Source organism: Schistocerca nitens, chromosome 5 (assembly GCF_023898315.1).
Source record: "Schistocerca nitens isolate TAMUIC-IGC-003100 chromosome 5, iqSchNite1.1, whole genome shotgun sequence".
NCBI lineage: Eukaryota > Metazoa > Arthropoda > Insecta > Orthoptera > Acrididae > Schistocerca > Schistocerca nitens.
Genome location: NC_064618.1, coordinates 68,081,367 through 68,225,545, shown reverse-complemented (window position 1 = coordinate 68,225,545; position 144,179 = coordinate 68,081,367).

Sequence of the window (144,179 nt, the reverse complement as noted above, 5' to 3'; positions counted from 1 at the left end):
CTAAAGCTGTTTGTAGAGGTACAAACTCGCTGTGTAGAGAGTTAAGGACATATATGCAGACGCCACCAGACACCCTTTCATAAGCTGCCCGGTTCTTAAAATAACCCCGATAGCCACGGAGGGCGGGGGTTCGCAGTGCTGGAAACCAAGTTTCCTGCAGAGCAATGCAAAGGAAAGGATGAAGGCTGATTAGTTGGCGGAGCTCAGCTAGATGGTGGAAGAAACCACTGCAGTTCCACTGGAGGATGGTATTAGCCATGGATGGGAAAGGCGGGAGGGACTGGGGAGGCAGATTACGCCTCCGAGGCCCCTGCTGCTACTGAGTCACCACCTGGAGGACAGCCAGCCAGTGCGTCCGAGGGACTGGCGAGATCCATGTCCTCAGCGGACGCCAGAATCTCCACCTCATCCTCTGACGCAGAGCTTGTAGGAAGCGGTGGAATGGGTGCCACCGCATTGTCGGTGGCCTTGGGGAGTTTCTTCTTCTTCTGCTTCTCACGCTGTGCCTTTGGTGGTTCAGGCGGGGAGGGCGTCACTGGGTCAGTCTCAGGGACAGACGACGACCGTGTGTCCCGACGACCAGGGACCGACGGTTGTTTGAGCCACTTGCGGCTGTCGGCTTTGGAACCGGTCGGAACTTGTGAAGGGAGGTCCCCAAGGGACCCCTTCCGTACGAGAGTAGCCGAAGAAGTCTTACGCTTCTCCGGCTGGGAAGGGGGGACTGATGTCCCCGATGGTTGAGGGGGTGTTGCTCCTGAAGTAGATGGAGCAGGAGCAACGGGAGGTTTAGTGCCCCCCACCATCAAGGGGGCAGGTGTGGGACTTCGACTCTGAGAGCTGACTGGAGCAGATGGAATTGTAGGAGTGACAGTTGCGGCATAAGAAGCTGTCATTCGCACTGGGTGAAGCCGATCATATTTCCGCTTCGCTTCAGTGTACGTCAGGCGGTCGAGCGTCTTTATTTCCATGATCTTCCGCTCCTTCTGCAGAATCGGACAGTCTGGCGAGCAAGGCGGATGGTGCGCACCACAGTTCACACAGATCGGAGGCGGGGCACAGGGATGATCAGGATGGGATGGTCGACCGCAATCGCGACAGACGAGGTCGGAAGCACAGCGTGAAGACATGTGGCCGAACTTCCAACACTTGAAGCACCGCATCGGGGGAGGGATATACGGCTTGACATCACAACGGTACACCATCACCTTGACCTTCTCAGGTAACGTGTCACCCTCGAAGGCCAAGATGAAGGCACCGGTGGCAACTTGACGATCCCTCGGACCCCGGTGGACGCGCCGGACGAAATGGACACCTCGGCGCTCCAAGTTGGCGCGCAGCTCGTCATCGGACTGTAAAAGGAGATCCCTGTGGAAGATAATGCCCTGGACCATGTTCAGACTTTTATGGGGCGTGATAGTGACGGAGACATCCCCCAGCTTAGAACAAGCGAGCAAGGCCCGCGACTGGGCGGAGGATGCCGTTTTTATCAACACCGATCCGGACCGCATCTTGGACAAGCCCTCCACCTCCCCAAACTTGTCCTCTAAATGCTCTACAAAGAACTGAGGCTTCACGGATATAAAAGATTCCCCATCAGCTCTGGTACAGACAAGATATCTGGGCGAATACTGCTCACTTGCATTTAATGCCTTTCGTTCCTCCCATGGTGTGGCGAGGGAGGGGAACGATTTGGGGTCATAAACGTTACCTTTGAAATGGGCCCTCGAACGCTTAGAGACTGCTGGTGGCTGGCCACCAGCAAGAGAAGAAGTGCCACGCTTCATTGCGTGTCATCCACCCTGATGCCACCTACTCCGACCAAGGGCCCTCCCCACGGGCGCCACCCAGCCACAGCAAAGGCCACCTGGCAGGATGGCCATTGCCGGGAGTCCCGATGCCCCAAGGAGATGGGCACCTACTCCTTGGCATACGTGGGGAGTGAACGGCGCAGGCATCAGTAGAGCGATCCCTGTGTTGTCAGGGGGCTACAACCAAGAGGGTACATGGCGGCCCCACCACAACGGACTGGCTACCGTGCTGGATCTTAGGTGCAATAAAGGTCGTCGTCGCAGGTAAAAGCAACACTGCAGAGTGCAGCGTGGTAATCGTACCCAAGAGATGGAAAACGAGCGAGACACCAGTGCAACGACGAAAAAGCCGGCGAAAGGTCTCAATGCACGATGGATACAGTGCACCATGTAAGGCGCCCTTCCCCAATTGGCTCGCTCTTCGGAAGAATTTAGAAAGATGGAGGTCAAACCCGAAAGGGGACCATCACATAAGGCCGAAACATTTGAGACTCCTTTTAGTCGCCTCTTACGACAGGCAGGAATACCGCGGGCCTATTCTAACCCCCGAACCCGTAGGGGGAGATGACGATGGTATGTATTGTGAACAGCATTGTACAGCATGTATGTATGGTGTGAAATTGCCGTCGGATGTTGTTTTCTATCATCCCTAATGAGGTAGGAGGATCGCGGTCGACTTACGACTTCAGGTAAACCCACAACCGACAATCACACGAATTGAAAACTGGAGACCTGGAAGGCCAAGCATGAGTGAACTGGAGGCTCAGCATGCGATTCTCACCAAGTAATGCACGCAAGGGGTCGTTCACGCGTGTAGCAATTCGGGTTGGACCGTCGTCCTGCATAAAAGCCGCACCGTTTAGCAGAGCTCTTTCAGCTAGGTTATGGATGATGCGATTGTTTATCACGTCGATGTTCCTCACACCTGTCACGATGACAATTTGAAAAGCAGTATGCTGAATTTCCTCGAAGAAAAAGATCCGATCACGACTGGTGAGATAAATCCACACCACACCGTCACTCTCTAGCCACACTGTGGGGTTTCCACGAAAGTTCCAGCATTTTCAGTAGACCAAATTCTACAGTATTTATTTTTTTATTTAGCGTATGGCTCATATCACAGTAAAAATTACAGAAACAACACGATATTAAAAAAAATCGCATGTGTATAAAGAGAAGGATAAATAACAGTTTGTATATAACGACACCACCAATTGTAAATTTACACTCACAGAAGAGCACTCACAAACAAACGTCCAGCTTAGGTAATATATAGTCGATAGCCTCCTGGGTCGCCATTAGGAAATACTGTGGGTCACCCTCATATGCCCTTAGTGGGCATTCTTGCACGATGTGTTTGACCGTCTGTCTCTCAACGCTACAGTCGCACGCGGCCGAAGAAAGTTTACCCCATCTGTGTAAGGAGTCAGCGCATCTCCAACTGTTGGTTCTGATGCGATTAAGAGTTGACCAAACTTTGCGAGGGCAATCAAATGCTTTTGGTTTACTAAAGATGCGTGGCCTGGCAGTTTACTGCTGTTCTGCTCTCCCATTCCCCTTTCCATCGGTCATTTATTTTAAAGTTGGTTTGGTGCAGCACCTGTGCTGTGTTTAGTGGAGGATGCCTAGACTGGAGTCTGTTTCCTTGGATGTCGTGAGTATCTTCATGGATTTGTAATTGAGGGTTGGTCATGATTTTTTGAAATTCTCTACCCAGAGCGTGTTCTCGGCGCAGGTTATGAGGGGCTATGTTACTGAGAACGGGCAGCCACACTACAGGAGTTGGCCTGATTGTGCCTGATATAATACCCATTGTTGTATTAAGTTGGCTATCTACCATGTGTATGTGTTTGCTGTTGAGCCACACTGGGGCACAGTATTCTGCCACTGGATGCACTAAGTGCGGATGTTCTTAAGGTAGATGATGTGGAGCCCCAAATGGTGCCACAGAGCATCTGCAATATGTTCTTGCGTGTTTTAAGTTTCGCTGCAATTTTCATCAGGTGTTCTTTGAATGTTAGTGTCCTATCTAGGGTAACGTCAAGGTACTTTGAGTGTTTGTTGTGATTTAGTATTTTCCCGTCTAGGTATACATGTAGTTCTCTCTTGGCCATTTTGTTGTCAAATGGAAGGCACACACTTCCGTCTTTGTAGCACTAGGTTGTAGCCTCCATTTTCTAAAGTACTCGCTGAGAATCCCTAGGTCACTCGTAAAGATATCTTCGGCAGTTTCTATAATTATGTGGGCTGTTGCCAGAGCCCAGTCGTCACATAACCAAATTTGCGCGATCTGGTTGCAGGCATATGAGCGATGTAAAGGCTGAAAAGAAGGGGCGAAAGGACAGAGCCTTGTGGGAGTCCATTGAGTTTCACCTGTTTACTTCTCTCATTCCCCATTATTACTTGGAAGGTTCTATCTGACAACATATCGTCAATGAGGTTGGTTATCTTCTTGCAGGGGACGGCACAGATTAATTTGTACATGAGTCCCTGTTTCTAAACTGTATCATATGCTGCTATTAGGTCTATGAATGCAGCAGCTACTTTATGTTTCTTCTTCAATCCCGCCTCTATATATTTTATCAGTGATAGGAGTTTATCTGTACAGCAGCGATAGGGACGGAATCCTGCTTGTTCGATAGCGATTTTTTTAGTATAGTTTGGCATATTCTGTTGAGGAGCAGTCTTTCTAGTAATTTATAGACCATACTGAGAAGGCCAATGGGCCGATAACTCTCTTGTCTATCGCCTGATTTACCAGGTTTCAGGAATGCGATGATCTTTGCTCGTTTCAGTAAGGGAGGAATGTTACCTACTTGGAGACTCTCCGTAAAGAACATAGCCAGCCATTGTTTTGTGTAGGCTTCGACATGTGGATGTTAACAGGCGCTTGGAGTGTGAATTGGGGCTCGTCGGTCCACAACACGTCAGACAATCAAGCCTCGTCTTCCACCATTTTTTTAAGTGCCCACACCGCAAATGCTCTACACGTCACAAAATCGGTGGCTAACAATTCATGATGACGCTGTATTGTATACGGACACCACTGAAGGGTGCGCCCTCCAAACAGTAGTGCGTGGAATGTCGGTGCGGCTCGCGACTTGACGAGCACCGACTTCACTGTGCCAAGATCAGCCCACCAGAGCCTACATTTCTTCCTGAACTGTATGATCAGAGGTCGCCCACTACAGGTCCGATTGTATGAATAAGCCATGGCTTCAAACTTCGAGATCATTTTCTTCACAGCAACACTTTCACGTGACTTATCTGTCAGAATAGCTTTCTCGTGGAGACAGGACCGTAAAGCTCCAGCGGCAGATTCTATGCTCTGATAGTACAGCGACACAATTTTCCTTTAAAGTGAACGTACCACGATTACTGGCGCATCTGACTTCCTCTCTCACTACAGTTAATTTTATACACGTGTCCAGTGGGACGTCACAGACCATGTTGCTGTCCACTGACATTTGTCGGACCGGTTTCGCGCACGTTTCCGATTTCAATAAAACCTGTTGTCATTCCCGACATGTGTGTCAATTTCCTCCTCTCTAACTACATTTTTCCGCGAGTTAGTGCACTTTCAAATGTTAACCTGTGTACTGTATCGAATGTGCTGCAGTCATTGGAAATCTAATTCCTGCTTGAATAAAATTCTAAAATATTGACGTACCGTGACGTTTCGAGAATTGCATTATACTTAATTGTCTACGAGCACGAACTAATTTCCGGTATAACTCTTTCAGTTGAATTCCAGACTCAAATGACTTTAAAGGATATTTCCTTAATGAACGAGACTTTTCAAGTTTAAGCTAAAACTGTCAGGACTACCAAAGCTTACAGACAAATTCATCTCCCCACAGACCATTTAATTCCAACAGAGGCTATAAGCACACAGTAGGGAAACCGAAGATGATAATAAAATTTATTTTTAAGAAAGCACACAAACATGGGTGTACGTTATTCTTTCTAATTTATTCTTATTTTCACAGGCCTTGTGTGTGTGCTGGATAACACACTAAATTTTAAAAAAATTAACCCTCTGAATTAAACGACACTGTCCAGTGACACAGGGTAATGGCAGCAGATTAGTTATCCACATTTTACAAATAGTAAAATCGGACATAAATTTTGGTTAACCAAGGTATACAGGAAATTAGTAATACACTTTTAAAAAATACAGTTATCACTGAGAAAAGTTCTTTTGAGCAGCAGGTATTGGGCCCAGCTATTCTACCGTTATGATTCGTGTTTCATCTGTGTTACGAGAATATATGCGATTTTGTATTAAGTCACGCAAAAAATAGAAAAACCTTCAGGTTTGTCGAAATATTTCATAATATCTTTTCAGTAGTACCCGGTAATCTTGTCATTTCTTGTTGTTTCGGGGCTTCTAACGCAGAGTATTGTGTTATGTTTCAGAAATGCAGCCCGACGATGTTCCCATGGCAACCTTTCTTCATTAGAAAACTTGTGAGGAATGTTATTTCTTTCTGTATATTCATACATTTCCTCAACTAACAACTTTACCACTTTAGTTCAGATCTCACTTGGCTCCAGCTGAAAGTATCATATCGTCCTAAGAAAGGATTGTGAAAATTGGTTTAGTTTTTTTTCTTCTTCTCAAATGTTCTGAACCCTATTTAGAACATTCAGCTAGCAGTGATTATTGAATATACTAGTTCTACAAACCTTACAGTTGTCTGCCTATTCCAAACCCTCGGAATATATACTTTGATTTCGTCTTTAACAGCATGGATTTATAAAATTTAGTTATTTGAACCTTTCACATCATGCTGGGGTGAGCAGTGGTGGTCTCAGCTATTTTCCCGATGTGATCGACCATGGCCACGCAATTTGTACTGTGTGAAAGAATCGAGCTGAGATTCAGATAAACATAGCGAAAATAGATGGAAATGTACGACATTGAAATCTAGCAAGACGGCTACTAGTTCACGATGATCATTACGCCAGAAAAGAACAACAGAAGATATTTATAGTGAGATAATAATCCACTTCAGAAAATCATCTTAAGGTTGAAGCTCTTTTCTCTGTGTTTGTTTTAACACTACATATGTTTTTGAATGGGTTTCGCCTCTAGCAAAATACAACGCTTTTCATCCAAGACATGTTTCACTGCAGTTTCAGTATTATCAGTGGATTTTCTAATATTATGTCTGTTAAACAAGAAGAATGTTCTTTACTGTTCATATACATGTAGATGTTAGTTTTTAAGTCGTAATTACAGATTATTTAAGAGCACATGGTATTATGTATTCATACCTTTTTACCACATGATGTGGTTTTTCTGTTGTGTTATTTTTTAAAGTTCTTTTACGATTTTTCATCTGCAAAAAGATACAACTTACTGGAGATAAAATATTTACTCAAAAATTATTATTCGGAAACTTATGGCTATGTCTGACATTAAATAATTTTATGTGAAAGGTTGTGTGTGTGTGTGTGAGTATTTACATTATGTTTCACTTACAATTTCTTTTCTTATCAACTTCTTCACTGTGGAATTCTTTGTATTGATCTTCCACTGCCACAGTTTCACTGTTAACCAGCTATAAATACAAAATGGCGGATAGTGGAACAGTTGAAAGTGTGAAAACAAGATGGCGGACAGTGGAACATTTGAAAGCGTTATGGCGATTGTTGTGAATCTTTCAGAAAAGAACAGAAAAGCATGAAATAAAGAGGATAGCATTACAAAACAAAATAAACTCTAGTAGTGGCACTGCTCTCCCATTAGTTCATAAGATCAGAGCAATGAAAGCAGAAATTGTAGGGTGACAGTTGATTCGACAAACATAAAAGATAAAAATAAAAGAGATAAACTTACTGGCGCTAACTTCTGTCAGGAGCACGTCAGTCTCAGTGTATTCCACCACATATAACTATATACTTATTATTATTGTCATTTAAATTCCATACGACTTCCCATCCTTCCTTGATTTTCCTTTGCGTGACTAATATTAAAGACTATATAACTGCCACCACACGATGCGTAATCGCATGCCATAGCGTCCCATTATGTCGTCTGATTGCATCTCTAGGTTTTCCCTCAACAGTAAATCCATTATCCGTCTCTGTTGTGAACTAGAGCCACAAATTTTTTTTTAACCGAGTCATTTACTTGCACAAATACTTGGCACATGTAGAGTGGCTCCTGGCTAACACGTAAGTTCAAGCTAACTTTCAAGGATACACCGCATAGAATCATGACATTATAAGTGGCTTAACCTATAGACGGTTGTGTCTTCGGGCGATTAAAAAAGACAGAACTGATTTGAATTATTTATTGCAGTCATACTATAAAAGATAGAAATATATAGCGCATATCACTGAATAAAGGAAGGTTCAAAGTCACAACAGAGCTGCGCTGGTATTTTTTTGTAGTGACATGGCGACTATATCACAAGAAACATCACTTCGTGCGTTGGAATTAGTGCGAAGTCATTCTATTTTTAAGTGCAAGTGCATTCCGCCGTGGATTCAGCAAGAAGCCGCCTGTACACACGGAGACTTATTATTGGCGTACAAAGTTCTTGGGTGTTCGTTGCACATGCAAAGGGAAGAGCGGTGGTCGTCCACGCACTCCTGGTGAGAATGTCAAGCCTATCAGTGATGAGTCCACACGGAGCCCTCGGAGGTTCTCAAGACGAGTAGGCCAATTTTCTCAAGCAACGGTGTGGTTTATTCTGAAGCGACGCCTCCATATGACGCCTTACAAGTTGCTGCAGCAATTGTGTGCCGGCGACCATAGCAGAAGTCGTGAATTTTGAATTTCAGCTCTCCAGTATACGGCAGAGGATACTCTTCCCTAACTTCTCATTTTTTCGGTCGAATCGACTATTTATTTGTAGAGTAAAGGAAAACAACCATAACGTAAGAACATGGGGATCACAAAATCCTGGCGTCATCGTCGAAAACAAAATAGACTCACGTGAACCGAACGTGTTTTGTGCCGTTTCTTTTGCAAAGTTTATGGACCTTTCTTATTTCTGAAGGAAGCTGTGACAGGAATGTCATACCTGGACATGATGGAAAATTTGTTGTTTCTTCAACTTAACGGAGAGTCCAATGATTTCATTTGTGTGCATGACGACTGCCTTCCTCACTTTTACCTTGAGGTTCGGCGTTATCCTAGTAACAGCAACCCGCAGCGTTGAATTGGGAGAGATGGACAACGGGTCTTATTCTTTCCGTTTTCTCTCATAGATCACCAGATCTCACAATCTGCGAATTTTTTCTTTGGGGGTACATGAAAGATACAGTCTTTGAACCATCAACGTCATCTACTATTGAAGAGCTCGAAAATCTAACTGTTGAAGCTGTCGATGCAATAAACAGGGGTATGTTGATTCTTCTGTGCAATGAAACGGACTCGACCATCGCACGATGCTCATGTTGAATCTATGGCACAGCGTCTGTGCGAATATAAAACTTTGAACCTTCCTCTATCCAGTTACGTGCACCGTGAGTTTCTATCTTTCATAGTTGGCCAGTTAAAAACAACTGAAATCTGTTGCCTTTTCAGTCACTCCGTATCAGTATACACACATCGATATAGAGTATTTGATGACACCATGATGGGAGTTTGTTCTACTGCACGTCTCGCCGCTCGGATTACTTTACAATAATCTTAGGTCATCGGGATACAAACAAGCTGTCCCGCTTCTTACTTTCTCTCGTATACGGAAATAAATCAATTTGTCTCTTGTGGAGAAAGGTAGAGTCGGATGAATACGTCAGGTGGTGCATTTCGATGGAGACAACGGTTATGGAAAAATCCGAGTTCCAGTCGCGGTCAGGTAATCATCAGTTCAGTTATCTGTCACAGAGCCATCGCAACAGCATTAGATGACTTCGTAAAATCTCAATATCTAAAGTTGGTGTCTACAACCAGAAGATGCAGATGTCTATACCGAGAGGTAATTCCCGGCCCGACGAGTGATACTTTCATAAATCTTCCCAAGAAATCAACATTTCGCTGCATCGCAACAGCCTGAAAAACGTCGTGGAATGCAAATGTATCTCCTTTATGGGCACTTGCTGCCGTAAAACTAAGGCAACCATTAGTTCAACTGTTCTACTTAGTAATATATTGCACCCGTTCCCAGAGCTGAATGCTTAGGTTTACGTACTGCGGAAAATTACGACTAGACGAGAGCTCGTATATTTTGTTGTGACGCATTCATCGCTCAGGGTGAAATGTTTCACGTTGCAGTCTGCTGTGTAATAAACCAGATGGATCACTTGCCTGCAGTTATTGCACAGTCTAGGGCTGAGCGAGGTCTTTCGTTGCTCTTTCTATTTAAACGGCCTTTGTTGAGTGGAACTTGTGGTGGAGGAGGATACGCGGTAAATACTTACAATGAGAAATGTATAACGGCTGCCAGAGTGGAGTTTTAGAACTTTCCTGACGGACTTAACAGTGTACCGGAAATGCACTAGAACACGTTACCTTTCGTAATGAATGCTATTGTCAGTTGAGACATCCATCACTATTCAAAACCCATCCTCACAGTCTCAAATGTACTCTCTAACTTTGAACACTTTTCACGAGAGGCAAGGTTTAGCGTTAGAGTCACGGACGTACACTCATTGGTTTCATATAAGAAACGCCTGATTTGGGATAGTATTTACTGAGTCATTACTAACTGGAGCTATTGCATTTCGCGTAGAGAAGAGGCACCGCGATTTTCTTTTCCTTGCATTAAAACGTTCGCTCATCTTTGGTGATCGTCTTCTGCACCAAACAACTTGCCTGATGTGGGGAATAACGTTCTGCTTCAGAAAATCTTCAATGAAAACTAGTCACACTATTTGTGTCGACAGAGTGCAGAATGTTTTCAGGCTCCAGGTCTGGCTAACTACCAATTGAAGGAAAACAGCAAAATGAAAACCTTGATATTCTGCCACTTTTTGTGTATTTTACTCCACTAAGTCCGTGCTAAATGTGGTTTGACGTACGCCTTTCATCTACACAACACAATCGCTCTTAGTAGCCAGTTCACTATTTTAACCATGTTCTGATACCGCAGCTACACGAAGATTTTTATGGTTTGATGCTAGTACTTTGGCAATATTCACCTCAGAAAAAGAGTTCTCCATTATAATTGCACAGCGCGCACCGTAGAATTTTAATTCTTCGAAAAAAGTCATAACCGGTCCGGAAAAAATCCGTAACTTGCGCTATCGTCATTGTATTCCTTCTCAGACACTTTACGATACGTTTCAGTCTTACAATTTTCATCATTACATAAAACTAAAATAAATTTAAAGAGCTCATTGCAATACGTCCGATGACGGTCTCCCCCTTACTCCAGATGGAAATCTCGCTTACAGTAGCCGGCCGGAGTGGCCGAGCGGTGCTAGGCTCTACAGTCTCGAACCGCGCGACCGCTACGGTGGCAGGTTCGAATCCTACCTCGCGCATGGATGTGTGTGATGTCCTTAGGTTAATTAGGTTTAAGAAGTTCTAAGTTCTAGGGCGTGATGACCTCAGAAGTTAAGTCCCATAGTGCTTAGAGCCATTTGTACAATTTCGCTTACAGTACCAATTCACGCGAGATATCTTCTGCTTCGCCCAATGCCAACGTAGTAACTCAGTTTTTGGTTCAGATCCGTACAGTCCCGTGTTTTCTGTTCACAGCCAATCATGTTATTAGATTATTTTGTGATAACTACGAAATAATATGTTTGAGATAAAGAAATGAAAGCAAAGTAATCACCTCTTTAAAGGACTGAAGGACTGATATAGTTATTATGATCTCAAAGTATCGTGAACTGGCTGTTCCACAATTCACAGCTCCATTACGTATGACATACAACACAATAGAGACCCACGTTTCCACGCTGTGACTCACGTCATCACGTACAGCGACTGAGATACACACGTAGGATAGCTCCCACACTTATTGCTTCATTCACTCAAGTAATTAAAATTGGCAGCATTTAACAAGAAACATAACGTCACTGACATTAAAAAATATTATGAACAAACTGAGAGTTTTATAGGATATTGGTATCTCATGTTAGTGAAATGCTACACTACTGGCCATTAAAACTGCTACACCAAGAAGAATTGCAGATGATAAACGGGTATTCATTGGACAAATATACTATACTAGAACTGACATGTGATAACATTTTCACGCAATTGGGTGCATAGATCCTGAGAAATCAGCACCCAAAACAACTACCTCTGGCCGTAATAACGGCCTTGATACTCCTCTGCATTGGGTCAAACAGAGCTTGGATGGCGTGTACATGTACATCTGCCCATGTAACTTCAACACGATACCACAGTTCATCAGTAGCAGTGACTGGCGTATTGTGACGAGCCAGTTGCTCGGCCACCATTGACCTGACGTTTTCAGTCGGTGATAGATTTGGAGAATGTGCTGGCCAGGGCAGCATTCAAACATTTTCTGTATCCGGAAAGGAACGTACAGGACCTGCAACATGCGGTCGTAAATTATACTGCTAAAATGAAGAGTTTCGCAGGGATCGAATGAAGGGTAGAGCAGCGGGTCGTAACACATCTGAAATATAACGTCCACTGTTCAAAGTGCCGTCAACACGAACAAGAGCTGACCGAGACGTGTAACCAATGGCACCCCATTCCATCACGCCGGCTCATGTGCCAGTATGGCTATGACGATTACACGCTTCCAATGTGTGTTCACCGAGATGTCACCAAACACGGATACGACCATCATGATTGTGTAAACAGAAAAAAATTACGTTTTGCCATTCGTGCATCCAGTTCGTCTTTGAGTTCACCATCGCTGGCGCCCCTGCCTGTGCTGCAGCGTCAAGGGTAACCGCAGCCATGGTCTCAGAGATGATAGTCCATGCTGCTGCCAACGTCGTCGAACTGTTCGTGCACATGGTTGTTGTCTTGCAAACGTCCCCATCTGTTGACTCAGGGATCGAAACGTGGCCGCACGATCCGTTAGATCCATGCGGATAAGATGCATGTCATCTCGACTGCTAGTGATACGAGGCCGTTAGGATCCAGCACGGCGTTCCGTATTACCCTCCTGAACCCACCGATTCCATATTCTGCTAACAGTCATTGGGTTTCGACCAACGCGAGCATCAATGTCGCGATACGATAAAGCGCAATCGTGATAGGCTACAATCCGTCCTTCATCAAAGTCGGAAACGTGATAGTACGCATTTCTCCTCCTTACACGAGGCATCACAACAACGTTTTACCAGTCAACGCCCGTCAGCTGCTGTTTGTGTATGAGAAATGGGTTGGAAACTTTCCTCATGTCTGCACGTTGTAGGTGTCGCCACCGGCTCCCACCTTGTGTGAATGCTCTGGAAAGCTAATCATTTGCATATCACAGCATCGTTTTCCTGTCGGTTAAATTTCGGGTGTCTAGCACGTCATCTTCGTGGTGTAGCAATTTTAATGGCCAGTAGTGTATTATGACCAACAAGTGAGTATGGTGGCGGTTATCAACTCTTTCGTTGCAAGAAAGGGTCACAACAAACTTACCGTGAGAGGGTAACACATTTGCAGGGAGTGACGAGGAAACGCAAATTTCAATGTGCTTGTGGTGCTTTAACTTCAGATGCTATGTTGCGTCATGTGATCGTGTACATTGTAACTGATGTCAGACTAAGATTCTGAAACAATCAGATCTGTCATTTCATAATGTACTGGAAATCCTAGATCAGTATGATTCAAGTGCAATAGCGGCGGATAGATTTTAGGAGCCACCAATTTGTCAGGTTGAGTCGTTCTTTGCTTAGACTGGCCCAGTAGGCATCTTCAGCAAGCACGCCCCATGTTACGTAAACAGTGCCTTAAACAGGCGAACAGTGTTAAGTCATTCCCCTCCTCGCTATTCATGGCACAAACGCTACGACTGCCCATCCAAACAAGCACAGTGTTACGCTTGTGAAGGAAACGCCACGTACAATCCGTATGATTACAATGTAACAAACATAAGAATTCTGCCCACTCACAAAAATTAAGTCACAAGGCCCATGTAATCAATGCAGTGTATTCAAAGGCTGCTACGGGCATTATCAAAACTAGCAAGAGAGGTATTTTCAGTGCTACACCAGTTTAACAAACTTTTTGTACAAATGCATATCAGTGGAAAACTAGTGAAATTTCAATTGGACACAGATGCCTGTGTTACATTGCTGAATCGTAACATATGAATTATTAGGCTCCCCACGGATGTCTAAAACTAGTACGCACCTGATGGTTTATAATGGACAAGACATTCCCCTTCTCGGAAAATGTACTTTACATACCATGTATTTCTTGGATACACAATCGGTGACGATAACTGTGCTACAATCACGTGGTTGTGAGAATGTATTTTGCCTTCATTCTTTTGATTAGTTTGGCTTTATAATTCAGGAAAATGTGTTGTCATTGATTGCATTCAATATCAAAGAAATTGTAGCTAGATTGCTGAAAAAATTTCCTGAACTTTTTTCTGGACGTTTAATCAAGGTTAACATTTTTGTTGCACATATTACTTTCAAAGGCAATGCTCAGCTGAAATTTTGTCAGACCAGAACAGTTCCCATTCTACTACGGGACAAAGTCGCTGCTGAACTTAAAGAAATGCACGAAAGCGGAGTTATTGTGCCCATACAAGCAAGTCGAAGTGTAAGTCCACTGGTTTTTCTTCCCAGACCTTCAGGTCGCATTCGCCTGCGTCAACCAAAAAACAGTAGTGGACACTTGTCCATTTCCATTCCCAGAGGATCTCATGGGCAGATTTGCGGCTGGTCGCTACTTTTCAAAAACTGATTTGAACGACGCATATCTTCAAATACCAACAAATGAATTTCAAGAAGTGTGTGTTGTGAACACTCATTTGGGCTTGTTTAAATACTAGTGCTTGCCTTTTAGCAGTGTTTCCGCACCCGCCATTTTCCAACGGTTATTTCGAACAGCTGACTGTTCAAGTAACAAACTTTTCGAACCATTTGGAAGATACTGTCCTAACACGTCGCACGCCTGAAGAACACACTGCAAATTTGCGTGCTTTATTCCGTGCGTTTTCTGATGCAGGACTAAAGTGCAGACTGGACAAGTGTGATTTTTTAAACTTGAGTTGCAGTATATTGGGTACGTCTTAAGCAGTCAAGATGTACATTCTCTTCAGTCACATTTGTTAGTCATACGAGACCTGCCAGTTCCTCACAATTTCAAAGAACTGCAGCCAGTCTTAGGGATATTGAACTATTATATTCGGCCCATGCCGAATGATACACAAATCCCAGCTCCATTGTATCGCTTCCGTCGCAAGGACGTCCCTCTTGTTTAGACAGATGAGTGCCAAGAAGCTTTTGAGGAGCTTAACGATGCATTGCTCAGTAATCGATGGGTGGTTCACTTCGATCCTGACCAACCAGTTGTATCGCCAGCTGACGCTTCGTGTTACAGAACTGGTGAGGTACTTTCGCACAGATTCGGTGAGAAAGACAAGCCTATTGCTTTCACATCGAAAGTGTTGTCCAAAACTCAGTGTTACTGTTCACAATCAGAGAATGAGTCATAGGCTATTGTGTGGTGTCACCAACTCCACTACTAATTGTATGGCCGGAAATTCTACTTACTAACTGATCACAAGCCATTGTAGTCACTGTTTGATCTGACGAAGAAGGTGCCTGTACGGACTGTCCAAAACTTGCAAAGATGGGCTTTGTTGTGTCAGTACCGTCCGACAGCTCAACATCTTAAAGCGGACGCACTTTCTCGTCTTCAAATTGGCCCAGATGACTTTGACGCTTCTTTTGCATCTTCTTGTCACATCAATGCTCACGATTCTGAATGTCTTCAATCCTTCCTCTGAACTATAACAAATTGCACAGGCCATGGAAGCTGACTCAGATTTTAACATTATGCTGCAATACATAAGCACATCTTGGCCTCGCTCATTGCACAGCATAAAGAATGTAGAGCGTCGATACTTTGCGCGTCGACAAAGCCTCGCTGTAAAGTAAGGCGTGATTCTTGTTCAAAATGACAGTGGACAGTCGCGTGTGTTGATCCCCAAAGTTTTGCAAAAGTAAGTGTTGTAGTTACTTCACCAAGGACACTGGTGGATTGTTCGAACGAAACAGTTAGCGCGTCGACACTGTACTTGCCAGGGTACGTACACGTAAATAGAACAGATGTCGCAGTGTCACGCATGTACAGAAAACCGTTACCCCGCCACGAAAATTCTCTGCTTGGCGTAAGTCTCAATCACCATTCCAACGTTTGCACATAGACCTTGCGGGACCATTTTGGAACACTCGTTGGTTGATTGTGGTAGACTCTTATAGCGAGTTTCATTTCACTGTGCCAGTGAACTCGACAACAACACGTGGCGCAGTTCAGGCGTTGTTCTCTGTTTTTTGCCTCGAAGCTTTGTCTGAAGTCATAGTGTCGGACAACGGCCCTCAGTTCACGTCAGATTAATTTAAATCATTCTGTTAACTCAATGGCACACAGCGTCTAACTACTGCAGCGTTCCATTCACAGTCAAACGGAGAAGCGGAACGTTTTGTCAGAACCTTCAAGCAACGGATGGTCAAACATTGCACCGCACACACCAGAGATCAAGCACCGCAACTGTTTCTCGGCTCCTGTCGTTCGCATCCACGAGATGGACTATCGCCGCCGGAATTGCTTCACGGCCAACGCCATCGGACACTGCTCCACCTGTTCCACACTCCTCAGCAAGTGTCGCTTCTCTGTCTTTTACAGCGTTTTTAGCGGCAGCAGACGGTGGGTGCTAGGCGAGATCCTTCGTCGATTTGGCGCATGAATGTATCTTATTTCAGGGCGAGACGTATTGCAGCGCCGACATCACGATGAAATTTCGCGCTGTAATGTGCAAGGTGATACTTCTGTATCTCTTCCCCCAGAATTATGTGTCCCGGGGACAGCCCGGTCACATCAGCCGCCAGACGGTGTTATAACGACAGCGCGGGACGACCCCTTGGAGCTGGACCCGCCCACGCCGCAGCATCCGATGCCTTCTACATCTTCCTATGGGCCTCAGGAGGTGGACGCGTACCCTTCTGGGAGTTTTCCGGGGGTCCTTTCCACCACTGCGCAGGTCGGACGGTGGGGTACGATTGGAAGTCTGACGTCCCCTGCTGTCACAACTTCTAGTCCCTCACAGCTTTGGGGGGAATGTTATATGGTGTAAAGTCAAGCGCCAGCACATCAGTCGGGAACGATAGAGAAGAGAAGGCTGTGAGAACACGTTAGCCAGTCGCACTATGACGACGGCCTCCAGGACGACAACGCGACAGCAGCGGCTCCTGTGTGCAGAGGACATAAGCGCCGCACCCGACTGGTCTAATAGTAGCTTCAAAGGTAGTGACTTGTATAGCAGTGACCTAGGATTGCCTTTACTGAATAAACTTTATTATTTCGTGTGTCGCCCTTTGGTTGTGACATTGGTGGAATCGCAAAGTACTGTCTCTTTTCATTTTGTAATAAAGTTAATACGATTTGTTTGAACTGTTTGTCTAGCGAACCGAGTACACTGGATTCCTAGACTCTTCACATTTCACGTCGAGCATAGAAACATAAAGACACATCTTCTGTGGGGCTCTACCCACTCTTTAAAAAACAGCTGTTTTGAGTAATAAGTATATGCTATTCGACAATTTAATGAACGTGCAAGTAAATTGTGACAGTATTGACCACTAAGATTATATTGGTAATTTGTTTATGAGTGTACCTATGCTGTACTGAAAGCATACTTTCATGTGATGAGTTATTGGATATAATTTACTCTAGTCTGAGGAAAAGCAATATAGTGACAATTTCGAGAATCTCCAAATACTGGGTCCTTGCATGTATGATGTGTATGTTTCGTCTTCTTGTCGTTGCCCCGAGGATTTTACTAAGTCCTCCTGACGTATCACAGGATGACTTATTAGGGATAATACTGTTCCGGAACTGCCGTGGAAATGGCTACTTAACATCCTTCTAATAAGAAGTGTATTTGTTAACTGCTTTTCTAGCCACAAGTAAAGCTTTAAAATAAATTTCTGTTGAATTCCCAAATGAAAAGTCCAATAAGCATAGAAAACTGCAAGAGACAATCGGCGAGTCATTGTTTTGGTATGATATACTTGAGACAACCTGCTTACGTCCGCAGGACATAACAGGTAGTTGGAATTGTGGAATGCGGCCAAAAGGGGATGTCAGCTACACTCGAACACATAACTTTATTTAGTTGTCCAAACAATACAGCAAAAGTTTTGAACTTAGTTATCGGCTGTATAGGCCACACTTTCTTATGCCGTAAGGGGACAACCACTTACATTTAAAAACGGCTGAAAGCCATTAACTTAAAACTCAGACTCAAAACAAAATATCCAGAAGTCAGAAAACCTCACGTAAGTAAGTTCTATAACTTGGCTAAAGGCCCAACAAATCTAACACTTGAAAAGCAAACAAGTTTAATTTAAAGATGGCTGAAGGCCGATGATTTACGATTGCACGTAAAATTAATTAAAAATACGAGGCAGAAGGCCCCACACAGTCTGATACTTGAAAGATAAGAACTTTAATTTAAAAACGGCTGAGGGCCGGTTACTTAAAATAACTAAAATAATTTTTAGACGGCAGAAGGCCCAAAGCTTTATCTGTAACCAATATTTACTCGGGTTGAAGGCCCAAAGAATGCACGACTTGACAGGTAAGTAGTTTAAATTTTAAAGCCCCTGAAGGCCCATTATTTAAAACCTAACTAAAAGCATACAAATCGAAACCATCGGCTATGAGCCATTAAAATACACAGTCCTACACCAATAAGAAAAGGCAGTACATCCAGCGACGCTGAGAAGTTTTCGGGGGTAGGTCTGCACTTGAAATGTTAACGTTCGCTTAGGGGAGAAAGGTAGTCGGCCCAACTATATCCGATTCGTCGGCAACCCAACGAAGCGACAGTCAACGGACCCACAAACAAAACGACTTGCTTTCCACCTGACCGGTATACAAAGAACTCCATAGCCCGAAAGTTAAAAGTCGTAGCATCCACAAACCAAGTATGCATAAGCTGTCAAAACTACACATACGTTTTGGACATGACAGCACGATGAGGGAAGGACACTACGTAATTTTACGTCAGCGGCCAGGGGAGGTAATCGGAATCCTAACGGCCACAAGACAGAAAATTACGCTGGGGCACTTGGACTTCAAATAACCAAAATACAGTTAAACTCCACCGGATGGTGCCCAAACTTTCGCCTACTCGAACACTCGCTGTTGCTCACGGGAATACCCCCAACAGCCTACCATGAAAACCAACGCGCACAATATGGTCTGGCTTCGGTAATTAAAACCACCAGTCAAATTTGATGTCCTGGGTCGGTGAGCCACCCCGTAGCAATCGGAACAGCTCCCACACTCTCCGACACTACGTAGAGACCGCTCACTGCGCCGCGCGGAGATTTCCTGGCTGATCCACACCAACCGACCGACTGCCGTACAACAGCACGTCGACAGCATTTTAAATAACTTGTCAGTCAAAATCTCACAAACTACACACAGTTTCCCGAACACTTTCACGAAGAACTACGCAATACTAATGGCAGTGAGAGTGCAATAACTAGGACGAATGACGAGTCAGCACACGCAGCCAACCAACAGCACCTAGACTACAGGCCGGGGCGCACACTTGTGACGTCACATACTGATGGCCGGGTCTGTATCGGAACGCTCCTGTTAAGTACTATGCAGCTATGCGAACTTCACGAGTTTTAGAGCTGAGACCGCATAGGAATTCTCGTGCTTTCCTCTTCTACATGGCCTTGTAATGAAAGTATCGAAATTTATATCACTGCGTAAAGTAACGGAACAAAACTGCCCTATGATATTTTAAGATGTAAAATTAATTTGACGATTTGCCTTAAATACGCGTTTCTAGGCTGGAATACAAACTGTAATTTTAAATTCTGTCTTACCTCATCAGCTATGTTTTCTTGCAGTAAAAAATCGGCGATATGCAATAACAAGCTGACGTTTTCGGTTTTAAATAAAGCAGCTGGAGCTCTTACAGAATTTAAGAATTTGTTTCCCTGGTTATTTTTGTAAATTTTCCTCTCCACTTAAAAATTTGCTGACCTCACACGAAACTAATCATTCGACGAAATGGAGCACCTCCTGACGTAATGTTTAATAAATCAAAAAACCCAAAAAAATATTTTATTTCCTTGTTTCTCTAGAACTATAGAACCTTAAACATGAAGATTGTTTCTCCTATATCCTTCACTAAAATTCGTGTCACAGAGTGCTGTTAATTTAACCACAACGCACTTACACCGAAATTCTGCTTTCTATACTGCTTAATCTGTCGAACACTGAATTCATTAAAGCTCATTTCTAAGGTAGTTTACTCAAATTGAAATTATTTCCGAATAGCTGTATATGTAAAACTGAACAAAATCATTCTCTAGCTCTTCCAAATAAAAGTACTGGAAACTCAATAATCTCGTAGGAATGGTAAGGAATACTAAACATTTTCAGGCCACACTAATTAATATAACTATTCTGTGTGACAAGAGGTGCTTCGTATTAACCTCTCAGCAATTGTCCAGAATTAAGAAACAAATTATGCTGGTACATGGTACATAAATGGTTTTAAAAACAATTGGAGAATGTGGTGCAATGGAAAGAAATAACACGCTATAAATTTTTTGTCATTTACTTACCCCTGAATTATGCGTAGTCACAAATTCCTGTCTGGGAACAGCTGCAATCCAGTGATTTCACCTTCACACATTTAGGAAATGGAAACATGTGCACATTCAGGCCTTTTTGGATTTACAATTTCCCTGGCAAAAGGGAACGCAACACTTGTACCCCATACTTCGAAGAACTTTATGAAATATATATCACTTTCACGTGGCACACACTTTCAACACAACATACACGCCAACAGGACTGCCGAGTACAGATAAGATGGCCAGCAGTTTGTGACGTCACGTTCCAATATGGCCGCTGTGTGTAGGCCTTGTATCTAGAAAGCTTTGAGTCAACCCATAAACGATCGACGGCCAACACACACGTCATACGACCGACCGACGACCAACCAAGGTTGTGCGCACTCAAGTGCTATGTGTCGGCAACCGTCGGGCGAGTCATGGCTGTCTGGACCTCACTGCAGCCGCGTCCCAACTCGACTGCTAGCGCGTTCCAATTGACTGGCAGAGCCGAACTAACTCTCAACACACGACAACCGGGAAGTAACAGCAGTCAGCAAAGGTAATACGGCAGGGCTAATGTCGATAAACGCCGCTGCTGCCGCTCACGGTCAGGCAAGGCGGCAACTCAGTGACACCAGTAATTGAAATTAACATAGCGAGGTGGTAGTACACTAAAAACAGGATGTCAAATGAGATATGGCACGAACCCGAGCCACGCACTGATCAATACTGTACATTTATTATGAAGAGCATCTACTCCGCCCTTGATACAATTGTAAAAAGTCAATAATTTTCAGTTTTTTTTTTTTTTTTAGTTTCTTCAGGTATTTGAGCCCCATGGTGCCTAGAGGTATCGAAAATGTTTAGATACATTTCTTTAAGTACATGTGACACTGTTGTTGTTGTTGTGGTCTTCAGTCCTGAGACTGGTTTGATGCAGCTCTCCATGCTACTCTGTCCTGTGCAAGCTTCTTCATCTCCCAGTACCTACTGCAACCTACATCCTTCTGAATCTGCTTAGTGTATTCATCTCTTGGTCTCCCTCTACGATTTTTACCCTCCACGCTGCCCTCCAATGCTAAATTTGTGATCCCTTGATGCCTCAAAACATGTCCTACCAACCGATCCCTTCTTCTAGTCAAGTTGTGCCACAAACTTCTCTTCTCCCGAATCCTATTCAATACCTCCTCATTAGTTACGTGATCTACCCAACTTATCTTCAACATTCTTCTGTAGCACCACATTTCGAAAGCTTCTATTCTCTTCTTGTCCATACTAGTTATCGTCCATGTTTCACTTCCATACATGGCTACACTCCATACAAATACTTTCAGAAACGACTTCCTGACACTTAAATCTATACTCGATGTTAATAAATTTCTCTTCTTCAGAAACGCTTTCCTTGCCATTGCCAGTCTACATTTTATATCCTCTCTACTACGACCATCATCAGTTATTTTACTCCCTAAATAGCAAAACTCCTTTACTACTTTAAGTGTCTCATTTCCTAATCTAATTCCCTCAGCATCACACGATTTAATTTGACTTCATTCCACTATCGTCGTTTTGCTTTTGTTGATGTTCATCTTATATCCTCCTTTCAAGAAACTGTCCATTCCGTTCAACTGCTCTTCCAAGTCCTTTGCTGTCTGTGACAGAATTACAATGTCATCGCGCGAACCTCAAAGTTTTTACTTCTTCTCCATGAATTTTAATACCTACTCCGAATTTTTCTTTTGTTTCCTTTACTGCTTGCTCAATATACAGATTGAATATCATTTCATCTTCATCTACATCCTCTTCCATTTCCATAATATTGTCCTCAAGTACATCGCCCTTGTATAAACCCTCTATATACTCCTTCCACCTTTCTGCCTTCCCTTCTTTGCTTAGAACTGGGTTGCCATCTGAGCTCTTGATATTCATACAAGTGGTTCTCTTCTCTCCAAAGGTCTCTTTAATTTTCCTGTAGGCAGTATCTATCTTACCCCTAGTGAGACAAGCCTCTACATCCTTACATTTGTGACACTATTGTTAAGAATTTATGAAAGCTGAACAGGGAGGAAAGCATCTATCTCTCATTCTGCTGACGGTTGTAAGTCCTTCCGAATTTCTCGATTGTTTCTTTTGAGTTTACCTACATTTTAGATTCCTATTTAGTATGCCATTCACTAGCGTGACTGACGAAAACCTTTTATTGACTGTGACGTTGCGATTAGTTGCTGCAACAGGCTACCAAGGTCTGAGTACAGTCTGCGTTTGAACGTCCAGACGCTTTTCTTCTCTGGTGATAGTTCCTTCATCGCTGCATTTTCCACTGCAACTGTTACCATTATAAATATGTTTTCGTGCAACGTTCGACGCTTTTTCGAGGCTTCTTCGGCATGTTCATCCTAAATTCCCGTCTTCCTCTTAACCCAGTGAGAACCTCCTCTATAAATTCATATTCGCCGTTTCAATATGCTACTTTGTTGTGCTCATCAGACTTCTTTAATATTCACGAAATTGCTACTGTTTTATCAAATTCTTACCTTACATCCACAGTGCTAACGTCTTCGAATCAAAGGCAAGCTAAATCTACACTTATATATTTCAGGGACATTATAAACTTGAATATCTCCTGATCTGTACCTTCTGTTGCAAACAGTGCTTAAAAACTATCACTGCTTAGTTTAAATATTGATAAGAAGAATGCCAGTCGTATAAATGCTTGCAGTTCTTCAAGATTTAATTTTTCATACTGAATCTGATATGGCTGTGTTACTCTGTCTCTCTCTCTCTTATTGCAACTTTCTGCTGGCGTTTCATTTGTGAAAATTACTTCCAAGGTGTCTTTCTCTGTGCTATATGGAGAAAGAGTTTCATGTACACCAACCATCACTCGCAAATGTGTAAAGACATTGTGTCTCCTCGTACAGATGTCTGTTGCCTTTCCCTTCTAATACCGTTCATGTATTACCGAGTATGGTAGGTACTACAAATATAACTATGAAGCATCTTAATTACATTTTCTCTGTTTTTGGGACCTAGAAAGCTCTCTCCATTGACCATACACCGGTTTTTGTGCACTGGGAATTTAAAGATTTTGCTTTGCCAGTGCTACTTCTCCTGGTACCTCATCTACACACAACACTTCCTTGTGGAGCGTACGACTAACAGTCTTAAGTTGGTCTTGATCATCGGTCACAGGAAGTCACAGGTGAAATGGGATGTATTCATCGGGTAGATTGATTTTGCCTTTAAAGTGCCCACACATGAAACTCATAAGACCACTTCCTCCAAAATGAAGTTCGCATTTACAGTTAATTCACCGCTTTCGAACCTGTGGTCGATTTATGATCTCATTTGTCAAGATAATGATCCTAAGGTCGTCAAATGGAGTTGGGAATCAGCGGAAAATATTATCACATTTGCCGAGCAGAGGGAGGCTTCTCGGTGTAGCAAGGATAGGCGTGTGACTTCGCTAAGACCGGGAGACCGAGTCTATTGGAAGAACTTCTGGATGCAAAGTAAGGAAGGACTGTGCAACGTGGTTGAGATCTCTTCCCAAGGCCGTCTCCTGATCCAGGACCTTAACACTGTAAATTAACCAGGGCTCTCATCGACGAGAGTGTCGCGTCCCAAGCGTGGGTTTTGCCGCGGATTGAGCGACACGGTTCGTGAAATGGATTTAGCCGGTTGACCTGTGTGAGAGGGAGACTTAAGATGTTAGAATGCCTGGTGTAAAGGTATAAGACTAGGAGGTGGGTGGGAATAAATTCTTCTGAACGTTACACAAGTTCTGGTTTATTCAATGACCGTACAGATCACCCTAACTGCGTTGGTGAAGGTACCCACAGAATGACCAGATCTTTCACAGTGACGGTCACTAACTACCACCGTTCCGACAGCCTTATAGAAGCCCGTCAGTAAGACAGCTGCCCACACTACCAACGACAGAGTCCCGCGGCTACTGCCTAATCCCTATCAGCGACCATCTCCGGCTGCCTGCCTACATCCCGTTGCACAGCCAACGTTGGCTGCTGCTGCGTACACTGACTGCTGTCGCTACCGGGAGCCTAACCTCCAGATCAAGAGCGGCGTGCTAATACGTTTTGTTAGCTTTCCCTGTTCGACCCCGCCAGCGCATGGCATGACGTACTGTCGAGGGCAACTCGTTCTTATTTTGATCTGTTTATATATATATTTTTTTCTTTTAGAAGCTGGTTGGAGGGATAGAAGTGCCTCTCTCTATATGGTCACGCACTGCGTCCCGACCTCTCCATTGACTCCTCCTGATGCACTACCGTCTGCACCAAGGGCCCTTTATCTTTCTCTCTCCGCTCCCAGATTTCTCTGTCTAACCGGAAGTGCCCTATGTTGATACTTTTAATTGACTGCTCATCACGGTTCCCCTACACAGAGCTTCTTTCGTCTCTTTATAACTTGCGGATGTTTGCGTTCTTATCACGCGCAGCTGCCCCGCAGTTTGGGCTTCCGCCTCGGCTATCCAGCTGCGTCCTGTTTGTTTGTGACCCCTCTGCCACGCCCTGCGTCAAGCATTACATTTTAATTCACCTGCTGTTTACGTACTGTTTCTATCTTGCTACCTGAGAAAGACTTGGCTTTTCCCTGTGGTTACACCACCAGGCTGTTGGGGAATCCTCTCATACCCTTCCGCTCCAAGGCTCGCTGGGTCCGCTTAAGGGAAGGGGGCCAAGGATTGTGCAGTACGTTCATGAGAAATTTGTCACTCAATTATCGATGGTTCCTGTTCTGCGTGTAACATCCACGAGATAAACTTTAGCTACAGTGCGACTTGAGGACACTCTAACAGTTATAAATTTTATCTATCCGACATATGAAAAAAACAGTAAAACAAAACGATGATAAATATTAATTAGTTATATAATATTTTATGATGTAATTGGACATATCGATGTGTATCATACAAAGACAATGATAATTGTATATTCCTTTTATGATCTGCGTTTTGTCTTCCTTTGTTTTTACCTTTTGTTGGTTGGCTTTTGTAGGCTACGGACGCAAGACGCATATAAAACTGAGGTCTGTTAAGAAATTGAAATTATTTGTTAATTATTACTTGAGAATAGAGTTCATTATTATTATAAATATTAGTGAATAATTATTTGTAACGTTAATTCGTCTCTCAATAAGCATTATCTGTGTTAATTATTTCTTTCCACTGCAAGGAGTGCAGGCATTGATGATAGCGATTTGTATCGCGTTTTATCTGTGTTTCTTAGAAAAAAATCTAAGGTTTGCTTGATGAAAATTAGTCTAAATAGAGCAAAATATGAAATCAAAATTTAATAAGCATTTCAAATACCTGTCCTGTTTAAAAGAAAATTTACCCTAACAGTAGGAAATGTCTATCAATTGTCTGCCGCCATCTTAACAATTATCTCAGCGGCAAATTCAAATTAGGCATAAATGCCGAAGGTAATAAAAATGTGTAAAAATAAATGTACACCTGTGGCCCCGAACTTATTTTAATGAAAATAGTTCGAATCAGATTGGTTCTCTAAAAGCAGTGCTCATAGCACTACCATATACCAAACATTTTTTTGCTGATGTATGGAGCCGAAATAAATTACGCGCGAGTTGCGAAGAATATTGTTTCAGCTAACATACGTCAGTGTTGTGCGTGGCTGGTATTCTGTGGTTTTAATTATCATTTTACTGAAGATAACTGTTTCCATCATAATCAATAGTTGTATAGAATCTTCTGTATGAACTGTGATTTAGTGACACTTACACAGCTTACAGACAACACTTTAACACAGCGTTAACTTGGATTTCTTTAGCAACGTGACCAAACCTTCAGCCGGGAGAAAAAATTATTTAGTAATTACTCAATGTGATGAAATAAGATTATCATTTTCATTTACAAATTAGTTAAATACCAAACCACTGTATAAAACAGCTAACGCCACATGCGAATGTCTCTGACCCGTTGCTGGGAAACTGGAGGACACCATCCTGTAAGAGGGCACATGAGCAGTGGCGGGCGGCCGCGGATATGAGGGATGTGTGCGACAAGCTCTGTGGGGGATTTGAGGTCCGCAGTGTGGAGAGTTGATCCAGTTTTACCTAGGACATGTCAGCAAAGTTTGTCTTGTTACCCTCATCAGATCATTTTTGGTTTCGTTAATTCCTCGTACATCTATGGAACAGGTAGATACATTTGTAAGACAGATGGCCAGCTGACTCTAATACTGTTTTGTCATTAGCTGTTTACCGACCTGACGATCTGTATAATACTTGATGTATTGTGATTTGTTTCTTTTGCGTTTCTGACCACAAAGGCTTAGCTGAGTCTTTCTGGATATTTGGTCAGCTATTGCCGTTGTTCATTTGCCTGCAACCGCTTGAGATTAAGTGTAAGGCATGATTTGGCATTACGTATTTCAGTCATATATTATACCGGCCTGGGGTTGTTTATACCAGGGGCATTCAATAAGTAATGCAACACATTTTTTTCTGAAAGCAGATTCGTCTTATTCAGGATTAAAATACAATTTATTATTACACTCGAGGGGCATTCAATAAGTAATGCAACTTTTTCTTCTGAAAGCAGATTGGTCTTATTCAGGATTCCAATACAAGTTATTATTACCCTTTCTTTATGCTACAAAACTCTATGCTTCAACATGATCCCCGTTCATTGCGACAACCTTACGCCATTCTACCGCGAAGATCTGTATGGTTCAGATGGTTCTGAGCACTATGGTACTTAACTTCTGAGGTCATCAGTCCCCTAGAACTGAGAACTACTTAAACCCAACTAACCTAAGGACATCACACACATCCATGCCCGAGGCAGGATTCGAACCTGCGACCGGAGCGGTCGCGCGGTTCTAGACTGTAGCGCCTAGAACCACTCGGCCACCTCGGCCGGCGAAGGTCTGTATGCCCTCATGGTGCCAGTCTACTGGTCGACATCGCAGCCAACGTCTTGCTGCATCACTAACCTTCAATTATCCATGTAGTGCTTCCCGCGGAGTGCAACTTTAATTGGACCAGAGAAATGGAAGTCGGAAGTTGCGATATCCGGGCTGTAGGGTGGATGAGGCAGAACAGTCCAATGGAGTTGTGTGAGCTCCTCTTGGGTGTGCAGACTTGTGGCAGCCTTGCGATGTCATGCAGAAGGAGAAGTTCGTTTGTAGTTCTCGGGCGACGAAGTTGTCCAAGTCGTTTCCTCAATTTTTTGAGAGTAGCACAGTACATTTTAGAGTCGATCGTTCCACCATGAATGCGGTCATCGAACAGAATACCCCCTTCAGACTCCCAGAAGACCGTCGCCATTACTTTACCGGATGAGGGTGTATCTTTGAAGTTTTTCTTTGGAGGACAGGAGGGGTGGTGCCGTCCTTCGGATTTCCCATTTGTTTCCAGTACGAAGTGATAAGCCCATGTTCCATAGTCTGTGACTCTGTTAGACAAAAAATTGTAACGATCAGGCTTTTAGCTCCCAAGCATTTCCGCACAGATGCTCCTTCGTTGTTCACTACGGTCTCCTAACGGCGGCGAGGATCCAAGTGTCCCAGTGGGCGCACGCCTTTCCACGTCTCAACTGGTGCACGTGTCAGCACTACCAACAAAGTCGTTCTGTTGTGCAGCGAGGTGTTTCCTTGTGAATCGCCATACGACTCACCTTGCTTTTCTTCACTGCGTAGACGTTTTTCAAGCGTCTACCAATCATTTCGGTGCTCTGGTTTTCCACCAGAAGAAACTAAGTGATAGCACTCTGCATGGAATGCCTCTCCGTTAAAGGCTCAAGTTTGAATTTTACGTATAGTGCCGCCATCCATCCGAAGGTCATGAAACTGTAGGAGCTGGAGCGGGAATATTCCATTATGTCCCACAAGAAATTCGGCAGTTATTCAACAGAAATTGGCTGAGACAAAAAAAAATGTGTAGCATTACGTAACGAACGTCCCTCGTACTTATACGAGTAATTAGTTTCCCCTATCACTTGTGCGTTCTAGGCAGTTTTCCTTCAAGATGGCACGATCTTCATCCTCATACCTTGTCTTTTGATTGGTCATGGCGCTGTGAGGATCTCTGTGTATACCAGCCTGATAGTCTCCCCACCTGCGTAGGTGAGTCTGGACATAACCTTGCCTTGTGCGTTCTAGGCAGTTTTCCTTGAAGATGGCACGATCTTCATCCCTCATACCTTGTCTTTTGACTGGGCATGGCACTGTGAGGATCTCTGTGTATACCAGCCTGATAGTCTCCCCGCCTGCGTAGGTGAGTCTGGACGTAACCTTGCCTTGTGCGTTCTAGGCAGTTTTCCTTGAAGATGGCACGATCTTCATCCCTCATACCTTGTCTTTTGATTGGGCATGGCGCTGTGAGGATCTCTGTGTATACCAGCCTGATAGTCTCCCCGCCTGCGTAGGTGAGTCTGGACGTAACCTTGCCTTGTGCGTTCTAGGCAGTTTTCCTTGATGATGGCACGATCTTCATCCCTCATACCTTGTCTTTTGATTGGGCATGGCGCTGTGAGGATCTCTGTGTATACCAGCCTGATAGTCTCCCCGCCTGCGTAGGTGAGTCTGGACGTAACCTTGCCTTGTGCGTTCTAGGCAGTTTTCCTTGAAGATGGCACGATCTTCATCCCTCATACCTTGTCTTTTGATTGGGCATGGCGCTGTGAGGATCTCTGTGTATACCAGCCTGATAGTCTCCCCGCCTGCGTAGGTGAGTCTGGACGTAACCTTGCCTTGTGCGTTCTAGGCAGTTTTCCTTGAAGATGGCACGATCTTTATCCCTCATACCTTGTCTTTTGATTGGGCATGGCGCTGTGAGGATCTCTGTGTATACCAGCCTGATAGTCTCACCGCCTGCGTAGGTGAGTCTGGACGTAACCTTGCCTTGTGCGTTCTAGGCAGTTTTCCTTGAAGATGGCACGATCTTCATCCCTCATACCTTGTCTTTTGATTGGGCATGGCGCTGTGAGGATCTCTGTGTATACCAGCCTGATAGTCTCCCCGCCTGCGTAGGTGAGTCTGGACGTAAACTTGCCTTGTGCGTTCAAGGCAGTTTTCCTTGAAGATGGCATGATCTTCATCCCTCATACCTTGTCTTTTGATTGGGCATGGCGCTGTGAGGATCTCTGTGTATACCAGCCTGATAGTCTCCCCGCCTGAGTAGGTGAGTCTGGACATAACATTGCCTTGTGCGTTCTAGGCAGTTTTCCTTGAAGATGGCATGATCTTCATCCCTCATACCTTGTCTTTTGATTGGGCATGGCGCTGTGAGGATCTCTGTGTATACCAGCCTGATAGTCTCCCCGCCTGCGTAGGTGAGTCTGGACGTAACCTTGCCTTGTGCGTTCTAGGCAGTTTTCCTTGAAGATGGCACGATCTTCTTCCCTCATACCTTGTCTTTTGATTGGGCATGGCGCTGTGAGGATCTCTGTGTATACCAGCCTGATAGTCTCCCCGCCTGCGTAGGTGAGTCTGGACGTAACCTTGCCTTGTGCATTCTAGGCAGTTTTCCTTGAAGATGGCACGATCTTCATCCCTCATACCTTGTCTTTTGATTGGGCATGGCGCTGTGAGGATCTCTGTGTATACCAGCCTGATAGTCTCCCTGCCTGCGTAGGTGAGTCTGGACGTAACCTTGCCTTGTGCGTTCTAGGCAGTTTTCCTTGAAGATGGCACGATCTTCATCCCTCATACCTTGTCTTTAGATTGGGCATGGCGCTGTGAGGATCTCTGTGTATACCAGCCTGATAGTCTCCCCGCCTGCGTAGGTGAGTCTGGATGTAACCTTGCCTTGTGCGTTCTAGGCAGTTTTCCTTGAAGATGGCACGATCTTCATCCCTCATACCTTGTCTGTTGATTGGGCATGGAGCTGTGAGGATCTCTGTGTACACCAGCCTGATAGTCTCCCCCCCTGCGTAGGTGAGTCTGGACGTAACCTTGCCTTGTGCGTTCTAGGCAGTTTTCCTTGAAGATGGCACGATGTTTATCCCTCATACCTTGTCTTTTGATTGGGCATGGCGCTGTGAGTATCTCTGTGTATACCAGCCTGATAGTCTCCCCGCCTGCGTAGGTGAGTCTGGACGTAACCTTGCCTTGTGCGTTCTAGGCAGTTTTCCTTGAAGATGGCACGATGTTTATCCCTCATACCTTGTCTTTTGATTGGGCATGGCGCTGTGAGTATCTCTGTGTATACCAGCCTGATAGTCTCCCCGCCTGCGTAGTTGAGTCTGGACGTAACCTTGCCTTGTGCGTTCTAGGCAGTTTTCCTTGAAGATGGCACGATCTTTATCCCTCATACCTTGTCTTTTGATTGGGCATGGCGCTGTGAGGATCTCTGTGTATACCAGCCTGATAGTCTCCCCGCCTGCGTAGGTGAGTCTGGACGTAACCTTGCCTTGTGCGTTCTAGGCAGTTTTCCTTGATGATGGCATGATCTTCATCCCTCATACCTTGTCTTTTGATTGGGCATGGCGCTGTGAGGATCTCTGTGTATACCAGCCTGATAGTCTCCCCGCCTGCGTAGGTGAGTCTGGACGTAACCTTAATGTACCTTAAAATAATTACTGATGTGCATCTTGTTTTCCTAACCTAATTTCATGTAAATGCTAAAGGATCTTCACCCACTGTAAAATTTGTTTGCGTGACCGCCGGTTGTTAATTCTGTTATCCTGTACCAGCCTTAAGTGTTATTAAAGTTTTTTGACTACTGAATTTTTGTTCACATGAGATTTATCAATGTTGCTATAAGCTGATCTTTAGGGATGAGCCACCTTGTGACATAATCACATTTGTATGTACAATGCAATTACTTGGAAGGCTACACATTGTTCGGAAATTACCATTGGATCTTAAGCCGTCGGTGGAATTTGTTGGCGTAGTTATTTGTTCGGTCAATTGAAGATCTTTTCCCGTAATTATCTGTTACTGACCAATGCCATATGGCAATTACTAATTCCTGCTGAGAATTATTATAATACGAAAAGGAAAGCTGATTTATTTTGGGTCCACCAATGTGAGGCCATCTTTGTTTCTTTCCTTGTTTTTAATTATCACTTTGCTCCCATGTAGTCTAAGGATTACACTTATTGATTTAGTGATCATTGGGTTTAACTCCCTTACTTACTAGTCATCACTGTTCCCACCATTAAATTATTTATGTTACAAATTGTAATTTGTTCCATTGTTTTTTATAATAAACTATTGTCAAAGTGTATAGAGTGTTGTTAAATTACACCTTACCACTCCCGAAAGAGCTCCATAGCGCGTCACAGCGGTTACTGTAAATTATATTAAAAGTTAATGACAGTTTTGGGTTTCTGTCTCTGTTTTCTTTGTTTCATCATACCGTTTTCTAAACGTTTCAGATATTTCGTAAATAAACTAAGGAGATTTGTATCAGGAGAGCGTTTACATAGTTCGAGAATTACATTCATTGCTGAAGTAGCTTCCTGGCAACATTTAGTTGCCTGTCTCTTTCAAGTTACGGAGCACTGTGTGTGATTAATGGAGTTTTGTTCGACTAGATTACTTTGAATGTGAACATCCATCAACCGCTGTGTGGCGTAGTAACTTACATTGCCGTATAGAATCCTACGTATTTCCATACTTGCAGTGCGTCATCACATCCTGGCGACATAAGGCCTGGCATGAATCAGATGCAGCTTTGACCGCACTTTTTCGCCACTGTCCAAGCAGCAAAATATTACGATCACTATAACAAATTAATTTCTTCCAGTGCCATACAAGAAAGGGGATACCACTCGGTACAACATTTTGTTCTGTCAGTAGATAACAACAACGTTAGATCACCCCCCCCCCCCCAAAAAAAAAAAACCTCACGCACATGCTGCAATAATTGCTTTATCTGTCACCCAACACAGCAGCGCCTCTCAATGCCTTTCTATAAGTTGGTTGTTAATTTTTGTGAGTGAAGGTTATTTCCTTGGATGTGGGTAATTACCAATAACACTCCTTTGACTATGGGCTGGGGTGCATACAACATCCTAGGTAGCATCCATACTTTAGAATTTGATTCTGTTTTTTTTTCTGGATGATGAAGACATCTTGGTCTTAGGGGTTGATGATCCTAGCATTGGTGACTGGTTTCAGGATGCTATAGATGCAGAAGGGAGTGAATTCAGTGACAAATACGATAATCTAGATCCATATTTTGGTAAGCGATTCTCAGAGTGGTGAAGGAACAGAAGGTGATGATAATGACTGCAGATAATGGGTCTTGAAATCAACTGCACCTTTCTGTAAATGTAGGGCATGATGCACCAATGTAGAATAATGAACATACACTTTTTTACTACATAAGATACCGACTTAAGACTGTTGCTCACATGCTCAAAAAAAGATTGTGAAACCTTCATGATAATTTCTCCTAAAGAGGTCCTTCTCTTGTTATATCTCATTTCCAGCACTGTTAGGCCGTAATTTGACAGCATCTACTATTTTTCCTATAATACGAAAACTATAAGAAGTATATTGCTGTACTGGAAATAAGTAACATTGTGACCTATGTTAGAAGACTCTACAAATCTCATGACAAGGAAGATTATCCAAACAAATACGAAAAGGATATCAGCGTGTCTAGACTCTGCAGTTGCATCGGAATCATCGCATGAGGTGCGGTTCATTAATGATTTAAAAACTATACACTAGGCGTTAATACGTCCAACTGGTGATATAAAGTAGTTACTAAGAAGTTAGTCCTTAGCGCAACAAAACTATGAAAATAGTCATAAGTCCTGTAAGAAACGCTTCGTGAAAATTATCCATAAGGGAAATAGTGAAACAGTGAAATCCGATATCCTGCCTTGGAAGAGAAATCCAAAATAGTTTCTTATGGATCATAACTAGTAAAGAATTCCAATGACATTTGTACCTTACTTAACTTCGTTGCCCATCAATCACCATGAGAATGACCTTACGACGGCTTACTCAGGAACAATACTGTCTGCGGAAATTTAGGATATTTCCGTTCCGTCGCTACAAGAAAACGCTTCTTTTTTACCAGAACCGTTACGCTTTATTGAGGTAAAAAATGATCAGTGGTGGTGATTTCTGCTTAGTTTCTCGAATGCATCCGGAAATGGCGTCTACTAGCACGTCTTTGGTATCTTTCTTCATTTAACACTGATACTTGTAGTCTAATTTTTCGTTGCTCTCCAGAACCATGCATTTCGAACTTTCACACAGCAATCTTTTTTGTACGCCACTCTTACCCTTTATTTTTTTTGTTTCTAAATGTGTACTGTGGTTTGTAGTATTGCCGTCATAACACTGCCACTCGTTTGTATTTATTAATTTTAGTAAATTGTATATATGACATTCTATTTAGCTATGTTGCTATATGTTTGTTCACTGTGTAACAGAAGTGAAGGAACTGTGAAGAAGTGGGCTATTTCTTTTTTTAATAGGCAGGGGAGGGAGACGCAAATATCAGTGGACATAAGTGGATAGTTTTGTGATGGAGAGTTAATTGGGGGAAAAGAAAGTTAGGTGCGAGAAGAGAGTTCGAGGAAACGGTGAGGAGCAGGAAGTGGAACGAAATTGGGAAATTGGGGAACTTGTGGGGAGGTTGAGTGAGATTGGGTGGAAGATTGTGAAAGACGAAAAAGGCTCTTTTATTTATCAAATGATTTCTTTTCAATTATTTTATATAATGTCTAGTTTCCAATATTTATTTGCCCACTAAGCAAATGATTATTTTGCGTTAATGCTTTGTGTATTTCCAAATTTTCTCGGAGGAGCTGTATTTCTATACTGATTTATTTGATGTTCATATCTTTTTCAATATCGCTTGGCATGTATATTCATATTTCAGACAATCTGGAAATGTTGAATGGTCTGTACCGTATTTCAGTGGTCTGATGTTTTCTTTGCACCTGTGTTGAATGACCTCCCAGTCATTCCAATGGATATATTTTTTACAGTCTCTGGAACTGAGCCGATAGATGCCAGATTGCTCATAACTGTCTGGTTTTGATTTCATTCTTGGTTTGTACTCTTGTACAGATTTGTCTGTTTTGTAAGAAATGTTTATGCCTTGTTTTTTGAATATGTTGCCTGTTTTATGTGTGAATTTGTTGCAGTAGGTCATCATATGGCAGCATTTGGGGTGGTTCAGGCTGCTTTTGTTGTTGCGGTTTGGTTAGTTTTTTCATTGTTTGTGTCTTTATATTTCAGTTTAGTTTGCCTACTATTGTTTCTTTGTGTCCAGCTTTAACCCTATTCGTTTTATAGTGGTCAGATATTTCTGGTAATGAGATATGTTTGGGCGCATCCTATTCTGATTCTGCAGTTGGTTTGACGTTGCATTTAAAATAGTGTCCCTTGTGATTTTTCTGTACAACTGTGTGTTCATGGTCGTTTCTTATGGTTATGTCTAGAAAACTGAGTGAGTTTTCTTGATATCCTATTGTGTACTTTGTGTTTGTGTACAATATTTACGTGTTCGTGTAGGTGCCGTATTCTATTTTTATGTTAACCTACCTTGCATATATCACCCATGTATCTGTACCAGTAGATGATGTTGTAGGTTTTATTCGTCATTACGTCTTCAAATATTAATTTCCGATATGATACACTTTAATGTCTGCTTATGTTCCTGAAACAGATGAACCCATGGGTAAACCTTCTTCTTGTATGTAGTATCCTTGAGTTTTTCGAAACAATTTTGTTTTATTGAATGTAAAGACTTCGTGATTTCATTTATGTGTTCATGAGATAGGTGGTTTTGTGTTTTCAGGTTTCCTTCAATTAGTTTTGTGGTTCCGTTAAAAGTGACGTAACTGTACATACTTTCTACATCAAAGGATAGTAATGTCGCTGTACCGGCGATATTAGGACCCTTATATGATCTACTAGCTGATAGATATTTCCTATTGTTCTGTCATTTCCTAGTTCCGGTGAGCTCTAACTGCATTTTTTTTTTTTTTTTTTTTTTGAGTAGGTATGTGGAAACTGCTCCGAAATTCACTATCGAATGGAGAGGATAATTTTCTTTGAGGGCCTTGCCTTAGCCTCTCACGTTAGGGTCTTGAGGATATTTTTGTACAAGTTTCTGTCTTTCTCTGTCTGTAAGCGATACTCTACGTTCTTTAATTTGTTTTCAACATGAGTTTCAAATCTGTTAGTTGGATTTGATTTTAAATTTTTTATGTTGTTTCTCCTTTTGAATTCTTCTGTTTTTATGTTTTTTTTTTTCGTTGAGGACAACACTACTACCTTTGTCAGATTTTGTATAATGGTGTTTTTTCCATCCAGTTTTTTTTCTTTAGATTTTTAAATTTTGTTTCATCACAATTATTTTGGGATTTATTGTTTGCTTTCTTAACTTGTTTTTCTATGTTTTAGTTTCTTCTTTTATTAAGTCCCTAGTTAGCCCTGTACTTTCATCACTGTTGTCATTTTCGTCTGTAGTGAGAACATATTTAGATTCTATAATGGGAGCTTCATTTTTTTTGTTCCTTTGCTGATGAGCCAACATCGTGTCTTACACTATTTCCTGAGAGCAGTTGTCCGTTTTCACTTAGGATCATGTCTGTAAAACTGACCACCCTTGGACAGAAATGGCGTGTGTAAATGTGTATGATGTTATGGGGTTCTGCGTCGTGCAATTTGAGATTTCCAATTTTCTTATTGTGCTTTAGTCGCATTTTCTTTGTTGCTCTGCACTGCAGCATTCGACTTTTTCCATAATGGAAAACGAAGTATTAGGGTTGTTTAATTTTTGCGCTATCTGACGGTGAATTCTTAATTTAGTTCTGTTTCTTCGATTATAGTGACTTAGCTTCGTGTTTCAGTCAGGCATTTTTAGCGGCCTCTCTTGCGACTTTTGCTGCTTTTGAACTGTTTTTGATCTTTACATTTATGTATTTTGGCATAAGATTATTACGTTTACACTGGGTATTAAAGCTGATGGTTTAAAGTGTTTTATTCAGGTTAAAATGCATCTTCTTAAACAACAGAGGGCAACTGGGAATGCTTAACAAGGCTTCATTAAATTCCTCATTTGTGTGTCCATATTGTCCACAGTTACTTTACAAACCTTGAGGGTATTTTAGTTCCCTCCTTAGAACTATAAGAAAACGCTTTTTTTCAGCAGACGTTTATCGCTTTATTGAGGTAAAGCATAATCAGTAGTTGTGATTTCTGCTTCGTTTCTCGCCTACATCAAGAAATACCGTCTGTTAGCACGACTTATGTGTCTTTCTTCATTAGAGACTGATACTTGTAGTCTAATTTTTCGTTACTTTGCAGAACTACGCATTTCGTACGTTTTACACAACACACTTTCCCACACCACTGTTCGCTTCTTACTTTTATACTTCTAAGCATGTATTGTGTATTGCAGTGTTGCAACTATAACATTGTCACTAGTTTGTCTCTGACTGCACTTTTCTTTAGTTAATTTATGTGTTTTATTCTATCAATTTAATTGTTGTGTGTGTGTATATACAGTGTAACAGTAATGAAGGAAAAAATGAGTGGACATAAGTGCATAGAACTGTGATGGAGAGTGAGTTAGTAGAAAAGGCGAGAAGCAAGAAGTGACTTGTATGAAAAGATTAACATATCATTCATTACGTTACGCACGTCTGGGCACGTACATTTGCCTCTACTAAATTGGAGTGGAAAGATTTATATTATACGCCGAGGTGTGAGATTTCGCAGGCACTTTCTCAAATTTTCTACTACAGTCGTTGTTTTTTGAGTGGTAAACGCTGACTACAAAGAGAACTGAAATAGAAGTTCTCAGACGCCTTAAAACTGATTTTTTATAAATATACATACATATATTGTTGGTATGGATATTTCTGAGCGGAAATTTGGAAATGTGTGATAGGGTCTTATCGGACTAAAGTGGTGAGGTCATCTGTCTCTAGGATTACACATTACTTCATCTAACTTAAAGTAACTTACATTGAGGACAACATGCACACGCATGCCCATGGGAGGACTCGAACCTCCGACGAGGGGAGCGCCGCGGACCATGGCAAGGCACCCTAGACCGTGCGGTTACGCCACGAGGTGGTGTGGGTATTACAGATCACAAATTTTTTGTTTGTTTTTGCTTTCAGAAATATAAGTACTTTTTAAAGGAACGAAATTGGTGATTAGCGTCCCATGAACGCCGACGTCGGTAGGGAGAACCTGGTCCTACTGAATAAGAATTTCCTTAAATATAGTCACAACTTGTTCAAAGAAGGGCATGGTCAACTTGCCTACCAAAGAAATCACAGGGCTCCGAAAGTCAAACTGATCCTTTGGCCAAAAAATTAGACAACTCTGGAACAAAACGTAAAATTCCGAAACTTTTAGTATCATTAATAAATATTTCGAAGATGGTAAATGAGAGAATGTATTGCAGGTTTTCGAAGATAAGGAGTATACCAACACGTACGTGGCTGGACTGAACACTTCCCAGCAACCACAGTAGCAGTTGTTAAGTAATGAGGCATCGTCAGCGGGGAAATTAATGTCCAGTGAAGAAAGTGTGTCAATGTTTTTACTCAGTTTAACCAAACAATATGGAGGACAACGATTTAGGAATTCATAAGTTGAACATACGTGTATACAAAGAGGTCACGTAGTAACGAAACAGTTTTGAAAATTCAAATGACTGAGATGATTAGCACTATTTGCGCAGAATAGCAGCTGTCATTCAGTAAAAATGAATGTGTAGTAATTCACGTAAATAAACGAGAATAATGCTGTATAACAAACTACTCGGCGTTTGATCTTTCACTGGCGATAGAGTGCCTAGGTTCCTTCGAGTCTGTGTGCATCTCTTCAAGGCCGGCCAGAGTGGCCGAACGGTTCTAGGCGCTTCAGTCTGGAACCGCGCGACCGCTACGGTCGCAAGTTCGAATCCTGCCTCGGGCATGGATGTGTGTGATATCCTTAGTTAGGTTTAAGTAGTTCTAAGTTCTAGGGGACCGATGACCTCCGATGTTAAGTCCCATAGTGCTCAGAGCCATTTGAACCATTTGAACCATCTCTTTAAGCTACAGGAACTGCGTAATCTAACCTGTGGGGCAAGCTTGGTCCCGGGTATAAATTAATCAAAAGAATAGTGAAAGGATACGATGAAAGTGCGATGATAATAATCGTCCGACGTATTTATTAGCACCAGTCGTCGTACTCAGGCGGTTAATGAGATCTGGTTATGGAGGAGATAGACAGGAATCCAAGGAGTGCTACGCCCTGTGCCATCGCTTTGTTTAGTCGGAGTTACAGAGATGCACAACGAGCATCATTGCCAAGGGAGATGGTTTGTGTCTCGGTCAGCTTTTCCCTTCGAAGTCCGACTACCTAAAGTCGATTGCGAGTAAACAAACGTGTTTGTTTCTCCAGCTTGCAGCTCGCCTTATTCATGTGAGATTGTCATATCTATACGAATAAATAGTGACTCAGTTGGAGCGATGGTACTGAAGATAAACGAAGATTGCCCTGTAATGGTGTATTTTAAAATTCCACAGTACACTTCAGGCCACGGTTTATTCGTCACAGAATAGTTAACTTTACCGGCAATATGCAGGACTGGACGATGTTTCATCAGCAGAAAATATTTTCTAAACCATGCAACGTATCATTGCAAAATATCGATATATATTGTTACATATCATGATATTAATAACAGACACATACAGGAAAATTATATTATCTCCTGTACGAAATAGAAGATTAAGATTGATTGACGGTAGGCTATAATTTTGTCCGTGAGCGGTGATGCTGATCAGAAGAAATAGCTCAGTTTTTCATCAAATATCTGTCATATTACCTCCTTGACAACTCCTTCTATACCATAGATGAATTCTTGAATATGAGTAAATAAATCTAGAGATATAATATAATCATTTTGTGCCATTTAAGGGAATGGGATATATAATGTAAACAAAAAAAAAAGAAAAAAAAACTTGTTTCCTGTGCGCATTTCATGTGCATTTGACACGTTCCACACCACAGCGGTTTTCCGTGCTATTGATCAATGGAACACGTAACTAACTAACTAGCTCATTTCCAGCAATACAACGACGATTCATTTTAAATGAAGTTACAAATTAGTTTTAAGACATTTCATTCCTTGTCTTACTGGATTAGACGAAAATCCTGAGATTTCTGCCCATCCTCGAACTCAGCTTCTAGGAAAGTTTGTTTGAAGTGATAGGGTCCCAGTTTCAAAAATATGGGAGGCGATGTCCTGTTAAAGCATTAGCTTCAGCCTAGGATAATCTCATGCAGAGTTAATAGGATGAGGGTCTCTTTCTGTGTATGGCTGGGATAACATCGCCGCAGAAAAAAAAAAAAAAAAAAAACATTATACTACTCTGCTTCTATATGTATCAGATTGTATGTCTCCTAGTGAATGGCCGATGACTTGACAAGTTGTAAAGTGTAACAGTCTCCTCAATAGCCCAGCGATGAATTTCCTATTATCACTGTTGACGTATAAAGTACTGAAGATTGCGAAAACGCTTTTATATACTCGCCCTCTCTTTCTGTTAGCAGTGTTGTAATTTTTTTCTGCGTATGTATTTTACTCTGAGTTGCTATTGGTAGGTCATGTTGCAAACATTTTTGTTTTCATGTTTTTAGGAGTCCACCTGACATCAGTGTTCACAAAGTAAATGTAAAACTATAGTCTCTCTGAGATACCAAAGTCTAGCGTTCCCAGTTTTCATGCGCACACGAGACGCGCTTTACTTAATGCCTGTTCTCCTTTGCAGCAACACCCGTTTTCCCAACATCGCTAGAACGGAAACTAGGTTACCGCGTAATTAACAAAATTCCTCCATAAATATCTTAGTCAGTAATGTAGCTGTAAAGTTGCTTCTGGCTCATCTCGGTGAACATAAATTTTACGCAGCACCACGGAAGTAGCATTAAAGGCGAGGAGCGCAAATTTCATTAATGTCAGCGTAAAATTCTCTATTGTCTAAACACTTTTATTAGCACTGCGACGACCCGGGAAAACAGTAATTAACTCAAATTGGTAACTACAAATTAATGGTCGAAAGCTACATTTCCACAGCTATAGTGCTCAACAAAGCTGATCAGTGTTGTGAAGAATATGGAAGTTCATATCGCTTCAGTCAGACTTGCTCGACTCGTACTAATAATACGAGCTTCATTAAAGCTCATCGCACACAACTTTAATAATATTGTGCTAGTTGAGGGATTTCTCGACGCAGCATGGTCTTGAATGGTCCACAGGACTTCCGTCGGGTATTTTTGTGTCAATTTCTCAACATCTCCGCGTGTCAGCTATTCATCTTCTGGTGCTACTGACGCATTGCTGTTTCGCTCGCCAATTTATATGCGGGCGCTCTAGATAAACGCAGGCTCCTATGGGCAGGGCTACCTTGTCGTCGCAGACAAATCGTAGAGAACGCTGACATCCACAGACCTTGCCGGAGAAACGTGCCGAAGTGTTCCCCTGCGTGGCTGCGGAGGGCACACCCGCGACTCACCGACTGCCGCGTACACGTGCTGGCAAGGTGTTGGTGCAAGGCTTAATTGTCCTGCCTTTAAGTCCCCATTCGTGTTGTTCCAATCGCTAGTACGCTGCCGATTAAGCCATATCGCTGCCCAGTACAGGTTACCGTGGTTTGCTGAGTTGAAATCCCATGTCTCTGTTATATCAGACGTTGGTCGAAACCTGTCGGCGTATGCTGTGTTCAGATAACATAGGGGAACGTAGCCGAGTGACGTCGTTGAGAACCGCCGATATTTCGACAGGGGCACGTCCTGTAATTTACAGGGCGAAACTGCAGCAAGTAAGCGTTGTGCAAGTGAATTTTGAACGTCGGGCTGCAAAGCACTTCCGGAAAGATAAAACACACATATACAGACACACCTTCCACACACACACTGTAAACTCTAGCGCCACTACATAACCAAAGATAACCGATGCCAGAAGTTATCGACAGAAAAATTACTGAACACCGGGTACGGTATTATTACCTCAGTACCTGTGTTTTCTTCGACCATTGAGTGATGGGGATTACATGCGGAACTGAAGCTAAAACCTCCATCTCTATTTACAAGGTCTCTATTTACAAGGTTAGCTGCCAGTTTAATGTCAATTGCTTCCTTAATATCAATGTCGCAATAGCTGGATGTGCACGCCAGAAACTCTGTGTTGTTATATTCCATGGGATGACCAGTGCCCAGACAATGTTCTATTAAGTATTCGGTTCAGCCATTCCTTGATATGTCGGTCAGGAGGAAGGATGAAGGTACATTGGGACATGGTGTTTACAGGAAGCGTATTCTCACTGACTGGTATCCATACGCTGAGAGTTATCATCGTCTGTCTCAGTGTGAAGACATACTTCGTACATCGGTTCACAAGGCCCACGTTATTTCAGACTATGAGAGTTTGTGAGCTGAGTTAACCCATCTTGAGTCTATCTTCCCCCAGGATGGATATAGTGAAAGACAGACCAGATTTGCGTTGCGCTATCCAGCAACCGTGCACCGGGTGAGTGGTGACAATACCAAGTTGGCACCAACGACAACGGCCTTCCTGCTTTACACAAAGAGCATCTCCAACAAGATCGGCCGCATTTTACGTAAATGTGATGCAAAATATGTTTTCCGACCTACGTTTAAGATTAGGGTTCTTTTAGGTTCCATTGAGGATGACATTGGTTTGCATGAGGCAGGTGTCTATCATATTCCTTGCAGTTGTATCTTGTCATATATTGGTCAGACTATCAGGACCGTGGAGGTCAAGTGTACTGAGCATACTCGTAAAACACTTTTACATCAGCCAAGCAAGTCGGTAGTTGCGGAACATGGTCTTGGTAACGCTCATCCTAAGGAATGTACCAATAGAGAGATTGTGCCCTGCACATCCAGCAGCTGGGATAGTGTTACTATGGAAATAGTTGAGATTAAATTAGCAGGTAACCTTGTAAATAGCGATGGACATTTTTGCTTAAATTCTGCTTGTAATCCCGCTGTTTCCTTTGTGAAGAAACAGACTTACAGAGCTCTTGCTACCTCACCTGTCGTTTAGTAATTTTCGTTACCGATATCTTCTGGCACCTGTCTTCATTCAGGGTGCGGTGGCGCTAGTGTTTACAGTGTCTATGCGTGTGTGTGTGTGTGTGTGTGTGTGTGTATGTGTGTGTGTGTGTGTGTGTGTGTGTGTGTGCGTGCGTGCGTGTGTGTGTGTGCTTGCGTGCGTATTTCCGGAATTACTCTGCAAATCGAGGTATTAAATTCACTTATACAGGATTTACTTGCTGCAGTTTTGCCTTGGCAGGGTGTACACCTGTCGAAATACACTATAGGCTGTTGTCGACGCCGACTGCATCGTAAGTTCTTTGAACAAATCATAAGTTATGCATATTTTGACTCTCTCTTTAACGATGATGGTGGGAAAGAGGAAGCTGGTCTCTTTGAGTTTCGTACCAAGCCCTGTGTCAAGACAATGTTCAGCAACCGGAGATTATCCCGGTTACCCAAATCTGCTGATACGTGTAAGATTGCCTCACCTACCTTTAAATGTGAGACTCACCTGGTACGGGATATTATTTATCTCTGCTCTTAGACCTACGTAGGTCGTCTTAAACAGAAACCAGCAGTGGCTGCTCTGTTTCCCGACTGCGGAAGACGCATTTTATTTGACGTTTCTTGAATAACCTGACGATCTCCAAGTATCTCTACCACTATAACCTAGAAAAACCATCGTCATGTTCTATGTTTACTCTGGTTGCCCCTAAGGTTTTCTGTTTGCTGGTGGAAACGCACTGAAAATGTGCTTACAGGAGTACTCGTTCGAGACTAACAGAGAGTGGAGATGGCAAACTCTGCTGAAAATCTTGCTGATAATCTCTCTGAATCAGACAGAGCTCTAGCCGTATGAACAAGAGTCCGTGATACACCGCTGCTTTGGGATGGGTGATGACAGCCGGTAGCTCGTATGATAATACTCAATGTAAACTGCACAGAGTATTATTTGTCATAACTCGAAATTTCGTTTTGTGAAATCTCGCTGGATATTTGAATAAGTTACTGCAGTAGCACGCATCGTCTGCAATTTGTACGCGAGGTCTGGCACCAACTGCAGTGAAAGGCATATGTTTTTCATTCCAAAAGTTCAACAAAACCGTCAAAATACGTTTATGGCATAGGGAGGTGTTATTCTATTTCATACATACTGTTTTGAATTGGCAGGAGCCAATTCACGGGGTTTGGAGGAAGCCGAAAGGCACACGTTTAAGCTCACGCAGGCTGGCGTGAGGTCTGGAAAGTGACAAGGAAATTAGAACTTAGAAAAAAGGACGCAGATGGTGAAATACTTAACTTTAATCCATAATTGGTGAACATCGGTCTCACTGTACATGCATCCCAAGATAAATAACAAATGATTATGGCACCTTGATAGGTCGTAGTAAATGACGTACCTGAAGGCCATGCTAACTATCGTCTCGGCAAATGAGAGGGTAATTTGTCAGTGAACCATTGCTAGCAAAGTCGGCTGTACAACTGGGGTCGAGTGCTAGTAAGTCTCTCTAGACCTGCCGTGTGGCGGCGCTCGGTCTGCAATCACTGACAGTGGCGACACGCGGGTCCGACGTATACTAACGGACCGCGGCCGATTGAAAGGCTACCACCTAGCAAGTGTGGTGTCTGGCGGTGACACCACACATTTCATTTGTTGTAATGGCGACCGGAACGGTCGCGGGGGTAGAAATGACGGACTGCGCGGCGGGACCCGCGGAGCGGCCCGCGAACAGTAACAGAACGGGAGAGGACGGACACGACCAACGAAGGACAGAACGAACAAGAAGATGAACGAAACAACGGAATCACAAGATAACCTAATAACCACGTCCACTCGTACACGGAACAAGAAAGTAAGTAAGCTGTCTAAGGCGACGCGATGTGTCCAGAGACGTGCACAAGATCAGACTCGCTGGCTGAGAGAGAAGCAGGTGGTTAAATTCGCTATCGGGGGCGCCGCTATTGGCCGCTGGAACCACGTGTTCCAGTGTGGCGCCCTCACAGTAAGTGCGGGCCAGGAGGCGCGCGCCGCCACAGCTTACAGTGCGATGGTGCAGAGACCTCTATGGGTCATCGACGTCCATGACGCCTGGCGGGGATTCAAATTCCGTGGCACGCGGTGCCAGACCATTTTCACAAAATTGCCAGAAATATCAACTATACGATCCACCCACATAAATGTGACCACCGCCTATGTTCGCCTCAACGTGCAATAACTACACACAGACGGCAGGTAACAGCACTAGGAATGGATGGTGTCTAAACCACGGCGGGGGGACGCGGATAATAGTGCAATCAATGTCGTACTGAGGAAACGGAGTGATTTATCTGACGTCCAAACTGGCGTGGTCACTTGCATTCGGACAAAGGCCGAAAGCGTTTCAGAAACGGCTAAGTTTATAAACTGTCTGCGTATCTTTATGGTTAAAGTATATCATGCATTGCAAAATGGCGCTATTCAAACACGGTGCAGACGTAGCTGCGGTGCACCACAGGGCGTAAATGACAAGGTTGAACGACCGCTGCAGAGATGTGTACGGGGAAACAGACGGCAGCTGTTCAGCGACTGCCTGACCAGATGAACCAAGGGGCTACCAACAGCATCTTCTCATCGGTCGTTTAGCGAACTTTACTGCATATGGGCCTCCGCAGTAGGCGCCTGGTTCATGCAACCATGCTGACGGCTGTTTAACAGCGGCGAAGGCTGTAATTCGCACGTCGCTACCGCAATTGGACAGCCACTGAGTGCTGACAGGTGGACCTTTCAGCTGAATCAAATTTTATGCTCCATCGGACATATGGCCGTTGGCATTTACGTTCCGGACCGTCTGAAAGAAGATACCCTGCAACCAGGATTGAGTGTAATGGTCTCAGGATATTTTTGATGGCAATATCTGAGGGATATCTATATTCTGGGAGGCACAATGGCTCAACACAAGTATGTATCTATCTTTGGGTCAATATCCATCCCTACATCAGTTTCTTTTCCTGTGCAAGATGGTATCTACCAGCAGGACCATGTAACGTGCCAAACAGCTTTCAGTGTACTTGAGTGGATCGAATAGCACCAAGATGAATTTGTCGTACTCCCCTGGCCGGCAAACTTCCTGGTTTTAAACCCAAACAAGAATCTGTGGGACCGCCTCGCTCGGGGTTTCGTGCCATGGATCCTTAACCGAGAAACCTAGCGCAGCTGACCACGGTAGTGCAGTCGGTATGGCTTCACATCCCTATCGGTAACCTTTGTTAGACTATTGCCTCTGAGTACGATTAGACATCAGCTAGTAAAGGCCATTCCATCACCGTCTGTAGCTAAATTATCACCAAATTTAGCACTTGACTAAACGGTAGAGTGAAAGACTTTCCTTGCAACACTTTTATTTTTAAAATGATGAATGATATATAGCTTGTGTGTGTTTGTATGTAAGTGTGTGTGTAAGTATGACTGACGAAGGACTCTGTGGTGCATCGCAAGCGCTACTCACAACTCCTCAGATAAGAAAGCTAACAATCCACAGTGAGGGTGGGCACTTGTTACAGTACATGCTTCCCCTGCATTACTTCTCTCCATTGAGGCCGTTGCTTGACCTGCACACTACAACCCCATTTAAAACCAACGAAGTTGAGCCAGCCGGGGTGGCTGAGCGGTTCTAGGCGCTACAGTCTGGAACCGCGCGACCACTATGGTCGCAGGTTCGAATCCTGCCTCGGGCACGGATGTGTATGATGTCCTTAGGTTAGTTCAAGTAGTTCTACGTTCTAGGGGACTGATGACCTTAGAAGTTAAGTCATAGTGCCCAGAGCCATTTGAACCATTTTTGAACAAAGTTGAAATGTGTCCACTATACTTACTGTTCAGAAATCACTTGACTGTTGCAGTCCTTACTTCTGAACTGTCAGGAATTGGAAGACTTCAGGATGCTAACGCATTGTGTCTGAACACAACAACTAATAGTAATAGTAATAATAATAATCATAATAATACTGTGTGCAGCACTATACTAGCCCTTCTGTAGTTACTGCGTCGTGCTGTCAGTTAATTCATTTATCTATTTCGAAGCGAGAAATGAAGCAACTTCTGGACTACTGCATGTACATCTACAAACTGGAGAAGATATTTTCTTTAGATATTCAGAATTTGATACGTGTGTGTCTAGCTTTTAACATTCTCGATATCTATACCAAGCAAAACATAATTGTGTAGTGGTGGACTACGTGAGGAACGTCTAATTTCCGTCGCATTTTTTTTTTGATAACTTACAGAATCAGTATTCGAGTCTTACAAGATCGTGGTAATAGTAATGATCTTCTGAAATTAATTTACTTTTGTGATTGGAAAAGAAGGGATAGTTAATATTTGCTCCTCAGAAAATTTCATTTTACCCTTCAGTAAGTAATTGTTTTCAGGTTGGGAACCATTGTTGCAGAACGTCGCTGACTTTCTTCCTGAGCTGGAGAAGATGGCTGTTCTGGCTTTCGACAGGTGGTCACTTTACTGTGTATGTATGTATGTATTGAACTGGAGACCGACTGACAGGCCTCGTCTCCAGTTTACACTCCGCCCCGACACTGATCCGCCGGGGGAATTCGTGCCGGGGTCCGGCACGCCTTCCCGCTCGGGAGTCAGTGTGTTAGACTGCTTGACCGCTAGCAGGGCGGGCTCACGTTAATGTGACTCAACAGAGTATATTCTTTTTATTGAGTTATAAAGAAAGGAAATTATATATGTGAGAAGACAATAGTTGTGTTTCATCGAAGTGGTAAGATAAATTGGGGCGTCTTCTGACCAGTGCCAATATTCTTCAACGCACCATTCACGCATGGTCGTGAGTCTGCACTGTGAACTTTTACGGCTGCACCGTACATATACTGGTAAACTGCAGAAATTTGTTACTGTACATAAATGAATTGAGATAAATATAGCCAAAGTATCATACACACATTTTCATTGTCATCATTGTTGTTCAAATTATAGTTAGATTACGGTATTGGGGAATTTCCAGAAACGGTGTGTGTGTGGGTGGGGGGGGGGGGACGGGGAAGAGGTTTCTTGGATCATATTGAAGAGAGTATTCTACGAAATCAATTTGTTTTCAAATAATGTTATTGTATTCTGTACTGATGGGGAACTACTTCATCAAATTAGCAAATTCTGAAGGAAAGGTGTAAAATAAGGCAGAAATACATTACCAAGATATTGGATATTAACCTAATTTTGTACACATACACATCCTCCGCGTGTATTTACATGATTTAGAGTTGCGGTTCTCTGTGATCTACAGAACGACCAAAAGGTGACAGCAGTTTCTCTGGTGTTAATTTTTATTATAAATCTTGTAGAGTGTATTTTCAGAGGAAATATTTTTATACACATCGGCTGTACATATTCAGCGATATTCTTTATCGGCTTCCGTTTCTACATCACTGGAAGAAAATCAGTGCATCTGATAGATCAAAACTATATCGCACTCATACAAGACTCATTAGTATATACCACAGACAGCTACGTTTCACAGTCGTTTGTAATGTGCACATAACATATACAGTGCCATGAATCACACAGACAGGTCTTTATTACGCAACTTCTACGTGTGATTTATAGCACTGGGTAAATTATGTGAAATTTACGTACCTCTAATACCCATGAATAAATTTCTTACCAATTTTATGTCCGTCTGTTTTTCCAGTGATGATGGTTGGAAAATCTGAGACTGTTAAAGAATAAAGCTGAATATGTACAGATCACAGCTATAAAAATGCTTATCTTCCAAGATTTAACAGTTTCAGAAAATATCCTAAACAAAGTGATCCATGCATATTTTAAAAATATCTGTATGTAGGTATGTGCCACATTTCCTGCTAAACCACTGGACCAATATCAAACAAACGGTTATAAATATCACTTACCGTGTGCTAAGAAGAGTGCGGGAGTAGTAGACACCTGTCTATCAAAGGGTTGAGGATGGAGTTAAAAAGGCAGTGTAAATCATGACTCGCATATAGCCCTTATTTGACAATGAGAGTGCATTATGACCTGCAACAAACCGTACACATAGTTTCAAATCTTTGCTAAGTTTCTTCTTGCTGACGACCCCTACAAAAAAAGAAAGGAATAAAGTTTAGCGCCTACTACATTTCCGCTGTTCATGCTATAGAACTGCCGCGTCAGGAGTGATGTTTCAATTAATTACTTCTTTACCAGTAACTGCATTCGCAACAAATTTTGCAAACAGATTTCGAATATGACATTGAATGTACCAGCAAAATCATATCATTCTAAGGCACATAGTTCAGAGACATTACGTCATAAAATCCTGATACGCGTGGAAAACTGACGAATCTTTCATGATGTTTGGATTTATTGTTCCTTTGCTACTAATGCTGTTCACAACACAGTTCACGAACAGTATGCTCATATGCCGCTGAACTTACCAGCGGAATTATATCATTGTACTACACATAGTTCAGAAGATATGATGTCATATACTGAGATGTGTGAAAAACCTCCACATCGTGCATGACGTTCTAATATGTTACTTTTTCTTTGCTAATAATTATATTCGGAAAACTTTTCGCGAACAATAACCACATATCCCTAAGAAAGTATATCATTGTAGTACAGACAGATCAATATATACGATATCGGAAACATTGAGCTGTGTGAAAACGAAACTGCAGGGTGAATTTCGTTACAGATATAGCAGACATATGTGCACACATGTGTGAGAAATATGTTAAATATATGTGAAAAATATGTGCACTATATGTGAAACGTGCACATGTGGGCAAAGCCAAAGCTAAAAAGCTCCTCCTAAACCAGTGGATCGATTTCAACCAAATTTGGTAAATACCTTACTACCTACCTGAAGAGAAATAAGAACCAGCAATTTCCTGTGAGGTGGCAGTGATAACTGGAGAGAGAAGATGTGGAGGGGATTAATAGAGAGAGGGAAGGCGGAGGCGGACACAGGTGTGGGCAGGAAAGCGTGCAAGTAGAGCGGTGGAAAGCAAATAAGCAAAAAGAGGAGAGAAAAGGAGATAAACGAAGAAGTTTTGTGCACCAAGCGCAATCTAACACCTTAACAGCTGTGTCAGCAATCCGATAACAAGTGATGACGCCACACGACACTCTGTTTCAATTGTGTCAGAGTTGGCTGCATGTGCACATGTCACACTCGTCTCACATACAGCTAGTAGAGAATTATCGTCCCATGTGTAGGCTGCCGTTTACAGTATAACACAAACAGGTGCGTTTTGAGTGATTCCATAACGAGGAAGCATGGACTGCTGATGAATGGTTTCACACTGCTGTCAACGAGGAACTGTGGTTCTTTCCTATCCTGGATGACCATCGTTGGCGAGTAGAGCGATGACCTGTGAGAGGGACTGTATCTGTAATATGCTGGATGGCTGCGGCGACGTTACCCCTCCGCATCATGCTGTGGAAAGCCGTTATGTATAACATCAGAGAACGCCTGTTAGTGATTGAACGAACCCTGAGGGCACTACAGAATGTCCAGCAACCTCATGAGTTTCCTCTCATGTCACGTTATTGATGGTGCCCTCTATTACAAGACAATGTTTGTCAACAGATGATACGTATCTCTGTGAAGTGCCTGCGTGATAATGAGGTATCCCTGTGAAAAACAAGATCGCCAGATTTATCTACGATAGAATACATGTGGAGCAGGTTATGACTTCAACTCCGTCCCAGTAACAGTTTCTAGGGTATCAACCGCCAGTTACCACAGTTATGGGTCTGCTTGCCTCAGTATGCTGTGGGTGTATGGCAGCCCTCCTTTTTTTATAAGGCAGTGTAAAACGTCACGACTTCGTAGTGCACATTTCATGCGAAATAACAGCCATATATTGACGAGGGGCATAAGGGATGAGTTAACACACCCAAGTTACGTTCGACAGTGAATCTCATCCAGGGGAAGAAGTGCAAAATATATTAAAAGACAAATAAACTAAGAAAAACGTGTATGTGCCAAGATATAGCAAAAATATGAAAAATTATTTCCCTATCAAGAACATTTTCCACGCGATACTCAACTGTAATATGGTAACCAGCAACGGATACTTGTAATGTTCTTAGCATCAATTACGCCCCTTGAAATCTTACCAAAGATCCTGATGTTTCGTTCCATCGTCTAATCACCTGTGCAATAGAAATAAAACTTCCCTTTATTCAGTCCCTTCAGTGTGCTATGAAAGGAAAGAGTTTATGAGAAATTAATTTCGACTGCAAGGCTCACAAATATGATGTCAAATATCGCAACTCTAGTTACTACGCCATAAGAAACTGTCTTCTGTATACAATTCCGATTGTGGAAATTTTAGTATGACAGTCAAAACCAAAATTATGAAACTAAATTCGTAACTACGCGGTATAGATACATAATTTGTCTTCTGATATTACATAAGACAACACAGAACGAACCCATTGACGTTATCCTTGTTTTTGTTGCTCCAGTACAAAACAGGCCTTAAAAACATTGGAAGTATTCATGCAGCTTTTGCTAATATTACTCGGAAACATTCGTCACGTAACATTCTCGTTTTCACGAAACGATACTAACCATATGGTGTATTTTTCGAGATATATGGTCTAAATGTATTGATCGGCGATTCTACAGTATACAGCTATGTGAAGGTCTTATAACTGAAGCTTACGAGACAGCATGTCACATTACAAACGGAAGGTTAAGGGCGATAAAAATAACAAAAAAACTGCAAAGTTTCCGGATATAGGTGCGGCGGGAAATTCCTAAGACATAAAGAACGAAGGGATGAATCAACACTGGAGAAACTGTAGTCCACCTTAATTAATACCGCCAACAGAAGCAATTGTACACTACCATAGCAAAGCCATTTATGTAAAGTCCATCCTGAATAACAGCAAAGGAAGAAGAACTAAATCAGAAATCAGTGTTAAATCAGATCGCAGTATATAAGGAAATTAAAATTCTATATCTATTAAATGGGGATCGAGATGCAAGTAGACCACGCGGGCAACGGACGAAGATATATCAAATTTTTTGGGCGTAAAATGTTATTCATGACACTAGACAAAACTTCTTGATATACGAGTTGCACTCGTAGGCTAGGACGAAGTCGAAAGCTAGGGAACACGCACAACTATGAAAAATTGTCGTAGGTAATAAGCCTCTTCAACAAGTCTCACCTAAAGTTCTTAGCGTATAAAATGTGCAAAGAGACAAATTTATTGCTTGTCAGATAATCAGGTTCCAATGCGTCATGAAAGCAATGCTAAATTCCGTTAGAATAAATTTCAATAAACATCCTTCAGAGTACTTTCATGGTTATAGGGCTTGAAACTAAAGTAATACGTACATTTCCATTTTAGATATCTTTTTGCTACACAATTTCAGGTAGTACTAACATTGCACCACTGAAAGCACACAAAAAAATCTAAATTTCCGGCTGTAAATAACGCAAGCCATTCGAAATAACGTAGCCGTCTTCTCAAAAATGGTTCAAATGGCTCTGAGCACTATGGGACTTAACTTCTGAGGTCATCTGTCCCCTAGAACTTAGAACTACTTAAACCTAACCAACCTAAGGACATCGCACACATTCATGCCCGAGGCAGGATTCGAACGTGCGACCGTAGCGGTCGCGCGGTTCCAGACTGTAGCGCCTAGAAACACTCACCCAGCGCGGCCGGCAGCCGTCTTTTGTTTGGCAACTAAAAAGTTTGCAACAACACTTTTTTCAGTAATTTTAGTCCATTACAACATTTCGTATAGGTACAGTCGCGTGGTCAATACTTTTTAAAGTGGGTACCAAAAGAACTGTATGAGAAAATTTGAGTGACTGCCATAATGCAGAATGAAACCTGGTAGTCTGTACTATCGGCGTGTTTTGATCGCGACTCATAGTATTTCTGGCCACATGCAATAAATGTGGGAGCTGTTTTCGTAGCAAACCGTATCTCGCGTCACACAAAGGTCTTCTGTGGGCGTATCTGAGGTTCACTGAGATGATATTTTCACATCGCAGGAGGAATGAAATATCGTTTGAATATCAGGAGCCTGTCGGATCGAGGGCTATCTCTAACCTTCAAACATTTGTCTGTGTCAGAATCATTCTCTGAGTGGACAAGAGCGCTTTGTCAAAAGCGGAGCGTATCTTTTTGATTGACGTTATGCGTTTCTGCTGTTCAGATAATAAGCAGTAATTCACAGCTCTCCACCATCCTGCCTTCCGTGTCTGTTGCAGACAGAAAATACCAACATCCTTTCCTTTGTGAGTATACAAGTTTTATCGTGCTATGTTGTTTCTTCTTATCTGAAACGACACTGTATCCAGCTAACTTCACAGCCATTACAGGCAAGTTTAGTAGGTTAGTTCTGATTTACGTGTCATAGAAGCAAATTATGATCGAGTCATCATCGTAGCATTGTACATGAGGAACCGGCCCCATTTTCCAGTCGTTCATAATTTAGGATGTCATGGGTTAAAAAACTTAAAGTATGGCGTATGTTACGAACCTAACAGTGACTATTTAGAAAATAATTAGATATTCTTTTGCTTTCTTCAGTCCGAAGAGTATTCTGAAGCAGCTCTACATGCTAGTCTGTCCTGTTCAAGCCACTTCATCCCTAGATAAGTAGTGCAACCGCAACCATTTGAAGCTGCCTACCAATTTGACGCCTTCGTGTGCCTCTACAGTTTTTGTCCCCATCCAATCCCAACCGCACCCTCTCTAGACCCCCTCCCGCACCCTGCTTCCCTCTCCTGCCCATACACACACACACACACACACACACACACACACACACATTTCCTTCTCGTATCAAACTGAGAATTAGTTGAGGCCTAAGGATGTGGCCTATCAAACTATCCATTCCTTTATTCAAATTATGAATCAATTTTGTTTCTCCCCAGTTCGAGTCACTATCTCCCAACCACTGATAGTAATAGTTGTACTTCCTTGCGAATCTACACTCCATACAAACCGCTCCAGAAAAAGCTTCACATTTTATAAAATTATATTCTCTGATAATAAATTTCTCCTTTAAGAAAGTCCTTTCTTGCTGTTGCCAGTCTCCATTTAATATTTCCCTTATTGTTTGTTATTTTTCTGTCCAAACAGCAAAACGCAAAGATTACTTTTAATCTCTCCTTTCCACATGTAACAATATCACCTGATTTACTTCGACAACATTCCACTGACCTCGTTTCGCCTTTGTTGTTGTCCACATTACGACGTGTTTTTGAGACTCTATGAATTACACTTCCCTTCGAAGTTCTTTGCTGTCTCTGACATAATTAAATTGTCATTGGCAAGAAGTGAAGTATTTGTTTCTTCTCCCTTAACCTAAACCTTGTTTCCACATGCCATCTTGGATTCCTTTACTGCTTGTTCAGTGTAACTTGGGAAAAACATACAGTCCTCCATCACTTCCTTTTCAGTTACTGCTTACATTTCATTTCTTTTGAGTCTCATAAATGCAGGCTTATTTCCGTAGGAGTTGTAGAAAATTTCGCCCGCTGTATACTACCAGTGCTACCTTCATAGTTACTAAGAATGTGTTTTAATCAAAATTGTCAAAAGCTCTTTTCTTCAATAGAGCCTCCAGCATTAGCTAGGTTGAAATACGAAATAAGAAGCCAATTCCAGTAGCTTGAACGAATCTTTATTAGCTTGTATCTGCCCAAAAGGCTTGCCTTTTTCGGCTTACAATGACATTATCGAGTGCACCTGTGGGTGTTACGAATACTGGACCATATTTACGTCTTACTTATGACAAATAACGTTCATTTATATACTTTCTATTAATATCGACGTCTTGATTCATTGCAGCTACTCGAATTTCTGACAGAATATCGTATTTCGACTTAGTTCACGCTACAGGCATTGTGACAAAATGCTGTTGACGTTATCGCGGAAAGAAGATATGGGGAACGTATTAAGTAATTTAAGACTAAAGATCTAGATATAAAATTTAATAGAAGGCACATAAAAATAATGTTATTGATAAGTAATTCGTAAATAAAATTCACTAATCATGACACACATTGGTGCATTTGAAAACAGCATTGTATGCCTGAACATACAAGATTGTTGTGCGGAAACCTTTGTATGCAAGCAAATAAAGATTCGTTGCAGCCAGTGGAATGGATTTCTTGTAAAACTGTTAACAGCATCCTGTAAACTTATAAATGTTTTAAACCTATGTTTGCGTTTCTTCAGTCACTCTTGCAATATTCAACATAGGGTCAGTGTGGCCTTGCGTGTTCCTACATATCTCTGGAATCAAAACTGATCTTCCATGACGTCAGTTTCTACCAGTTTTTCCACTCTTCTGTAAACAACTCGTCTCAGTACTTTGCATCAGGTTCAAATGGTTCAAATGGCTCTGAGCTACATCGGACTTAACTTCTGAGGTTATCAGTCACGTACAACTTAGAACTACTTAAACCTAACTAACCTAAGGACATCACACACATCCATGCTCGAGGCAGGATTCGAACCTGCGATCGCAGCGATCACGCGGTTCCAGACTGTAACGCCTAGAACCGCTTGGCGACCGCGGCCGGCTTTGCATCAGTAATTACTAAACTGATGACTAGGTAAATCACCTATCAGCAAGTTCCTTCTTTCGAACATTAATTATTACATGATTCTTAGGCTTTGCTTCTCTTCATTCTTCGACACATCGGAATGATATTAGTACATTTTTATATATAAATTAGAGACAGTTTTATGTTCAAATTAATAATATTTCAGTTAAATCCAATCGACATCAAGGAGATTGCCTAAACGCATGTTTATTTCTATTTGCAATATAACGTAAGTGTTTGTGTAGACTAATTCTTTTCTTTTTCTCGTGCTTTCATGTATAATTAGGCCTCACATGTGTACTGGATACGTCTTGATACGGCGAAATGTGTTCTCTCGAAAGCTTACAGGATATTCTATTGCAGGGGCCATTCTAGCATCCCGATGAGTCTAAGCAGGTGGAGAAAACACTAGGCCACAAGTACCAGAGACTGCCACTGAGACTCGAGCTGTCTGTTCTTCCACTTGCTTCTTAGAGAGACGACGGTGGTCAAGCATCCCAGCTAAAAGTTTTACTGCTCTGGACGTCCGCAAAGTGCTTCCGGGGTGGAAGGAGGACTTTAGACCACAGGCGGTTTTTCGACTTATTCGTAAGGGAAACTTTCCAGAGGACGTACAGATCTTGGTAAATTTCTAAAAGACAAGTGTAACATCCGAAAATAATTGTCACATGGTTCGGCCACCAGTTCGGCACTTAGCGCAAAATTTCAGGATCCTTTTGTGTTCCCCCTCTAGAAAACAATTCACGAGAGCCACCAACAAATAAGCCATAGCAAGTGGTTGAAACATTGTCATGTATAATTTTTTCAGATTCAAGACAGTGGAAGTTGAGCATCACTACACCAAACAGGGACAGCTTCATTTGCACTGCTTCAGTGGGAGTACAGTGGCGACAACTTTACTTTTTTCCGTTGGAAGGACGTCATGCATAAATTTCTGGTTGACAACTGGTACGCGAGGCCAAAAAATTAAGCTTTTTCGCAGAGCAGAGGCACTCAGAATTCCTTCAAAACTTAAGGTTCTGAGATCAGTTGGACATTTTGGATTTTTCTCTCAACTGTGGATACATTGCTTAGGTCGTTTGTAGTAGAAACTTTGTCTAGCAGACTTTCGATCGGACGTCGTCCGAGGATGATGCAAATGCTATACTTGGTGATCAAAAAGTCATTCGGAATAATGCAGATAGACAGATACAAATTGACACACATGCTTGGAATGACATGGGGTTTTATTAGAACAAAAAAAAAAATAGAAAAGTTCAAAAAATGTCCGACATATGGCGCTTCATCTGATCAGAATAGCAATAATTAGCATAACAAAGTAAGACAAAGCAAAGACGATGTTCTTTACAGGAAATGCTCAATATGTCCACCATCATTCCTCAACAATAGCTGTAGTCGAGGAATAAAGTTGTGAACAGCATTGTAAGGTATGTCCGGAATTATGGTGAGGCATTGGCGTCGGATGTTGTCTCTCAGCATCCCTAGATATGTCGGTCGATCACGATACACTTGTGACTTCAGGTAACCCCAAAGCCAACAATCGCACGTACTGAGGTCTGGGGACATGGGAGCCAAGCATGACGAAAGTGGCGGCTGAGCAAACGATCATCACCAAACGACGCGGGCAAGAGATCTTCCACTCGTCTAGCAATATGGGGTGGAGCACCATCGTGCATAAACATCGTACGTTCCGGCAGGTGCTTATCAGCCAGGCTCGGGATGATGCGATTGTGTAACATATCAGCGTAGTACCTCTCACCCGTCACGATAGCAGTCACTGACGCTTTTGCTGCCCAGCGCCATCTGTCGGACATTTTGTGAACTTTTATTTATTTATTTTTTTGTTCTAATAAAACCCCACGTCATTCCAAGCCTGTGTGTCAATTTTTACCTCGCTGTCTACATTATTCCGTGGTTTATTAAGTTTTCAAATTTATACTGACTTCTTGATCACCCGGTACATAAGCAGGCGCACATAGCGAACCACTGGCACCACCGGCAGCCAACTCACTCACACTTCAATTATGGTTAGACAGACGTGCAACTCCAGTAATGTAGGTCGTAGTGTGTTTGGTAACCCTCCATAACATCACGGTTAGGTTCGACTTGGTCGCTGGGGCAGGCACAATTGTACAGTAAATACGCTTCCTGTCGATAGTAATACGTTACTAAGCTGAAGTTTTCATCACTTACTTCAATACCGTATTCTTTTCAAACAACATTTCTTTCTAACTTTGTTAGTTTGCTTCATTATTAATGTTTATCATATAGGGAGCAAGTTTTTAAAGAATAATTCGACAATGCATGAACATTAGTTATTGTTAATAAAGTTAGGGATTTATTTTACCCTAGAAGTTCGCATCATAGTTATGTTTTTGCATAAATAGTGGATCTTTGTAATGACACCCACCCATTGAGCCACTGCTAGCCCAAACGTTTAGCATTTATTAATTCTCTTGCTTACAGTTTAGTTAGCAGTGTTTCTTTGGATAGAAATCTAGTGTAACAACTATTACGGCTTCTGATACCAAATGTAACAGTTGTGTTACTAAATGTGACACTTCTGTCACTAAATGTAACTGGGTTTTCTCTTTTGATGCAAGTCAATTGTCAGGATGAGCATTCTAAAGCATTCTGTCAGGGTGAAAATATTAAATAATTTAACTTTTCTCTCTTAACAACATGTGGGCAGGGTGGGTTCTTCCCTGGCTCGGGTATGAGGTCGAATGAAACATCATTTTTACATAAGATAACTTTTATTGAAGATTTGTACAACTGTATCTTACGGGATGTTCTGGTTCGGAGAGCGGCAGCTGTGTTGTTTGTGAAGTCTTCTGCTGCGGCAGCGGCGGCGGCGGCGGCGGCGGCGTCTGATTACGCGTAGCGGCGTGTATCTCGCGTCGCTGTCTCGCTCAGTTGACTGGAGAAGCGCAGCGCGAGGTGGCCCGTTTAATTATTGCGAGCGAAATCGTGCATCGGATGATACCTTGGGTGTCGCGTCCCAGTGTTTCTCTTCTCTATGCGGCCGCGTGTGTTGTGCGTCGACCAGCGGAGCGGCGCGGCGGGGGAAGGCCAGTGTCCCGGACTCGAACCACGGACTCCCGCTTGCCAGTCTTCGGCTGTCAGGTCTTCATCCCAGCTCACAGGTGACTGCTGAGGTGAGGCCGTCTCCTTCCCGTCCTCACGAGTCACCCGGGTATGTAAAAACCAGACTTCAAATACCTTTTAACTTCTGTCTTCTGGCGCTGCGGCTGCTGCTTGCTATTCCTCTTCTTACATGACGGTCTTCAGCACCGAAACTGACTGAAAACTACTGCTACGCTTCTTCGTCTTCTTCGTCTCTCGTCTCCGTCTCCGTCTTCGACTCCGTCTTCATCTGTCTTCATCTCTCTGGCCCACTGCGTCTCGCGTATTTATTCACTTCAGTTTACTGGAGGTGAACGACTTCACGGTCATTGCCTCGTCTGTCACGTTGAAAAGCTTCTCGAAGAATCTTCTTTACGTCGGTCATTGGCTCTTGGTATGTAGGCGAGGGCCTTTGCTCACATACGACAACTGAGAAACACGTGAGCCGGTCGGGCGATGCCCTGGCGGCTGAATCGACAGCGCCCGCTTATGTGGAAGTTGCTGACTTCGTGGTCATTGTCTCTTCTGTTCTGCTGTTCGGCCCGCTGTTTGCGAGTATGTAACTCTCTTAACTAAACCAAGTTTATCATTTATATTCTAATTTCTAGTTCACTTTGATTTCACTAATTTATTTACTTAAGTACCACTCAACATTCCTCCACCCTTCGGAGAAATTCGCCCTCGAATTTACTACTCAACATTCCTCCACTCTTCACACGGCAAAAGCACAATCAATGAATACTCTCGACTTAAAAGATTACACACGCTTCATATTAAGTATGTGGAAAATACTTTATCACTTTACTAAAGCACTGTACGCTCATGAAGCACATAGTTCACACATAAATGGTTGTAATAAGTGTAACAAATCTTGATGACAATGAATAACAAAAATAGATTATTCAATTAGAAAGTTACATAGCAACACCTGTTTAATCAACCCTATATGAATGCAAGAATATCTATTCTACAGTATTGTTTACTCTAACATAAGACTGTTTAGTAAAGAATGAAGTACAATAAACAAAATTAATACACTAATGCTCAAAAGTAACTACTGAAGTACATCAGTTAAGAGTGGTATCCAGTTAACAGGGATTTGATGAAGTGGTATTTTATTATTGGGCTTATTTTTCGTCTTAAATAAAAGAAAACTGTACAAAGTAGAAACACCAACACAAAGGTTCCAGATATACCCGTTCCTAGCATTATAATTTTAGTTTTGGGTTCACCTTTTAATTTTAAGACATGTTCCATCATAACCTTGGCATCAATTTTGCCTTGCTGTGAGTTTATGAACATATCTAATGACTTCAGAAGGGAACTGTCAAGGGAGTCATTGAGGTAGGACAGGTTTTGTGTAGGAAATGCTTGCATGGCGTTTTCTGGCCAATAAATTAGAGGGAAGGATGAATTAACATTAGTTGTACCAGTGATTGTTGCGGGTAAATGAAAATTCGCTCCTGAGATGGAACATAACGTGCCGTTAATTATTAGCCCGCTTCCATGAAGTTCAAAATGTTGTAATGTTGTAGCTGCACCGTTCTCGTAACATTGTGCAAAAATATCAGTTGGATTGCTGACTGCATATAACCAGTGATTTTCTACTTGCTCGAAAAAACATGATGTGGAAGTTAATATATCGCGTGGGCAATTGATGGCGTCAGATTGTTCGAAAAATAATTGAGATTCACAACTATTGGCATGTAATTGGATTGCGCGAGATGGACATATAATAACTTGTTCGAATGTGCAACTATTTAATTCAGAAGTTGTCATTACCGTGCTCGTATTGGTGGTTTGGGAGATTAAAAATACTTGGTGTGTCCGGAACTGTACAAATTTATTTATTTTGCCCCACTTTACCGGAAATGAGTGTACTCTGTAACAGTCATATATACCCATTTTATCTGTAACCGGGAAAGATATACGAACTCGTATTCTTGCATTATCTGTGTCTACTAGTACTGTAGCTAAGTGGTAATACTGTGGTAAATGTTTCTTATCTGCAGGAAATATTAACTTTAGTGAATCTGGCAATTGTTTTTCAATTTTAACTAAAAATGAGATGAATGTAACCGGCGATAGTAATGTGGGTGACAAATGTCCCTGTACTGCATAGTGGATGGCTTCCTTTAATTCCTCCGCTGCTAGCCGTGCATCTATCACTTGATCAGTGAGTAGCCTAAGCGATCTTGCTACTGCAAGTTTCTTATCCACAATATCGAGCCTTGTTTGTATGACCTTTAGGTCTTCATTCAGCGTAGCAGTAGTACCTAGAAGATAATCGTTTAATTCTTGGGTGAGGTTCCTGATGACCTTGGTATTAGTAAAAACTGTTTGCTCCAATCCGTTTAATCTTGTCGTGTGCCATTCTATAGTGCCTTTATTTAATTCCACGGTACTCTCTATGTTCTGTAATGAATTATTTAACTGATTAATATCTTCGTTATCCGCTGTACCGAAAATGGTCTTTAGTAGTTTACCTCCTGCGTCCACCCATCCACGTTTAGCTCGTTTAACGGTCTGCGGAAGTATATCTTGTAACTGACGCAACTGTCCTCTCAACTGTTCGTATGAGTAGTGTAATGTTTTAAATTCACTGGCTATTTCCTCAAATATCTCTGGTGAACTTGTCCTTTCATGTAGCGTATCAAATTCTAATTCAAGGTTCTTAAGTTCATTACGTAAGGCCCATAAATTATACTCTAATGAAATAGTCCACTTGTGATTGGTCAGAATTACGGTACCCTGTTTTACAAAAATTACACCACTCATCAACTGATTGATCTGTAGTCCGTTATTTGTATTAGTCAATAATGCAATTATGATGAGCAGTACAGTCACAATGTAGTTGTCCATTATGCTAGAGGCGTTACCTGAAAAAGCAAACAACATGGTTATGGACCTACCAACCTAGTGAAAACAAGAACAAAGAAAGGAAGGAATACATTGTTAACTACAAGATCTACATGTCTCTACGTTCAACTTTTTTTTCTTAAAAAATAAACCATTATCATTTATTAATTATTTACATTTGTATACTACAGTCTACTATGATTCCACTACGACATTCGCACTCTCGGGCGAAGATTGTATGGTGCCATGTCTGTATGTTGTGCTGGCGTGGCCACTCTTTTTCCTTTACGGGGACTTCCTCCACCCTTCGGAAAAGCACACTATTGTTGAAGGAATTACATCTGGAGCGCCCTTGAAAGGTTTTAAACGACTTGCATGCACAATGGTAGTTCGGGTGGGCAGTTGCAATTTAACGTTGACTGGTGACGTGATCTCAATAATTTGATAAGGACCTCTGTAGTTTGTTACAAATTTTTTCATTTTTCCTCTCGCAATATAAGGAGTTGAAAGCATAACCCACTGACCGATTTTGTAATTTGGATATTTACCTTGGGCATTACCTAATCTTTCCTGTCGTTCCAAAGCCTTTGTATTAGATTTTTGAACCTTTTTCCATACATCCTTCATCATTCGACTGAAATCTCTTACTGTTTCTCCGACTTTTCCGTTTTTCTGCCTGATTACATCAAAAGGGGACGGCATTTTTCTGCCATAGACCACTTCATAAGGTGACATGCCAGTTGCTTCATGCGTTTTGGCGTTGTATACCGACACGATTATTGGTAAATACGTATCCCAATTAGAATGTTGTTCGTTAATATAATAACCAAGCATCTTGCCAATTGTCCGATGAACTCTTTCTGTGCGCCCGTTGCACTGAGGGTGTAACGGAGTTGTGCGTAATTTGCGCATTTTTAATAAGTGGCATAGCTGTTTCATTAGTTCAGACATAAAATTAGATCCCTGATCTGTGATAATAGCTTCAGGTACGCCAAATTTAAGTATCCAGTTGTTAACTAAAGCTTGGGCAACTGTATTTGCTTGCTGATCTGGGAGACTCACCATAGCTAGATAGCGTGAAAAGTGATCTATAATTGTAAGGACATACTTATTACCAGCCGGTGTTTTATGAAATGGCCCGTAGAGATCCACTCCGCAGATTTGATATGGACATGAAGTCTCGGGGAGCCTCTGTAAGGGTATTTTTGAACGAGAAAGTTCAGCTCGTTGTGCGCACGCAATGCAATTACGAACGTACTGCGCAACATCCTGCTTTCTGGTTTGCCACCAAAATCGCTCTGCTACACGTCTTTCGGTTGTCCGCTGTCCACCGTGTCCTGCAAGGATATGATCGTGGGCCTCTGCCATTATTTCTTGTCTAAGGTGTTGGGGAACAACAGTTCGCGGTCCAAGTTTTGTTTTACGGCATAATACACCATCTTCAAAGCAAAATTGTTTTTGAGTTGCGTATTTTTTGCATTCTGTATCCTCATCTTGTGCCTTTCTCCAGTCCTCAGTATCTCGGCCTGTTGCTTCCAAAAGTGCTATTTTCCGACTTAGACAATCTGCATTTGTGTGTTTTTTGCCTGGTTTATGGATAACTTCGAAATCCATTTCGGAAAGACATAGGGCCCAACGCGTGAGACGACTAGATGGAACCTTTAATCCAAGCAACCATTTTAAAGCTGCGTGGTCTGTAATGACCTTGAATTTCCTACCGTACAAGTAGCATTTAAAGTATTTGATACCATAAATAACGCTTAACAATTCTTTCTCCGTTGTGGAATAATTTCTTTCTGCTGTTGTTAGTTGTCTCGAAGCGTAGGCTATGGGGTGTTCCGCGCCATTAATATTCTGACCCAAAACAACTCCTACTGAATGACCACTTGCGTCACAGGATAAAATAAATTCTTTATTATAATCTGGGTAAGCTAATACTGGACTGTGTGTTAACTTATCTTTAAGGGTTTGAAATGCTGATTCACAATCTTCAGACCAATGAAATTTTGCACCCTTTTTCAATAATTGGGTTAAGGGTCGGGCAATTTCAGCGAAATTTTGAACATATTTCCGGTAGTACGATGCGAGACCAATGAAACTTTGTACTTCCTTAACGCGTTGTGGTGTTGGGAAGTCCTTAACTGCCGAAATTAATCGAGGATCTGTTTTAATTCCTTTTTCACTAATGACATGCCCTAGGTATGTAACCTCTGTCAATGCAAAAGTACATTTTTCCATATTTAATGTTAATTTAGCTTTTCTAAGTCTCTGAAAAACATTACGCAGACGCACAGCATGTTCATTAATGTCTTTGGAGAATACAATAATATCGTCTAGATATACACAACATTGCTGAGTTTTGAGTCCTCGCAATACTCCATCGAGTAGTCTTTGAAAAGTTGCTGGTGCATTTTTCAAACCGAAAGACATTCTTTTAAATTGCCAGTGGCCTCCAGGGGTAGAAAATGCTGTTTTATGCCTATCTTCAGGTGCAACTTCCAATTGATGATATCCGCTACGTAGATCGATTGTTGAAAAGTATTTACTGTTACCCAAACTGTCAATGATATCGGTAATGTTTGGAAGAGGATAAACATCTGAGATAGTTTGTTTGTTAAGGTGTCTGTAGTCACAACAAAATCTATATCGTTTCGTACCGTCGGGAGACTTCTTTGGAATAATTACAATATTTGAATTATAAGGAGAATCAGAATATTCTATAATTCCGTCTTTTAGATGCTGTTCTATAAATTCATCCAGTACTGGCTGTAAGTGATGCGGAACTCTATAAGGCTTCCTATAAACTGGGGGGCTATTTCCTGTTGGGATCCTATGCTGTGTGATATCTGTTGCTGGCAGTGGACCTTCTGCATTAAATAAATCTTGGAACTCAACTAAAACTGCTTCTATCGTGTCTCTATCATTTCCTTTCAAATGCTCAATCTTCTGGCGTAATGCGGTTTTATAGGCGTCTGGTTTCTGACCATCGTTAATATCTGACCAAATGAAATCTTCTTCTTCAAAAGTACTGACTGTAGCTACTAATATTCCCTTATGCAACTCTTTGTCCTCCACTCCGAAATTGTCAATATGTACCGGTACTTTTCTTTCTCCCTCAACGTCTTGAACCCGTACAACACTTCTACGTACAAAACAATGTGATATATCTAATTCCTCATTTTCCTCTAAAGGCTCTATTAGACACACTGTATCTGTAGGTACTTCGGGGTCAACGGTCATCCAGAAAAGTTTTCCTGAGCCAGATGGTATCTGATCCCGCGAATCAACCTTCAAGGAAGTTACACGCAGTGTAGGTGATTTCGCCTTCCGGTTAGGGAAATCTTGCGGCAGCGGGCCCTTTGCAGCGGTGTCACCTAGCTGAAACACTATTCCGCTAAGTTCTACAGTTTGCTGTCTGAGGTCGATTTTAGCGTGATGTTTATTCAGGAAATCCAGTCCTAGGATCGCGTCGTACCAGTCAGTTACTTTTGTTACCACTTCTACATCTTCTTGAAATTGTACACCGTGAATATAGAAAATCAATGATGTACATCCTAATGACTTCACTGTACCTCCTCCTACTCCACTCAATCTATACCTTGGAGGGTCATATTTCTTTTCTCCAATACATTCATTACTTACTATTGATACGTTTGCGCCTGTATCCACTAGTATCCTTGCCTCTTTATCCTGTATGGTAGCAGATAACAAGCATTCCGCCTTCACATTAGCCTTAATGGCATGAAATTTTATTGGGAACGCCTGGCGGCGGTTCCGACATTCCCGTTGGAGTTTAACTGATTTCTGTTACCAAAAACTTTCTTAGACCTGCATTCCTTGAATGTGTGACCTATTCTTTGACAATTAGTGCATTGAGGTTGTCTGCAGTGTTTTGCTATATGTCCCTGTCGATCGCACCTGAAACATCGCACTCCTGCTGAAAATACATTTCGCTTCTCCTTGTATCTGGTGGCAATGTCAATTTCTTCTAAAGCCGTCGCCACAGATACAGCTTCCGCTAAATTTTTAGGAAACTCTGCCCTGACACGACGGGACGTTTCAGGAGGCAACCCACGTAAAAATGTATCCAGAGCTCTATCTTCTGCCTCTTGTAAAATAACTTTATTTGCTTCATCACTAGTTGTCAAGTGATAGGTGTTAATATTAACTTTTCTAATCCTATCTACAAAGCTTTCTAACGACTCGTTTTGCCTCTGAGTGATAGTGTTTAACTGTTCCCTATAAAATCTACAGCTGTTCTGTTTTTGAAAACGTGTAAGCAATCCTTTCTTCAATTCCTCAAATGTTAGAGCATTCCTTAATTTTTCATGGTATAAGACGTGTGCTTTAGCCTCTCCTGTCAATCTTAACTTTGTCATTTGTAAGAGCTGTTCATCTGACCATGATCCTAAATTTCCAGCTGCTACTAAATCATCAAAAAAGGCTGTTATGTCCTCGCCGGGTTTACCTGAAAAAGGAGTTACTAAGGCTGCTGCTGAGGAATCTAGGGTGGGAGGGATTGAACTGGTTTGCCTAACCTCACTCAACTGTTTAAATAATGCATTATTATCACTTTTAAGCTGTGCTATTTGATTAACTAAGCTCTGAATAGCTTCATCAGTAGAAACCGCTTGTGGTGCTAACTCTGACTTTGTACGATTTCGTGTCATCATTTTACAAACTATTAGTTACACAATATTACCACACTGAATTCAAAAGATGTTTAAATATTTTCGACAAACTCTTAAAATTATGAGAGAGAAACACTTCTAAATAAAGAAAATATTACGACTGCTATGCAAACCTCTATCCTTTCACACATTAAACAATACTAACTGTGGACCTTTAGTGACTGTCATTCACACCTCATATTGAGCCAAGGGTTTTTTCTCTGACACCAAATGTAACAACTATTACGGCTTCTGATACCAAATGTAACAGTTGTGTTACTAAATGTGACACTTCTGTCACTAAATGTAACTGGGTTTTCTCTTTTGATGCAAGTCAATTGTCAGGATGAGCATTCTAAAGCATTCTGTCAGGGTGAAAATATTAAATAATTTAACTTTTCTCTCTTAACAACATGTGGGCAGGGTGGGTTCTTCCTTGGCTCGGGTATGAGGTCGAATGAAACATCATTTTTACATAAGATAACTTTTATTGAAGATTTGTACAACTGTATCTTACGGGATGTTCTGGTTCGGAGAGCGGCAGCTGTGTCGTTTGTGAAGTCTTCTGCTGCGGCAGCGGCGGCGGCGGCGGCGGCGGCGGCGGCGGCGGCGTCTGATTACGCGTAGTGACGATGAATTTGCAGGTGTAAACGAAAGTGAATATACTTTTACTGACAGAGGGTACGAAAAAATTTGTGACATTGTCCCAAAGCAAGATACTGTAACAACTAGAACGGCTTCTGATACCAAATGTAACAGTTGTGCTACTATATGTGACACTTCTGTCACTAAATGTAACTGGGTTTTCTCTTTTGATGCAAGTCAATTGTCAGGATGAGCATTCTAAAGCATTCTGTCAGGGTGAAAATATTAAATAATTTAACTTTTCTCTCTTAACAACATGTGGGCAGGGTGGGTTCTTCCATGGCTCGGGTATGAGGTCGAATGAAACATCATTTTTACATAAGATAACTTTTATTGAAGATTCGTACAACTGTATCTTACGGGATGTTCTGGTTCGGAGAGCGGCAGCTGTGTCGTTTGTGAAGTCTTCTGCTGCGGCAGCGGCGGCGGCGGCGGCGTCTGATTACGCGTAGCGGTGTGTATCTCGTGTCGCTGTCTCGCTCAGTTGACTGGAGAAGCGCAGCGCGAGGTGGCCCGTTTAATTTTTGGGAGCAAAATCGTGCATCGGATGATACCTTGGGTGTCGCGTCCCAGTGTTTCTCTTCTCTATGCGGCCGCGTGTGTTGTGCGTCGACCAGCGGAGCGGCGCGGCGGGGGAAGGCCAGTGTCCCGGACTCGAACCACAGACTCCTGCTTGCCAGTCTTCGGCTGTCAGGTCTTCATCCCAGCTCACAGGTGACTGCTGAGGTGAGGCCGTCTCCTTCCCGTCCTCACGAGTCACCCGGGTATGTAAAAACCAGACTTCAAATACCTTTTAACTTCTGTCTTCTGGCGCTGCGGCTGCTGCTTGCTATTCCTCTTCTTACATGACGGTCTTCAGCACCGAAACTGACTGAAAACTACTGCTACGCTTCTTCGTCTTCTTCGTCTCTCGTCTCCGTCTCCGTCTTCGACTCCGTCTTCATCTGTCTTCATCTCTCTGGCCCACTGCGTCTCGCGTATTTATTCACTTCAGTTTACTGGAGGTGAACGACTTCACGGTCATTGCCTCGTCTGTCACGTTGAAAAGCTTCTCGAAGAATCTTCTTTACGTCGGTCATTGGCTCTTGGTATGTAGGCGAGGGCCTTTGCTCACATACGACAACTGAGAAACACGTGAGCCGGTCGGGCGATGCCCTGGCGGCTGAATCGACAGCGCCCGCTTATGTGGAAGTTGCTGACTTCGTGGTCATTGTCTCTTCTGTTCTGCTGTTCGGCCCGCTGTTTGCGAGTATGTAACTCTCTTAACTAAACCAAGTTTATCATTTATATTCTAATTTCTAGTTCACTTTGATTTCACTAATTTATTTACTTAAGTACCACTCAACACTAGGTACGCAACTAGCTAATGTTATTAATGTGTGTGTAGCAGAGTGCAAAATCACTCTGAAGGTAATCAACTAACACACATGGAGCGACGTCAGGACAGGGAAGAAGTAGATATAGTGTAGAGGAAGAGACAACTTTTACCAAGGAGCAGGCAGCACACAGAGCATCAGAAAATGAAGCAGGGTCTAAGAAAGCATGTAGTTAGCTGGCTCTTTGCGTTATGATACCCAGGAATATGTCGCTTCACAAAACATTGGCGATACACTAAAAATGAGAAAGTATGTGGTTGAGGCGAATGATAGGCCAGATACACCACCACAGACGTGCACTTGAGTTCACAGACATCAACTCAAAGCAGAGAAGATGAGTGGGGAAGCTAGGATTTTACAATATTCGATTTTGATGTGTCGGCAGCGGGGCCAACACCTTGTAGATCGAAGTGGCTGAAAGTGCACGCTAAACTAACGCAGACGGGCTTGAAGTTCTGGAACATGAGACTTATTAATGAATAAGAAGAACAGTACGTAGCTGGAATAATATACTTAACTTTATTCTCTTGTTGGAATACATCTCTTGAATAGTAGTAAGCTATAAGCACTGATACAAATGGCGCCTTGCTAGGTAGTAGCTATGGAATAAGCTGAAGGCTATTCTATCAGTCTCTCGGCAAATGAGAGGAAGACTTGGTAGGTCTGGTCGCAAGCTATGTCGTCCGTACAACTGGGGCGAGGTCATGTCCGTGTCTTGTGACCTGCCATGTGGTGGCGCTAGGATTGCGATTACACAGTGGCGACACGCGGGTCCGACATGTACTACAGGACCGCGGCCGATTTAAGTTACCACCTAGCAAGTGTGGTGTCTAGCAGTGACACCACATTCCTCCCCCGCAAATCGGCGAACGGTCGTGAGATAAGGCTTCCGCCCGCCGTGGGGAGGACCCCATGTTGACGTATGCGATGAGGTGGGGAGCCTAACAACAGGCGAGGCTGTGCCACCCGCACCCGGCCATTCGGTCCGAGGGGAGCTAGGAAACGCCTGCAAACCTAGTCCAGGGTGCACGTCAACATGAGGTGTATGCGCACGTAATGACACCGGAGGGGCCGAAGGGTCGACCTCCATTGCGTCGGGGAATCCGACGCGCGATGACGACATCTGGTCCGGAGTGGGCAAGAGGTCCATGGCGGAGGACGGCTGGTCACGGGAAGCGAGCGGCGGCGCGGGACCCAGGGAGGCGCCATGCGGTTGCAGCGACGCGTCCACTGCGGGCGGCGCCGACGGCGGCTGCGGCGGCTGCTGCGGCGGCTGCGGCGGCGGCGGCGGCGGCGCGACGCCATGGGGCAAAATGGAAGGCAGCGTCGGTAACACCTGGGGATGAGGCGAGCCAGTAGATGGGTCCCCAGGGCGCTGACCTGACGGCTCCGTCGCTGAAAGCAGACGGGGAGCGGCAGAACCCAGGCGACGACAGAGGCGCAGCTGATTGAGATGCCGACGCACCTCACCAGAGGCCCCCAAAACCAAATACATCGCGCGGCCGAGGCAGCGAAGAATGCGCCCTGCGAGCCAACGCTGTGAACCGCGATAGTTGCGATAATAGACAACGTCGCCAGGAGCAAAAACCGGAGTCTGCCGCTGCACAGGAACCTGATGCGGCGGATGCAGCAAAGACATCAGGGTGCGATGAGATCGACCATGGAGCAATTCAGCCGGCGAGCGACCATCGCGGGGCTGAGAGCGATACGAGGACAAAAAGAGTAACAAAGCGTCCTCCCGAGAATGCGATTCTTTCAATTTCAACATCTGTGACTTGAAAGTCCGGACCAATCGTTCAGCGGCACCGTTTGACTGAGGCGAAAACGGCGCGGATGTCAGATGTTGAATACCATTGGCCTTGCAGAATGACTGAAATTCTGCGGACAGGAATTGTGGGCCATTGTCGGAAACAATAGTCTGCGGAAGACCTTCAATGCAAAAGATAGCAGACAAGGCTTGGATCGTGGCAGAAGACGTCGTGGAAGACATCCGGACAACAAAAGGAAAATTACTGAAAGCATCGACCACAACCAACCATCGAGCATTCCAGAAGGGACCAGCAAAATCGATATGCAAGCGTTGCCAAGGGGAAGTGGCTTTCGGCCATGCAAAGAATTTCCGCGGCGGTGCTGATTGGTGTTCGGCACACGCCACGCAAGAGGAGCACATATTCGTAATCGCAGCATCGATTCCGAACCAAGTACAGTGCTGACGAGCAAGTTGTTTCGTACGCACTATACCCCAATGTCCTTGGTGAAGAAGCTTTAAGACAGAAGACTGTAACGAACGTGGAACCACGACTCTGGACTGATCATTATCGGAACGCAACAACAAAACACCACGTCGTACAAAAAGTCTCTCCTTGTGAGCAAAAAAACGGCGAACCAAAGGATCTTCGATCCGTGACTTTGACAAGGGCCAGTGCGTAGCAACAAAACGCAAGACAGTAGCAAGGACAGGATCAGCAGCTGTGGCTGTAGCTACACGACGAAAATCAATCGGAAACGATGCGACCACGTCATCGGCTTCCGAATCAATGAACATGCAAGCAAGTTCGGAAGAATCGAATGCTTTATCCTCAGCAACAGGCAAACGGGACAACGCATCAGCGTTCCCGTGCTTAGCAGTGGACCGATACAAGATAGCGTAGCGGTACTGCGAGAGAAACAGTGACCAGCGAATGAATTTCTGCTGACGACAAGAGCGACTGTCACGTGCAAATTGAACCGATACAGGTACAGAAGCACTTGCGACTTTACGGGATTTCCTGCGACGTCGACACACACTTTGGGTGGGACGAACACAGTCACTGGTAGCTAAAGTGTCACTGGACGGGTGGGAATGAACTACATTAATGTCCATGGGCGAAGGTCCACGAGCCTGATTGTCCTGGGTTCGATTCCGGCGCGAAGCAAAAGGCCCGGAATTATTGCGATTGTCTGATCTAAGCTTTTTCTGGCAAACACTTTGTACATGTCCTTTCTTTTGACAGTAAAAGCAAATAGCTTGGCGTGACGGGCAATTTTCACGCGAATGTCTAGTTGCACACCGCGGGCATGATTTCACTGCATTTGCTGGCTTACGCGGCGCACGTGTTTGCAAGGTAGGCTGCGACGGGCGCGAGGGCCGCTTAGCGTCCCGTGCAGCGGGCCCGGCGGGCCGATTAATGTGACACACTGCTGGCGAAGTTTCAAATGAGTCCTGAGCAAAGTCAAGTGTGTCTTGCCTATCCAATATGTCTATCACTTGTTGAAGGGAGGGATTAACTAGTTTCAAAATCTGTTCCCTTATGCGAACATCAGAAACGTTCTGTGCTATTGCATCACGCACCATAGTATCTGAATAAGGGAGGCCACATTCACAGGCAAACGCACAGTCTCTAGTAAGTCCTTGCAAAGTTGCAACCCACTCCCTATTAGTCTGACCGGCCGTACGTTTTGTACGAAAGAACGTATACCGTTTTGCAACTACATTGACTGTTTCTTTGAAATAGGCATCTAAAGCAGACAAAATTTCTTCGTAGGACAGAGTTGCTACGTCGCGTCGGGGAAACAATTTCACTATCACACGGTAGGTAGACACACCGACACAAGAAAGCAAAAACGGCTGCCGCTCTTTACCTTGAATTCTGTATGCGGCTAGGTGAAACTGGAACTGGCTGGCCCACTCAGTCCAGGTTTCGCACGTGGCCTCAAAGGGCCTAAATGGCGGCGCGACAGCGTTGTGTGGCTGCGGTAGCGATGAAGCGGCGGCTGCCGCATCGGTTTGCAGCGCACGTTGACCCTGGACGAGCTGTCCAAGGGCTTCCAATAACGCCTGCGTCTGCTGATTCTGCAAGCGAAAAAATTCGGACAGTACATCTGGAGATTGCGGCGAAGCCATGACACAAGCAAATCAGAGCACAAAAAGGGAAAAAGAACAAATCAGTCCAAAGCAGAAAAAAACACTTTCTCTCGTCGCCATGTGATGTGTCGGCAGCGGGGCCAACACCTTGTAGATCGAAGTGGCTGAAAGTGCACGCTAAACTAACGCAGACGGGCTTGAAGTTCTGGAACATGAGACTCATTAATGAATAAGAAGAACAGTACGTAGCTGGAATAATATACTTAACTTTATTCTCTTGTTGGAATACATCTCTTGAATAGTAGTAAGCTATAAGCACTGATACAAATGGCGCCTTGCTAGGTAGTAGCTATGGAATAAGCTGAAGGCTATTCTATCAGTCTCTCGGCAAATGAGAGGAAGACTTGGTAGGTCTGGTCGCAAGCTATGTCGTCCGTACAACTGGGGCGAGGTCATGTCCGTGTCTTGTGACCTGCCATGTGGTGGCGCTAGGATTGCGATTACACAGTGGCGACACGCGGGTCCGACATGTACTACAGGACCGCGGCCGATTTAAGTTACCACCTAGCAAGTGTGGTGTCTAGCAGTGACACCACAGATTTTTTAGAGAAATGAAGGAGACGAACAAAAGGGCTAGGAAGGAGAACCTCAAGAAACTTAGGAAAGAAATGACGGACGAATTAGCCGCCGCAAGGGAGAAATATCAGGCCGAAGCAGACATGACAAGGAGAGCAGCGAAAGATGGGAGTAAAGTTTCAGAAGAGGCAAGAGAAGAGGTCAGGAAAGGTACGGAAAAGAAGTGAAATGAAGGCAAGACTAAAAGAAACAAGGAGAGAAGCACTAGAGGAAACCAAATTATCTATAACGGAAATAAGCGACAATGAGCACTAGCAACTGCAGAAAAGAAAGAGATCATAATATGATCAAAGGAACCAAAAGATGAAATTACAGAAGCTAAGAAAAAAACGCAACAAATCTTCGCCGAGAGCAATTCCTATTTATAGAACGATACTCTGGGTGGATTAGCGATAAGCAAGACGAGTAGTAATAACGGAAAAACAGGAAAGAACTGCTGAAAGATAAACTGAACATTGTATCATCACTAAACGTATCTGCGGGACACATAATCGAGGTATGATAGAGTGGCTGTTTTACAATAGAACTACAGGGTCGGACATCTCAGACACAGTTCCAGCTAGAGCATCAGAAAAAGTTCAGTCTTTACTCAAAGAGGTACAACAGCGAACTAACAGAAATGTTGATGCATTCATAGAAGAATTAGAGCCAGGTGCTTCGATACACACGGCTTTGTTCCACAGAGGAGTACCCACGCGAGGGAAATGAGGAAGTTTGATGCAAGAGCAAGCGGCAGTGAAGAGTCTGTTGCAAGTGCAAGATGGGAGGAAGAGTATAGAGAGTCATTTTAAGTACTAGGACGTGCACCATGGAGGCAGGGACATCTGAATTTAAGCACTCTTGTACAATGCTGATGGGAATGCGCTCCACTCCAAGGCGTATATATCTCAATTTGTTTTGTCATTGCTACCATTGTGGCCACTACAATATAAATTAGACTTTTTGTGCACATTTATAAAAAGACCCGGCTATAAGGATTAGGACAACAGCACTAACCTACACGTCATACAGGGAGTTCAGGAGACTTTCCTTGAAATCGTTTGCTCAAAGAAATCACATAATAAGTGAAGCAAGATACAGCGATGTGTGAAGATCAGGAAGTGTCTGGACAGAGTTCTTCTACCAATTCCAAGCTATGTCTTATAGCAGTGGTAAAATCATCAGACTCTGTTACAAAAACTGTTGATCTGAAAGCTACAAGTACAAGTGGGGACATAAAGTGACAATGTCAAAGTGTTGAAGAACATATTGTCTGATCTAGCACATGTGACATCAGAGAAAATAATAATAGGATAGTAATAATCACAATAAAGTTCGTCGAATGTCACAGTGGAATAACGATACGAGGAGCAATAGGCTTAGAACAGCAGGAAGGGGTGATCAGTTCCACCCAGCAAAGGGAGAAGCAGGGAATTACTATCAACCAATTAATGAGGCACATATCTTAACAAACTGGCAAAGAAACACACAGAAATACGTAACAGGTGGAGACTGTAGAAAACAGACCACTGAATCCAAGAGATAATAAATCATCCATGACATCCATGATAGTGCTGACTGATGATGGATGTGGGAACAGCTATCGAAACATTCACAGAATATATCAGAATGAGACACGCTGACGTTATAGGGTATGTAAACGGGATGGAAACATTGCCAGTGGAGGACAATGAAAATGTCCGGATTGAGGTGCAGACTGGAAATATTGGAGTTGCTGAAGACTAGCCAATTACAGAATGTGGCGTGGATAAATTAATTATTTTCACGCTAGGTCACATAGCAGAGGAGGCGGCGAACCGTCAAGGAGGTGAGATGAGGATGCTGAGAGAGAGAGAACAATGCAGATTTTGAGTTCATCCTAGAAGAAGAGAGTAAAGAAGATTAAAGAGCAATCCTTGGTTATGCCAGACGTTTGTACGAGGCCGAATAATTAACGGTGTAAAATATGTGTTACATGGAAGAAGGTAAAATTGAATGGCAAATTGGAGTAATCATTTTTGTGTGTAGAAGGCTATAAATGTTAGGATAGCAACTTTATTGGATAGCTGGTTGCGGGATATCAGTACATGTCAGTTTGTTATTTGAAATTTCATGATGATGACAATTAATTTATGTAGAGACATTTTTGTAATAATGTTGGTGATCCTTAGTTTCCTTTATCTGTAAAGATATTTTGTCAAGTCATACAGTTACATAAGTAGGAGATCATTTACAGTACCGCATGCCCAAACAGTTGGCACTGATAGATAAGAAGAGTCACAACGATGAAGGAAGTTGTATTTGTTGCAATATAAATGTGACCATGAATTACGAAGAGCATATGTATATTATGAGACCTCCAGAATTGAAGTGCGAGTACGAGGAATAGTTAAGGAGTAGTGGAGTATTACGAAAATTTGTCGGCCCCGTTATGAGAACAGTATGTGACTGGGAAGGTTTATTTTATTTTGAGCATTTACACACATTTGATGTTAGATTGCAGGTAAGGTAGAGTAGTTTAGAGTATTTGATGTTCACATAATGGTAGAGTATGGAAGAGGTTTATTGAGGAAGGTTTCTGAATATCTTGTTCACATTGAGAACCTCAGCACCACATTTTTCAAAACGATGTGTGTATTTATGGTGTTCAGTGTAGTATAACAGTCCATTTGGTGTCCTTATGTGGAGACTTATGGTTATTTTTTCCACATCTAGTGTATCAGGATCATATGTTGTGAAATAATGAACGTTTTAGGGTGTTACCTGCAGCTGTTATAGGAGGAATCTGGTGGCTCTTTTGTGTATTTTCTTTTAAGGAGCGAGGTAAGTGGCAGAAGATGTGGATCATAAAAGTCAAATGAGAGACTGCGATTGTGTGATGCAGGTGGTGGTGAGCTCGAAACACGCAAGTAGACCACCACAAATCAAGTTAATGAAACTTTTATTAAAGGATGTCAGTTATCTTGATAGATTTTGGATCTTGCTTGTATAGTTACTACACAAGCCGGACAGAGACGGAGATGATGAAAGGAGTACAATTAATTCAAGCATAATATGTACATGACAAAGAGGATACATCAAGTAGAAAATCGTAAGAAAGGATACACGACCATGTAAGTGCACTAACAAGGTATGAAGGTTTCAATCAATGTGATGACAGTTTATGAAAAGAAAGGTAATTTGTATGCTGCACAACTATCAGTGCTAATGAGAATGACAAAACTACACTGTAAAATGTACGTACATTTTGCTCTGGATAAGGGTGCCTACGTCGTGCAGATCGAGCAGAAGCCCAGGAAAATAAAAAAAGGGATATGAAGCACTGCAACACCTTGCAGACGGATTGTTCAAAAGATGAGGAAAGATGATAAAGAAGAAGACAGAGACTGGCACTGGACAGACAGTGAGCATGATACGGTGTAGGTTTCCCGCTCTACTATGAATGATGAGGGTGCTGGTAATCACTATAGAAGAACTGAACGACAAGAAGCGTGTATATAAAGTTGAAACCTCTTCTGAGAAGATACTGAACGGAAATGCATGATTACTAACATATAGATGGACTAACACGTAACACAGTAACAATGATATGCACGTTAGATTATTCTTGGTCAGTAAGTCAATTGTAGAATATCGTATACCAAGAGTCATTCTGTCTGTTTTTGTCGCGGAGGGACAAATTACCTCATAATCAATGGGAACTGGTCGAATGAAGAGTCAGTTTCATTTTTGTAAAGTTATAAAAAATTTTCCAGAGACACTGTGCTCTCATTGTAAGGGAATTGTAGACTTTCTGTAAGATATTATGTGTATACAGTGTTAGTTTAGTAGTAAGGAATTAACGTGGAAATTCTGAGTACTGTGCAAGTGTTCAAGCAGAAGGGTAGGCGAGCGAGTAGCGTGGAGGGGATGGCGATAGCCGGGGGCCAACATAGGGGGGAGGACGATAGGATGTCGGGACACAGCGGAATGGCGAAACAGGTGGTCCAACTGAGCTAAACGACTTACACCAGCACCAAGATGTGTGTAACGGCCGGCGCAGAGCCGACCGATAAACAGCGGCGTCTCAGTGGGATTTGTGGCAGAGGGTCGTGCGGCTAAACGGGCCGCCTTGTACGACATCGGCGACTCCGAACCAGTGGGAGGTGCCCGCCGGCTCAACCATGAGCGCAACCACGCGTCACAGCAAAGATAGCACATTGTGGGGTGTGCATGCACCCTTTGCAACGGAACAGCTTGCACTTATCTTTTGTGAGACTCTGTAGCAGCGGAAGTTCAAGGAACGAAAACGGGAGTTTATACAGAACCTGGTTTGAAGGAGACAACACAGGCAGTCTGCATCACGTTTACAAATGCACAAAAGTCAATACAGAGCATCAGTCACATTTTTCTTCTCCGCATCCTTCATGCTATACCGTGAAGGCGTGATCAAACGGCATTTTACACCACGAAGCCTGATAACGCTTCCCTAAATCCATAGAAGAACGGAAACTAGGAGTAAATGCTCTCTCTGCATATCACTAATAGCAGCATGTAGAGTAGTAATTAGACGAGACCTTATGAGGCAACGTTAGCCACCAAACCTTGTGGGACCAGTAGAAATGCACATTACCTGGCTGAGGATGACATGGAGTTGATCCCAAAAGCAAGCATCCTGAGCACGCCCACGACATCCCGTTCGGGTTTACGCGGCCTAGATGAAGAGACGACAGCGCAACACATGCGGATACAGATGAGCCAGCCAACATGACGTTTGTAGCCGACAAGTAGCAGCATCAGCTCGCCCTCCCACGTGCTGAACCACATACCTCTCACCTCACACTCAGCCCGAAACTGTGAGTAACCCTTCTTACGTACGTGTGCAATCTGTGAACATCCTATTTAACCTGTGAAACAAACTCGAATTTCTTAAAAGCCATCACAGTCGCCGTGGACTGTATAAAATATTTATTTTACTATAGTGATTTCGGCCTTATGGCCATTTCCCAATAACACTACAAAGTCACATTTTGTCAGAAGATAAAACTATCTGACATGAGTACATGTCGTCGTCAAAATGCAGCCTTTTGAGTGTGAGAGCCCACAAGACGCGATGAGTACGACACTTACTACATCGTAAAATGTTGTTAATTATATACTGAAGACGACATGTACTCATGTCAGATAGTTTTATATTCTGACAGAATGTGACTTTGCAGCCGGCCGGTGTGGCCATGCGGTTCTAGGCGCTACATTCTGGAACCGCGCGAGCGCTGCGGTCGCAGGTTCGAATCCAGCCTCGGGCATGGATGTGTGTGATGTCCTTAGGTTAGTTAGGTTTAAGTCCCTTTGTGCTGAGAGCCATTTGTACCATTCCTTTTTGTGACTTTGCAGTGTTACTTGAAAATGGCCATAAGGCCGAAATTACAACAGTACAATAAATATTTTATACAGCCAACGGTGACTATGACGTCTTTTAAGAAATATTATATGACTGTGATTCCCAACCATGACAAGTTAAACTTGAATTGGTCGTTATCAGGAAAACCTTTAGTACAGCTATCCTTAATATTATTTCCTTCAGAAAAACTTTATTTTTTATTCAGTTTTAAACTACCCCTAATGAACATAACTGTTTTTAGCTTAGTTACTGGTTGGTTTTAGGCTCCTGATATTACTTAAAGTTCTTTATATGAAACTATTCGATGATATTTAAGGAGGGAAGAACTCTGAAAAGAGCTGTTAGTATTCGTGGCTGGAGGCTGTTCTGCAACAATTTATTAATCGGCGAAAATGCATTTTTCCTTTGAGTAATGCACTGTCGTTACAACTCGTTGTAGAACGTCGTTCGCTGCTCTTTGATGTACCGGTACGTGCAAGTTCCTGCCGAAATGTGAAATCTTATTGCTTATAATTACCCCCTCGCTTCAAGGTCGTATGGATGTATACTGATGGCAGCGTTGGCTATTGCCCAACCCTACCGTAGCCAAGGTCCGCCCCTCGTGGTCTCGCCGTAGCGTTCTCGCTTCCCGAGCACGGGGTTCCGGGTTCGATTCCCGGCGGGGTCAGCCTCGAGATGACTGGGTGTTGTTGTGTCGTCTTCATCATCATCATTCATCCCCATTACGGTCGGAGCAAGGCAACGGCAAACCACCTCCATTAGGACCTTGCCTAGTAAGGCGGTGCGGGTCTCCCGCATCGTTCCCCTACGCTCTGTAAAGAAGCATGGGACTTCATTTCCATTTCACCGTAGCCAAGACCAGCTAATGTACATTGTTCGCCTTACTTAAGCTCAGTTGTTTTGTTAAGCAGTTTGTTGTTTTCGTACTGCGCGCTGAGGCCATAGTTCCTAATTATGTTTAAGTTTGTAGCAAGGAAGAAGAAGAAACACGGGATTTTCATTCGTCCACTAGCGTTACGCTGAGTTAAAAACATATAGACACCAGTACAATAGTGTAATTAACTATCTACAGCAGTTTGACGTTAGAAGTGGAGTCGTATTTGTAGTTTGGTAAAATTTTGAGGATGCAATATTTCAGTATTTCGTAAAGCAGTGGAGCGGTACACATCATTACTAATAACATTTAATTAAAACCAGTGCTCAAAATTAATTTTAGATTTGCATGTATCCCCCAAAAGTCGCGTTGGTCAACAAAAATAACGCCTCAACCGCGATTTTTGCATTTCTTGAAAAAATTTGCTCGATATTCTGTCTTTAGTATTTCAAATCGCCAGGTATCGCCAAATGTGGTCACCTGGGCTGTACACATTTATGAAAACCAGTTCCGATACGGAATGATGAGGAGGGGTCTGGGAGAGCGGAAGTGGAATGTGATGACAGCACGTCCGATGGTTCGTTTGTCGGTAAAACATTTTTTCAGCGGGCTGTTTGCAATGCATTCCACCCCGCCTCACTCGTTCCGGTAAATATCTGTTTAAACTCTTGTAATACTATGATGAATGAATCCCGGTATTCCAAGCACAATTAAAACTTAAAATATGCATGTATTCATGCCCTACTAAGCGACAAAATATGTACAGTTAAATAATAAAAACTTGGAGTATCCGACTTCCATCTTATGTTCTGATGTATTTTATTTTACACTGAAGCGCCAAAGGAACTAGTATGGGCATGCGTATTCAGAGATATGTGAACAGGCAGTGTACGGCGCTGCGGTCGGCAACGCCTATATAAGACAAAAAGTGTCTGGCGCAGTTGGTAGTTAGGTCACAGCTGCTGCAATGGCAAGGTTATCACGATTTACGTGATTTGAGCGTGGTCTTACAGCCAGCACACGAACGATGGGACACGGCATCTCCGAGGTACCGATGAACCTCGGATTTTCTCAAAAAACCATTTCATCAGAATACGTGAATATCAGGAATCCGATAAAACATCAAATCTCCGACATTGCTACGGCTGGAAAAAGATTCTGTAAGAACTGGACCAACGACGACTGAAGAGAATCGTTTTTACCTGACAGAAGTGCAGTCCTTCCGAAAAGTTTTTCTGATTTCAGTGCTGGACCATCAGAATGTGTCAGCGTGAGAACTATTAAACGAAATATCATCGATATGGGCTTTTGTAGTCGAAGGCCCACTAGTGTACCCTTGATGACTGCACGACGCAAAGTTTTACGCCAGGCGTGAGTCCGTTAACGCCGACATTGGACTGTTAATGACTGGAAACATGTTGCCTGGGCGGACGAGTCACGTCTGAAGTTGTATCGAGCGGATGGACGTGTACGGGTATGGAGACATCCTCATAAATCCGTGGACTCTGCATGTCAGCAGGGGACTGTTCAAGCTGGTGGAGGCTCTCGTAGTTGTGTGGGGAGTGTGCAGTTAGAATGATATAGGACCCTTGATGCGTCTAGATACGACACTGGCCGGTGACAAGCACGTAAGAATCCTGTCTGGTCTCCCGCATTGATTCATGTTCATTGTGCATTCCGATGAACTTGGACAATTCCACCAGAACAATGCGACACTCACGCGTCCAGAATTGCTACAGAGTGGCACCAGGACCACTCTCCTGAGTTTAAACACTTCCGCTGGCCACCAATCTCCACATGTATGAATATGATTGAGCGTATCTCGGATGCCTTGCAACATGCTGTTCAGGAAAGATATCCACCTCTTGTAGTCTTATGGATTTATGGACAGCTCTGCAGGATTCATTGTGTCAGTTCCCTCCAGCACTACTTCCGACATTATTCGAGTCATGCCACGTTATTTTGCGGTACTTCTGCGTGCTAGCCTGGGGCTCCACATGATATTAGGCAGGTGTAGCAGGTTGTTGTTCAGTGTATTACAAAACAATGTAGAAATAGTTCTACCAGTTTCTACACCATGATGAGTAGCTCTTTACATCGAGGCGTTGAGCTACCGGTCACTGAATACGGGAGGAGAGACTGTTCGAATCCGGCACTCTTTAAAATGGTTTCAGTGTAGGTAAATACCGTGACTGGACCCTCATTATAGCTCACAGTCAATTCCTTCTGAATTCCTTTCTTTCCTTATACAGGGTATTTCAAAAATGACCGGTATATTTGAAACGGCAATAAAAACTAAACGAGCAGCGATAGAAATACACCGTTTGTTGCAATATGCTTGGGACAACAGTACATTTTCAGGCAGACAAACTTTCGAAATTACAGTAGTTACAAGTTTCAACAACAGATGGCGCTGCGGTCTGGGAAACTCTATAGTACGATATTTTCCACATATCCCCCATGCGTAGCAATAATATGGCGTAGTCTCTGAATGACATTACCCGAAACCTTTGACAACGTGTCTGGCGGAATGGCTTCACATGCAGATGAGATGTACTGCTTCAGCTGTTCAATTGTTTCTGGATTCTGGCGGTACACCTAGTCTTTCAAGTGTCCCCACAGAAAGAAGTCACAGGGGTTCATGTCTGGCGAATAGGGAGGCCAATCCACGCCGCCTCCTGTATGTTTCGGATAGCCCAAAGCAATCACACGATCATCGAAATATTCATTCAGGAAATTAAAGACGTCGGCCGTGCGATGTGGCCGGGCACCATCTTGCATAAACCACGAGGTGTTCGCAGTGTCGTCTAAGGCAGTTTGTACCGCCACAAATTCACGAAGAATGTCCAGATAGCGTGATGCAGTAATCGTTTCGGATCTGAAAAATGGGCCAATGATTCCTTTGGAAGACATGGCGGCCCAGACCAGTACTTTTTGAGGATGCAGGGACGATGGGACTGCAACATGGGGCTTTTCGGTTCCCCATATGCGCCAGTTCAGTTTATTGACGAAGCCGTCCAGGTAAAAATAAGCTTCGTCAGTAAACCAAATGCTGCCCACATGCATATCGCCGTCATCAATCCTGTGCACTATATCGTTAGCGAATGTCTCTCGTGCAGCAATGGTAGCGGCGCTGAGGGGTTGCCGCGTTTGAATTTTGTATGGATAGAGGTGTAAACTCTGGCGCATGAGACGATACGTGGACGTTGGCGTCATTCGGACCGCAGCTGCAACACGGCGAACGGAAACCCGAGGCCGCTGTTGGATCACCTGCTGCACTAGCTGCGCGTTGCCCTCTGTGGTTGCCGTACACGGTCGCCCTACCTTTCCAGCACGTTCATCCGTCACGTTCCCAGTCCGTTGAAATTTTTCAAACAGATCCTTTATTGTATCGCTTTTCGGTCCTTTGGTTACATTAAACCTCCGTTGAAAACTTCGTCTTGTTGCAACAACACTGTGTTCTAGGCGGTGGAATTCCAACACCAGAAAAATCCTCTGTTCTAAGGAATAAATCATGTTGTCTACAGCACACTTGCACGTTGTGAACAGCACACGCTTACAGCAGAAAGACGACGTACAGAATGGCGCACCCGCAGACTGCGTTGTCTTCTATATCTTTCACATCACTTGCAGCGCCATCTGTTGTTGAAAATTGTAACTACTGTAATTTCGAAAGTTTGTCCGCCTGAAAATGTACTGTTGTCCCAAGCATATTGCAACAAACGGTGTATTTCTATCGCTGCTCGTTTAGTTTTTATTGCCGTTTCAAATATACCGGTCATTTTTGGCTCTGAGCACTATGGGACTCAACTGCTGTGGTCATAAGTCCCCTAGAACTTAGAACTACTTAAACCTAACTAACCTAAGGACAGCACACAACACCCAGCCATCACGAGGCAGAGAAAATCCCTGACCCCGCCGGGAATCGAACCCGGGAACCCGGGCGTGGGAAGCGAGAACGCTACCGCACGACCACGAGATGCGGGCTACCGGTCATTTTTGAAACACCCTGTAGGTTCCAGTTCCATTAAGTATATAACTCACTGCTTAAATGAAATGTGCTGCATTGAAGGCGAACTGACGATTACTTCGGAGATTCTTGGCACTAAAAGCCACATGAAAATAAATAATAATCCAAATTCTCCTCATTTAGGCTCATATACTGCTCTGCCGTGACATCCTTTAATGCAGACAATGATATTTTTACACTGCAAGAAGTGATAAATGCGTACGTAACCTTCCTGATAGCGAACATTTTTTGTGATACTGAGTAGCACTGGGATCTCCAGTGACCCCACTAGAATATTTTACTAACGATAATTTTAATGAGTGTTGAATATAATCATATTCCATATATTCTTTTCATGTTCTAAGCCTTGATGGTAGTGGAATGAACATAAACGAAAATTCACAGTTATTTTTAACAATCTACTTCAGTAAAATGTACAAATGGTTATGATGAAACTGCAAATATTTTCGATCAGATTCCAAAAGTGTCTATTATAAGGTACTGTCTAATAGTTTAACTCACAGAACATTCACATTTTGAAAAACTATGAGTGCTTTTTTCATCCACGGGGCTTGCACAAAGTGGATACAGTCCTCATTTTTTAACCTGTGGTATGGGTAAAAGTACTGGGAAACTAATATTGTCTAATTTTCTGCCAACAGTTGTCTTCGTAGTTCTATGAGGAATGCGCCCTCTTGTACTTACTTCATTCTGCCCAGCTTGGTGTAAGATGGAGCGATATTATAACAGAATGCAGTGCAGTGATATCAGTCATGTTATAATCCTCTTGGTAGTGAACACTGTGACCAGCTTGTCTATTGCATTACTCCTGATTTTGTTTTATTGTAATCCAGAACCCTTATTGGCTTGGATTCTGTGCCTCTTTCATTTCCTTGAACACACTGTACTGAGAAAAGTTTCTACTTTTCCCTTGTTTCGACAGTACATAAGAGTTATTATATGATTTTGGAAAACAAAGCTGGATGAATATTTCAATCAACCTTTGGTCTGAATGAACGCTTCTGTCGGTTCTCCTTTGTTTCTTCTAACTGCTCCCGGAGTGTGACATCCATTTTCAAAAATGCTCTAACCAAAGTACTATGAAAAAGTTGTTAGTGGATATAATTCTCCCATTGCCCTTTAAGTCTTTCACTGTATGTAAAACAACCCCTTTGCTATGACCAGCTTCAAGTGATTCATTTTCTTGTCGATCAGGGTAAACCTGCCGAATGAGAACGTGAAATGTTGCACGATCTTATACGCCCCGTAAATTCAAGCCATATTTTCCTGGTTTTGAAGGAATATACTGTCGGAAAGGAGATGTACTACTAAGCGTCACTAATAGTTCGTCTGTTGATACGTTTCTGTGAGGAACACAAGCGTGTTGAAACGTCTTTACCCACATTTCAAATATGGAAATCAGCTTGTCAGGTACATGGTTGTGTCATCTCGCGACCGTGTTGTCATATCCGATGCATCTTGAAACTAGGGTAAAACGATTTCACTAAAAACGATCTACCATCCTCCTTGTTCCACAGATGTGTTATTGTGTCATTATCGGCCTTGTAAACACTTGCTGAGATCCAGTTACCGATAAAGTACATCAGTTCAGCGGCATCTATTAGTGTCCATATACTACAGTAAACAAGTTTTCCCTCTCTGTTAGTCCACGTTACTGTTCCATCAATTATGTTTTGCTAACAAACATCCGAAAATCTGAACCTGTGGTGTCCACATTTTGGCTGCGATCTTGCTGGTCGTAGCTTTATTCGCGATATGTTGCATCTTTCGTCTGAACCACAAGTGAAACTTCTTCACTGTCTTTTGACTTACGGCAACGAGATAAAAACTATCAATCGTGGCACTAGACGTTACCGCACATATGCAGTAACTTAACATAAAACAAGTACTTACCTATACAAGCCAGAAGTATGCGTCACTCCTTTCATAGACTGGACGTTTGCGCTGCCCAAATCTTCTCCCGGACTTGCGTTTGATTCACGAATATTCTCTTCTAAGACGTCTGTTTCTCCATCACAACAGGAGACATCAGAATCTGTATCACTGTTTCATTCTCCAGAGCGAGAATAATCTTGCAGTAATACTGCTAGCGCATCTTTTCCGAAAAGGTGATGAATAGCTTTCACCTAAATAGTCTGCCAAAAAACAGCAATCGTAAGTAACGAGATAATGTCTCTGATTATTGTCGAATAAAGTTGTTTATAGTTCTTTGTGGAAATTCCATGTCTTGTGGAGGAAGATTCAGGAAATGCCCTACTATGCACAACAACGTGATATTATGCACTAAAGCCAGAGAAACGTGTTTCTAGTGTGAAATCTGTTATACTATGTATAAAAATAAAATTAAGAGATGCAGTATACTTGCTTTTACTTCCTACATAGTCAAAATATACAAACACGCATGGAAAAAATTTGGCTGTCTGGTATTATTAAGCCATGAAAGAATCTTACCGGAATTTGAGAAGTATAACCTACCCAGACAAGAACACGCATGGAAACCTTGGCTTAGTAATAAATAAAACGAAAGTGAGTCTGATAGCAGGTTGGAGTGCAAATACGTCAGTTTCTTAATTTTATTTGAAATCGTCTATTGCTCACTAATTTTAAGTACTATTTCTGCAGTTCAACAAAATAGATAATAAAATCAACAGTTGACTCGATGGTGAAAAATACAAGAGGAAAAATGATTTTCCGACAACGGGAATGAAGCAACATGCAACTTTCCGCCTTGACACCAACATTTTCAGCAGCCAACGCTAATCAAGACAGCTTAGCAGTGACCTTAAAAAGGAACAAACTGCGCACGTCGAAAACATCTACCCAATTGAGTTAAACATTAAGTGGTCATGGCAATGGACACCTACTGGAGATCCTCTTGAACACTATTACATTAATATTCATGTGATTATCTACTTGTTACATGTTTTACAGTAAGTTATTTGTGTGTTGGGTGTAAAGTGCGAAAAACCTTGTATCCACTAATGTATTTGTGAACTATCTCAAGTCGTGATTATCTACTTGTTACATGTTTTACAGTAAGTTATTTGTGTGTTGGGTGTAAAGTGCGAAAAACCTTGTATCCACTAATGTATTTGTGAACTATCTCAAGTCTCAATTTTTTCGGTAGCGAAAAGCAATAACTCCATTTTACACTTTGAGAATTTAAACACGATGTGTTGTTGGTAGTGAATGAATATATGCCAGGCAAGAGGGGTGGAAGTTGCATTTTGTGTTCCTCTCAAGAAGTCGCAGTCAGTAAAGTAACATTACATTTATTCGTTTGCTACTGTATTACCCGAACGCTCAAGATCAGGACACGAAACACGCTGAACGACATGTAGCTTATAGTCGGGGATGAAACGCATTAAAAACTGTTGGATTCACGTTAAAAATTTACGAAAAATGCATCTGGAGGACAAAATATATTTCATTACGCTCTGAGGTCAAAATAGGTTGCCTTTTTTAGATCTTTTAAAGAAGTCAATTTAGGACGGAGCCATCTTCGAAATCTGTTGGCCTATGTACAAATTTTTATGTACATATCATTTAAAGACCAGATTTCTACCTCAAATCTGAAGTCCGGAAATCGGTAAGCAGTTTTTCATCTATAGGCATGGATAATCAAGCCATGATGTAAAAATTAGCATGGTCGTAGTGGCGAACCAAACACCATGATTTAAAACATAGAGAACCTCTGTTTGCTCGTATTATTAGGTTTTAATGGAAAATCTAAAACTTTATTTTTCTACTGTTTGACAGTACCGACAAATACATTGTTCGTGATATATGCGGGAAGTGTGTTAGAAATGTATGTTCTGATAAAATCGTCGGATAATCTAATCGGCTCAGAATGAAATTTAACGTTTTGATACATATCATGAAATCATCCGAAACCTACATCTTGAAAATTTTTCTTTGCTGTTATAGTGCAGCCTGAGCTTTTATTTTTTACCTAATTTAGTACCTTTTCAGTCGAATAAACGAATGTAAATAGAACTGGTCTTTGAATTAATAACTAAGCAATTCGTTATTTTTTCTTGTAACTAAGAAGTCGTTACATGTTTGTTTTTAGAGTTCTTATAAGGCGTGTGAAGCATCTACCAGCTCCGTATCTGAACTTCTACTTCTTTTAAACTCTTGCTCTGCGATGCAGCTACTAAGCAAAGTACGTTAACTATGTTAGCAATTGAGAATACGGTCAACCATCATTTGTATAATGAAATGTCGGGAATGAAAATTTGTGCCGCAGTGGGACTCGAACCCGCATTTCCCGCTTATAGTGAACGGTCGCCTAACCAACTGGCTATACCTGCACGACTCATATCCAGACCCAAACTTCCATATGTCGTCAACAACGCCAGGCCACTCACGCAAGTCTCAAAGTTACAACGATTTTATAAATTATGTGACAAGTTGATTCAAGATAAATTAGTTATAGATATCAACATATCTAAGTGTTTCTCTGTTACTGGAGATGAAACCCTTCATGTGTCGGGCCAGGAGCAGTGTTAATTATGTGTGCGGTATGAAAAAGAAGAATAATTCGGCCTTTATGTACTAAGAGACAATTTTGTTATTTTTTCCCACTAAAAGATGTGTGTGCCGACACTGTTTCTGCAAAGATTCTTGATACATGGAATAGTTTCGGTTTGAATCGAGTAAATGATAGGTCACGGATATGATAGAGCTTCTGCTATAAGCGGGTGTAATACAGGAGTACAAACTAATGTCCGTTCGTTGTTCAAATCCTGTCTAGATCTCGCCTGCATGGAAATCTTTTGCTGCTGTGGAAAAAGGAAGGTTTGCGGTGCCTTTGCTAGTTGTTGAATACGTTTTCAACTTTACATTAAAGTGTTCCACACATTTGCCAAAATACTCAGCACTCGTTGTCCTCAGCTCTTCAATTTGGTGACAAAATTCTTTGGAAATTTAAAGACCTTCTTTCTGAGTCTAAATTTGCGATTTAATGTCCTAAGATATTTGAAAAATCGTCAATCTTAGATAAAGAAGTGCTTGATTCTGTTATTGAGGTACACAGATAGATATGAAAAGAAACTAATGAGAGAGCCGTCCACTCGACTTTCCTGAAGTGTATTGTAGAAGAGAAGTATTTTTGCAAACAATAGATGGACTCACTGAAACTCTGGAGAAGACATTTCATAGAATCAAGGATTTCTTATTTTCAATTAAAATGATTTTACCCATTGAATGCCATCATGAGAATTTAGATAAGCTACCCGAAATGAATGTTTATTTTAAGAATACGCTTCAGTGGTGCAGAGATTGGTGTGTAACACCAACAATACACATCATGAAGAGTTCAGTAACCTTCCATAATATCGTGGCAAGGTTCGGCCTGGCCGCTGGGGCACGCACAGCTGCACGACAAATACACATCTATTTTGAACATTGTAAGCAATCACTTTCGTCGAACGTCGAATTTTAGCCATTCATCTTTAATAAGATACGAATCTGAATATACCATCACACACTTCACTGTCCTAAACAATGCTAGCCATATTTAATTAAAACTTAGTTTCATTATTGAAGTTCATTGTTCAGGAGTATGTTTCTACAGACTCATTTAAAATGTTTAAAATCAATTGTCGTTAATAAACTCACGGATTTATTTTGTCTTTGAATTCCATATCATAGTTTGTCGTTATCTTGTATAATTAGTGTAAATTTGCGGTTAATTTCACGTATTGAGCCATTGCTTTTCTGAAAACTTAGCGTTTATCGATTCCGTTGCTCACAGTCTAATTACAAATGTTTCATTGGGAAGAGATCTAGGTAGGCAATCATTAATCTCTCTGCAACAGAGCGGGGGTTTCACTAAGTCTGCCGGCCACTGTAGAGGAGCAGTTCTAGGCGCCTCAGTACGGAACCGCGCTGCTCCTACGGTCGCAGGTTCGAATCCGGCCTCGGGCATGGATGTGTGTGATGTCTTTAGGTTAGTTAGGTTTAAGTAGTTCTAAGTCTAGGGGACTGATGACCTTAGATGTTAAGTCTCATAGTGCTTATACCAATTTGAACCATTTTGAACCACTAAGTCTGATTGTAGTTCCTTTCTGGCAGAAATAGCACACAGTGTGGAATAGGTTTCACCTGGCTGACTCTTTGAAAGTTGTCCACCATTCTGATGAAATGTCGTCAACTCAAGCGAATTTCTTTCTTTCTTTCTTTTTTTTTTTTACTTATATCTTTCAGAGTTTCTCGCAGGATCATATCTTCTTGTTTACCTCTTATAGACCCACTATCTATTTCTCCAAATTTTCATCCTTCTCTACCTTGATTAACACGCCATTGCCCTCTCAGTTCCCAGTATTCATGTACGTGTTTCCCTTTTTGCTATTCGAATCATCTGTTTTTGTTATAATCATGTCTACTTCAACAGCTTTGTATTTTTCGTGTAACCTGTCTCAATTTGCCAATTTGAACTTCATGTTTATATAATTTTTATATGTCGTTATTCTATTTTAGCAGCTTCATTCGATATATTCTTACATTTCTCCTTCCCTCAATTTCATTCAGTATCTTGTGGTTATCACGGGATTTTTTGAAGACCTTGTACGAGTAGTATTCGAAAAGTGAGGTATGATCGGTCGCGCAATGAAAATTACAGTGAAAATCCAAAATGTTTTATTTGTAACAGTTGTCTACACCTTACAGCTTCATTTCCACATTGTCGCCGCTCTGACAGACATTTTTCGCAGCGTTGTACCAACTTCCCCGTATCATCGTTACAGATGGCAGCCACTTGCCTTTCCGCCACTTCCCTACGTTGGGCTGCAGTCTGTACCAAATTGCTATTTTCATAGCCAGCAGTTCGTGTGAGTAGACAGACATCAGAGGGAGATAAGTCTGGGCTGTATCGTTGGTGATAAAACATTTCCCATCGAAAACGCTGAAGCGGCATCCCCATTACCCAGGCAATCTGCCGCCGAGAATTATCATGCAGAAATGAATGACAGGTACGTCATGTGGGGATGCATGAAATCAGGTGAAACCTCGCAACACGCAACAATGTTGGCCGGGGACACCATTCTTCTAGGCATCTTCACATACTTACATTCTGCTCAGAATTGAAAACAAAGATTTGACGCGATCGACAGGCGTACTAGGTATACTGACCAAAACTTCTGAGAAAAACTTCTTCGATTTTTACCGCCGGTTCCATTTTGCGACCTATAGGACCATATTCTCCGAATAGCCCTCGTTTTATGAAGTACCATCAGTTCAAAGCTTGTTATCTTTTAGAGACCCTTATGAGTACACTGTTCCACACGCTGGTGGAGTCTCTGGTGAATAATTGTATCTGTTACAGATATTGGAGCAGCGGATAGGATTAACGTGTGCAGTTTGTATATATGTCTGGATGTTTATTCCGTATTGGCTATTAGTGTATCGATTGATGAAACAATGTGGAGTTAACAACAGACTGTGTTATACTTTGGAAAGTATAAAGTGTGTTAGCTGGGGACTGAGGTCATACATTACAGCTACTAACAGAGACGATCGTGAAGAACAGATTTGGTCAGGGTGTTTTAACGAAACTCAGAATATGCAGCATTTCCCCCAGAACTGACCGTGGCTCCCTGTTTTGAGCTGATTAGAAGACTTGCACCAGGAACATCGAAGGATCTGTGACGATGTTTTATGTGGTTTCCTGGGATTACGATATAATAATGAGAATTTTTGTGTCCTTCTAAATGGGTCTGAGAAACACTTCATATGTGACACTCCTACCAACAACTGTGATTGTGTGTGGGTTACTCAAAGGGTTTTATTTAGCTTGATCGAATTTCCGTCCCATACAGGTAATGACCTCTAAAGGAGAGACAGCAGAATTGCTGTAAGAACCGAAGAAACGTCCATCACGTATCAAAACCATTAAAATCCAGGAGATCAAACACCGTAGGGTTCGTAATAATGTTCCAGAATAAAGCAATAGAAGATTTAATACTAGCTGTACAAAGAGAGCTAAAATCCGAAATTGACTGTAGTGTGGTTTTAAGGGGCGGGGATCTAAATCTATATCGACTGCATAGGGTAATGGGAATTGGAGGTGGTGTATTCGTCGCAATACTCAAGCAACTGAAATGCAGTGAAACAGAAATGGAAGCATCATGCAAGATTGTTTCGGCAAGGCACAGTAACAAGCGAGAGAACTTGTAATTAGATATTTCTGTTAACCGACAACTCAACCTTAGATCTAACCTAAAGCTTCAGAGAAAACCTCGATCTACTACTACGTGTGTTCTCAACTCATACTCTCATCGTTGTAGGGGACAGTAAACTTCTAATTGTCAATTGAAATAACAACAGTTATTTTAGTGCTTGGCATGACAAGACATTATGCGCTGCGTTATTAAATTTCTGCTCTGGAAACTATTTGGACAAGATAGTGTGCAAGTCCACTCATGAGTGACGTATGGTAGATCTAATGGCAATAAACAGATATGATCTCTTTGAGTAGGAGCACAAAGAAACTGATATTAGTGACCCTGAGGCGGTTATATCTTATCACTAAAGTGTAAAGGCATGAACGATATATAAGTGCCAGATACAGACACGCCTCGTATCTCAGAGTTGAACTTAGTTAATTTATTTATGGACAGCTGCATGTAGAAAAATTGTGTCTCAAGTGTAGGAAAACAAAGAACCATGCAGTGGATAGATGCGTATCTAGTAGAGCATTTATTGATAGGAAGGGCTCTCCACGGTATAAAGTGACCATTAATAAACCTCTAAAGAATCGGCAGCTAATATATCGATATATTTGTGGTGAGACGGAGCATAAGCCTTTGGACAGAGACATGCTGAATAAAAGGAGTTTGGCACTCAAGAGGGTAATGCATGAAGCCTTCAGCAATTAGCGTAGCGAAAGCAGGAGCTACAGCTACATGACTATTCGGCAGTTCACACTTAAGTGCCTGGCAGAACATTAATCGAACCACAGTCACGCTATATCTACACCGTTCCGCTCTCAAACAGCGCCCGGGAGAAACAAACACTTAATCTTCCCTTGTGAGCTCTTGATTTCTCTTATTTTATTACGAAAGTCAATAAATGAGAAGAAAGCCAGTGATTGAAATTTCGTGGAAAGATCTTTCCGTAAAGAAAGGCGCCTTTGTATTAATGACTGCTTCATTAACTCGTGTTTCATATCCGTGACGCTCTTTCCCATATGTCCCAATAATGATAAACGAGCTGCCCTCCTCTAAATTCTTACGACTTCCTTTATTAGTTCTGTCGGGTAAGGATCCAATACTGCACAGTTATACTCTAGCAGAGGACGGACAAGCGTAGTGTAGGCAGTATATTTAGTGGATTTGTTGCATCTTGTAAGTATTCTGTCTGTCAAGCTGAGTCAGCGAGTCACCTTATCCTTAACATTATCCGTACTGTTGTACAATTTAAGTTGTTCGTATGTGTAACCCCAAGGCATTGGTTTGAAATGATAGCCTATAGATTTGTGTAATTTGTCGTATAACCGAAATTTAACGTATTTCTTTTAGTACTCATGTGGATGATCACACACTTTTTATTATTTAGGAAAAATTGGCACAGTTCGAACCTTACAAGTAGCTTGTCTAAATCATATTGCAATTGATATTGACTGTAACAGACGGGATGGCATAGTTTCCAAAACAATAAAATGGCTGCTCAGGTTGTTTCCTGCATCAGTGATATATATTAAGAACAACAGAGGACCTATAACACGTTCCTGGGGAACGTCAGATATCACTTATGTTTCAGTCGAGGACCTTCCAGTAACTACTACAAGCTGTATCCTTTCTGACAGGAAATCACAAATCGAGTCGCATAGCTGAGACGATACTCCATAGGCATGCAATTTGATTAGAAACCGCTTGTGGGGAACAGTATCAAAAGCTTTCCGGAAATCTAGAAATGAGGAATCAACATGGGATCCCGTGTCAGTTGCACTAATTACTTCGTGAGAATAAAGAGCCGGTTGTGTTGCACAACAGCGATATTTTGCTGGATACATGCTATGTGGCCGTTGACACTATTTCACTGAATTCAAACCACATCCGTTCTACGCTTACATTGTTAGTGCGGAAGGAAAGGAGAAAGTCTTGTACGAAAGCGTTAGATTTTTTAAATAGTTATATTTTACGGATATTTTTCATGGGATTGGATGTTGCTACATTCAGTCTCGCTACAATGACTTTCCGAGCAGCCTGAATCTGTCATGATGTTCCCTATGTGCTCAGACTGATTTGTTGCTGAAAGTACTTTATCACAACCATTTATTTACACTTCGATTGTGGTTTTGAACTCTCGTTCAGAATAGATTTTGGAGAGAGAATTTAGTACAACTTCGGACGATGTTTTATTCCACCACCAGCTGTGAACGTGTATTTGAGCAGCATATAGAGAATAGATTTAAGCCACTACCAACCACTAGTGGGGTATCTATTTGAAATTTTGAGATGCAACTCAATTTTTCTTTGAACCTTTCAGAACTGTACTACCTGTATTTTATTAGACGGTTTGTCAAAGACCAAACGAAATTCTGACTGTATGTAAAGGCCGTCAGTAGGGTTAAAAGTAGTGTCCAATCGCTCATTGAGGACAAAGAAACAGAAATTGATGGTATTAGATGAAAAGAAGAAATTTATTACAGCTTAAAACGAATCAAGTGCAGATGAATCTGACGCAAGTGAATTGTTATTATAATATTTTATGCAGATTTTAATTTTTATTGGTTTTCTGGATACGGTCTGCTTTCTTCCTTATCCTTCCCCTGTATGGGATCGATCTCAGCCTCTACTGACAATGTCATCGATGGGACTTTAAACTACACTTAAAACAAAAAACAGAAATGTCGACGCGTCACGACGGAGTTCTCAGAACTATTACAGTTTCACAAAACATGGATAATTTATTCAAGAGAAAGAGCTTCACAAATCGAGAAAGTCAGCTGCGCGCTGCTCCAGTATTGGCTCATATGCAGACAGTTATATATGAGCCCAGAATGGCTTCCCATCAACGGTAACTAAACGAGGCGGGCAATGTACGCTAGGTGGCCATTAAAATTGCTACACCACGAAGATGACGTGCTGCAGACGCGAATTGTAACCAACAGGAAGAAAATGCTGTGATATGGAAATGATTAGCTTTTCGGAGCATTCACATGAGGTTGGCGCCGGTGGCGACACCTACAACGTGCTGACAAGAGGAAAGTTTCCAAACGATTTCTCATACACAAACAGCAGTTGACCGGCGTTGCCTGGTGAAATGTTGTTGATGCCTCGTGTAAGGAGGAGAAATGCGTAACATCACGTTTCCGACTTTGATAAAGGTCAGACTGTAGCCTATCGCGATTGCGGTTTATCTTATCGCGACATTGCTGCTCGGGTTGGTGTAGATAGATCCAATGACTGTTAGCAGAATATCGAATCGGTGGGTTCAGGAGGGTAATACGCAAAGCCGTGCTTGATCCAAACGGCCTCGTATCACTAGCAATCGACATGACAGGCATCTTATCCGCATGGCTGTAACGGATCGTGCATCCACGTCTCGATCCCTGAGTCAACAGATGGGGAAGTTTCCAAGACAACACCCATCTGCACGAACAGATGGACGACGTTTGCGGCAGCATGGACCATCAGCTCGGAGACCATGGCTACGGTTACGCTTGACGTTGCATCACAGACAGGAGCGCCTGCGATGGTGTACTCAACGACGAACCTGGGTGCACGAATGGCAAACCGTCATTTTCCCGGATGAAACCAGGTACTGTTTACAGCAGTATGGTGGTCACATCCGTGTTTGGCGACATCGCTGTGAACGCACATTGGAAGCGTGTATTCGTCATCGCCATACCCGGCGTGATAGTATAGGGTGCCATTGGTTTCACGTCTCGGTCACCTCTTGTTCGCAAAGACGGCACTTTGAACAGTGGAGGTTACATTTTAGATGTGTTACGACCCGTGGTTCTACCGTTCATTCGATCCCTGCGAAACCCTACACTGCGCTGGAGTGGCCGAGCGGTTCTAGGCGCTTCAGTCCGGAACCGCGCTGCTGCTACGGTCCCAGGATCGAATTCTGCCGCGGGCATGGATGTGTGTGATGTCCTTAAGTTACTTTGGTTTAAGTAGTTCGAAGTCTAGCGGACTGATGACCTCAGATGTTGTCCCATAGTGCTTAGAGCCATTTGAACCATTTGATGTTCTGAGGTGTCATTTCTTTTCATAGCAGGACCCCTTTGGATGCCATCAGCGGCACCCTTGCAGTATCGCGGTACATCGACGACCGTCTACGACCCTTTTGGTGCCCTCATAGGAAGCCATCCTATGTTTACATTTCACCAAGATAATTCCTCCTGCATACAGCCAGTGTTTCTACTCCCTGTCTTTGTGCTTTGTGCTTGAAAAAACAGCAAGGGCGCCATATCCCTCCCGAATTGAGAACGTTTTGAACATTATCGGCAGGGCCTTCTAACAAAAAAGGATTTTGACCATCTAGCTTACCTATAGGGCAGGATTTGGTACGATATCCTTCAGGACAGAACACAGCAGCTTTACCAATCAACGCCAAGCCAAATTATTGCATGCATAAGGACCAAAGGTGGACCAACAGGTTATTCTCTTGCTCATATTTGTGAAGCTCGTACTCTTTAAAAAATCATCGAATTTTTCTGACATGGTAATCGTTTGGTTGTCTGTAAATATACATTAAAATTATATATTTCCAATAGAATCGGATAGTTTTCTCGTGCTGAGTCGTTGTTTGTTGTTTTCCTATTTTCATATTTTGTCTTATCTTTTCCCTTCATTATTTCTTCTTAAATCAGCCTTCTCAGTGGTTTGCTTCTAAAACGGTGATACAAACTTACGTCGGGGAGGAAGATTTGCAAAGGATGAGACGCAGCTCCCTGGCGGATTGAAACTGTGCCGGACCGAAACTCGAAATCGGGACCATTGCCTTTCTCGGGCAAGTGCTCTACCGACTGAACACCCAAGCACGACTCCCGACCCATCCTTACTGTTGTACTTCAGCCAGTAACTCGTCTCCTACCTTCCAAACTTCACAGAAGCTCTCCTGCTGACCTTTTAGAACTAGCACACCTGTAAGAAAGGATATTGCGGAGAAATGGCTTAGCCACAGCCGGGGGGATGTTCCCGCAGTGAAATTTTCTCTCTGCAGCGGTATGTGCGCTGATACGAAACTTCTTGGCAGATTAAAACTGTGTGCCGGACCGAGACTCAAACTCGGGACCTTCACCTTCTGCGGGCAAGTGCTCTGCCATATTTTTCGATTTTTATTTATTTACGTATTTATTTATTTATTTAGAATAACGTTTGTCAATTTTTGAGCTGACTTGGAGGGCTGAAAATGCACGAAACCGCCGCCAGCATGCGAGCAGTTGCCACACGTCTGTACAAAACGCAAAGGCTCGTCTAGGATCTGAAACTGAGATTAAATGCACGCGAAGTAGGAGTCATAGCCCTTTTTCATTTTTATTTATTTATTTATTTTTAGGGCCACCTTTCTCCCCTTACAGCCCAGAGATTCTCTCACTTGTGTTATCTTCATCAGCCAGCTTCTAAGCCGTATTTGCAAATAAATTACTACATTCGATTTGGGAAAAGAAAGGAAAGGATGGAAGTAAGAAAATATAAACATTTTCTCCGATTTTTTATGTGAGTAGAACTAACAATAGTATGTATTAGTTGAAGTCTTCCACATGAAATGGAATTTCTTCTTGTGATTTCTTCTTTCCAGAGTAGTAAACAGTAAAGCGCATGGTACACAAATGACTCTCGCTTCATTGTTATAGGTAATTTGCTCTCCTGTTCTGCGAGAGAAAAGAAGTGTATGAGTACGAAACGGGAAATAAAACTGCCGTCTGCACTGTTAAGCGCCTGGAATAATATCATAAAATTTCGACAATAACTGAAGTCTCAGGAAGCAACTAGGATTCTTATATACAGATCAATGTCAACCACTACTATCCGAAATACTGGATTTGAAATAGTTAACCGTTGATTACGATGTTCAGCATATTTCCTCCTGCAGTCACGATGTTGGCTTATTTTAAGGTGTTCAGTTTCGACCTAAGGATAATAATCTATGAAAGTGGCATACGTATCTGCGTGATAAACGATCCTGTGTGACCCTTGGTCCACGTTGTAGCGTTGTTTTTCGCTCGTGAATATCTCAGTTTTTGTGACTGAATGATCTCTAAAACGTCTACACTATTGGGCGTCGTACTGTCTATCACCGACAGTCTTTGTCGAAGAAATGTAATTTCTCCTGCGTGTCCACACGAGATCCTGTGAACTAATGTACCTGCTCTGCTGCACAGTTGGGCGTCGGATAAAGGCCTGTCTTATGTAGCTTTCCATTCGACGCTACTTTATCGTTGACTGTTGGGCACCAGTGGGCTATAATGTTATATCCTAGCCAGTAATGCCAACCGAGCCCGCTGCCAAAAAGGTTGGCAGCATCAATGTCCGGACGCCGTCCGCATAAGCAGCGCCAGCGATACAGGAAATCGCCGCAAGTCTGCGCGCGCCACCGCTGGCTTCTGGCTTCTTAAGCGCTGGAGTCGCGAGCGCTAGGACAGTTCTGTATTCGCCGCTCAGTTGTGTACTCGCCACCGAATTGTGTACCTGCTAGTCAGTTGTGTGTTCATCGCAGCAGAGTTGTTGTTTGTCGTCAGCCGACGCTGACCAAGCCGCTCCGACTCGAACTAGACAGATTTCTGTAGACCATGTTCAACACTGTGTTCTGTATCGTCGTTAATAAAGATAAGTACCGACTTTCATTTAATCCGAGTGTTTGGGTTTTCATCTTTCTGTTCACTGTTCCAGCGGACCGGTCGGCCCGCTATTAAAAGTGTGGCGGTGACTTCGTAGGCCGTTTCTACAGCGAAGTGTTGTCGCTACGAAGGCCGTCACAAAATATAATGTGTGAAGGTAACATGCCGCTGTGCACATTCCGCCATACTATACTCCATTTTGTGTGTGGACGTTTCTCTTCGAGACGATTTCTGTGGTTTGTTGTCATGAGAAGTTCATAAGGTTTCCTGTAGGTCGGACTTCCGGTATCGACGATGTTGTGTCGAATGTAGCTCATTTCCATGTAGTACAGTGGCAACATGTCGGTAATAAAGCGTAGTGCTGGTGATATCAACGAGTGGGTCAAGGCTATGAGGATTTAGCCGCTGGATGAGTTTTGGGACGACACTGGTCGTCCGGGTGCCAATTTCCTTCCTGATGCGATTTAGGAGCAGCATTAGACATTTATTGTGTATCTTAATTAGGCTGAGGCCACCTTTGGACGTGGGTAGTGTTAATGTTTCAAATTGAACTTCGAAAATGTGCCCTCTGAAAATAAACCAGTAAAGCGCTTGTTGTATTTGCTAAATGGTCGATATAGGAAGAATTTGCGATAAGTAATTCATCTTGCTCGTAATGACGATCTCTATGGTCTTAACTTTGTGTAGTATGTTCAAGTCACGGTCGAAGTGGAGTATCAAAGTAGCACGCAATTTAAGAAGCATATGTGACCAGTTCTTCTTGAGGAATTTGTCTGGGTTCTCAAAGGTAGCACCGAGAGTTTTGTGATAATTCTTTACATTGCATCAAGTAACATGAGATGTGTCTCCGACAGTCCCTCCGATGGGCAAAGCTGCCGTTTTAGTTCTATTTAATATTACTCCTGAAAGAAACATGAATGCCTGTAGAAGAGTTTCTGCTCACATAATTTGTTGTCATGATGAAACAGTTACGCATATGTATATCGTCAGCATACGCAATGCATGGAATAGTAACAGATCTGATGCTAAGCCCGATCCCATTGCGCACTAAGTTGTTCAATAGCGGCCCTACAGCAATGGCGTACAAAATCCTTGTCGGATGGATTCCCAATGGGAACTTATTTTGTAAAGTGGCCATTAATGAGAATCCGGGAAGAGACGTTTGTAGTAAGTTTGCGAATTAATTCTATGAGATGAGATCCAAAACCTCGTTTCGCCAAGCTTTTACTGAGGAGGTCATAACGTTCACGTTCATACGCCTTTTGAAAATCTAGAAAGACAACAGCGCCATGTCCTTTGGCTTCAGTATATGAACAGATGATGTCCCTCAAATCACGGGCAGCTAAGATTGCACTTCGGCCCTGAGGTGGCCTACACGTTAACAATCTGCACACCATTCACTCCAAGAGAAATGCCAGGACCAGTAGGCAGTCGCTGCACATCTGTAAAGAATATACCGTCGCTCAAAAGTGTAGCAGTGCCTACAGCATCCTGCATATTCATGTTATCAGTAAGTACGTAGCCGGGCACTTCTAAGATAGTGACTACCTCCTGTAGCAGGGCAATCTCAATGATGGTACCATAAAAGAAATCAATTAGCGAAGGCACTGAGATGCCCTGTTTCACCCGCAGGACAGGACGGGTAGTTTAAATTGTGGGAAGGGGCCAAATAAGGGGCTGTCAGTTACACTCGAACACATAACTTTATTGTTTGATCAAATATTACAAGAGAGCAATTTTTTTAAAACACACAGCCTTAATCTTTGGCCTTAATTACTGGCTGAAACCCACTTTAATTGAAAAACGGCTGAAGGCCAATAACTTAAAACGCAAGAATAATCAGAAATTTAAAAGCCAAGCCTTATCTTAGAACAATTTTTTTATTTAGGCTGAATGCTCAAACAATCTGAGATTTTCAGATCAGAATTCAAAATCAGCTGAAAGCACAACACTTAAGGCTAAACAACATTAAATTTTTAAAATTAAAAAACAAAGGCCTTATGTAGGACAGTTCTTAATTAGGCAAAACTCAACCAAAAGAGAAATTTAAAAGGCAAAGCCTTACCTTAAAAGAGTTATTTAGTTAGGCTGAAGGCCCAAAGAATCAGACATTTCATGAGCAAACAAGTTAAATTCAAATAGGCTGAAGGAGTAAAAACTCCATAACATTAATTTTTTAAATAAGAAAGTCCTTACATTAAACAGTTCTTTCATTTGGGTTGAAGGCCTTAACAGAAAAACAACTCAAACTCAAAATCGGCTGAAGACCCAACACTTAAAATTCAACAACATTAAAACCGTTAAAATGCGAACGGTCTTATGTGAAACAGTTCTTTTAATTAGGTTCAAGGCCTAAAGAACCTTACGCCTTAAGGAAAAAGCAACCTTAATCTAAAATCAAAAAATCGGCTAGAGGCCATACAAGTACAAAAAACAAGAACGAATTAAAAAAGTCAGTACACCGAAGGGCGCTCAGATGTTCGAGGGTCGGCCTGGAATTCAAACACTAATGCCACTTAGTTCAGACAAGCAGTCGGGCCAACCCTTCACGTTCCGGCGACAACCCAACCGACCGACAGTCAACGGACCCACCGACAAGATAACTTCCAGTTCACCCGACCAGGGCACAATATGGAGTTCAACGGAACAACGCTGAAGATATTGACGTCAAACTACACACCGTGCAGGACAGCAACAACAAGACGAAGAAACTACACTGCCCTAAATTAACGTCCACGGCCAGGGCAGGGCACTGGAACTATAACGGTCACAAGGCAGATGATTCCGCTGGTGCACTTCAGTTCAAATAACAAAATACAGTGAAACTCCACCGGAGGGCAGCTACAATTTTCCAACTTGAAACCACGTTGTTGCTTGCGGGAATATCCCAACAGCCGAGAACGAAATTCAAACGACACAATATGAAGGGTCGTGACTTGCTGGTAGATTAAGTCAAAAGTCAACTTTCGTGTCTAGGATCGGTGAGCCACGTATCTCGTAGCAGTGGGAACAACACCACACGCTCCGACACCATGTAGAGACCACCAGCGGCCCCGGAAAACTACGTCCCGAGGAGAATTCTTCGCTACTCGGCGCCATCCGACCGACTGCCGGGCCCGGAAATGGCGAAAGGACCAAATACTCGTCGGCCGATGAGACGACTTACCGAACAACGGTCGTCCCGCAATAATCTCCCTCCATCGGAGAGTTCGTGTGTGTCACCAGCGGTCGGCGAGCACTGGCTGTCGGCCCCTCACCGGCGCTTCGTTTCCGACTTCACTGCTACTGCGGGTGCACTGCACTCCTGGTCCGTCTCCAACTGACTGACAGACACACGATGACCTGGAAAGAGTATCGGTCGTTCCAGAGATGGTACGACTGTGCACTAATCGAGACGAGCTGCTGCTGCCGCTCACGGGCAAGTAAGGCAGGAAGTTAGTGACGCTAGTCAATGGAATAAGAGAACGAGGCTGCAGTACCTTAACAGAAGTTGAACAAACAATAAATGGGATAAACGCGAGCCATGCACGGCTCACGCAGCTTCACCGCTCTTTGAATCCTATTGAGCGTGGGTGTGGTATTACTGTAGGTCTGCTTATCGCACAGGGGGGCACATAGGGCAATGAGCTCTGAGTGTTGGAATCATTCTTCTGGACGGTTTAAAACCAAGTTCGTTTTGTGACGTCTACAGTATGAGGCGAAACGTCAAATCCATAACGTGTCAAGGAGTGGCAGAGGTCGCAGCAGGATGGCCATGCGCGAGATTTGCGGCTGCAGCATCTCCTCGTCCTGCTGCCATCACGGCGCATTGTTGTCGGGGTGATGTACTGTGCCACCCTGCCCGCCACCGCCGGCTGAGATTGTCAACGTGGCCGCATCCGCCCGGCCGCCACGCGTTGCTGTGACTGACGTCAGCGAGGTCCTGATCGCTGCTCTGTTCGCTTTTCCTCTCATCTGCTACAGCGCTCTGCTCCCTTTCAGCGCTCAGTAGTGCCTTCAGATATTTGGTTTGTTCACGAATGCGTTCTTGCCTCACTGTGTTCTCGCAGCGCTCTAAGCAAGAAGAGTGAGGTTCGGTCTCGTGGTCACTTTCTTTGCCACTATTCCCTTTGCTTCTTCTTCGACGTCTTTCTTCGTTACTGCTGCAGTCTCTACCGGTAGGTGTGGTTCAGACAAACTGATCTGGACCTACTCCTGCGTGTCACACGGTTTAGTTCCAGAGGTGGCAGGCGCATCGTGGGTATCCAGCGGTAACTTTCTCGGCATGGATGAAGGGGCCGAAGTCCGTCCTACCTTGAATGTCTGAGGCACTGCCTTACACCTAAACTGGCATTGTAAGTAGGCTGTTTAGGTTTTTATGTTGGTAACGACCAGTAGCGCTCTGTATGAAAATCACTGGCTGTACTGTGTGCAGTCTGTGGCTGGTTTGCATTGTTGGAACATTGTTATTGTAGTGTTGGGCAGTTGGCTGTTAACAGCGCGTAGCGTTGTCCAGTAGGAGGTGAGCCGCCAGCAGTGGTGGTGGGAAGAGAGATGACGGAGTTTTGAGAGCGGATGATATGGACGTGTGTCCGTCAGAGACAGTAAATTTGTAAGACTGGATGTCATGGACTGATATATATATATATATATATATATATATATATATATATATATATATATATATACAGGGTGTTTCAAAAATGACCGGTATATTTGAAACGGCAATACAAACTAAACGAGCAGCGATAGAAATACACCGTTTGCTGCAATATGCTTGGGACAACAGTACATTTTCAGGCAGACAAACTTTCGAAATTACAGTAGTTACAATTGTCAACAACAGATGGCGCTGCGGTCTGGGAAACTGTATAGTACGATATTTTCCACATATCCACCATGCGTAGCAATAATATGGCGTAGTCTCTGAATGAAATTACCCGAAAAATTTGACAACGTGTCTGGCGGAATGGCTTCACATGCAGATGAGATGTACTGCTTCAGCTGTTCAATTGTTTCTGGATTCTGGCGGTACACCTGGTCTTTCAAGTGTCCCCACAGAAAGAAGTCACAGGGGTTCATGTCTGGCGAATAGGGAGGCCAATCCACGCCGTCTCCTGTATGTTTCGGATAGCCCAAAGCAATCACACGATCATCGAAATATTCATTCAGGAAATTAAAGACGTCGGCCGTGCGATGTGGCCGGGCACCATCTTGCATAAACAACGAGGTGTTCGCAGTGTCGTCTAAGTGTGTTTGTACCGCCACAAATTCACGAAGAATGTCCAGATAGCGTGATGCAGTAATCGTTTCGGATCTGAAAAATGGGCCAATGATTCCTTTGGAAGAAATGGCGGCCCAGACCAGTACTTTTTGAGGATGCAGGGACGAAGGGACTGCAACATGGGGCTTTTCGGTTCCCCATATGCGCCAGTTCTGTTTATTGACAAAGCCGTCCAGGTAAAAATAAGCTTCGTCAGTAAACCAAATGCTGCCCACATGCATATCACCGTCATCAATCCTGTGCACTATATCGTTAGCGAATGTCTCTCGTGCAGCAATGGTAGCGGCGCTGAGGGGTTGCCGCGTTTGAATTTTGTATGGATAGAGGTGTAAACTCTGGCGCATGAGACGATACGTGGACGTTGGCGTCATTTGGACCGCAGCTGCAACACGGCGAACGGAAACCCGAGGCCGCTGTTGGATCACATGCTGCACTAGCTGCGCGTTGCCCTCTGTTGTTGCCGTACGCAGTCGCCCTACCTTTCCAGCACGTTCATCCGTCACGTTCCCAGTCCGTTGAAATTTTTCAAACAGATCCTTTATTGTATCGCTTTTCGGTCCTTTGGTTACATTAAACCTCCGTTGAAAACTTCGTCTTGTTGCAACAACACTGTGTTCTAGGCGGTGGAATTCCAACACCCGACAAATCCTCTGTTCTAAGGAATAAACCATGTTGTCCACAGCACACTTGCACGTTGTGAACAGTACACGCTTACAGCAGAAAGACGACGTACAGAATGGCGCACCCACAGACTGCGTTGTCGTCTATATCTTTCACATCACTTGCAGCGCCATCTGTTGTTGAAAATTGTAACTACTGTAATTTCGAAAGTTTGTCCGCCTGAAAATGTACTGTTGTCCCAAGCATATTGCAACAAACGGTGTATTTCTATCGCTGCTCATTTAGTTTTTATTGCCGTTTCAAATATACCGGTTATTTGTGAAACACCCTATATATATATATATATATATATATATATATATATATATATATATATATATATATACATATATATACTCCTGGAAATGGAAAAAAGAACACATTGACACCGGTGTGTCAGACCCACCATACTTGCTCCGGACACTGCGAGAGGGCTGTACAAGCATTGATCACACGCACGGCACAGCGGACACACCAGGAACCGCGGTGTTGGCCGTCGAATGGCGCTAGCTGCGCAGCATTTGTGCACCGCCGCCGTCAGTGTCAGCCAGTTTGCCGTGGCATACGGAGCTCCATCGCAGTCTTTAACACTGGTAGCATGCCGCGACAGCGTGGACGTCAACCGTATGTGCAGTTGACGGACTTTGAGCGAGGGCGTATAGTGGGCATGCGGGAGGCCGGGTGGACGTACCGCCGAATTGCTCAACACGTGGGGCGTGAGGTCTCCACAGTACATCGATGTTGTCGAAAGTGGTCGGCGGAAGGTGCACGTGCCCGTCGACCTGGGACCGGACCGCAGCGACGCACGGATGCACGCCAAGACCGTAGGATCCTACGCAGTGCCGTAGGGGACCGCACCGCCACTTCCCTGCAAATTAGGGCACTGTTGCTCCTGGCGTATCGGCGAGGACCATTCGCAACCGTCTCCATGAATCTGGGCTACGGTCCCGCACACCGTTAGGCCGTCTTCCGCTCACGCCCCAACATCGTGCAGCCCGCCTCCAGTGGTGCCGCGACAGGCGTGAATGGAGGGACGAATGGAGACGTGTCGTCTTCAGCGATGAGAGTCGCTTCTGCCTTGGTGCCAATGATGGTCGTATGCGTGTCTGGCGCCGTGCAGGTGAGCGCCACAATCAGGACTGCATACGACCGAGGCACACAGGGCCAACACCCGGCATCATGGTGTGGGGAGCGATCTCCTACACTGGCCGTACACCACTGGTGATCGTCGAGGGGACACTGAATAGTGCCGGCCGAAGTGGCCGTGCGGTTAAAGACGCTGCAGTCTGGGACCGCAAGACCGCTACGGTCGCAGGTTCGAATCCTGCCTCGGGCATGGATATTTGTGATGTCCTTAGGTTAGTTAGGTTTAACTAGTTCTAAGTTCTAGGGGACTAATGACCTCAGCAGTTGAGTCCCATAGTGCTCAGAGCCACACTGAATAGTGCACGGTACATCCAAACCGTCATCGAACCCATCGTTCTACCATTCCTAGACCGGCAAGGGAACTTGCTGTTCCAACAGGACAATGCACTTCCGCATGTATTCCGTGCCACCCAACGTGCTCTAGAAGGTGTGAGTCAATTACCCTGGCCAGCAAGTTCTCCGGATCTGTCCCCCAGTGAGCATGTTTGGGACTGGATGAAGCGTCGTCTCACGCGGTCTGCACGTCCAGCACGAACGCTGGTCCAACTGAGGCGCCAGGTGGAAATGGCATGGCAAGCCGTTCCACAGGACTACATCCAGCATCTCTACGATCGTCTCCATGGGAGAATAGCAGCCTGCATTGCTGCGAAAGGTGGATATACACTGTACTAGTGCCGACATTGTGCATGCTCTGTTGCCTGTGTCTATGTGCCTGTGGTTCTGTCAGTGTGATCATGTGATGTATCTGACCCCAGGAATGTGTCAATAAAGTTTCCCCTTCCTGGGACAATGAATTCACGGTGTTCTTATTTCAGTCACCTAACATTACCGCTGGATATATTTCGTAAACCACATCAAATACTGACGAATCGATTCCACAGACTGAATGTGAGGAGAGGGGCTAGTATAATTGGTTAATACAAACAATAAAAAAATTTACGGAAGTATGTTTTTTTAACAACAACCTACGTGTTTTTAAATGGAACCCCGTTAGTTTTGTTAGCACATCTGAACATATAAACAAATACCTAATGAGTGCCGTTTGTTGCATTGTAAAACGTTAATTACATCCGGAGATATTGTAACCTAAAGTTGACGCTTGAGTACCACTCCTCCGCTGTTCGATCGTGTGTATCGGAGACCACCGAATTACGTGGGGATCCAAAGGGAACAGTGATGGACCTTAGGTACAGAAGAGACCAGAACAGCACATTACGTCCACATACTAATACCTTTTTATTGGTCCTTTTCACTGACGCACATGTACATTACCATGACGGGTGAAGTACACGTGCACACGTGGTTTCCGTTTTCAGTTACGGAGTGTAATAGAGTGTGTCCCGACATGTCAGGCCAATAGATGTTCAATGTGGTGGCTATCATTTGCTGCACACAATTGCAATCTCTGGCGCAATGAATGTCGTACAAGCCGCAGTACATCTGGTGTAACGTCGCCGCAGGCTGCCACAATACGTTGTTTCATATCCTCTGGGGTTGTACGCACATCACGGTACACATTCTCCTTTAACGTACCCCACAGAAAGAAGTCCAGAGGTGTAAGATCAGGAGAACGGGCTGGCCAATTTATGCGTCCTCCACGTCCTATGAAACGCCCGTCGAACATCCTGTCAAGGGTCAGCCTAGTGTTAATTGCGGAATGTGCAGGTGCACCCTCATGCTGATGCCACATACGTCGACGCGTTTCCAGTGGGACATTTTCGATCAACGTTGGGAGATCATTCTGTAGAAACGCGATGTATGTTGCAGGTGTTTGGGCCGCTGCAATGAAGTGAGGACCAATGAGGTGGTCGCCAATGATTCCGCACCATACATTTACAGTCCACGGTCGCTGTCGCTCTACCTGTCTGAGCCAGCGAGAATTGTCCACGGACCAGCAATGCATGTTCCGTAGATTCACTGCCCCGTGGTTTATGAAACCCACTTCATCGGTAAACAGGTAGAACTGCAACGCATTCTCTGTTAATGCCCATTGACAGAATTGCACTCGATGATTAAAGTCATCACCATGTAATTGCTGATGTAGCGACACTTGAAAAGGGCGAAAACGATGACGATTCAGTATGCGCATGACACTACTTTGACTCAGTCCACCGGCTCTCGCAATGTCCTGTGTACTCATGTGTGGGTTCATGGCAACAGCAGCTAACACACCAACTGCACCCGCTTCTCCTGTGACGGGCCTGTTACGGACCCGTTTGCGTGCTACGACCATACCTGTTGCATACAGTTGGCGGTAGATGTTTTGCAATGTGCGGCACATTGGATGCTCTCTGTCCGAGTACCGTTCTGCACACACCCTGCAGGCTTCAGCTGAATTTCGTCGACACTCGCCATAGATGAGTATCATCTCCGCCTTTTCAGAGTTCGAATACACCACGGTCACAGTTCCTACAACACTACACTATCACAGACGTCTGGTAACACGGTGTACTACAGTTGGTCTGCGTGCGGAGAGGAATGCAGAATAACAATAGCACCAAGCGCTACATGCGCCGGCCGAAGTGGCCGTGCGGTTAAAGGCGCTGCAGTCTGGAACCGCAAGACCGCTACGGTCGCAGGTTCGAATCCTGCCTCGGGCATGGATGTTTGTGATGTCCTTAGGTTAGTTAGGTTTAACTAGTTCTAAGTTCTAGGGGACTAATGACCTCAGCAGTTGAGTCCCATAGTGCTCAGAGCCATTTGAACCGCTACATGCGGACACTGCGACAGCTAGACCAAACCACAACAGTCCACTACAGCCACACTCGTAAACACGGTCGTCATCGTAAACATGTCCCTGCAGATGCTGCTCGCCGACCGTGGCCCGTGTTTGTTACAAGACGCAACTGAACGTCGGAGGTTTCAAGCGTCAACTTCAGGTTACAATATCTCCGGATGTAGTTAACATTTTACAATGCAACAAACGGCACTGATTACGTATTTGTTTATATGTTCAGATGTGCTAACAAAACTAACGTGGTTCCATTTAAAAAAACGTAGGTATGTGTTAAAAAACATACTTCCGTGCATATTTGTATGGTTTGTATTAAACAATTACACTAGCCCCTCTCCTCACGTTCGGTCTGTGGAATCGGTTCGTCAGTATTTGATGTAGTTTACGAAATATATCCAGCGGTAACGTTAGGTGACTCACCCTATATATATATATATATATATATATATATATATATATATATATATATATATATATATATTGACTTATGAACACTATTAAGGTAAATCCATTGTTTGTTCCCTATCAAAATCTTTCATTTGCTAACTATGCCTATCAGTAGTTAGTGCGTTCAGTAGTTTGAATCTTTTATTTAGCAGCTAGTAGTAGCGCTCGCTGTATTGCAGTAGTTCGAGTAACGAAGATTTTGTGAGGTAAGTGATTCGTGAAAGGTATAGGTTAATGTTAGTCAGGACCATTCTTTTGTAGGGATTATTGAAAGTCAGATTGCGTTGCGCTGAAAATATTGTGTGTCAGTTTAGTGTGATCAGAATAAGTAAAGAGAGAAATGTCTGAGTACGTTCAGTTCTGCTCAAATGTTTGAAAATCAAATAACGCAGAGGTTTATCAGCACAGTATTTCATTAATTTTTCTAAGGGGACGTTTCAGCATTTCCGCGTCGTAAATATGTTCGCGCTGCCGGGGTTGTGGTACAGTCCCCGCGACTACCTCACTCAATAATGGAACAATTCTTTCGCTACCGTCGGCAGTACGTTCTCGTGGAAGCTTAAATGGACGTCGACGTGTGCAGTTCATTCGCAGATGTTCTGTTGAATGGCAGATCGAACAGGTAGGAGGTTGACCAAGTTATCTACCCCCGACAACCGCCAATGAAAACATACGAAGGTATATCCCTTTTTAAGTCTGCACGTACAATTCTCACGCCTCTACTAACTTCGTAACGATATGCACTTGACCATTTTTCATTGGTAAACGACAAAACAACGCCGCACTGTGACAGAGAACGTTTAATGAGCTTATTAGGGCACTCAGGTAGCTCCCTGACAGTTATCACTATGTATACCGAAGGCACGATCTGGACATTACTACCATCACTATGACGGATTGGTCTCACGCCAGCATGCTCCTCAACGAGTTTCTCTTAAGCGTTACTCGAAATAAATTTGACGAATAACGAGTATTCCACAGAGTCCAACTGAAACGTGACGACTATATTTTCAGGCAATTTCAAATCCTCAAAAATCCACTCGCGAATCTGAAACGCGTCGAAAACACACTGAACGCTGTTGTAACAGTCGACGTCGTACTTGCAACAGTTATACAGAAAACAAACGTAAACAACGCACGCACACGTTGCACGGCTTACCACATCAGCACTGCTCGCGATGTGAACACTGGCTCACGCGACCGCCCGTCACCGCACTATGCCACTGGCCGAGTGTCCGAACATGACTTCTATCTGAGCTACCTGTTATACCGGAGCCAAGGTAGCCCCTGAGGGCCGGCAACTCATATTACACCACAGAAAACGAGGTTGTCTATGCCCAAGGCGTACCATGGTAAACACCGGCCATTTACATTCAGGATAATGGAAACACACATTCCGAGAACTACTTCCTGCAGGGGGAGCTCGAGCCACGGCCTGCAGGAAGTATCACAACGCAAAAACCTGATTGGCTGCAGATAGCTATTTAGGGGCTAGAACGAGCCCCGAAGTTCCTCGACCGTCGCCTCTCCTGGACTCCCCACCTCCGGACAATCCAAGCCAAGGCACGCTCCCGACTCAGTCTCCTCAAGCTCCTCTCCGGCCGTACGTGGGGTCTGGACCCCTCCACCATTCTCCACACCTATAAATCCCTCATCCGCACTATCCTTTGTTATGCCCATCTGGGTTGCATCTCCGCCCCCTCTAATTTTTACAAATCCCTCCAAATCGTTGAACACCATGCTCTCCGCCTCGCCTATCGCATCCGTCTCCCCTCCCCTACGTGGATCCTGTACGATCTCATCCCCTTCCCCCACCTCCTCCTTTTCCGTAAAAGGATACGGATCCTGTACACCTCCCGTAAACTCGATCCCCCTCACCCGCTCGTCTCCCCGATCCTCTCCCACCCCCGCCCGCTGCCGCACCTGTATTCCCACGTCCCACCCAGTCTCCATCTCTCCACCCTCCTTACCCACTCCCAAGGTGGCTTCCGCCAGCTCCCCCTCCCTGATGATGTCCTCTTCCCCTCCATCTACCCCTCCTATCAACTTTGACCCTGCCCCAACCCCCACTTCCGGTGTCCTTTCCTTTAGGCACCCTCCGTCCCTTCTCTTCCCTTCTCTTTCCTTTTCCCCGTCCCCTCCCTCCACCCCTCTTCCCCCAGGCCTCCCCTCCCCCTTCCTCCCTCCCCCTATCTCCCCTGCCCGTGGCATCTCTGCTCTCACCTCTCTCTCTCCCACTCCCCTTCCTCCTCCTCCTCTCTCGGCAGGTCCCCGGACTCGTACACGCACAGTGAACATTCGCGCTCCGGAGATCATCGCCATCAGTGTCTCGTGTGTGTGCCTTCGTTTGTGTTTAGTGTTTGTTCGCCGTCACGCCGCCACTGTTCACGTGTACCGTCGCCATCATCCATGTTTTGTGCGCCGTGTCAACTAGTGTCAGTGATGTTTTCTCGTCCTGCGTGAACGGCTCCATGTTTTTTGTTTTTTAAGTGTCTACATTGTTTTGCCCGCCGTTTTGATTGTATTTTCTGTGCCCCCTCTTTGTGTTACTTATTGTAAAACACAAGGCTGAAGAGCGGCGTACTCTGCTGCTTTCAGCCCGCCTTGTGTAAGGTGATAAAAATCACAATAAAGAAAAAAAAATCCCCGAAGTTCAGTTCACGCCGGATACGGACCTCGTGTACGGCGACCGTTGAAGATTACGTCTTCGTCTCTGAATTGGGCGGTTCCTAGTGTGTGTGTGTGTGTGTGTGTGTCTTACCACGAACCTTTGTGGGAAATTACAAGTGAACTTTTGTTTGCCTTAATTAGGGGACTTTTACTGAGGTCGTTATTGTTACCTTTCGTTTGTTGTTCAGTCATCAACCTTGTGAACTTACATCAATAAAAGTTGTGATTGTGAAAAATTGCGAATTGTCATTCACAACACTACCCAACCACAACTCACGACCCGTCCTGACGTCAGTGCTGTGAGGACTGGTCGTGCATTGTGGTTGGGTAGCTGAGGTGGTAGAGGACTTGCCCGCGAAAGGTGAAGGTCCCGAGTTCGAGTGTCTGTCGGTCACACAGTTTTCATCTCCCAGGAAGTTTCATATCAGAGTACACTCCGTTGAAGAGTGAGAATTTCGTTTTCGAAAGGATGAGATGACTTTCTGTGAAAACTGTGAAACAATTTTCATCACCTCTAAAGATATTGGACGCTCCAGCCGTGACGAAAGATAAGGGAAGGTATTTGTGTGTAGTGAATTTGATGAGTTTCTACTTGTCTTGCTCCTCCATTTGGACAAAATCATTTTGCTGAATCAAAAAATTTCGGCAGCATCTAGAGAGACCGAATATTTTAGATGCTTATTCAAACAAGTCTATACGTTTTCGAGGATCACTTGCTGCTATTACACTTATTCGAATAGCCATCATAAAACATAACAAGAATTTACTGAAACTTTGTCATGAAAAAGTGATTAATCCGGTAAATGTCGCTTCTCGCAGACTACTTCAAATAGTCTTTACGAAAGATAGCAGGTATGCGTCGAATGTAATAATGGAACCCATCAATACCGCATGAAAAATACAAAACTCTATTAAAAGCGCGTAATGCGTCCGAAACGAAAGTGTTGACAAACTGCTTCTGACCTAAACACAATAAAATGTCATTGTGTGTTTCATCTACCTTTAGCTCTCCAAAATACAGCAGATGAGAAACAATGAACATTACTTAATGTCAATGGGTTTCATGTTTTAATTTTAACAGTGACAAGAACTTTTTACTACATTTGAGATTCATGGAATAACGATCTGCATCGGTTGGCAGTAATTTTTAAGTTTATTCCACGATCGGTTCCGGGGGATGAAGCTGCATCTCCAGGTACCACCAAATAATTATGGCAACATAAATGTGTGGCTGTCAGATCAGTGAGTCATGGGGGTCACACCCACGTCATGGGGTCCTAGGACCAGCAACGACAGCAGCCGCCTGGAGAATATGACACAAAGTGAGAAGAAGCCAGGGGGCCGCTGTGGTAGCTGGTCCTAAGCTCCCAAGCGTTTCTTTTTTTTTTTTTTTTTTTGACGTGGAATGTATTAGGAAATAATTAGCAACTAAAGCGGATTTTTATTCTATACAAATATTACTCAGTGGAGGATGTTTAACTAGTCAGATACTTTGTACCATTTTTGAGAATGGCAGGGCCAATATCCACACTATCAACTTTCTCCGATAGGTGATGACGTTTGCTGGCTGGTCATTTCTCTTTAACCATTCTTTTCCCAAGCAATACTCAACGAACGACTGTATACTACAATTTACGAGAACTGCACGTTACCAGAAAACTCACAGTAAGATGATGTTGAATAGCTGAATTTCCTCTCTAAAACCAATAAAAATTACATGTTATTCTCAGATTACAACACTTCTAAGAGTGCTATTTCACTCGAGTGTGTCAACGCAGCAGAGCTGAATCCATCTTAGAGATACATTTGTCGGATGTTTCGTAAATTCCGTGACGTTTGTTTACGTCTACAGCCATAGCTTAGTTGTAACGAAAGGCTTACATTTAACGTAGCATTGCTGTAAATGTAACTGGAGGTGGAGCTTCGGCTAATTATTACAATCGTGACAACACGTTTCACCTGTCTCTTAATCCTCCAGAATTTACTAACGTTCTCATAAGACGCCACTTTCAAACAACCTGAATGTCTGCGGAATGTAATTAGGTACTTAAGGATGTCGTTTATATCCCACCTGTACATTTCGTTTCCCGGTTTCTACTGCCAGAAAATTTAATTTTGAAATGAAGAGTAAAACATGTATTTTATTGTATGGGGTCATTTTCTATTCAGATTTTCTATTTGCTATATTTATGGACATTGTGATTTCCTGAAACAACATTCCCAATACTTAACATGGTTCTTTGTTTGATCATAACTGGTTTCGAGATCGAAAACCCATTATCAAGCGCTCGTTCTTGATCTGGCGAGACACAAGCTGCTGTGGTACTGCCTGCTACATACGTGAGTTACATTACATCTTACATGTAGAACCTGTGCATTTAATAATTCCTGCTTGGCTTCAGTGAGCGCGAGGTCGTGAAAATGAGATTTTGCGTCAATACTAGCTAATACTAATACTAATACTAATACTAATTAAATCAATACTAATTAAGGAATAAAACATATTCCAGGAAAGGTTTTTCTGATATTTTATCAGCTACCGACAGAAAAAATTCTCTCTAAAGTAAATGGGAAGATTATGTTTGCATATACTGGAGTGTAATACAATTCTTTCACTAGGAGACTGAGGAATAACAATAATGGTGTTAGCTACGACAAAGAAAAAACAACGAAGGTCAGAGATGAATTCGCAGTTTAAAGATATTCAGACACAAAGCTCTACTTCTAATCAAATATTTCACCCTAAAAGTGTTTAGAAATGTTGGATCGTAATGTACCTATATATCAGTTATCGGTCTGTATGTCCAATATCTCAGAGGCTGAAAGAACAGATTGTTTGGTTCTCTAATGAACTGATACAGTTAGTGGTATTTTATACCCACACATAAAAATGTGTGTTCTTTAACTGATAAAAGGCTCAGTCAGCCATTAGTTGCAGAAGAGACCAATGAACGACCTATTCCGTTTATCTAATCTTCTTTATGACTTTTAGGTTGTTTTCTGACAGCATTTACGCCGATGCTTGGTTATCTCATTGATTTGCCTTCCTAACGAAACGTTTTACAATGAACTCAAACTAATGGTAGTTAATATTTCTGGGCTAAAAAGATGTTACGTTCTCTTCTAATAAAAATTGTCTTATTAAAAGCACGTATAGAAGTTCTTCAGTTAATGAAAGAATTTTCTTAAGAAAATAACAGTAGGTCGATGCCTCCAACCAAGGTAGCACATATTATAATAATGTTTGGGTGCTATTTTCCCTTAGTTTCATTGCGAAGATGGGATTACTTGGCTTATATGATATCCGAGATAAAGGTGTATGTAAGCATTCTAAATTCTAGAATGCCTCCGTTCGTAGCATTAATATTGACTGTTGATATAGCACGAAGGAGTGCAGTGTCTGGCACATTTTATGATTCATGACGCAGCTTGTATTACTATATATGAACAATGGTGAACTCATGGATTTTGTTAACTAACATCATTGATTTATGTCGCACAATATGACGATGACAGTACTTTTATGAACCTGATGATGGCTACTAGACCCAAACTCGATTTTCAATTTAAAAAAAAAACTTAATCAGCAGCTCTTTGCAGCAAATTATTATGCTATTCCAATAATTGTGAGCTTAGGAGCACCAACTTATGTAAATATATTCAAATTTTTCACACTATGAGCTGATAGTCTGTCGATACCATAGAAGCCACGCAAGCCACGCTCATGAAACTTCTGGTATTTGTCAGATATCATCCGGCAATTGTGAACTCTGTTGGTCATCGTTATTCACAACTAATAAATATTCTTCCTAAACAAATGCGCAAAACTTTGTCAAGAATGTGCCTTGACGTGAAATGTCCAACAGGAAATTGGTTTCCCTGATTAAAATATTCTCGAGCGTTTATACAACAATAGACTTGCACCGTAATCATGAACTCGAGACGATCGTTCCATCATGAAGTTTCCACCTGGCGGACCTGTATTAGAATGTTCCGGTACTAACTTTCCTCGTTACGCGGAGTCGGTTCAACTAGTAATTGGTGTCGTGCCACAGGTCTGAACATTTCCAAGATAGGCAACTTGGTGAATGGAGGCATATTTCATGGTCAGGTGAAAGTTATAACTCGGAATCAAACTATGATGAAGGTTCCATTGTGCTGGAAGTGATGAGGCTGCAGCTGAAAATTATCTTGTAACGTAGATAAAAAAGGATTTTTCTTATATTACGTGACATGATTTGTGAGTTGATTCTACAGGAAAAATAGACCGAAAACTTTGTTATAAAAATGTGTCAGATCTTCGATTGTTACGGAAGAGGAGCAGGTTGAAGACTACAACATCCATGGACGATTATGAAGACAAGTATTAATATTGCTTATCAAAATATTGTTTATACGCTGTGGCGGACAGGATAATGGTGGGAGAGATGACTGATCCATCCTGCATGAGGTGTTCAAGACGTCCTCCACCCATCTCAGTGCATTTATAATCCCGTTGGAGGGTCCCTTGTGTTGCTCATCGAACATCATCTAAGCAATCTTTAATACGGGTAACAACGTTGGTTATGTGAGCAACATGTTCTTCACTCTTATCTTCCATCGTATCACTTACGTCCCTCTTTAATCAGGCCCATAAACAGAAGTGTAATGGGATGGGTAGGGTGAACTACCAAGCCAGTTTATCGGTCCACCACGGCCTGTACACTATTGAGGGAATGTCCTATTCAAATACTGGAATAGTTGCCTGGTATAGTGAATCGGTTATCCATCACGTTGCAGAATCATTTGCCCTCGTTCCTCTGATGACACGCATTCCAAAAAGTACACGTGAATCTTCCGTCAGGAAATGTGCGGCAGTCATGCAGTTTGCCGGGAATACGGAACTATCTCCAGGTCATCAGTCGTACCACACAAGATATCGTTTGGGAGCCTTACCTGGAATTTTGTTTTCCTCGTGTCATTTGGATTCTTCTATCAGTGGAGCCTTCTCTCAGGATGTGTGCGCCTGTTATGAGATTTGGCAGGAACACAGGCTCTGTTCCATGTATTGAAATAACTGCCAACCCGAGCATTGAAATCTCGGAGCAACTGGACTTTATCCGCCGAAGGAATGCGCTGAAGTACGTACCGGAGATCTTGGTAGAACTTGTACTTCTCTCCATCGGGAGGTGGCAGTGTTGGTGCGTAGACACTGATCACGTGAATGTTTCTTAGATGTTTGTTGAAGTCTGAGCGTTATGATTCGGTCGCTGATGCCTTTTGGAAGTTCCGTCAGTGACCATGCCAGTTTATTGCGTGTGGCAAAGCTTACGCCACTTCCCGCTCTTTCGGTAGATGGTTTTCCACTTCAGTAGTAGGTGTAACCTCTGAGCTGTTCACACAGCTCTCCGCGATCAGTAAGATGTGTTTCACTTAGGGCTTCAATGTCGATGTTATATCTAGCCAACTCTCTAGAAATAAGCGCTGTCTTTCTCTCTGGAAGCTGATTATGGTCATTATCCAGTAAAGTACGGACGTTCCTTGTACCAGTCATAAGGTGTTTAATGCAAGTATTTCCTTTATTATTTTTTCTACCCCAGATTTTGGTGAACAAGTGTCTGCGGTTTGCTACTTGCACTGAGTTGAGACTTACAGCACTTGTGTCGCTTCGATTCACACTGCTTCCATCTGTTGGAGAAACCCTCACTCCTCATCAGGCACTTCTTCCCCCTAGCTTGCTCCTTCCTGCGACTTCTTTTGGGATGACAGTGTGTTGCGTCTGTAATCCCAAAAGGATCCTGAGCAAATAATTGTATTTTCCCCCACTGATTTAGGGATACATATAATTGTGTATAATTTTCCGTTATAACAAAGGTTGTGCTTCCACTCAAATGCCAACTTTTGTATCAAGTAAACATGGTAAATTTGTTCTATTTAGTCAGTGAAGTACCTCTAACAAGTTCATGATATTTGGGCAAATCTTAGTCCGATAGAAGACAAATAACACAGTCGGATACAATGGGATCTAATACCATTCAGGTCGCCTGCCAGGACACGATACATAATTATAATATTGTATTCACAACGGAAAACTTCTAATGCTAATAAACCTTAAATGTAGTACATTACAGAGACTTTTGTAAAATTTGGTGATGAAAGAGAAGATATCGATTCTCATGTTTTATGAAGTCCTCTGAAATGTGCTTATTTTAACCTGTCGGGGAAAATACACTGAATAAGAAAATCATATTACAGGGGTCACTATGAAAATTACCATTAGCGCTACAACAATTCATAGCATTAACATAAGGTATTTCAGGTTCTTTTTGTGTACTCCGTTCTCCTATCAGGTCCCTTAGCCCAATGCTTCCATAAAGAATTCCAAATCTGGACATTGCGCGAGTTACACTTTGGTGTGTAAATAATACCCGATATGGTTACAGGAAATAGCACTGTCCAACACGTGAAGAAGCTGTCCGATGTGCCTATCTTCACAACCAAATTCTTAACATATGAGCGTTCCTACGATAGCTATCTGTCAACTGACATAGTACGTGTAGTGTGGTAAAACCCTATTATGACAAGACTCTCAGTGGTCCTTCTAAAAGAAGCGAGTAGTTTATGATATCCTTCAGGAGCACCTTCTAATGAACACAACTCCTACTCCTCTATATACTACATACTACGTGTGAATTTTGCAATGTCTTCAGCTTATTGCAAATTATTAAGAGTTTAAGAGTCGTTAGAACAATGTACTCTTTTTTTTTTTTTAATGCAGCGTCGCTGATGCCGTTCTTCACACCTGACACGTGGATATCGGTTAATACCGTTGGCAAAACCGTAGTCCTATTTCTCATTTGCCATATCAAAAGCGGATTAATAGGATTCCAGGCCACTGTTTCAGTTGTTTGCATTCCGTGGAATCCTAAAGATCATACGTGCGTAATGATTAGTGTAGGCGACAGGTGAAAGTGATGTATCCGAGTACAGTATTACAGTCAGAGCACCAACAACAGTGAAAAGCCAGGTCACTATATAATGAGCAATGCATGTCAACTGGGAAACTACACCACCGAGTAGTGACCGTTTTCGATAAAACTTGAATGTCTAATGACTATGTAAGTGCTAGTTTCAGGATATATCGATGTGTCGTCGGCAACTGTGGGAATCAGCACCGGCCAAAACAAGAAAGGAGAGAAGTTACGATGGCCACTGGCAGGAATCAGAAATCTTCTGTACAAAACTTGAAGATTAATGTAACTCTTTATTTCTAAAAATAAATTAAATATACCTAACCTGCGGTGCGGCATGTTCCTCCTACTAGCAATTACTCTTTACTCTCAGTTGGTAGAGCACTTGCCCGCGAAAGGCAAAGGTCCCGAGTTCGAGTCTCGGTCGGGCACACAGTTTTAATCTGCCAGGAAGTTTCACTCTCTACTCTTGTTTCCTGTGCTTCTGTAGATGTGGCGGTGCCCGCTCTTTCCATTGGCGCTCGGGTCAGCTATTTCTTGATGCCGTTTCGCTGGTTGGTGTGCAGTTGACTCTTACGGACTGTACACATATACGTAGTTATGAGACAATACATTATGTGTAAACTGAAAGTGGAGAGGGGAAGAAAGGGAAGGGAGGGCGTCACTGCCGTCAGGTACATCCGCATATTACGTGGAATCAGCCGCGACGAGGGAAAATGGGTACCGGACTAGTGTTCGAACTCGCGATCTCCTGCTTACGATGCAGGTGCGTTAACCACTGCACTATCCGATTCAGGCCTTACCTGCACTGTGCGGGATATCTTGACACGCCTCACGATTGACCCACATTTCCTTCGAGCGCTACCAGTCCGCAATCCCTGTCCGTTTCCTCCACGTTCGCTACTCTGAGGTTCCCACACGATTTCGGACGTATTTGTGCGTCCACAGGGAAGAAGGTGGATCCATTGCCTAGCTACACATATCAGTTATATGAATGCGTGGTATGTGTTCTTTCGGGCACGTCCAAAAGGAAGACATAACAAATTAATATAATTCGTACAGTACATTATAGCCACCTCTAAATAGCTTTGGTCCATATTTGGAAGGCAACACAGCGGTCGTATAGCGTGGCATGGGCTCGACAAGTCTTTGCTACACTTGTAAGTAGGCTGTTTAGGTTTTTTTTTTGGTAACGCCACCTCTGTATGAAAATCACTGGCTGTGTTGTGTGCAGTCTGTGGCTGCTTTGCATTGTTGTAATACTCAACCATTGTAGTGTTAGGCAGCTGGCTGTGAACAGCGCGTAGCGTTCCGCAGTTGGAGGTGAGCCGCCAGCAGTGGTGGATGTGGGGAGAGAGATGGCGGAGTTTAGAAATTTGTCATGAACTGCTCTATATATATATATATATATATATATATATATATATATATATATATATATATATATATGATATCAAGGTAAATACATTGTTTGTTCTCTATTAATATCTTTCATTTGCTAACTATCCCTATCAGTAGTTAGTGCCTTCCATAGTTTGAATCTTTTATTTAGCTGGCAGAAGTGGCGCTTGCTGTATTGCAGTAGTGGGAGTAACCAAGATTTTTGTGAGGTAAGTGATTTGTGAAAAGTACAGGTTAATGTTAGTCAGGGCCATTCTCTTGTAGAGATTTTTGAAAGTCAGATTGCGTTGCGCTAAAAATATTGTGCGTCAGTTTAAGCACAGTCCTGTATAATTGTTCAAAGGGGACGTTTCACACTATGTGTTAAAAAATATCCGGATACCTGGCCGAAAGTGACTTTCAAGCTCGTGGCGACCTCCATCGGTAATGCTGGAATTCAATATGGTGTTGGCGACCCCTTGATGATAGCTTCTACTCTCGCAGGCATACATTCAATCAGGTGGTGGAAGGTTTCTTGTGGAATGGCAGCCCATTCTTCACGGTGTGCTGCACTGGGGAGAGGTATAGATGTCGTTCGGTGAGGCGTGGCACGAAGTCGGCGTTCCAAAACATCCCTAAGGTTTTCTGTAGGATTCAGGTCAGTACTCTGTGCAGGCCAGTCCATTACAGGTATGTTATTGTCGTGTAACCACTCAGCCACGGGCTGTGCATTATGAACAGGTGCTCGATCGTGTTGAAAGATGCAATCGCCATCCCCGAATTGCTCTTCAAGAGTGGAGAGAGAAAAGGTGCTTAAAACGTCATTGTAGGCGTGTGCTGTGATAGAGCCACGCAAAACAACAAGGAGTGCAAGCCCCCTCCATAAAAAACACGACCACTCCATAACACCACCGCCTCAGAATTTTATTGTAGGCACTACACACGCTGGTAGATGACTTTTACTGGACATTCGGCATACTCACACACCGCCATCGGCTCGCCACATTGTGAACTGTGACTCGTTACTCCACACAACGTTTTTCCACTATTCAATCGCCCAATATTTACGCTCCCTGCACCAAACTAGGCGTCGTTTGGCATTTACAGGCTTAGTGTGTGGGCTATGAGCAACAGCTCGAACATGAAATGCAAATTTTCTCACCTCTCAGCTAACTGTCATAATACAGGGAATTCTGATGAAATTGGGGAATCCTGTGTCATGGTCTAGATTGATGTCCGCCTATTACACATTACGACACTTTTCAACTATCGGCGTGTCTGTTAGATACAGACGAGGACGGTCTTTACGCTTTTGTGTTGCACGTGTCGGATCACGTTTCAACTTCATTATCACATTGCAAACAGGGGAGCTAGGGATGTTTAGGAGAGCGGAAATCTCGCGTACAGACGTATGACACAAGTGACACCCAATCGTCTGACCACGTTCGAAGACCGTGAGTTCCGCGGAGCGCCCCATTCTGCTCTCTAACGATGTCTGTTGACGACTGAGGTTCAAATGGCTCTGAGCACTATTGGACTCAACTGCTGAGGTCATTAGTCCCCTAGAACTTAGAACTAGTTAAACCTAACTAACCTAAGGACATCACAAACATCCATGCCCGAGACAGGATTCGAACCTGCGACCGTAGCGGTCTTGCGGTTCCAGACCGCAGCGCCTTTAACCGCACGGCCACTTCGGCCGGCGACGACTGAGGTCGCTGATATTTAGTACTTGGCAGCAGGTGTCATCACAATGCACCTAATATGAAAACATGTTTCTGGGGGTGTCCGGATACATTTGATCACATAGTGTATCTTTCCAGAGGTGTGTGGCATATGATGTATACACACAGGTCTCGCAGTTAGATTGCTACACAGGTTGCATGGAACCCAACATCATTGTATCCCGTAACGTAATACCGCACCCACCGGCTTGAGATTGTGACACAGTGCGATATACGAGCAGACGTTCGCCTCGTTGATGACGTAACCTACCACTATCCATCAACTTGATATATATATATATATATTTTTTTTTGGTCATCAGTCTACTGACTGGTTTGATGTGGCCTTTCCTGTGCTAACCTCTTCATCTCAGAGTAGCACTTGCAACCTTCGTCCTCAATTATTTGCTTGACGTATTCCAATCTCTGATATATAGAGGTACATTATTCGTAGGACCAGACGATTCCACTGGTCCAAGGTCCCCTCTTGATGACCCCTGACCACTGCAGTCGTAATCGTCGATGTCATTGCGCCAGCAATGCGACATATAGGAGTCGTCTGCTGCTGAGACTCGTGTTCAAAAATTGGCACTGATTAGCGTGCTTAGGAACATTTGTGCCTACACTGTAACTCTGCCCTGTCATCAGATCTGCAACTGACGGCTACCTACCCTGCTCTAATTAACGGGCAAGGCTCTGTCCTCCACCTTCTGTGATGAGGGCGAACGTCCTATGTTTTGTCTGTCCCTTAAACTTGTCTTCAAAGTCCTGCAACCAATTTCCATTGATGCTCGCCGCAGTAGTACGCAAACAACAGACCAGTAGGTCAGTTCCGAGAAGATAGTTCGAAGGCTCTGGGCCACAAAAACCATTCATTTTTGAAGTCGACTGACAACGAAACATCGCCAACCTCACTACAGATTCTAAGGAGAAAAAAGTAAACCTGTAAGATGTGTGCCACTTCAGTCGATTCTCATAGTTCACAGTTACGGCCTTCTACACATATCGCTTTCGAACTTTCGCTTGCAGCGGTTCTTTGTCACTTTCTCTGCCCCACTACAGCGGCCTAATACCCGAGCGCGATGTCCTGTACCGTGAAATGACAACCAGATCCTGAATTTCACGCCATGTTGAAGAGGTGGGGAGAGGAGGAGTGAGGTGAAAACATCTGTCCAACGTGTATTGAAATCCTGTGGGAGAATAAATGTTGCTCTCCATGAAACTTAAATAAATAATAAGAGTATGTAATATGACAAACTCACTGACATAATTATATGTTCAGTACGATTTTAGCAATATTCTCGCACTGATATTATGCAGCTGTATGTACATCTCAAAATTAAATTGTATAAACCTCAATAACAGATGAATTATTATGAAATGAAGCTAATGGTTTCCGAATTACTACACTCCTGGAAATGGAAAAAAGAACACATTGACACCGGTGTGTCAGACCCACCATACTTGCTCCGGACACTGCGAGAGGGCTGTTCAAGCAATGATCACACGCACGGCACAGCGGACACACCAGGAACCGCGGTGTTGGCCGTCGAATGGCGCTAGCTGCGCAGCATTTGTGCACCGCCGCCGTCAGTGTCAGCCAGTTTGCCGTGGCATACGGAGCTCCATCGCAGTCTTTAACACTGGTAGCATGCCGCGACAGCGTGGACGTGAACCGTATGTGCAGTTGACGGACTTTGAGCGGGGGCGTATAGTGGGCATGCGGGAGGCCGGGTGGACGTACCGCCGAATTGCTCAACACGTGGGGCGTGAGGTCTCCACAGTACATCGATGTTGTCGCCAGTGGTCGGCGGAAGGTGCACGTGCCCGTCGACCTGGGACCGGACCGCAGCGACGCACGGATGCACGCCAAGACCGTAGGATCCTACGCAGTGCCGTAGGGGACCGCACCGCCACTTCCCAGCAAATTAGGGACACTGTTACTCCTGGGGTATCGGCGAGGACCATTCGCAACCGTCTCCATGAAGCTGGGCTACGGTCCGGCACACCGTTAGGCCGTCTTCCGCTCACGCCCCAACATCGTGCAGCCCGCCTCCAGTGGTGTCGCGACAGGCGTGAATGGAGAGACGAATGGAGACGTGTCGTCTTCAGCGATGAGAGTCGCTTCTGCCTTGGTGCCAATGATGGTCGTATGCGTGTTTGGCGCCGTGCAGGTGAGCGCCACAATCAGGACTGCATACGACCGAGGCACACAGGGCCAACACCCGGCATCATGGTGTGGGGAGCGATCTCCTACACTGGCCGTACACCACTGGTGATCGTCGAGGGGACACTGAATAGTGCACGGTACATCCAAACCGTCATCGAACCCATCGTTCTACCATTCCTAGACCGGCAAGGGAACTTGCTGTTCCAACAGGACAATGCACGTCCGCATGTATCCCGTGCCACCCAACGTGCTCTAGAAGGTGTAAGTCAACTACCCTGGCCAGCAAGATCTCCGGATCTGTCCCCCATTGAGCATGTTTGGGACTGGATGAAGCGTCGTCTCACGCGGTCTGCACGTCCAGCACGAACGCTGGTCCAACTGAGGCGCCAGGTGGAAATGGCATGGCAAGCCGTTCCACAGGACTACATCCAGCATCTCTACGATCGTCTCCATGGGAGAATAGCAGCCTGCATTGCTGCGAAAGGTGGATATACACTGTACTAGTGCCGACATTGTGCATGCTCTGTTGCCTGTGTCTATGTGCCTGTGGTTCTGTCAGTGTGATCATGTGATGTATCTGACCCCAGGAATGTGTCAATAAAGTTTCCCCTTCTTGGGACAATGAATTCACGGTGTTCTTATTTCAATTTCCAGGAGTGTATTTAATCATGTCATTCCGTTGAAGAACATTTCATAATTTTTTTTGGTAATTATTTGCACTACGTTTGTGAGTCACAGTTTACAAATGTTCAAAGCAAAATGATCTCTGGCTCATGATACAGGTTAGAAACTTCGCACTTTGACAAAGCGAACAAGACCCTGCCAATGTACTTCACTGTAACAGTGCCGCCTTTAAAATGCAAAGACAATAATGTACATAGTGATATTAGTGATGAAATACCCTCCTCTACTTCTTCAATAACAGATTAATTCGTTAAAGTATTTACATTTTATTTCTGAACCTCAAAGTGAAAATGGTCAAAGCAAAGGATCTCTCGCCCAAGGTACATGTTACAAGCCGTAGGCTTTGACGCTATGAACAAAGCTTATTACCAGTGTGAAAGCAGTATTGATCGAACCACTTACTCATTCCACTATTCAGTACTGCTTGCTCGGGCATTATGATGGTGCAACAGGGAGCAGCGAGTGACAAAATTGGTGTTGGCTCATAGTCAAAGCTGTACGTTCAGAAGGTAACTGAGGCTATAGTTGCAGCCCACATGTTGAGCTGGATTAAATGATAAGGGTGACATGTTGCAAGTATGCTTCTTCCTCTAAATAATGATTTGAAGTTGGTGATGTTTTCTTTTGTGTACGTTTTGCTAATTGTAGCCTGCATCGTCACTATAGGAAATCGCAGTTCTCCTCTTACACAGGTTGATTTTACCACCGTGTGCTAATTGTAGAAATTGGTGGATGAGAGGATACGGAACAAGAAAGGTCTAATGGACTCATGTCCCGAAATGAACGCTTTGCATGCTAGAGACCATTTATCAATCACACACTTTTGTTGCGTATCCTCTTATCGATCAATGCCTAGAGTTTCTACAAGGCGGTAAAAGGGACCCTGTCTAACTTCCTTACACCATTTCTTGTTCTCATAGCCACCAGGGCAATTCAATCTCTGCTTGTCACTGGTCATAACGTTTCGGCTCGTGAGTGTACGCATACAGAAATTTTTTCTAGTTTTGATCAGTACTGAGTACTGTAAGGACATGGGTCGCACATTTAAAAACTTTTCATAGATTAATTCTACATCCAATGTGATAATATGATTAATACCATTACTCTCCGATCATCAAAGGTATCTGGAAAGTCAAGTACATCAGTCTAAAATGATATACGACGATTGTGCGAATCAGTCTGCCCAACTTGTCAACATTAACGAACGGCGTGAACCTATGACGCTCCCTAGTGCACCCCTATCACACAAATAACTTGGTAACTATTCATGACAGCTAATGTGTTACGACATTACAGAGACACGAACACCAGGTGATGAAGGGCAGAGAGAGGGGCTAGCTAAATATCGCCCATAGGTCTCCAGTCACCTGGCAGGAGCTGATGAGGTGACCGTGAAACCCCCGGCGACGTGACAGGACACCCCGTCCGAGACGTCTACGCGCGCATATCGGTTTGACTCGCGGCCCCTCTGGCGTCGCGCCGCTGACGAAGCCATTGGGCGCGGCATAACGCAATTTGTGGCGCGGCTGCGATGCGACTCGGTGCAATTTGGCCGGACGGGGCCGCGTTACACGGGCCTCCGGCTGCCCGCATTAGCAGGGCGCAGCCGGCTTAACGACATTTTGTGCAACTTTCGTAATCGCTTTATGCTAACGCCTCCGCCCATTTGGTCGGGCTGCACGTATGCACGAATTCCATTTGTGCAGCCGGGATCACAAGGCTGTGCGCCCTGCGCCAGAGCAGTTCAGCGACGTTCTAAATGACTCAGACATTAATCTTTATGGCACACCGACTTCTCATTCAATATGTTCTAATATACAGGGTGTTACAAAAAGGTACGGCCAAACTTTCAGGAAACATTCCTCACACACAAATAAAGTAAAGATGTTATGTGGACATGTGTCCGGAAACGCATAATTTCCATGTTAGAGCTCATTTTCGTTTCGTCAGTATGTACTGTACTTCCTCGATTCACCGACAGTTGGCCCAATTGAAGGAAGGTAATGTTGACTTCGGTGCTTGTGTTGACACGCGACTCATTTCTCTACAGTACTAGCATCAAGCACATCAGTACGTAGCATTAACAGGTTAGTGTTCATCACCAACGTGGTTTTGCAGTCAGTGCAATGTTTATAAATGCCGAGTTGCCCATTTGATGTATGGATTAGTACGGGACAATAGCCGTGCCGCGATACGTTTGCATCGAGACAGATTTCCAGAACGAAGGTGTCCCGACAAGAAGACGTCTTAGGTAGCACGGAACATTCCAGCCTATGACTCGCGACTGGGGAAGACCTAGAACGACGAGGACACCTGCAATGGACGAGGCAATTCTTCGTGCAGTTGACGATAACTCTAATGTCAGCGTCAGAGAAGTTGCTGTTGTACAAGGTAACGTTGACCACGTCACTGTATGGAGAGTGCTACGTGAGAACCAGTTGTTTCCGTACCATGTACAGCGTGTGCAGGCACTATAAGCAGCTGATTGGCCTCCACGGGTACACTTCTGCGAAAGGTTCATCCAACAATGTGTAAATCCTCATTTCAGTGCAAATGTTCTCTTTACGGTTGAGGCTTCATTCCAACGTGATCAAATTGTAAATTTTCACAATCAACATGTGTGGGCTGACGAGATCCGCACGCAATTGTGCAATTACGTCATCAACACAGATTTTCTGTGAACGTTTGGGCAGGCATTGTTGGAGATGTCTTCCACCTACGCTCATTGGAGCACGTTATCGTGATTTCATACGGGATACTCTACCTGTGCTGCTACAACATGTGCCTCCACGACACAACATGTGGTTCATGCACGATGGAGCTCCTGCACATTTCAGTCGAAGTGTTCGTACGCTTCTCAACAACAGATTCGGTGACCGATGGATTGGTAGAGGCGGACCAATTCCATGGCCTCCACGCTCTCCTGACCTCAACCCTCTTTCATTTATGGGGGCATTTGAAAGCTCTTGTCTACGCAACCCCGGTACGAAATGTAGAGACTCTTCGTGCTCGTATTGTGGACGGCTGTGATACAATACGCCATTCTCCAGGGCTGCCTGCATCAGCGCATCAGGGATTCCGTGCGACGGAGGGTGCATGCAAGAATCCTCGCTAACGGAGGACATTTTGAACATTTCCAGCAACAAAGTGTTTGAAGTCACGGTGGTATTCAGCGGAATACGGTTCACACTAATGTTTATTGACACAAGCCGGCCGGTGTGGCCGAGCGGTCCTAGGCGCTTCAGTCTGGAACCGCGCGACATCGATGTGTGTGATGTCCTTAGGTTAGTTAGGTTTAAGTAGTTCTAAGTTCTAGAGGACTGATGACCTCAGACGTTAAGACCCATGGTGCTCAGAGCCATTTGAACCATTTTACTGACATAAAGAATCCGTGAATGGAGGAAAACTCATTGATTTTCAGAACTAGGACGTAGTTTAGCAGTCACTGTCTTCCACTGATTTGTAACTTTGACTCAAGTGATGACGTTGTCAAGGACGTGCGAACTACTATACATCAGAGACGAAAAGCCGCTAAACAAACAGTCTCGAGAAATTTCTCTGTGTGCTATCAGTGGAGCGGTTTGTCACAACTACTCTGTGGCGATGCAGTTTGGTTTTATTAACGAGGATGTATTTTTACACAACGGGATATGATGGGTCAGGTGTCACAGTGTCATCATCTCTGACGGAAAGCCTCATGTCAGTGTTGACTGCGGTGATGATGGAGCTTTCACTACGAGAGGTAATAAAAATATGGTGTGAGACTGTGTTGAATGTCGCTTTCAAAATATACACAGTGTAACCGATGTAGGCGCAGATATTTGAATACGTGGTATCTTAATACACCGAAGCGCCAAGAACACTGGTATAGGTACGCGTGTTCAAATACAGAGATATGCAAACACACAGAATACTGCGCTGCGGTCGGCAAGTCCTATATAAGACAACAAGTGTCTGGTGCAGTTGTTAGATTGGTTACTACTGTTACAATGGCAGATTATCCACATTTAAGTGAGTTTGAACGTGGTGTTATAGTCAGCTCACGAGCGGTGGGACACAGCTTCTCCGAGGTAGCGATGAAGTGGGGATTTTCGCGTACGACCATTTCACGAGTGCACCGTGAAAATCAGAAACGCGATAAAACGTTAAATTTCCATCGCTGCGGCCGGAAAAATATCCTGCAAAAACGGGACAAACGACGACTGAAGAGAATCGTTCAGAGTGACAGAAGTGCAACGCTTCCACAACTTGTCGCCGATTTCAGTGCTGGGCTACCAACAAGTGTCAGCGTGCGAAGCATTGAAGGAATCATCATCGATATGGGCTTTCGGTGCCGAAGTCCCACTTGTGTATGCTTGAAGACTGCACGACAGGAAGCTTTACTCCTCGCCTGGGCCCGTCAACACCGACAGTGGACTGTTGACGACCGCCGGCCGAAGTGGCCGTGCGGTTAAAGGCGCTGCAGTCTGGAACCGCAAGACCGCTACGGTCGCACAGGTTCGAATCCTGCCTCGGGCATGGATGTTTGTGATGTCCTTAGGTTAGTTAGGTTTAACTAGTTCTAAGTTCTAGGCGACTAATAACCTCAGCAGTTGAGTCCCATAGTACTCACAAGGGAACCTCCCCATCGCACCCCCCCTCAGATTTAGTTATAAATTGACACAGTGGATAGGCCTTGAAAAACTGAAAACAGATCAATCGAGAAAACAGGAAGAAGTTGTGGGGAACTATGAAAAATAAACAAAATATACAAACTGAGTAGTCCAAGTGTAACATATCCAACATCTAGGACTATATAACACGAAGAGCGCCGTGGTCCCGTGGTTAGAGTGAGCAACTGCGAAACGAGAGGTCCTTGGTTCGAGTCCTCCCTCGAGCAAAAATTTTACTTACTTTATTTTCGCAAAGTTACGATCTGACCGTTCATTCATTGACGTCTCTGTTCACTGTAATAAGTTTAGTGTCTGTGTTTTGCGACCGCACCACAAAACCGTGCGATTAGTAGACGATAGGACGTGCCTCTCCAATAGGAACCGAAAACATTTGATCGCAAATTCAGAGGTCAACCGATTCCTCCACAGGAAAACACGTCTGAAATATTCTATACGACACTGGTGACGGCATGTGCGTCACATGACAGGAATATGTTGTCGACCCACCTAACTTGCACACTTGGCGAATGGGTAAAACGATTCTTCTACCTTACCCGATTTAGGTTTTCTTGTGGATGTGATAATCTCTCCCAAAAAAGTGATGAAAACATTGAGTTTGTCGCATAAACGGCAACAAATGAATGCAACAGTTTCACAGTCGCACAGTTTTCCCTGTGCTCTGTCAAAACAAACGTTTTTAACGTTTTCAAGTTTTTCCGTGTGTAGACCGTCAAATCCTGCATGTGTACAAGCAAATCTGAACATGTCCTGGAATTTTGGAGAGCAAAGTTACGATCTGACCGTTCATTCATTGACGTCTCTGTTCACTGTAATAAGTTTAGTGTCTGTGTCTGTGTTTAACCAGGCACCTTCCGTTCCGTAGCTGCTCACGGTAACCACGGTGCTCCTCAGTGAACAGGTACCTTAATGTGACATACCTTGCACACGGACTACTCAGTTTGTATATTTTGCTTCTTTTTTTCATAGTTCCATACAACTTCTTCCTGCTTTCTCGATTGATCTGTGTTCAGTTTTTCATGGCCTATCCCTGTGACAACTTATAACTAAATGCGATGGGGGTGCGATGGGGAGGTTCCCTTGTCAGAGCCATTTGAACCATTTTTGTTGATGACCGGAAACATGTTGGCTGGTCGGAGACTCTCGTTTCAAATTGTATGGAGCGGATTGACGTGTACGGATATGGAGACAACCTCATGAATTCATGGATCCTGCATGTCATCAGGAGACTCTTAAAGTTTTTTGGAGGCTCTGTAATGGTGTGGGGAGTGTGCAGTCAGAGCGATGTGGGATCTCTGATACGTCTAGATACGACTCTGGCAGGTGTCGCGTACGAGCGTATCCTGTCCGATCGCCTGCGCCCATTCGTGTCCACTGTGCTTTCCGGCGGACTTAAGCAATACCAGAAGAACAATGTGACCCCCCACACGTCTAGAATTGCTACATAGTGGGTCCAGGAACATTCGTCTCAGTTTAAACACTTCCGCTGGCCACCAAACTCCCCAAGCACGAACATGATTGAGAATATCTCGAGAGGCTTGCGATGTGCTCTTTGGAAGAGATCTCCACCCCCTCGTACTGTTACCGATTTATGGACAGCGCTGCAGGATACATGATGTCAATTCCCTCCATCGCTACTTCACTCTATGCCACGTCGTGTTGGGTACCTCTGCGTGCTCGCGGAGGCCCTACACGATATTAGGCAGGTGTATCAGTTCTTTGGCTCATCATTGAATATACTGTACAGTGAACATGTTAGCTGTTTTTCTCTACGTCGAGCCATCTTCCCATAAACAATTACAAACTTCGCCACCGTAAATTTATTTCTGCGTGAGGAGTATATTGGTACTACGTCCTTTGATCCTCCTAAGGTGTAGGTTACTTTACTACATTTCATTAACGTTACATATTGTTCTATTTGACATTATATTTCTGTCACACAACGTTACAGTACTTTTTCCCATATTTTTGTCAAATAAATACGTCCATTGCTTGTTACGTCATTGGGAATTCGCGATGATGGCACTGGGAACTCTGATGCGACGCCAGACCCCACATAATCAAGGTGTCTCGCTGTGGGACCTAGTGCTTCAATGCTAGCGAGCTGTTTTTATGTTGATAATACGGTTCATTCCTTGACGTTCTCGATGGAGATCCCTGATCCTTCCCCAACTAGGTGCTCCAAGGATTACCCACAGGCATCGGTTTTGTTGGGTTTGCACCTGTTTGAGATTGCTGTTACAGGTGATCGCCAGAAGCAGCATCAATATAAGACTGATGGCAGGATCGCTGCACTATAGAGATGTAGTTTGGCCATCATGTTCAAATGTTGACACCACAGCAGTGGGCATAACAGGTGAAACAGGCGCACCGTCCTTTTTATTTGTGCCTTAACATGGTCGGCCGGCCGGTGTGGCCGTGCGGTTCTAGGCGCTTCAGTCTAGATCCGCGTGACCGCTACGGTCGCAGGTTCGAATCCTGCCTTGGCCATGGATGTGTATGATGTCCTTAGGTTAGTTAGGTTTAAGTAGTTCTAAGTTCTAGGGGACTGATGACCACAGATGTTAAGTCTCATAGTGCTCAGAGCCATTTGAACCTTAACATGGTCCTCGCAGAAGAGTTTCCAACCCAATGTAAGCTGACGCTGGCGGCGCCGTACTGCTGCGCCGACTCTGTGGCTACTGCTAAAGATGTCTGTATTGTTCACGGATTACGCAGCGATGACTTGTGGAAGTAGCTGAAAGTCGTTCACGAATAAAATGAAGAGAACCGGGGACAGTATAGAGCCGTGAGCGTTGCCCTTCGGCGTTTGCTGAATACTGAACCGCTGAACATCAATTAGGATAAAGTAGAGCCTGTCTTGAAGATAACTGGCCATAATCTTTGTGTTGAAGTCCACGATGTTGGGGACCTCAAGCAGGTTGGTGAGCAGCCTATTTTTCCGCCATTTCGGCGTCGAGAAAGACCGCCAATGTATAGTTCCCATAGTTCGTATTGAATGCTATCTACTCCATAAACCGCAGGATGTTCAGCTGACAGGCGTGGCCGAAGGCCAACTGGTCTTCGGTGATTGCTGGACGAAGTCGTTGGTACATGATCATGTCTTCTGCCTGGCGTGGTACTCTTATCTCCTCCGTGTTGATACTGTCCTCACGTGCTAACACATTTTGGTCAACATAAGTCATGGAAAAATGTTCAGCATCACTCAATGGATCGTTCATTTGGCCCACTTGTCCTAGAAGTGTCTCTTTCCCAGATCATGGGTTTCGGAGGGGCTGGATCAGGCTCCATACATCACTGGTGTGTAAGGTCAGAGCAGATATCTTATCTTCCCATTTTCCATGTCGATATTCAACGCCATGTATTGTAGCTCCGGAGAGACTGATCCTTAAGTCTCGGTGCTCCTCGGGATTACAGTACCGCTCTCAGTATTTTCCCACCCTGTTTTAAGGCGTTTCAAGTCCTGCAGCAGTTGTGGAAATTCTTCACTGAAGAATGTGCGGTGCTCAGCTGTAAGCGTGGCCTGTCGGTAGGCCCTTTGGATATTTCTAGTCAATGCAGAGACAACCTCCTCTATGAAGACAGTTGTCGATACGTCGGTTGTAGGGTGAACATTGTTGGTAAGAAACGCCTGGTACTGGTCCCATTTCGTGGTCTGTTGTTTTGGAAGGCGTAGGTGTTACTATGGCTCTCTGATGATACCGACCTCTGGACTGTGGTCGGACGTCATGTCGGTAATCGTTTGAAGGCGCAGGTAGTGTCTTAGATTTTTCACTACAGCTATGAACAACACGTCGGGTCTATGAGCTAAATTATTTAACACGTGAATTGGATCAACTGGCCCCAACGTGACAGCTTTCAGTCATTCCTCCAAGCCTTACAGCTCTTTCCTCATGGGCTGGTGCGACGTCAATTACCTACAAAGTAGTTGAGGGCCACGCAGAACAGATTTCTCTAGCGCAGGGCTTCCCAACCTTTTAGGCCAGCGGACCCCTTCTTCAGTTGAAAATCCGTGGCGGACCCCTAGTTAGTCAAGAGCACAGTAACTTTAAATTTCAGAGCGAAAGCCATGGGAACTGAAAGCTTGTTAATGCAAGTGTCGTGTTCCCAATGACCCCCCCCCCCCTCCTTCCCAACCCCCCCCCCTCCCCCACGGCCCCCACCAGAAGTTTCAGTAGTCTTTGGTTTAAAGATGAATGAAAACAACTGGAAATTAACGATCCAATTTGAATTCCCACTGTATCCAGACACTTACTAGTGGATTTGCTCCCTTTGTTCAACACACTACACCCTGATTAAAATTACTTGGTAATTGACATTTCACACTTTCGAGGGGCCTTCCTCCAAGAGCAATCAACGTCATATCCAAACAGTTTTCTGTTGACAAGCTGCCACTTGTGGTCTGTTCACTTCCACTGTTTGGCTACTGTTGTGTAAGGAGCATCCATATTTCGTAACAGTCGTGTGTGTGTGTGTGTGTGTGTGTGGTTTTTCGTGAAATCCGAAGAAAAATGTTAAAATGTGTGTAAAATCTATAGGACTTAACTGCTGAGGTCATCAGTCCCTAGTCTTACACACTATTAACCTAAGAACACACACATATACGCACACGCACACACACACACACACACACACACACACACACACACACACACACATACACACATTCCCGAGGGAGGACTCGAACCTCCGGCGGTAGCGGCCGCGCAATCCACGACGGCATGGCGCCTCAGACTGCGCAGCCATTCCGCGCGGCTGTGAAGAAAAGAGGCAGACCCATGATTCGGGATACAAACACATCACGAAAGAAAAGAGGTCAAGAAATTGCCTTTAAGGGACGATTGAGACATCTGTTGTGCAATGTGTGGGAATACATTCACAAAGTTTACATGCGTTTCCAAATCCGGATTTCATAAGACCATGTCCCAGTTCCGCTTTTGGTTGGTCAGGTAAACGCTTCAATATCGATTCTGGATATATGCTTTTATAAAGCCGTTTTCCAGTTCCACAATCGATTTTCGTGCCCATGTAAACATCTCAGAAAGTGTAGTTATTCTTCCGTCTTTGCGTATCTACTGAACGGCAGCTGTCAGTCCATAGCCGGAAGCTAGCAGGTGGCGTTGCAACAGTGTTCTGTCAGTTGGTAGCTGGCAACTGGCAGGCGGCGTGGCAACAGCTTAGCCACAGCTGACAACCTCAACTACTGCTTAGACAGTACATTGGGGCAGCCAGCCTCGACTGTAAAAAAATTAGGAAAACAAACAAACAGACTCTCTTATTTCTATATAAGAAGACAAAGCTTTTCACAGAAAGTAAGATTTTTTTCCTCAAAGGAAACATTTCTGTCGGAGGAGGTTTACCTTTTACAAGGTGGCATGTGAAAAGTCCTCATTTGTTTACGCACACAGCCAGTTGCCACAATATAGTTTCAGAGTAATAGCAAGTAATTGTAATTGAAGTATAGGCAGGCCATATTTTTAACTAAGAGGACGGAATATATTATAAAGAAAAGAAATTAGCTTTAGAGATAATTTTAATTTTAGTAACAAAAGTATCATAGCCAACTGAATTCAATTAATAATTATTCTGTAGATGATAGAAGACAAGAACAAAATTCCTGCAGAGCTATATTTCAGGTACGTTCACTGAGCATCTACGAAGAAAAATGCTTTCTACTTTACTATAGATGAGGCTGTAGGAATAATAATGGAATCCTAATGTGATGGTTGAGTGTGCTTCTGCTGACACAATTTTGAAAAGTTGGGTTCAATTCTTGACAACTGGAGACGGATGTCTGGTTCCGCATCTAGACAGCTTTGGTACTTAATTTTATGGGCAGCATAGATCGAGAATCCAGATTCACACATGTATGTTATGGCAAACAGAAGAAGTACACGTTTTGCCTTTTCAACAAGGGGGTAGTATTTCTTGTTTTCCAGACGGATCCAAAAGTGAAAGTAACTTTCCACGTCAGAACTTGATTTCAATGAAGGATCAGTGGTAATGTCTATCAACAACTCATATTCATTTGATGATAGAATGTTCGACTTTTTGGATACAGTGATTTGGTTGACCACTCATTCGTATTTCTGCACATTCTCGTCCTCAGATGTTGGGAAATAATGCTCCAACAATGACATCAAGCTTCGGAGGTATTCCAGGATTTGATGAAACAAATTCTTCCCAAGCGCCAATGTTTTGTTGTTCAAAAACTCGTCTGTAAGGAATTCGCGTTAGTGTTTTTCAGCTGTGACTTATTAAATTGATAGTTCCGTAATTTTCACATCTGTCAACACCTGCTTTCTTTTGGATAGGAATCATTATATTCTTCTTGAAGTCTGAGGGTATTTCGCCTGTCTTATACATCTTGCTCACCAGATGGTAGGTTTTCTCATGACTGGCTCTCTCAAGGCAGTATTCTGATGGAATTTGTCTACTCCGGGGGCCTTGTTTCGACTCAGGCCTTTCAGTGCTCTGTCAAACTCTTCACGCAGTATCATATCTCCCATTTCATCTTCATCGACATCCTCTTCCATTTTCATAATTTTGTCCTCAAGTATATCGCCCTTGTATAGACCCTCTATACACTCCTTCCACCTTTCTGCTTTCCCTTCTTTGCTTAGAACTGGGTTTCCATCAAAACTCTTGATATTCATGCAAGTGGTTCTCCTTTCTCCAAAGGTGTCTTTAATTTTCCTGTAGGCAGTATCTATGTTAACCCTAGTGAGATGAGCCTCTACATCCTTTGTCCTCTAGCCATCCCTGCTTAGCAATTTTGCTCTTCCTGTCGATATCATTTTTGAGACGTTTGTATTCCATTTTGCCTGCTTCATTTACTGCATTATTATAATTTCTCCTTTCGTCAACTAAATTCAATATTTCTTCCGTTACCTAAGGCTATCTACTAGCCCTCGTCTTTTTACCTATTTGATCCTCTGCTGCCTTCACTATTTCATCCCTCAAAGCTACCCATTCCTTTTCTACTGTATTTCTTCCCCCCATTCCTGTCAATTGTTCCCTTATGCTCTCTCTGAAACTCTCTACAACCTCTTGTTCTTTCAGCTTATCCAGGTCCCATCCCACCTTTTTGCACATTCTTCAGTTTTAATCTACAGTTCATAACCAATAGATTGTAGCTAGAGTCCATATCTGCCCCTGGAAATGTCTTACAATTTAAAACCTGGTTCCTAAATCTCTGTATTACCATTATATAATCTATCTGATACCTTTTAGTATCTCCAAGGTTCTTCCATGTATACAATCTTCTTTCATGATTCTTGAACCAAGTGTTAACTATGATTAAGTTATGCTCTGTGCAAAATTCTACCAGGCGGCTTCTAGTTTAATTTCTTAGCACAGTCCATATTCATCTACTATGTTTCTTTCTCTCCCTTTTCGTACTCTTGAATTCCGGTCACCCATGACTATTAAATTTTCGTCTCCCTTCACTACCCGAATAATTTCTTTCATCTCATCATACATTTCATCAATTTCTTCGTCATCTGCAGAGCTAGTTGGCATATAAACTTGTACTACTGTAGTAGGCGTGGGCTTCGTGTTTATCTTGGCCTCAATAATGCATTCACTATGCTGTTTGTAGTAGCTCCTTTTTTTTTATTCATTATTAAACCTACACCTGCATTACCCCTATTTGCTTTTGTATTTATAACCCTGTATTCACCTGACCAAAGGTCTTGTTCCCCCTGCCACCGAACTTGACTAATTCCCACTATATCTAACTTTAACCTATGCATTTCCCTTTTTAAATTTTCTAACCTACCTGTCAGATTAAGGGATCTGACATTCCACTCTCCGATCCGTAGAACGCCAGTTTTCTTTGTCCTGATAACGACGTCCTCTTGAGTAGTGCCCGCCCGGAGATCCGAATGGGAGAGTATTTTACCTCCGGAATGTTTTACCCAAGATGACGCCATCATCATTTAATCATACAGTAAAGCTGCATGCCCTCGGAAAAAATTACGGCTGTAGTTTCCCCTTGCTTTCAGCCGTTCGCAGTACCAGAATAGCAAGGCAATTTTTGTTAGTGTTACAAGGCCAGATCAGTCAATCATCCAGACTGTTGCCCCTGCAACTACTGAAAAGGCTGCTGCCCCTCTTCAGGAACCACACGTTTGTCTGGCCTCTCAACAGATACCCCTCCGTTGTGGTTGCACCTACGGTACGGCTGTCTGTGTCGATGAGGCACGCAAGCCTCCCCAACGGCAAGGTCCATGGTTCATAGGTGGGTAGAAGTAATAATCTGGTCTAAAATCGACTTATGAAATAGGTAGTGCACTGACAAGGCAAGTTTAACATTTAATGATGCCTGGGGGAGCATACGTCCCAGCGAGCGCTGTGATTGGTCGACAAAGCTCCCTCCACGCATGCGTAAAAGGTTTCAGCGCATCTAGCGCTGTGAGCCGGCGCACAAACGACCACCGCATTGTTGCGAAACAGTCGATCAGAGAAGCCGCATCCTCCGGCACTAAACTGTGTATGCGTTCTCACTTAGGAACCGCAAAGGCTGCTTGTGAATACGACCTGAAGTAAAGTACACATGTTTTTCACACGAAAAAGAAAGTGATGAATTTGATTTTCACATTTTTAATCAATAACTTTACCCATTATTTTACACGATTTGGTGAAAGGTGCCCGTGGACCCCGTAGAGGACCACACGTTGGGAAGCCCTGGTCTAGTGAATAGTAGCAGTGTAATCCTCGGAGAACGCCTCTGCGGGCTAAAATACGCTGCAGCCAAGGTAACGATGCCAAAACGGTGGAGATATTAACTGCAGTGGCTTTCGGAGATGTAAATTGTGGCAGTGCGAGAGGAACGTGTCTGATCAACCGCTTGATGTATAAAGCTGTACCACCCCCTCGGCCATTTGCTCTGCCTGTGCGGTAGCACACCATGTTGCGTAAGCTGCAAGTCTGGCTGGGGCGGAAGCGCGATGACGACCTTAAAACGCTTGCAAAAATCCTCGAACTCCTCCTCCATATTTCCTACGCCATTCACGTTGGATATACAGAGTGAATGGTTATCCAGCATTGTTGGCCTACAGCAGTAGACGTCTGTGTTGATGCAGTATGCTTCAAATTTAAAGAAATCTATATCTCTAACATAAATTATGAATTGCGGCATAATAATTGAAGTACGGCAGAAATATCAGCGCCAGCGCGCTCACTTTACAGAACCCTTTTGTCACAACGAAGTCTCCAGCAGCGCTCCACAGAATCGGAGCCGAGTACCCAGCCGAAATTCTGCATGGCTCTGCATTCCATCGCCAACTTTTTCCAAGATCAAATCTGTTCAAATTCGCATCGGGTCTATATACCAGAAAACAAGCACTTTACGAAATCAACCATGATCTGCACTGAACGGTTCCCCTATTGGAAACGATACAAACCGATCTCAACTACACAATAAAGCGTTTGCAAGATGCTCGTAAATTCTTCAACGATTCTGATACGTTATTCAAGTCCCACTATAGACATGCATCTCGTGACAGATTCCCAATCGACTTCATCGCCAAATTAATATTTTCTTGGAATTTAAATAACTCGCTTGGACTCAAAACTAACGACAAATATGAACAACTCTCCCTTCGTTTAATTCCTTGCATTGAAGCTGCGTACACAAATCGTTACTCCATACAACAAAAAATTATTCACCCAAAATATTCTCAGATAAGTAGATAAACATATATCTGTCTTCCTAGATAAGGATTATTAATTTTCATTTTCCAAATTTCTCCGACGTCCATGCACCCAAATTGGTATGACCACAACATATAATTTGGAAATTTCAACTAACATTAAGGCATAAGAAAACTTAGGTCTAACACATACATACACATAAATAGATCCCTTATATACCCCCAAAAACCTAATTTATATGCATACCGTGCACTGATTTTTTACTTGGTGCCGTTCACCAGCAATTGACCTCTCAGACCTCCTCGCAGTAAAATGCGCGTCTTAACTATCTCTTTATAATTGCACAGGCCTTTTGCCCAAGATAATATCCTTATGCGACGAAACAACAAACAAGCTACAATAAATCCTGAAATAAAACTTTGCAAATTACCCCTCCAAATAATTTTATAATCTAAACACAGATTCACTTATTTGTTAGCCTACTTTCAACTTCTCAATGTACAGTCTCAATTCTGTCACATTTCTTAATCCTAGAAGTTTTCCTTAAAAAGTTTATTTGAGTCGGTAGGCATTAGGGTTCGGACGTTCTGCCACTAAAAATGCGCCACAGTACACCTCAAAATTTTTTTTTATTTCTCCATCCACTTCGCTGGACTTTTCTTTCGTACGTACTGGGACTTTGTCTCCTATTTTGTATTTAATTGGTTTGTACCGCTCATCATGCCATTTCTCCCTTTCCGCTGCCAGCTTCCCCATACGAGATTTTACCGCCTGCTCCCTCTCAGTGGCCGACTCAGCTAGGCGCTGCGGGAACTCCACAATTTCCGTTAATAGAAATTTCTGTTTCACTCCCGTCATCACCTCCAAGTGCGAATATCCAGCTGCGATACTTTTCACGCTGTTTAGAACGTCCTCCAATGAAAGTACGTATTCCACCCATTTTCAGTGCCTATCACTCGCGTTAAATCCGACACAGTCTTCCAACTTCTCGCATTTACCGCTCGTAAGGATTACTCGCCGAGTAATACACGGATATTTTAAAGTGTTTTATACCCTGGTCGTTCATAAATTTCTTACAAACGTTTGATGTAAACTGAGACCCGTTGTCAAGTAACAGCCTTTCTGGTTTGATTACATTTTTAAATAAATCCATTTTTAATGAGGCTATCAGTGTCTTGCTATTAGCTTTCCGTATCGGATAAGGCTTAATAAATTTTGAAAAGAGTTCCACAACTGTAAATATGTACTTCATATCGCCAGGTCCTGTGGGCAGTGGACCAAAATTGTCAACCGCCATTCTATCTCCTATCTTGGTCGGCATTATGCTTTGCATTTCCCCTTGTTGAGTTGCAGGGCAGTGTTTTACTCGCTGACATCGATCACAGGCAGCCAGCTGTGCGTGTACTCGTCTGGCGAGGTTATTAATGTGGACATATTGCTCTACACTTCTGGGCCCCGTAATGACCGTGACTTACATGAACGTTATCTATCAGCTGTTCCACATATTTGTCGGGGAAGCGCAGTCTCCAATGATCCGTCTTCTCGTCTCTACCGCGAAACGGCACACCATTGTGGATATTGAAAGATAGGGGTATTTTTCGTAATACTTGCTGTCAAAATTGAGTTTGATGTTCTTCATTTCAGAGTCATCATTGTGCACCCTCCGAATATCCCTGCAGACCACACTAATTTCCTTTTCCCCCGGTACTCCTTTCATGTACAGTAGCTGAAATTCGTTCTTTGTGTCCTCCCCTCCATTATCTCCCTCTCCAACGGACAGCTGAGACAGAGCATCGGCAGTACAGTTCTCGGTCCCTTTAATGTAGCGTATCTGGTAACTAAATTGCAGCACGAACATTGCCCAGCGCATGAAAAGGTCGTTTAGTATTCTACAGTCCTGCAGAAAGCTAAGGGCCTTATGGTCACATTGCATTGTTACCTCTCTGCCTTCCAAATACACTTCTGGAAATGGAAAAAAGAACACATTGACACCGGTGTGTCAGACCCACCATACTTGTTCCGGACACTGCGAGAGGGCTGTACAAGCAATGATCACACGCACGGCACAGCGGACACACCAGGACCCGCGGTGTTGGCCGTCGAATGGCGCTAGCTGCGCAGCAAAAATGGTTCAAATGGCTCTGAGCACTATGGGACTCAACTGCTGAGGTCATTAGTCCCCTAGAACTTAGAACTAGTTAAACCAAACTAACCTAAGGACATCACAAACATCCATGCCCGAGGCAGGATTCGAACCTGCGACCGTAGCGGTCTTGCGGTTCCAGACTGCAGCGCCTTTAACCGCACGGCCACTTCGGCCGGCTGCTGCGCAGCATTTGTGCACCGCCGCCGTCAGTGTCAGCCAGTTTGCCGTGGCATAAGGAGCTCCATCGCAGTCTTTAACACTGGTAGCATGCCGCGACAGCGTGGACGTGAACCGTATGTGCAGTTGACGGACTTTGAGCGAGGGCGTATGGTGGGCATGCGGGAGGCCGGGTGGAAGTACCACTGAATTGCTCAACACGTGGGGCGTGAGGTCTCCACAGTACATCAATGTTGTCGCCAGTGGTCGGCGGAAGGTGCACGTGCCCGTCGACCTGGGACCGGACCTCAGCGACGCACGGATGCACGCCAAGACCGTAGGATCCTACGCAGTGCCGTAGGGGACCGCACCGCCACTTCCCAGCAAATTAGGGACACTGTTGCTCCTGGGGTATCGGCGAGGACCATTCGCAACCGTCTCCATGAAGCTGGGCTACGGTCCCGCACACCGTTAGGCCGTCTTCCGCTCACGCCCCAACATCGTGCAGCCCACCTCCAGTGGTGTCGCGACAGGCGTGAATGGAGGGACGAATGGAGACGTGTCGTCTTCAGCGATGAGAGTCGCTTCTGCCTTGGTGCCAATGATGGTCGTATGCGTGTTTGGCGCCGTGCAGGTGAGCGCCACAATCAGGACTGCATACGACCGAGGCACACAGGGCCAACAGCCGGCATCATGGTGTGGGGAGCGATCTCCTACACTGGCCGTACACCACTGGTGATCGTCGAGGGGACACTGAATAGTGCACGGTACATCCAAACCGTCATCGAACCCATCGTTCTACCATTCCTAGACCGGCAAGGGAACTTGTTGTTCCAACAGGACAATGCACGTCCGCATGTATCCCGTGCCACCCAACGTGCTCTAGAAGGTGTAAGTCAACTACCCTGGCCAGCAAGATCTCTGGATCTGTCCCTCATTGAGCATGTTTGGGACTGGATGAAGCGTCGTCTCACGCGGTCTGCACGTCCAGCACGAACGCTGGTCCAACTGAGGCGCCAGGTGGAAATGGCATGGCAAGCCGTTCCACAGGACTACATCCAGCATCTCTACGATCGTCTCCATGGGAGAATAGCAGCCTGCATTGCTGCGAAAAGTGGATATACACTGTACTAGTGCCGACATTGTGCATGCTCTGTTGCCTGTGTCTATGTGCCTGTGGTTCTGTCAGTGTGATCATGTGATGTATCTGACCCCAGGAATGTGTTAATAAAGTTTCCCCTTCCTGGGACAATGAATTCACGGTGTTCTTATTTCAATTTCCAGGAGTGTACATACAGAACTTCTGAACTTTTAGAATCCTCGGTAAAATTCCCTCAGATGTAAGAGTGTGTTCTAGATATTGAATTTACGCTCGGACAAATTCGAATTTGGGAATCTTTAACGTCATCCTTCCTAGTCTTAAGGCCACAAGCACTTCCTCCAGCAGTTTACAGTGTTTGTACTAGGATTCCTTCCCTATTAAAATGTCGTCCACATAGATCACCAAATTTCTCATTAAGCGTTTTCCAAAGACATGGCTTAGCCCTCTCACAAATACTGACACTGTTATCGTGATGCCGCACGGTACAACCTTAAACTAGTAGCTTCGTCCTTCGAATAAGAAACCTGTGTAACGTCTGCATTCTTCTGCCAATGGGATTTGCCAAAATCCTGAGGTCAAATAACACTAGACATCAGTTCCTCCATGTTACCAGGCAGGTCGAGTTCTTTCACAAATACCTTATTTATCTTACGTGCGTCTAACATGATTCTAACCGATTTGTCTTTTTTCTTTACAATTTCAATGGGATTACAGTAATCGCTTCTACACTGCTCTATAATATCCAATTCTAGCATTTGTCTTAACGTGGCGTTGACGGCTTCCATATCAGCAATAGGAATTATATAAGGCTTGCACCTAATTGGCTAGTGGGGCTTCAAACATCGTTCAAATGGCTCTGAGCACTATGAGACTTATCATCAGTCCCCTAGTCGAGAGACGCAACAGGGTAGTCATGGTGGATGGTGCTTACGTTCGATTGGCTGATTTCATCTGACGTCTGGTCTAGCTGTCTAACGTGGTTCGAGTATCATTCGTGTGTCTGTAAGTGTCAGAGCAACTAGATCGTTTTGTATGGCGAATCTCATGGTAATGGTAGAGCAGCCCGTCGCCTTTATCCACAATGTATGATTCCGTCACATACCACTTTCGCCACGATTGCGCAACGGTTTCGAGAAAGTGGTTCCTTCACTGTCATCAGGCGTGACTGTAGTGTTCCAACGAGACGCCGGAAGCCCGAAGCGGAGGAGGTGTTACTGTATCACACTGAAGACAACCCGTCAACGAACACACGTTCAATTTGTTTGATTATTATGCAGTGTAAATGTAAAACAAGTGATGTTCTGGGTCACGCCTATTAAATTACTTTCATAAGTGGTCACGTTACCAACATGTTTTCAAATGGTTGTAGTATGAACCCGGTATGTATCCACACATGTGTTCCTATTCAAAATATCAAATGCTCACTCCCTTATACAAGTCCTACAGGCTTGTTATGGGAATTTCTGAATACCCTGGATATCTACATACTTTTAAATCCTCCAAATTTAATTGAAAAGTTATGCGAAGCAAATGATCAAAGTAGACATACATTCCAACAGTGATATGTTTGGTTACACCTAAGGAGCAAACTTACTTTCGGGAACTGTTCCAGGAAAAGAAGCAAATAGACTACTGTGCAAAGGTAGGCCTGTATGTCATACACACATTAGGCTATAATTACAAAAAAAAAAATGCTTGTATACATGTTAAAGCAAAATATTCATATAGCGGTATCTAAACGTTTGAGACGTTTCCCTTGATCACATTTATAGTATTGCAAAATGCTAGAAGATGTTTGATAAATAATTTCTTTTTTCCCCGTGAAAATTGCTATTATTGGTCACGCACTGAATGACTAATTGCAGGTAAGGTTTCAAAGTGAGACGGTTTTGTAAGGTACAGTGAAATTAATGCACTGACAATCTAATGAAACAAGAACTCTATCTTGCACGTAGATATACTTCTATGCAGTTCTCTTTATTTGTCACTTCAGTTATCATTCAGTTTCTTGACATGTGTAAGGTACGATATCGTGCTTTGCTTGTTTCCTCATTGCATACGTTTATGCGCTATGAAAGAACACAGATTAGTTTTTTGCAAACGTGAACTGTAAAATTGTTGCGCATACGAGTTAAAAGCTGAAAATGTAACGAACAAGGTACAGTACGAGTAAGCGAAAAAGCTTTGGTTTTGGAGTTGCAGCTTTATTCGCAATCGATACAAATACTGAAATAGGAATTAAACGGATTACGAAAGCATATTTTTCGTATTATTTCCTTCCCTTCTTGGTAATTCGAAATATATCAATAAAAATTAAGTTACATTGAGGGCAAATGTGTCGTATTACTAGAACAAATACGCACTCAAGAGCAGGCAACCGTTCGAAATTGTCTTCCTAATAATATGCTATTCATGTAAGGACTGTAACTTTTAGTATTAAATACAGTTGTTGCGTGCACACGACAGAAATGATGAACTAGAGTCAATCGTAACCAGTACCCTAATAATGTTTTGGCCTACTTATTATCGCAGCAGGCTCCTCCCACTATGGCGTAAAAACAACGTAGAGCGTAAATAGCGCCATCTCCTTTTATTCTTTTTTTTTTTCAAGGCTACGGTCGCAGATAACTTCGCGCTGCCTGAGAAACAAAGCAAGTGCGTCTTCCGCCTTTATATCCAAGTTATCAGGGAAGCTAATAGTGAACCAATATCAACACCCCTTCAATCACCTATAAAAAGTTAAGTTGTAAACATATGAAGCAAAAACAGACTGTTGAAAAACAGACTGTGAAATGAAATAATATCGGAGATAATGTACTGGCACTTAAATTTAAACTGTGCATGATGGTGGCGACAGGTACGAGAAAATAGGTGGAACAGGAAAAGAAATGGGTACACGTTAGAACAATAGAGATGAAGAGCGGTGGAAGGAAATGCTGTGGGGTACACTGAGACATGAAAAGAGGGAGGCGAAGAGTACGAAATGAAGTAGGATGAAATATTTAAATGGTGAACTTTTTAGTAGAGGCAAGTAGAGATAGGTGTTAATTTTTGAAGGAAAATAAATGAGGCTGACCAAAGGAAACGTGTAAATTCTTTTTTTCGAATGAGATACAGAACTGTGCTCAGAGCTCAGGGTAGATGGTTCGAGAAACTCACAGCAGCTTTCGAGCACACCCTCTATGTGAGCCCTTCTGTTGTCATTATATGATGGTAGGAACTTGGTCTGCGACGCAACGTATTGGTATGCGTCCACACAATAGGGG